At 40.5% G+C, this 144,179-nt stretch overlaps 1 protein-coding gene and 1 pseudogene across 1 annotated transcript; one reads left to right on the top strand and one right to left on the bottom strand.

The window, feature by feature from the left end:
* Positions 1–32,693: 32,693 nt before the first annotated feature.
* On the top strand, positions 32,694–102,988 carry LOC148015631 (brefeldin A-inhibited guanine nucleotide-exchange protein 2-like). Its single transcript, XM_087665379.1, has 11 exons — positions 32,694–34,090; positions 34,276–34,593; positions 34,679–35,027; positions 35,156–35,578; positions 35,702–35,994; positions 36,098–36,371; positions 77,803–78,311; positions 78,706–79,027; positions 85,460–85,799; positions 86,547–87,217; positions 101,863–102,988. The coding sequence occupies exons 1-11, from the start codon at positions 32,868–32,870 to the stop codon at positions 102,481–102,483; spliced, it is 5,343 nt and encodes a 1,780-aa protein (XP_087521505.1). The 5' UTR covers positions 32,694–32,867; the 3' UTR covers positions 102,484–102,988.
* On the bottom strand, positions 42,288–44,993 carry LOC148015632 (uncharacterized; annotated as a pseudogene).
* Positions 102,989–144,179: the final 41,191 nt, after the last annotated feature.

Below are 144,179 nucleotides of genomic sequence, written 5' to 3'. Positions count from 1 at the left end.
TCCTTCACGGGCTAGGGTCTCGAGCTCGACGTTGCCCGTTCGGCTGATCGCACGAACCCTGAAAGGTACAAGACCCCGAAACTTTATTTTTTGCTTATGCCCCTTGATTGTGTATAGAAGCACTAGGTCGCCTTGTTCGAAGTCGCATTGCTTGACATGCTTGTCAAACCAGTCCTTGCGTCGTGCCTTCTTGTATATGAGCACATGAGTGGCTAGAAGACGAGTCTCCAAGAGGTATTCGAGCTCTAATAGGTGTTGCATCCATGCTTCCTTTCCTTCCCATCGCTCCGGAAGCACAATTCATAGACTAGGCATGAAGAATTCTACGAGGAGAATTGCTTTGGTTCCGTAGGTCAGCCTAAAGGGGGTCTGTCGCCATTTTGTAAGCTGTGCGGTAAGCCCACAAGGCCGCCATCAGCTTGTTATCGTAGTCGCTGTGTGAGGCCGAGACTACCTTGGTTAGGACGTTGACAAGAATCTTATTTGTGGATTCTACCTGGCCGTTTGCTTGAGGGTAGTACGGAGAGGTTTTCCGATGGATAATTAGGAAGGTGGATAGGAGATGAGTTATCACTTCATTGATGAAGTGTATCCCCTCGTCACTGACTAGTTCGATGGGGCATCCGAATCGTGAGATCACTTGCTTCCACAAGAACTTGGTAGTCATTCGAGCATCGTTCTTTCGGGTTGCTCTCACCTCTACCCACTTCATTAGGTAGTCTATGGCCACAATGATGTATTTGGCCTGAGAGTGTTGTGCAGCGGGGCTGATGGATTCTATGAAGTCGATCCCCCATTTTCCAAAAGGTTGTCGTGCAATGATTGGGGTTAACTCCATCTGATCCTTGCGACTCGGAACCTTCATCCGCTAACATTCGTCACAATGCTTAACAAATCATGCGGCATCACGAAACAGCGTTGGCCACCATAGTTGAGACTGCAACACCTTGTGGGCCATTGTGTCTCTGCAAAAGTGTCCACCAGAAATCCCACTATGTGCCTTCGAGAGCACGTCGTGCATCTCATGTTCGCACATGCATCTACGCAGCAATCCATCCTGCCCTAAGTGATATAGCTGCCCTGCTATCAACTGGTAGGGTTGGATTTTGAGAATAAGTCGCCTCAGTCTTGCTTTCTCTATTGGCCGTTCAAGTAGTCCGTGCTCAAGCAATTGGACTATGTCATCTACCCAATATGGTGTTAGATCGGCCTTGAATAAATCCCTCCTGTTGGAGAGGCTAAAGAGGTGGGCATCTTGCAATTCATCAGTAATGCCTTCTCCAGCGATTTCCCATGTGGGGATGCGTGACATATGATCAACCATGTAGTGTTGTTTTCCCTTCCGTACAACCACGGAGAAGTCAAACTCCAAAAGCAGAAGGAGCCACCGAGCTATGCATCCTGTAGTGCAAGGTTTGTTCACTAGGTATAACAAGGCTTGATGGTCTACAAAGAAGGTAAAGGGCGTAGCCAATAGATAATGCCGGAACTTCTTCACAGCAAAGACCATGGCCAAGCCCTCCCTTTCCATCGTCGAGTAATTCATTTCCATCTCTGTGAGTTGTCTGCTAGCAAAGCTCACTGGATAATCTAGGTTGTGCTCGCCAGGTTGGCACAACACTGCCGCCAAATCAATTTTAGAAGCATCGATATGCACGTGGAAGGTTATGGTCCAATCCGGGGCTCGTAGAATTGGTGTTGTGGTTAGAGCCCTCTTCAACTCTTCATATGCGCGTTGGCATGCTTCAGTCCTCCATGACAATCAGCAACTTGTATAAAGATCTAGCTATCAATGAGTAATTCAACACAACCGTCGATAGTATCCCGTATGGCCTAAGAAGCATTGAACTCCCTTATAGTTGGTTGGGGGCGGAAGGTCGACAATATCCCTAACCTTTGAGAAGTTAGTGGCAATGCCATTCTCCGACACCACATGGCCGAGGATGCATCCATGCTTCACCCAAAACTGTCACTTCAAGGGGTTCAAGGAGAGACGATACAGGTGACATTGGTCAAAGACTGGTTGGAGCTTGTTCAAGTGTTCCATCTAGGTTGAGTGAACGCAAAGGTAGCGAAGGCATGACTATGTACGCAAAGACGGCCCACTCGGTAACGAAGGCAGTCTTCTGCCTATCGGTAGGATGCACTTACACCTAGTTGTATCTTGAGAAGCCGTCCAGAAAACTGTAGGCCTCCTTGCCTGCCACTCTTTCAAGCATGTGCTTAGTGTATGGCAATGGATAATTATCCCTTTTGGTAGCAGCGTTCACCTTTTTATAATTGATACACACTCTAATTTTTCCGTTTTTCTTCATCACAATGACTATGGGTGATACCCAGTCCATGTGCTCAATTTCATAAATGAATCCTGCTTTCATCAGCTTATCAATTTCTTCCTTGACAGCATGAGCATGCTTAGGATTCATTGGGTACGGTCGCTGCTTCACTGCGCTGCGTTTGGTATCATGGGTATGTTATGAGTCACTACACTTGGATCTACCCCTTTAAGCTCTTCCAAGGACCATGCGAACACGTCCACATACTCTCGCAAGAGAGCGACCAGACTCACTTCCTCTTTCTCACCCAAGTCATCGGCAACAAAGACTGGTCGGGATGTCTCCCCTTCCCAAGCTAAGTTCACCTCTTTAACCCTGGCTGGTCCCTCAATCGGTTCACTCATTTGCCCTTGCCATTTGGCACCCATCAAGATCACTACCCTATCTCCTTTCTTGAATTTCGTAAATCATTTTGGAAGGTCCCGTGGTTTTCGTTGCTCGTCTGTTCGAGTGTCCCTGGGTTGGTTCGCCCATTCTTGCTTCAATCGTCTGCGCCTCAGGTGGACAGGTAAGTCCCCGATTGTGCGTCGGGTCTTGGGTGGCCTAGGTATTTTTGGGTCGCTATCCGAGCTCACCACTGACTCAGAGCCGAACTCACCGTCTTCGCTAAAAGAGGGGGTCTTCCCAGGTGGTCGCAGTTCAGATGGTGATTCTGCTCTAAGCACTGGTGTCGCTCCTGGTTGAGCTAGGCTTACTTGCTCAAGGTCAATGGCTGCTACGTACCAAGCACGGTCACATTTTATGTGTATGAGTCCTCGCTCTGTCTTATAGGCACTTCTTTTTTGTGGCTTGGAATCCAGCCGTATTTGTCCTATTTCATGTCCCTTCGTGTCGTATTCTACCGAATTCACCTCTCCCTCACTTCCATTACTAAAGGGTTGGCAGTCTTTGTACTTGTCGTCAGAGTCCTCTACGCTAACCGATTCATCATCCCATAGGGCTTGGTACATCTCTTGTCGCCGATCCAGGACTAAGGCCCAGTTGTACATAAAGTTCAAGTCATGCACCCTGGTCCATTGCCACTTGGATTCGCCTAAGAGACCCTGGAGTGGTGTGAGGTTTGCTGCTGAGTTGTCAGCCAGCTTGTCTGTTAAGTATTCCAAGGCCTCCTAGAGTTCTCTCTTGTTGCCTGGCACTTGGAAGGTGACAGGCTTAGGTCTCCCAAGATGGGTTCAATCCATCATGTACACTGGTATAGAGGGCGTGCCATCGGTGGTGCCCATCATCTTGATGGCTTGCTCATGCGCCTCTTGGTCCGAGAATGACAGGTCGATTGTAGCCAGGACATGCATCCAATCCTGCTCATCTTCTAGACATGGGATATACTTGGTAAAGGGCCCATAAGACTTCTTGACCTGACTGTGACCCTTGAGCATCGAGGAGATGGCATCCAAGTTGACTGGTGAGGTTTTCCAAGTGTCCATCTCTACCCTCACAGCTTCCATCCTGTTGCCTAAGAATATCAAGCCGTTACCCCAATCTTCAATAACTCTGGCATTGCACATCCAAGGCCGGCCTAACAGGACATCGTAGTCCACCCCCTTCATGACTATAAAGTCGACAGAGAACTGGACACTTGTGATTTTCACTGGCCAGTTTTTAAGTACCCTGAATGGCCTCACCCTCATGCTGTTTACTAATGTGACATTAAACTGAGCGGTCTCAACTGGTGGGTTTCCCCAGGTCTGCAGTACTACATGGCTTAGCACACTAACCCGGGCTCCCGTGTCTACGATCCCCTTTCTTGTTGTGTCTCCTAAGGCTAGGATTGGTAACACCGCATGCATCTTGGTGCCTTCCCAGAAAGCATTAATGTGCAAGGATTTTGGCACAAAGTGTAGCGTTAGACTCGGTATTTGTGTTTCTGCGTCCTGATCTTGCAGATCCAATGCATGTTCTCGTGATTTCTCGACCCACTGCTTGAGGTTTTGCCATAGGGTGGGGTGCTGCCTAAGCAAGTCTCCTAGGCTTAACGTCACTAGGGTGGTCACTAGCGTGGTGAGGAGGCTGTCGACTGCTCATCCCTCTCCTACGCCGGATTGTCTTAGCCAATGGCCGTGACTAATTTTTGGACCCGCAACATCAAGGCTTGCCCTAAGGGGTATTGTCTGCGATGCAGTTGCCTTTCCTGACTTTGGTCGAGGGGGTGAGACTGCCATGCTCATACTGATGACATCCTTGCTCTCGTCCTCTAGGATGGGCTCAGCGTCTCTTAAGTGCTCTTGGGCCTCTTTTACCCAATCCTTCACTTTCTCTATGGCCTCGAGTTGGCGCTTCAGATGCGGGTACTCCCCTACCTTGGTACTTCCCTTTTCGGCCATCTTGGGGGCTGGAGTTTCCATCTCTGCATCCTTGACTTTCTTTCCAACAAGAAAAGTTGTAGCACTCTCAACTTTCAGTGCGATCTTAGCCTCCGACCTCCTCTTCCTTTGCCTGCAGCTCTTTTTTCCCCTCGAGGCTACATCGAGGTTACTGGGCCGTGGTAGTGATATGCCAGCCTGCTTTGTCTGGGCACGGGTCATGACCCGCAACGGTATGGGTGTGGCCTCCCCATCAAGGTTTTCGAAGCCAAACAGCCCCAATGGGACAGATGGTACTTCGGTTGAATTTGCAAAAGGTTTCCGCTTTGGGCAATCGACGAAGAGATGGGTGATTCCACACTCAACACACCTGAGGTCAGCTTTGTCTCTGTTCTGCTGCTCTCTCTCGAGGCAACGTGATGAGACATGGCCTAGGTGACCACATGTCCAACAGATGATTGGATCATGCATCTGCCCTACTAGGCCTCTACCTTGTCCTCTCCCTAACGCCATCACTGGTACTGGTCGATAGTCCATAAGTACAGCGTTGCCCTTTTCATCATGAGAGACATAAGGGTATAAGTAAGTCTCCTCCTCATTTGGCTCTTCCACATAGTGGATTGGAGTGTCGCTCGATGGATGGGTCACATAGGGACCGAGCGGCCTAGGTATACCTGTAGGGTTTATGTCCATCCTGGGGACATCCGGCTTAATGTCGTTAGGCGCAAGAAGGGCCAATGGGACTCCCCTTCCGAAAAGTGGCTGCGGTCTGTTTGCTAGGTAAGGCTGACCATATGGTTGGGAGTACGAAAGTCTCCTGGGCAATCTGTAGTGCATAATGTCATGACCAAACCTGCCGCAGTTACCGCAAGGTCTTGACCGAGGGTCTTGACACTCGGCTGGCAAATGATTTTCGCCATAGTACACACATTGGATGTGTGGTCGCGTTGGTTGTCTCCACAGGTCTTCCAGCTTGACTATCTCCATCTTGACATCAACCACGTCTTGGTGGCCTTCCCCTTATCTCGGGATGATGGGGCTGGTCGCTCACCAGAGGTTGGTGCTCTTTCCAAACCTCGCGAGATGGTTTCTTCTGAGTTGGAGCTCCTGGAGCTCCTCTCTTTCAGTTGATCATCAACGTTGATAGCTTCCTCAAAGACCCTAGCTAGCATGTCTCAATGCAAGCTCGAGTTGGCTGCCAAAGCCTTATACAGTTCCTCGTTTTGAATTCTGCTGATGTACACAGTTGAGACTACTCTTTCAGTCGATCGTTCACTTGTAGGGATTCTCTTGAAGAGGCTCCTTACGTGGGTTATGTAATCGCGAATGTCCTCCTTCTCTTTCTGCTTGACATTCATCAATCGTACTAGCAGATTGTTGGAGTATCCAGGCTCGGCAAATCTCTTAATGAAGAGATTTTTGAGGCTATTGAAGTTTGCCCGCTCTGCGGCATCTAAGCTTGTATACCAGGTCCTGCCCTTGTCACCTAAGCAGAGCCCGAACGCTTGAGAATGCTGAGTCAGGTCGCTGAGGCCGTTGGCTTTGTAGACCTGCTCGAACTACTCTACAAAGCTGTATGGGTCATCATGGGTTTGGTACTTGTCGAGCTGCTTTGCGACTATTGGGATTTTAGATTAGCTCTTAGAGCCTTGGGTTGCTCCTAATCCTGCCAGCAGTGAGGTCACCAATGCTGCAGCACTTTGCTCTGGTGCGGTGTTGTCTTAACAATCACTTCATAAGAAGTTTGCTCAGCATTAAGTCTCCTTCCAGGGCTCTCTCGTGATCCATTTGGTTTCTATCGGCTAAGTTCAGCACTCATTGTACCTTACACAACTCCGTGCTTTGCCTTTGACTCCTGGCCTACTGGTCTCTATTGTGTGTGGCTATGCCTTGCAATGCCTTATGGGCTAGCTTCCTCTCTTCTTCTAAGTCTGTGATAATAGCGTTTGTTGTCCGACCGCGGTGCTCATATCAGGTGTGCACATCGTAGCTACTGACCAGTTGCTGAATAGCCTCTAGGAAGACGCCCAAGTCGAGTTCCTCGTTAGACCTACGGTCCGAGCTTTCCTCCGCCATAGTTGAGTTCCCATGCTTTGCCAAGCTATCAATCAGATTGAGTGGGTTTGTCAAATCCCTTTCGTTTGTGCCGCTTGCTTGGTCCTACTTTGCGTGTTGATGGTTTGTCTCCGTCCGTGGGTTCTCTCCTATTCATGGATTCCTTGAGTGGCTTATCTAAGTGAGTTCCTTGACTTATTAAATACACTCCTCAAGTTACCTCCACTCCATGCATGTGTTCTTTTTGGTGCACTTGTGTTCAATCAAGCTTTCAGTTTTTCTTAAGTGCACTTCAAGTGTGAAAATTCAAGGTGAGTGCGGCAAAATAGCCTCTAAGCGTCTCATGCACCCTCGGGCCTAATAGGCTTTGTAGCTCAATTCTCTGGCCGTCTAGATGGGATTTAGGGCCTTTCGGTTACGTTGCCTTGCCGTTTTTTGGGCTCGATCCGGGTTTTATGGCCCGGCAGGTTACCTCTACGTCTCTGGGTTTCTAGGTATCGCAACAGTCCACTCAAACCATTAAGGGGATATGCCTTATGATTTTGTCTAGTCGGTGCGCCAAAATCAGGCTCTAAACGTCAGGAGGGCTTACGAGGTTGCGCTGCTGAGCTCTAGTTGGGTCAAGTCAAATCTCTGAAACTGAGTTAGACACACACTCAGCCCAACTGGTCCGAATTGCATGGGTCGAATGAGTGACTCGGACCGGGCCGAATCGCACTTGTCTGAGTGTAAAAAGTTTTTCGTACGCCGAGGTCCGAGTGGAGTAGCTCAGATGGGCCGAGCCAGAGGTTGGGCTGAGGGCCGAGTAGGGTCCTAGGCCGAGTGGACTTCGGGCCGAGTGGACTTCGAGCCGAGTGTCGGTTTGGTCAAAGGGCCCAGTGGCGTAACTCGGACGGGCCAAGTCGAGTGTAGAGCCGATGGCCAATTAGGGTTTTCGGGTCGAGGTCCGAATGGGCGGGTCCGAGGGCCAAGTCTGGGACTTAGCCTAACATGGGCCTTTCAGACGAGCCGAACACGACGTGACAAATGCTACGCAATGACGATTTCGATCAAATCTCCCTAGTTAGGCAATCATCCCAAGCACAAACTTCCAGATCGTGGCCAAGGCACCAAGGGAAGTGATTGGTATACCTGGGGTGAGTGGTAGGCTCTTCGATGATGCGATTAAATCGAATCTTTGCGGGGGCTCTCTCTCTCTCTCTCTCTTTCACTGCAACTGTTGCAAATGAGCTCTCGCTTGGCCTCCCGGCCCTTAAACCCTTTCCCGGGCAGGGCTTTGACACTCTCAATCACTCACTTGCCGATATTAAGCATCCCAAGCTAGCTTTTTGCCATTTTTGGCATGTTTTATGCCCTGTTCTGCCCTGTTTGCAACAATAAACCCTACCCTTTCCCGGTTCGATTTCCTAATCCTATCCTATACTAAATGCAACGAGAATCAAAAGCAACAAATTGAAATGATTTCTCCCTATTTTCCAGTCATCGAACAAACTAACTAACCCATATGGGGCGTGCAAGCGCTCAAGCTTGAATCCGTGGTCCCGGCAACGGAACCAAAATGTGAGAGCCTTCGCTCAACCGCCAAGACCCATGGACCACTTATTGTTTCAAGCGTTCCAAGAGAGCTCTAATGGCTACCTCTCACATAGCCGACGCGCCATCGATCCTACTAGTGTAGTGAGCTTACCTCGATGCCGATATGCGTTGCCTTCTCTCTCAGGCACCCCAATAGCTCCACGATCCTAGATGCTAGCTCAAGCATGCTCAAGCCTCCTCCATCTCCAAGCTCCAACCGCCATAGCCGCGCACGCAAGAGAAGGAAAGAGAAGAGGAGATGGTAAAGAGCTTCACCCCCTTGATCCCTCACTCCCACTCACTCACTCCCTCACACTCACAATCACTCCCTCTCTCAAGAGCACACACAAGCAAGGAGAGGAGAAGAAGAGAAGAGCTCTTATTGGGCACACACTTAAGAATGAGCTTCCATTCACTTTTTGAACTTTATATATGCAAACCCTAAAACCCCATGGACACCCATCCTTTTTTACATGACCGACCATTGTGGCAAGATCCCTTTTTCTAGTTCCCTCTTTTTGCTTCATACCCTAGGCCTATATTCTACTATTCTTTTACAAGTGGCACAAGAGGGAGCCTGGCACTCTTTTACAAGAGTTTTTGGATTTTTTGAAATGCCTTTTATTTAAAATTACGCTTTTGGCCCGGCTTAGCTTTGGAGACCGCCTGTGTGTCCTTGCTCATTTTCCATCTTCTTTTTGCTTTTTCATTCATCCTTCTGCCTTCTCGGCTTGGGATTAATAGTACTACTTCTTCTCAACTTGGACTTCTCAATAGTAGTACAAAAAGGAAAGCAACTTTATATTATCAATCATTTGTCTCGAATAATCCAATGGAGAGCTAGCAAAAAAGGGCATCACAGATGATCTTCATGATGCACATTAGTTCAAAATCTCTAAAGCAAATGATCTCTTTAAAGCTGACCTCACTCCCTATTGGTCTGATGACATGGTTGAGATCTTGAAAAATGAAATACCTAAACAACCCATAGAAAAGGCTCGAGTTTGTTGACTCATAATCAAAGTGTAACCCTATTAACTAATTGATAGATAATTGTATCGGTTAGGCCAAGATGGCCGATTGGCGATTACATCTATGAACATGAGATGCACGAAGTCTTGGCTAAAGCACTGGTATGAATTTTGGGGGGGCATTTTGATGGAGACTCCATGGCTCGAAATATATTTTTCTTAATGAGAAAGAGCTTCATGTTGCTAGTTGAGTGAGTAGATATGTCTCAAAAGATGTTCTGACCTATATAATGCATGTAGGTATCTGCCTACATGACATGGATTACTACACAACATTTGAGTATAATCCTCACTTTTATGACTAGTTTCTACAAACCTTGCCATGTGACACATCATCTTGTCCACAAATCAATGGGCAAGAATAAATTAATTACTCGTCGCAAGTTATTTTATTGTTTTAATAAAGCACACATTAAAAAATCTAGATAGCTTGCTTAGTAATCTTAGGAAGTATTGCATACCCTTAGGCAAGGGAGGAACTAAAGTCGTAACGCAACTAAAAAGCTGCAAAAATGGAACAATGCCTACAATGGTCGTATTAGAGAATAAAAGCATGATTTTGTGATTGAATGCATTCACTTAAAGTTTTATATATATATATATATATATATATATGTATGTATTTCAAAGATAAATATGATAACCTGTTAATAAGGAACTTACCTGATATTGTTTTTCTATGTCAAGTGATAAGATTACGTGAAGGAACCAGTGCCTAACGATTTAATTAAAGAAGCTGGTTATTACATGTCCAACTAATATGTTAGGTAATTAAATAACTAAAACAACCCGAGGAAAGTGCGGAGGATGGGCCATAGGTCCGTCCTAGGGATGGGTGGTCCTGGTTGGCCGAGAACTTTTCTCAAATTCACCATGGACAGCAAGAAGATCATCAAAGAACACGAACAACTAAAGCGTTGACCTAGAGTTAAGAGTGAACCTGATTTACGCTGTTTTAGGGGAACGGAATGGGACTATGCCTTATAGCAGAGAGGTTGAGCTTTGCATCCCTCTCGTTTCTCATTCTCCTTGAACCAAGTGCAACGTGAATCCGCTTCGGACCTGACGTTCCTGCATAAAGTAGTTCGCTTGGGTCCAACACTAGTTGCTGTTAGGAAATGACCAATAAGGAAAACCCTATATATATGTGTGTGTGTGTGTGTGTGTGTGTGTGTGTGGAGAGAGAGAGAGAAGCTAGTTAGTTTTGAAAGTGATAGAGTGAAGTCACTTTTCTATGATCGCTACATGGAAAGAAGCTAGTCTATTATTCTATTTATATATTTTTTTGAAAATAATAGAGTGAATTCACTTTTCTATGACTGCTAGTGGAATGAAACCACTAGTTTAATCATATGGAGTGCTATTCAACATGATTTAGGATGAAGACTTAAGATTCACAACCCCTGTATTTCCAAGGGGCTACATTGGACAAGAGATGGCAATGTAAGCTAGTAGTGCAAGCATAATGTGGCGATGGCCAATGGCATGTAAGTAGTGGATGATGGTGCACAATGATATGCAAATGTTAGTCATCACAGACAACAAGGCCAATTGTGTGATATACACACATATACATACATGAATATGTGTATCTATAGTACTAACTTATGGAAAAAAAGATTACTATATTTATTAATTAATATTAATATTTATGGATATTTTTAATAATATTTTAAGAATAAAATTTATTAATAATATTAATGTCTAATTATAGTAATGTTTACATAAATGTGTTTACTAAAGGTTACTCATATTTATGTCAAAAGATATAACATTAGTATATATGAATATATATATATATATATATATATATATATATATATATATATATATATATATATATATATATATATATATATATATGAGAGAGAGAGAGAGATACGAACATCTTTTGTGGCCAAAATTGACCTATGAGACAAAATCATGTAATGTTGATTGTCATTAGACATCAAAATGTGATGTGTTGAAAGATGGTCAGTGATATACTTTAAAACAAGCCCCGAGTGGTGTACATGACAAAATAGTATTTATATAGGGATACAATGGTATGATCAGATAGTGCATGTCTAGTTGTGTGGTTGAATGATACTTGTATATCTAGTGTTTTTAGGTGGCACCTACATGAGGGGATGAGCACCTTCAATGGTTTTTACCAGCCATGGTGTTTGTGGTGAAGAAGTTTCGTTGTTATTTACCTAACAATGCCTTTCACTATCTTCTTGGACCACCAAATTGTGTTGTGTTGTATCTTGTTAGTAAACCATGTGCTATTGGTTGCATAGGCAGATGATACTACTTCTTCTCAAGTTGGACTTCTTGATATTAGTACAAAAAGGAAAGCAACATTATATGATCGATCATTTGTCTCGAACAGGCGGACGGTACTACTTCTTCTCAAGTTGGACTTCTCGATAGTAGTACAAAAAGGAAAGCAACATTATATGATCAATAATTTGTCTCGAACAATCCAATGGAGAGCTAGCAAAAAAGGGCATCACAGATGATCTTCATGATGCACATTAGTTCAAAATCTCTAAAGCATATGATCTCTTTCAAGCTGACCTCACTCCCTATTGGCGTGATGACATGGTTGAGATCTTGAAAAATGAAATACCTAACCAACCCATAGAAAAGGCTCGAGATTGTTTACTCATAATCAATGCGCAACCCTATTGGCTAATTGATGGATAGTTGTATCGATTAGGCCAAGATGGCCTATTGGCGGTTACATCTATGAACATGAGATGCACGAAGTCTTGGCTCAAGCGCTCGCATGAATTTTAGGGGGGCATTTTGATGGAGACTCCATGGCTCGAAATATATTTTTCTTAATGAGAAAGAGCTTCATATTGCTAGTTGAGTGAGTAGAGATGTCTCAAAAGATATTCTGACCCATATAATGCATATAGGCATCTGCCTACATGACATGGATTACTACACAACATTTGAGTATAATCCTCACTTGCTAGTGAAATGAACACATTAGTTTAATAACATGGAGTGCTATTCAACAGGATTTAGGATAAAGACTTAAGATTCACAACCCATGTATTTCCATGGGGCTACATTGGACAAGAGCTGGCGATGTAGGCTAGTAGTGCAAGCGTAATTTGGCGATGCCAATGGCATGTAGGTAGTGAGCGATGGTGCACAATGATACACAAATGTTAGTCATCAGACAACATGGCCGATTGTGTGATATACACACATATACATACATGAATATGTGTATCTATAGTACTAACTTATGGAAAAAAATATTACTATCTTTATTAATTAAAGTTAATATTTTAATAATATTGTATGAATATTATTTTAACAATATGATATATTAATTATATTAATGTATAATGATAGTAATGTTTACATAAATGTGTTTACTAAAGGTTACTAATATTTATGTCAAAAGATATAACATTAGTATAGATGAATATATATTTATATATATATGAGAGAGAGAAAGAGAGAGAGAGAGAGAGAGAGAGAGAGAGAGAGAGAGAGAGAGAGAAACATCTTTTGTGGCCAAAATTGACCTATGTGTCAAAATCATGTAATGTTGATCATCATTAGACATCAAAATGTGATGTGTTGAAAGGTGGACAGTGATTTGGTGTAAAAGAAGCCCAAGTGGTGTACATGACAAAATAGTGATAATATAGGGATACAATGGTAGGATGAGATAGTACATGTCTAGTTGTGTGGTTGAATGATACTTGTATATCTAGTGTTTCTAGGTGGCACCTTCAGGGGATGAGCACCTTCAATGGTTTTCCTTTGTGTGCACATTGATGGGATGAGTGCCTTGAATGGTTCTCCATTTAGCACGGAGCACATTCCTAAAAGTGAATTATTTTTCATATTGGGCAGAAGGTTGATGGGGACACCTATCCTTTTCAGGCATGAGACTTGTAGGTGTGAATGCCGGTGAAGCCATATGTAGGTGATGCCACAATATTCATATCTTAAGTGCTAACATCTACATGATTTGATTATTTAATGGAATTTCAATGATTAGTTGATTTATTATGGCTAGATGCATTTATTCAGTTAATTATTTTTCTAACATGATTTTTTGAATTTTTAACAGGAGAGTTGATGTGTAGAGCAAGCTGAATTGGAAACACACAGCAAGTGCAATTTATTCCATAGACTTCTTAATTAAATTATGTAAAGAGATGTACCATTGTTTATTCTAAGGCGTGTGTACATCCTCTTTGTAAATATTTATTTTGATACTTGAAATTGTTAGAAGATATATTGAACATATTTTGGAAATATTTTATGGCTCTCAGCAGTTGCAAGTTATGTAAATGATTGGTAACCATCTATTTAGTTAACTCAAACTCTTTTGTGAAAAGAATGATTGTAAAGGGCCTACATTTGGGCAAAGCAAGATTCATTTTAATATTATAAATATGATATGGAGGAGATACCCACTCCATGTATGGGGGAAAATTGCACCCAATAGTGTGTCGCTCAATTTTGCTTTACTCTTCTTTAAGTCTATTTCAAGTTTATGAGCCATGCTTTCGATTTTATGAGAGAGAGAGAGAGAGAGAGAGAGAGAGAGAGAGAGAGAGAGAGAGAGAGAGAGAGAGAGAGAGAGAGAGAGAGAGAGCTTCTTTTATTCGTTGCATGCAAATCTCGCATCCAATTAGTGCAGTAGTGGATATCAGAGCTTAGCTTACATCTGGGGCTTCCAATTGCTTATCATCTTGTGCGAAGGCAAGTTCTCTAGAGCAATAGGGCTCTACAGTCCATCTCAGCTCAAATTGACTTCACGACTACGTTCCCAGGGCTTCAAAACCCCAAACCCCTCTATCTCTACTCAAAAATTTTGTTGTTCAACCCAACATTGAAAAATCCAACTTCACCAACCATCGCACCATCATTTTGTGAGTTACAAACCAAAAAGAATGTTTAGACAAGATTAATTAAGATTAATCATTAAGCTTTAAGAAGCTTAAAGCTTCTACTTGCAATTCATGAGGGAGGGGCCATTTTTTGGCCATCACCATCAGTTTGACGCCATCTTCTTGTCCTCAAAATCAAGTTTTTAAAAAGCCTTTAAGCCTTGATTAATCTTGGTTTACTTACTCAATTTCAACCTCTCTTACATTAAGTCGCCTGCTGCTGTTATCTTCTCGAATCAGCTCAAATCACTATCGACTTTTAGTTTTTAAGAGCAGATTCCTATACAATCACTTCGGGGCTGCAAAACTTTATCAAAATAGCATCAAAATGTTCGATCTTTCTTGCCTATTCCGTCTTACATACCAAAGTTTTATTACCACAGGTAAAGCGTCTCTTTAAGGCATCTTTATTATTTGGACATCTTCATCAAGCCATTCAAAATCATCATGTCTTGTGGAAGGACCATCCAACGTTGCAAATTTTAATCCGACATTGCCGCTTGTTAACCCCAATACGAAGAAAGCAAAATGAAATAAAAAAGATGCAGGGCAAAGGCGGAAAAAAGATAGCCCGATTGAAGAAAGAAGAGGAGAAAAGGCCAAAAGCGCAAGAACAACCTTAAAAAGTCCAAGGCAAATGCAAAAGGGGAAAGGTGCATTTTAAAATACAAAGGCGCACCCGAAAATCCTGTAAAAGAGTGCCAGACGGTGGAAAATCCGGAAAGCTAAAACAGAAGACAAAGACAAAGGCCAAGGCAAAGAGAAACGGAAGACAAAGGCGCACAAGGAAAAGTGCAAGTCAAAACTTTTGTAAAAGAGTGCAAGTGCATCATGGTTTAATTCAAGGAGCACCGAGCTCTCACCTGTGCAATTTGTAAATGTAGACGGGCGGTGGAAAGAAAGCTAGAAAGATAGAAGGACAATGGGAAAAAATGCCTAAGCTATGGCCGACCATGTAAAAAAGGGGAAGAGGGGATGACCGCCCAAAAGGAATTTAGGGTTTTGTATATAAAGTTGAAAAGTGAATGAGAAGCTCATTCTTGTGTGTGGCAAAAAGTGGCTCTCCTCTTCTTCTTCTTCTTCTTGTTCTTGCTTGCTTGAGCTTGTGCTTGAGAGAGGGAGTGTGAGAGTGTGAGGGAGTGAGTGTGTGAGGGTGAGGGACCGTGGGGTGGAGAAGCTCTCCATCTTCTCCTCTCTTCTTCTCTTCTCTTCTCTTCTCTTCTCTTGCTCATAGTGATGGAGCTTCGAGCGTGGAGCTTGAGGATGGAGCTTGCTTGAAGCTTGCACTTGGATCGTGGAGCTACCGGAGTGTGCGAGAGAGGAGGTAACTCGTAACGGCATGGAGGTAAGCTCACTACACCCATAGATATGGATGGCGCGTCGGCTATGTGAGAGGTAGCCATTAGTGCTCGGCTTGGAACGCTTGAAACAATAAGTGGTCTGTGGGTCTTGGTGGTTGAGTGAAAGCTCCCACATTTTGGTTCCATTGCTGAGACCTACGGATTCAAGCCTTGAGCGCTTGCGCACTTCGAATCGAGCATCGAAGTAAGGGCCTTCCCCGAACCGGTGCTTGAGATAAGTAGAAAGTGAGGGGTTGAAGATGGTATTTGATCTCCTTAGCAAGTAGGTTTTTTGCTTTTTTGAGATTTATGTTGTGAGATGTAGTGTAGGTATTTACTTTGTGAATTGGATGCATTAGAGTAGGAGAAAACAAAGAAAATAAGCATTAGGGTTTACTGTTGCAAAACAGGGTAAAAATTATGCAAAAATTTGTAAAAAGCTCGCTTGTGATGCCTAAGATCAGCAAATGAGTGATTGGGGGCATCAACACCATACCCAGGAAGGGGCATAAGAGCCAAGAGGCCAAGGGAGAGCTCATTTGTGACCATTTCAATGTGAGAGAGAGGGAGAGAGAGGGAGAGAGTCATCACATGATTCACTCCGATCTTGCCATCGACGAGCCTACTGCTCTACTCAGGTATATGAATCCCTTCCCCTATCCCCCTAGATAGGATCTAGAGGTTTATGCTTGCTACGATTGGGTAAATCGCACAAATCGAGCAAGATTGACATCTCGCTGTCGTCGTCACACCGTGTTCGGCCCGTTCGAGTGGCTCCTTCTAGGCTGAGTCCCAGAATCGGCCCTCGACCCTCTTCTGCTCGGCCCACTCAGCCCGAAACCCTAATCGGCCCTCGGCCCAAGTGCCTCGGCCCTTCCGAGTGACCCACTCAGACCTTGCAATTCAAACCAACTGGGCCGAGTGTAAATTGTTGTCAACTTCTCAGAAATTTGACCTAATCCGGCTGAGCTCAATAGCACAAACTGTCGAAAGTCCCTCTGACGCTCAGAACTTGATTCTGGCACATGGAATAGATGAAATCGTAAGGAGTAGCCGCTTAGCAGCTTGAAGTAGGCAGCAGCGAGACCCAGAGACCTAGATGCAAAACACTAAGCAGCTAAAATCTAATTGGTAAAAAACAAACGAGACAACATATTAGAAAAACCCTAAACCTCGAAATTGACCCCAAAGGCTACATAGAGCTAAAGGCACATCACAGACCCATCACCGGGCTGAAACTTAGAACATTAGTTCAAAATTTGGCTAAACAGTCCTCCAAATTGCGCATGGTGTTTACCATAACGACTCCCCCAAATTAGACCTTAGTGTAGTAATGGCTCTACACGAACGTGGATCCTCAGACGAAAGAGCAACCAAAAGCCCATACCCGAACTGAGAGAGACAAAGACCCTAGAGCCTCAATGGGCCAATCTAGCCAACAAGGGCAAGAAGGCCACACTGCAAAAACACATACGTGTTGCATTCGGACTACATCTAGTCAAAGCGGAAGGCAACAACCTCAGGCTACAATAGTGAGGATGACTAGATATGACAGTCCTGACAATAGATGCTCCTTGAATAGCCTGCACTGATGAGCCAAGACATCAGTGGAGAATCCACATCTGGTCGTGCAGTTGGGGACTCGAGGACATTTGCCAGAAGGCTTAAATTTACAAGCCAAGACCCGGAAGATGAAGACATAGTACCACCTGCTTATCTTAGGGTCAAACTCACTGCGAAAAGAGAGCATACGATCGATGCTCTGATTGATGAAGGAGCAGATTTTAATGTCTTGACCTATGAAGCATGGACCCTACTAGGCCAACCAGAGCTGACACTGACTAATGCAACTCTTAGCCCCTATGGGGGACCCCACCCTACTAGGCCAACCAGAGCTAACACTGACTAATGCAACTCTTAGCCCCTATGGGGGACCCCCACAAGTACTCATAGGAAAGTGCAATATCCTTGCAACAATTAAAATCGAAATCTTGCATATCCTATTTCATGTTCCTCCAAATAGTGCTAAATATGGTAAGGAAACCCTCCTGGGAAGACCCTTCAAAAGGGTGACCAAATGTGAGGCTGACTATGTAGCACAGAGGATACACTTGACACTACCGGGTGTGAGGATAGTCACAACCTTTAGCAAGGGTGACCTCATCGAACCTGGAGGGAAAGGCAAGGAAGGTACCGACGTAACAGTCAAGCCTACTAACGAGAGCAAGGACTTGTTGGAAGAGTTTATACAAGCACATGTCGAACAATGAGAACCAGTGAGTGAGGCCATGCTTGAAACAAGAAGGTCAAGGGACAATGCCAAGGATGGGCTTTGGACTTACAAATATCTTAGACGACCCCAAAAGAAGCCCAAGCCTTATAGACGAAGGCATTGATGGAAGGTCAGCACAACGCTGCGATGGATATCCAAAGCATTGTTACATGCTCAAGGGTATTACGCAAGTAACAGATGGATTTGGGTACCAAAATCCCCTGCTAAACCATCTCTATCAACTGAAGGCAAGATTGCATCAAAAGCAACGAAGGACAGGAGGAAATCTAAGAGAAACTCTAGGTCTCGAGGCGAGAGACCGGACACGAGTGTTTGAAGGAAAGAGCCTCAGCCTAGCATGCTTACTAAGCAGATGTCATATGTAGCCATTGAGCATGCACAAAAGCCATTAGTGCCCAAAGAGCCTTTGATTTTCCAAGAGGATAATAGGCATCATAGGCACAACATTGCTCATGGCAAGGCTAATCGCTCAACAAAGCAAATGGCACAATTGTCTAATAGCCTCGAGCAAATCATTCAGCCAATGCCAAGTCCACCTAAGAGTCCTAGATCTCCTACACCCTCTTTTTCCAAACGGACATAGGAAGCACAACAACAGTCGTCAATGGCGGCTGTTCACTCCCAATCTTTATCTCCATCAAAGCTTCCAGATGTCCAAGAGGCAAGACACAACACCACCCTTAGCTCTGAACCTAAGGATAGGCCTATGCAATCCACCGTGGCTAGCTCAACTGATACTCGATCTACGCAAGTGAATGCTCTAAGGGCAACAAAAGACACGACCACTCCCAATTGGCCTAAGGACTTGACACCGCAATCCACCAATAGTAGCAAGTCCACTGAACTAGCTGCTAGTACTTTAAATCTGGGATCACAGCAGTCACAGCTCTTGGCCGTGACAATGCCCCTTGCTGAACATGTCCTTAGTATTTTACCTGTGGAGAAGGTGTCGCAACCAACTTCATTAAGAACTCTAGCACTTCCAAAGCGTCTAAAGCCTAGGCTGGAGGAGTTAAACACATGGGAATTAGCTAAAGAGCTAGACTCTCCCACAAGGGAGACAGTTGTACCCTCACAACCTGGCGAGGCTAATCAGCAAGCCACGGCTATGTCCCATGAGGACACACTAGAGAAAGGAAATGCTAAGGCCCAACCAAGCACAACAACGGTTGACCTAGTCCAGGGTCCTGAGTCGTTGAGAGATCCACTTTCACTGACCAAGAAAAAGAGGAGAAAACAGTGAAAACAACAGTTGTAGGTGGTTGTGGACCCCAAGGACATTGAGACAAAGAGCACTAGAGAGCTGATGAATAAAGCGTCGAGTCCATCCACCAATGAACCCATTGATGCCTCTCCTAATAGCGGTGAAACCTTAGACACATCCGTGTGCTCTGAAAAATCAAAGCAGTCGTTACCATCAATGGCTGCTTGCAACGCTCAATCCACCGATAATAGAACTTGCATTACACAATCAAGGGTGGACATAACGCTGTCACAACAGGGTGACAAACCTATACCGGTCACATCCAAGGAGAACCATGATGCAATAACGAAGTCTTAAGAAAAACATGGAAACCCCAAGAGCATAAGAAATCCTAGCATTGGCTAAACTTGCGCATCTAGGCCTGAGCCCCCAGCTATGCTAAAGCCCAGGAAAACCCCTAGAACCTTGCAAGAGATAGCAAAACTGAGCAAGCCTTCGCTGAACATAGAAGTGTCACAGAGTGCTTGACTGAGTTGGATGCTAAGCTCAAAGTATTCGCACGTGTCTATGTCCTAGCGGACATGCGCACATTCCCCAAAGAGCAGCTCGAAGAATACTTGCCATTTCCCTTATCTTGGGAAGAGCAAGAATATCTTAACGAGCACTATGACAGGCTCCTGTATGAACGCATGTGACTCATCTCTGGCGAGGAAGCCGACGAACTGCGCTTAATGGTCACATTCAATGATGCGCTTTGCCAACCAAATCTCTTAGAGGGCAACTAAAGCGACTATCAGAGGGCCGAAGTCAATTTGAACAACGTTGGTGTGAAAACCGCGTTGCAATGGCCGAACTAGGAGCCCAAATCATGACAGTCTCAGAGGAGCGATTGGCCAAATGGCGGTCTCAAAGAGACCCAACCTATGTGGCACCAACTTCCCTTCGAGTGCTGACTGCCATTCGGGGTACGGACTGAACCTAGCCAAGAGAACCCTCTATGTGATAAGGTTCTCACTGAGGAGGAGTTACATGTTGCCAGTAGACTCGGACAAGGTTCCATGCTACTTAATGTTGCAAAATATCTATCGGTATTGAGTAAGTTGCCACAAGTACTGGATGCGTATGCCACGCTTCAATACAATCCGAAGTTCTATAATTGGTTTTTATCCTCATGAAGCGACATGGATTCATGGATATGTATATAAATAAACAATGACTTTTTGTGACCCTGAATAGACACTATCACCACACACAAGCAGTAATAGTCAAGCACAGGCAGAAGAGTTGGGATCAACAGGCTAAGCTCTTTGGGTCCTCCTCTCACCACATATTTAGAAGTTGCGTGACCATTTCCACCTCCAGGCGGAGGGCATGCACCCCTCATTGCCACCATGGGAAGCCCTGACCAACATCTCTGATAATGTAGGCAGGGTGCAGTCCCTTTCTATACACCTTTCCCTTTCCGGTCTATCCTTCCAAGGATGAGCCCTGCCCCAATCCACGACCACCAGTCCACGTAACTCAGCGTGAGCCAAGATCTGCTAATGGCTGGAGGTTAAATGAACATCATCACGGGAGCCATCCCTCTACAACAAGCACTGCACGTCTCACCCCTCCCCTTCTTGTCATATGCGCTTGATAACCCACACTATAATCCCTCCCATGCGAACGGTTTTATTCCGTATCAAGGCCTAACCCTTGGTTTGCATCTTGCAGGTCCCCCTATGAGAAAAACATGAAGAACCTAGGGTAGCTAGCTTGCAAAGATACCCTCCACGGATGACAGGAACATGCAGCACACGCCCCTCCACTGGTGCGCTACGTGCCCACCCTCAAAAGGTATGCAAAGAAACAAGGTCCCAAGCGACACCACCCCGAGCGAATGCCAAACAATTCTCGGACCAAGGGAGTCGAAGCTCAAAGAACCACGCAAGATGTGGCAACACCAGTTGCACAAACCCCCAACGGACGCTCGGGCACCAGGTGCCCAAAGGCAGAAAGGGCAGCTCGGGACAGGGAAGAATTCAATGAATTGTTCAAAGGCATTTTGGAAATGGTGGCGGCCAAAGATTACACCATTCATGTCACGGCCGACATGTTCCCTGCCCAACCTCATAGGAGCCCCGCACCAGCAGAGCCTCAGTTGCCTGACCACCCAGACTCACCCCGCCTTGTGCAAATCGAGTAACCCCTATGAAGTACAAGCAACTTGACAAGTCATCATGCCATAACTTTAGTCTTTTGATGATTTAAGGGGCAAGCTCCCCACTTGTACATACTTTCTTTACCTATCGTTAATGTATGCCACGTCTTTAACAAGCAATGGAGTAGGCATTGCAATTAGCATCATAGCATTTTGAAAAGTTATGTCTTAACATGATTGCATTTGTTCGTTGTACTTGACGCATGCCAGCATATACTCTCATGAAGTGACAAGTGGATGCAGGATGACACAGGTCTTCGTGCAAACATGTTCAACGCCCAGGTCACCGCAAGACCACCAACCGCACAAAGAACCGCAACAAAGCCACGCTACTGAACGTGAAAAATCACCCTTGCGAGTGCCACATCGCACGAACCCAAGTATAGTCATAAGCCAGACTCTCTTCTTGGGTCAAGCTCTACAGTGAGCTCACGACGGTTGTCACCTCAATCGTACCAACATCGCAACCACGGCTTCTCTAACAACGGGGCTAGGGCACAATCATCACTGTCATGTCCATTTCCTTAGCCCTCGAAGCTTGACATTTCCCATAGCCTCAACATATTGCAATCTTTGTACTCAGGCAAGTCAAGAAAAAAAAAGAGAAGAAGAAAAGAAAAGAAAAGAAAAGAAAAAAACGAAAAGATAAGAAGCACCCACAATCACAGCACCGCACCTAGGGGTCCTCAAATTAGGTACGTCCAGTGACCTTGGTCGGCTGGCTCCGTCCCTAGTCCCCTAGCCCCCTAGCATCCCCCACAATAATTCAGGGCACATCAGGGGCAGGACAGACCTAAGTGAGCTTGTCTCACCTATGGTTAGCCTTGTCACCCTAACCCATTCACACAATTCCCCCTTGCACTCTGCCTTAATACCATTGCAATCACTTGTGGTAAGCACTGCATGAATAGCCATGAACAGTACACTGTCCTCATCGCACAGGCCCAATGTATACCAGCTCTACCAATAGTGCATTATCCCTGCATCCTAGTCTATTACGTTGTGCAATCACAATGCACAGGATGTCTTAATACACCTTCACGTGTACTTCTTCCACCATGGATGACTTTGCTTTATCCGCACATCGTTATGAGAAACAAGCTCGCGGTCTTCTACCTACGTAATATCTAAGTATGCACGAGCACTCGCATAATATCTGCACCGAAGTATATACACAGTTTAGGTCCTCAAGTGCAGGACAATACTCTCAGCTTGCTTAGAGTTCGACCTGTCTCCCAAACTAATTGAACTATGTCTTGTGCACGATAAAGAAGACTAGCACTTCCCCTAGGGAGAAATCACCTATGAGAGGTTTTCAATTGCAGGTATAGAAGACTAAAACGAGGGTATCATTTGCTCTTCATCAACACAACTCCGAATTCCTATCTGTATCACCCTGTAAGCCTGCCATTGTACTCCATCAGTGCAACCCCCCTCAAAGCACAGCCCTACCACCAACTCCCATTGCCCTACCACCTACCACTTAACCCACCAACATGCCCCCAATGACCTTCCTCCCCACCACTACCAACACTCAGCCATGGCAACCACAGACGTCCTTACCACCCACGTCTTCAGTGCATGCTAAACGCCTGCTACCTACGACGGTGAGTGCCATAGGACTGGCACTCGTCTAGGCGGGGGGTAATATTAACCCCAACACGAAGAAAGCAAAATGAAATAAAAAAGACGCAGGGCAAAGGCGGAAAAAATGTAGCCCGACTGAAGAAAGAAGAGGAGAAAAGGTCAAAAGTGCAAGAGCAACCTTAAAAAGTCCAAGGCAAATGCAAAAGGGAAAATGTGCATTTTAAAATACAAAGGCGCACCTTGAAATCTTGTAAAAGAGTGCTAGGCGGTGGAAAATCTGGAAAGCTAAAACAGAAGACAAAGACAAAGGCCAAGGCAAAGAGAAACGGAAGACAAAGGTGCACAAGGAAAAGTGCAAGTCAAAACTTTTGTAAAAGAGCGCAAGCGCATCAGGGTTTAATTCAAGGAGCGTCGGGCTCTCACCCGTGCAATTTGTAAATGTAGACGGGCGGTGGAAAGGAAGCTAGGAAGATAGAAGGACAATGGGAAAAAGGGCCTAGGCTATGACCGGCCATGTAAAAAAGGAGAAGAGGAGATGACCGCCCAAAAGGGATTTAGGGTTTTGTATATAAAGTTGAAAAGTGAATGAGAAGCTCATTCTTGTGTGTGGCAAAAAGTGGCTCTCCTCTTCTTCTTCTTCTTCTTCTTCTTGCTTGCTTGAGCTTGTGCTTGAGAGAGGGAGTGTGAGAGTGTGAGGGAGTGAGTGTGTGAGGGTGAGGGACCATGGGGTGGAGAAGCTCTCCATCTTCTCCTATTTTCTTCTCTTCTCTTCTCTTGCTCGCGGTGATGGAGCTTGGAGTGTGGAGCTTGAGGATGGAGCTTGCACTTGGATCATGGAGCTACCGGAGTGTGCGGGAGAGGAGGTAACTCGTAACGGCATGGAAGTAAGCTCACTACACCTATAGATAAGGATGGCGCGTCGGCTATGTGAGAGGTAGCCATTAGTGCTCAACTTGGAACGCTTGAAACAATAAGCAGTTCGTGGGTCTTGGCGGTTGAGCGAAAGCTCCCACATTTTGGTTCCATTGCCAAGACCCATGGACCGCTTATTGTTTCAAGCGTTCCAAGCCAAGCACTAATGGCTACCTCTCACATAGCCGACGCGCCATCCATATCTATGGGTGTAGTGAGCTTACCTCCATGCTGTTACGAGTTACATCCTCTCCCGCACACTCCAGTAGCTCCACGATCCAAGTGCAAGCTTCAAGCAAGCTCCATCCTCAAGCTCCACGCTCCAAGCTCCATCACCGCGAGCAAGAGAAGAGAAGAGAAGAAGAGAGGAGAAGATGGAGAGCTTCTCCACCCCACGGTCCCTCACCCTCACACACTCACTCCCTCACACTCTCACACTCCCTCTCTCAAGCACAAGCTCAAGCAAGCAAGAAGAAGAAGAAGAAGAAGAAGAAGAGGAGGAGCCACTTTTTGCCACACACAAGAATGAGCTTCTCATTCACTTTTCAACTTTATATACAAAACCCTAAATCCATTTTGGGCGGTCATCCCCTCTTCCCCTTTGTTACATGGCCGGCCGTAGCCTAGGCCCTTTTTCCCATTGTCCTTCTATCTTCCTAGCTTCCTTTCCACCGCCCGTCTACATTTATAAATTGCACGGGTGAGAGCCCGGCGCTCCTTAAGTTAAACCCTGATGCGCTTGCGCTCTTTTACAAAAGTTTTGACTTGCACTTTTCCTTGTGCACCTTTGTCTTCTGTTTTTCTTTGCCTTGGCCTTTGTCTTTGTCTTCTGTTTTAGCTTTCCAGATTTTCCACCGCCTGGCACTCTTTTACAAGATTTCAAGGTGCGCCTTTGTATTTTAAAATGCACCTTTTCCCTTTTGCATTTGCCTTGGACTTTTTAAGGTTGCTCTTGCGCTTTTGGCCTTTTCTCCTCTTCTTTCTTCAGTCGGGCTACCTTTTTTCCGCCTTTGCCCTGCGTCTTTTCTATTTCATTTTGTTTTCTTCGTGTTGGGGTTAACACCGCTTCTAACTAACCATGGAGCAATGCATGGATTTATTGGCCATACAATTAGAAGAAGAGCACCAACATCGAGCCCAACTAGAGCAAGAGCTATGATCTATCAAGTGTCCTTCATTCCAAATTTATTATGTCGATGATGCTATGGTTCGTACTATCAATGTCACCCTTGAAGCACAATCCGACCGCAAAGAGGTGAAGATAAGCAAACGACCTTTAAATTTAATACTTACGATGTTAATAAAGATGATTGTAAGGTTCTCTCTTGGCTAAGTCAATTTGACTCATACTTTAATAATGAAAGTTAAGCTAAAAATGATAAAATCAAGTGTGCTTCACATTATTTTATCGGTAAGGCTTCTTTGTAGTGGGATGTCACACGAAAAAGCACTGATCGTCCTCTTATGTGGGAAGCTTTATGTTAGAAGGTTCTTACTAATTTTCTTCCTACCCACCAATACAAGATTCACGTGCAACAATAATGGGATGTCTTTATGCAACGAGCAAGATCAAACCATTCCTTAGTACACCAAAAGATTCTAGAATACTTTGCTATAACTTCAAATCATCGAGCCTATAGCCAAATCGACTTTTAAAAGGAAGTATATGTCCAGCCTTCTTTTGTTTTTCCAATATGAAGTCAACATGTTTAAACCCACACATTAGACGAGGCTATCTCTTTGGTGCACGATGCCGAAAAGAAAAAAAAACTAAAGATCTACGACAACTTCTAGCTTCCACGAAAAATAATATGGGTAACAACAATTCTCGTCTTAATTATTTTCATGCTTCCAACTTTCAATTTGGAAAGAATCGTCCTAATTACTAACCTTGGATGAGAACTTTTATAATAATATAAGCCAACCTACTTCAAATTCTAATCCCAAGACAAGAAGATTCTTATTGGCTTCACATGAATCAAGATGTTTCTGTATTTGTTTTTGAATGTCTTGTTTGCGAACGAGTTAAAATACATCATGGTGAGTAATATGGTTTGTTAATACCTTTACCTATTTCCAACTCACCTGGGAAACAAATCTAAATGGACCTTATTACTAGTTTGCCACTGACCTCTTCGCAAAATAATATGTTTTGGACTATTATCGATAGATTTAGTAAGCAAGCATATTTTATTTCATACAAGAAAACTCTAACTTCTTCACAACCTGTTAATCTTTATCTTAAGTATATATTTGTACATCATGGTTTGCCACACATTATTGTATCTGATTGAGATCTCCGTTTTTGCAATAATTTTTAGATAACTTTATTCTCTAATTTTGGTACTAAAATTGATTTTAGTTCAGCCTTTCATCTTGAAACTAATGGCAAAACAGAAGCTACTATTAGCACCATTCTTGATTTGATTCGTGCATATACTATCTCTTCACCTGGCACATGGGATCAATATTTGTATCTTTTACAATTTGTCTACAATAATACACCTTGCTCTGCCACCAACAAAGCATCTTTTGAAATTGTCTATGGTCGCAAAATGCCAACACCAACATTTCATTTAAGTCAGAAAGTCCCTCCTATGATGCTGATGGTTGGATTCATACTCGTTTCACTATTTTTGAACGAGTTAAACAATTGATTGCTAAGGCCTTGCAATCCTATGTTCAACAAGCTAATAAGAAATGCCAAGCTATGTGTTTTAAAGAAGGTGATTATGTCTGGTTGTGAATTGAGAAATATAGATTACATAGTGTTAAGAAGAATCCTAATGCTAAGTTTGCACCTCAATTTTATGGTCTCTTCAAAATTCTTCATTGTATCAATGCTAATGCTTTTAGATTAGAATTGCCTGTACATTGTAAAACTCATAATACATTTCATATTAGTCTTCTCTATCCATTAAAGGATCATTACCTACCCAACCCGTATTTGATTCTCCACCCTTGCTAGAAGATAATCATGAACTTTGAATTCCTGAATCAATTATTGATGCTGATTATATGACCACTCGCAACACTGGCAATACTTATCCTCGCTATCATATAAACTTTCAAAATTGTCCTATTGAGGAAGCTCAATGGATGACGGCACATGCTTTGCATGGTTTCCAACATTTATTAACTCCACATCCAGCTAATAGCATTTGAGGACAATTTCTATCCCACCCCGAGGTATGTTGCCAGGTGACACCTACACAAGGGGATGAGCACCTTCAATGGTTCTCCTTTGTGTGCACGTTGATGAGATGAGTGCCTTGAATGGTTCTCTGTTTAGCATGGGGCACATTCCTAGGAGGGAATTATTTTTTGTCTTGGACAGAAGGTTGATGGGGATGCATATCCTTTCTGGGCATGAGACTTGCAGGTGCGAACACGGGTGAAGCTGTACGTGGGTGATGCCACAATATATCATATCTCAAGTGCTAGCATCTACGTGATTTGATTATTTAATGGAATTCCATTATTATGGCTAGCTACATTTATTCATTTAATTATTTTTATAACATGATTTTCTAAAGTTTTGACAGCTAATGTGTAGAGCAATATGAATTGGATACATGCGACAAGTGCAATTTTTTCCATGGACTTCTTCATTAAATTTTTTAAAGAGACACGCCGCTACTTATTCTAAGGCATGCATACATCCTCTTTGTAAATATTTGTTGATACTTCAAATTTTTAGAAGATATATTGAAGATATTTTAGAAATATTTAATGGCTCTCAACAATTGGAAGTTGTGCAAATGATTGTAACAATCTATTTATTTAGTTAACTCAAACTCTTTTACAAAAAGAGTGATTGTAAAGGGCCTATCTTTGGGCAAAGCAAGATTCATTTTAATATTATAAATACGGCATGGAGGAGATGCCCACTCCATGTATGGGGAAAAATTACACCCAATACTGTGTCGCTCGATTTTACTTTACTCTTCTTTAAGTCTATTTCAAGTTTTATGAGTTGTACTTTCAATTTTATAGACACACACACAGAGAGAGAGAGAGAGAGAGAGAGAGAGAGAGAGAGAGAGAGAGAGAGAGAGAGAGAGAGAGAGAGAGAGAGAGAGAGAGAGAGAGAGAGAGCTTCTTCTACAGGCTACGCACAAGTCTCACATCTGATCTACACCACATCTAGTCCCACCTAAAAATCGGTGGGTAGATTATGTCATACCCAGTGCATTGACCATAGTAGGATTTCAAAGGGACTCGTGAAAGACATTGTTTAAGAGTATCATCAATCAAAATCTAAATCATTTTTGGATTGATGATGTTGTGGGATCACTGACAAGGACTAGGACGATGCTATAAAAGACCCAGGTACACTAACAAGTGTATAGACCAAGTTCTGCATGATAATCTACATGATTGCACTCATTTGGCTTGTATGCACTACCTTGGGAGTTCCTGTTGCAAGGATCTTCATAGCAGGCTTGGTAGTAACTGCAAAAAACAACCCCCTTGAAGGAAGTACAAGCATCATGACCGCAACAACCATTACCACACAAGATAGAGAACAAGGCATAACATGGGCAGACACGATAGAATGAGGAAAAAGGAGAATGGAAGGAGGAGATTGGTATGGCAATAGAAGACATGGTATAAGAGGTAAGAAGGGAGAAAATAACAAAAGCACGTTGGTCAAAGCAAGGAAAATCTTATCTCACTTCAACTATAACATAGGCTCTAAGAAATTTGTAACAAGAGCAAGTGGCACGCTTGAAAGAACATAAAGATTTTCTCATATATACAAATTTATCTTCTCAAGAAGATTTATGTAAGAGGGAATAAAAGCTACACAAAAAGGATGAAGATCTACACAAAAGGGAGGAGGATCTTGTAAGGAAGGCTAATGCATAGTTAGTAAAGGGAGGTCAAACTACTAGCAAGGGAAGGAGAAAGTTTGTGAAGGACAACTAGAGCTATAGCTAATGTTGACTACCCTTCAAATAATACAAACAAAATTGTTGGAACTAAAGAAAGGGCAATTTGTAGGGGAGGTGGCCTCTAAAAAGGATGGGTAGCAACCAAATGACTCTACAACTAGCTCTCACGAGCAAGGTGGTTAATTGGTATATGCAAGAGGGAATCGACCAATGCTAGAACAACTGTGCGACGAGCTACAGTGCCCTCTTATAAGAAAGTCAATACAAACAGCAAGTAGTTGTGCACAAGCATATCATCTTTGCCTAGTAAAGAATGTATCATAGGGTAATTTCTATTGTTGTAAAGTTCTAGATAGATCACGTTGAGGAGCTCAAGGCCTAGTTGTTGGGAGTGGCCACTACAACCTTGAAAAAGTTTAATTTTGGACCATAATTCAAATTGATGACCTATGAGCCTACAAAAGAGAGACTAGTGGCCCATCTTGGCCACATACGGTATGATGAGCATGAATTGAAGGACATGGTGTTTTGGGTACCTATCTCTTCATCATCAAGTGGACCCTACATATTGCTTGTACCTCACACGCATAACTAGTATAGTGAGAAAGAGCATGGCAGGTACAATTTTCCTAAGGTTCCTACTAACGTTTAGGCTAGTGAGTATGAGAATACATATTTTTTCTAGCCTGAATAGCACTATCCTCTTTCAGAAAATGAAAGGATTGCTTGTGATGCGTACATATATACATATGAAGCACAGTGAGCCGACCCTATGTATTGCCCATACCTCACACACATAAGTAGTATAGTGAGAAAGAGCATGGCAGGTACAATTTTCTTGAGGTTCCTACTAACGTTTAGGCTAGTGAGTATGAGAAGACGTATTTTTTCTAGCGAAGGGACATAATTCCCTTGTTATGTGAATTTACTAGGAGATTCAATAACTATCTACATGCATCATTCATTGCTATCTGTAATTAGCTTTGGCTATTGGTGACACGGTGTGTAGTAGCCACACACCCCCTATGAGGATGGATCCTACACCCTTGTGCATTGCTCTTGCCTTCTAATTGCATAATTATATTGGAAGATATGGTGGATAGTCAGTTTGCCAAATGCATTCATTCGTTCTATTTGGAGTCTCCACTCTACTTATGACTATCAGTTAAGACTTACTTGCTCGACAAGGGTTGCCTAATGAGAGCACTCCGACCACCTCTATCTCAAGGATGAAAGTTGATTGCACCTTCATCCAAAAAAAAAAACCCCATAAAAAGAGGGGAAAAAAAGGAAAAGTCCAATTTAGGTAGGCATATTGCACAATCATTGCACCGAGGGGTCCTTACACCGGATCACTTTGCAGTTTCAACCCCTTTGCCATGTCTCCATATCTCCATAGCACACACTCAGGCTCATCAAGGGTAGGGCATCTCGAGTCACTTGGAAAACTTGTCTCCTTGTGAGCATTGTAGTGCACTTTTCTTTGCATGAACTTGCTTCTCAAGTGATGAACAACATTTAGAGCTTAGTTGAAATTCAAACCAACTCCCAAATGCACCCCCGTGAGCACCAGACATAGCACTAGTAAGATAGACACACCCCTTAGAAGATGGAGCACTAGTACGTTGCAGATACCGTAAGAATCCATAAAGATCCCTTAACATTAGTGGCCATGCGACATCCACCATCCGTGATCCCACCCTAGGACCCTACTAGTCATCACCACAATGAGATCACTCTTGACTTCACTATGATCATCCAACACACAACCACAAATCCTCATCGACATCCATAATCTTGAACTTTGTCAATAAATGCACAACATTGATCATTAAAAGCCCCTCATGACAACCCACCCCAAGAAGTGCCCTAGGATTGGCACAAGTCTAGGAGGGGGGTAATGTTAAACCCATTAGAAACCTAAAGTAAATAGAGAAGCAAGGGAGTGCACAACAATGGGAATGATTAAAATTTTTATCCATATCAGCAAATGCATGTTGGATAATGTGATTAATAAAAGTCGAGAGTTGGGCTCAATCCCATGTATTTGCAATATTTTTGTGGAGTAGAGTCCCTGTAGCTCCTATACTATTGTATCGAAAGAAAATTCATCATGGAGCCATTCGAATGGGCTACACGCTGGAGGGACTGAAAAGGGTGGAAACCCTCAAAAGAATGTATAAAATAGAAAAAAGATATTGGAATAGGTCACTTGAGTGTGTGCAAACTTCTTGTGAGTTTTCCTTCTCAAAGTTTTTGCCTATTGCTTAGTGGGTCTCCGCTCTTTCCTTGTCTCTGCATTTTTCTCACGGCAACAACTCGAGGCTTATGGTAGCGCACTCATCTAGATTGAGAGCTTGCGAAACATGATGATTGCATAAGGATCGTGAGATACCCTTCGACTTGGAAGAGACTACAAAATGAGTGAGCTCAAGGTGTGTCTACTAAAATCTCAATACTATTCGTTGCTATTACTCTTTTTGAGGGTAGCCAGTGGCTATGAGAGAATTTGAACCATCTTGAAACAATAAAAGATCCACACTTGTCTCATTGTTGAGCATAGTCGTGACTCGACACTATGAAGCATCCAACAATAAATAATTTCTATTCATTAAAATGTGTTTCCTTCAAATATTTATTCTGTAAGGCCCAAGTAAGTCCGAGATCAATTTGACTAAATATAAAAGGAGAGTTGGCTCTTAATAGGAAAATATGCTCACTATTGGACTTGAATCGATAATTAACCAATAATCCTATGTTTAATAATTAGCTCATCATATCACAAAATGCACTAGTATCCTTTCATATATCTACTAGGCATAATGTTTTTAGTGTCACATGCAACATTGCGTAATGTCATGAATCATACAACAAATAGATAAAATCTACAAAAAACAAATAAAATAAAAGTCATCTTATTTTCATAGTAAATTCCATCAATTTGCATACTATAAATAGTGGTCACTTCCATTTGTTCAAGTCCAATGAAGGCATATATTTAAGGAGGTGTGTCTTCCAAGATTAGACAGCTAGATATCAAGCCATTGGAGGAATGATTGAAGGTACTAAATAACAGCTCCTCCAAGTAGTTGTAAGCATGTTAGTCCATAGGATCAATCTCAACACTTGAATTCACATGTGCTCATGATGACACAAGTGGAACACATTTGGGACAGAAACACAACTGTTGGATTAAGTGGCCATTTCTACATTGAACCAATGATCATGGTCTCGAATGCCTTTATGGTTGATTGAAAGTACCCAAAACATGTCACCATATCGTCTCTACACTGTGCTTGCTTAGATGTTTTTACTTTTTGGAGTTCTTTTTGTTGCATTGACCTATTCACTACTATTTGCCGCTAATGGTTGAGTACTCATATTGACGATTATTTGTAATAGGTGACGACCCCTACATGTGAACTACAACATCAATAGAGATATATCATATAGCCATCATTAAAAAAAAAGGAGTAAGAATAATGTTTTGATGCATAGTTCTCTCCTCTAGTTGAGCTACATGCATAATCTCAACTGATTGTATCCTTTCCTTTGATGGTTGCATACGTCAAGTCAACCAACTCATCTTTGGATGTATTTTCACATGCGCTTCCTAATGTTGGGTAGGCTAAGGCTGGTTACACACCAAATGATGCCCACTTTGTAAACTTTAACCAATCAAAACACTTATTATTTAAGGGTTGAGCATCTGCAATCCTTTACACACTAGAGAGGACATGACCTGTTGTTTACCTGCTAAATAGGCCCACTCTGTAAAGTGTTGGACAAAGGTGCACTTTTTACATTTGCAACCAATCAAAAAATTTATAAGTTTATTATTTATTATTTTTTTACAAATCGTGTTCATTAGGTGTATAAAGGTATGACACCTATATCCGCGCCCAGTTTCAAAGAGTGCATGCCCATACTCTGGGCGGCGGTTGTCCACTTGGTGTGTAACCATTTACACCAGCCTAAGTAGATTGGAGAAATACAAAACACGATCATGAAGCCGTGTCAACATGTTTCGTCGCAATAAGCTGTTGTTGCATAAGTTAGCGATTGAATAGGAAAATGTGACCAGTCACTTCCGGTGTCTCTTTCTTCTTTTTCCGATGGAGGCGTGTTTGAATGGGGGCATGCCTGCATCAACAAAAAAGAGTGCGATTAGAATCTGAGGGAGCTCTCCATCTGCTACTTCTCTGCGAGCTTCGTTGGCCATGGCAGCGGCTTCTCCTCTTGCTGCCGCTGCTCCATCATCGCCGACATCGAGCAGTCCCTCTCGCCTCGCTCGCGTCCTCAACCCTGCTCTCGAGAAGATCATCAAGAATGCCGCTTGGCGCAAGCACTCGAAGCTCGTCCAGTCATGCAAGGCCGTGATCGATAAGCTCCAAGCGCTAGCAGATGCCTCCTCTTCCCCTAATGCAGATGGCGCCGTGGATCAGAAGCCCGTCCCTAAGAACCTCGAGAGCCCGCTCTTTGACGGTTCCCGATGCTTCAGCGTGGAGGATGCCGTCTTCATCCTGCAGCCCTTGGTCATGGCATGCGAAACAGCATCTGTCAAGGTGGTCGAACACGCCCTGGATGCCATCCAAAAGTTGATCTCCCATGGCCATCTCCGGGGAGAGGTCGATTCTGCCAATGCTGTCGAAAATATGATCCTTGTGCAGCTTATGGAGGCCGTTTGCAAATGCCATGAGTTAGCAGACGATGCTATTGAGCTCCTTGTGCTGAAAACACTGCTTTCTGCTGTAACTTCCGTTCCGTTGAGAGTTCATGGGGACAGCCTCTTAAAAGCTGTTCGCACATGCTACGATATCTACCTTGGAAGCAAAGTTGTCGTTAATCAGACAACAGCCAAAGCATCTCTGATTCAAATGCTTGTTATTGTGTTCAGACGAATGGAAGCAGACTCTTCAACTGTGCCTGTTCAGCCAATTGTGGTAGCAGATCTAATGGAGCCTGCTGAGAGGTCGACTTCTGACTCCAACATAACACAATTCGTACAAAGCTTCATAACTAAGGTTGTACAGGATATTGAGGTAGTTTTGAATCCGTCACCTTCTATCAAATCAATTGGCCATGATGGAGCATTTGATACAGTGGCGGTAGAGGGTGCGGATCCAACAAATTATCTCGAATCTACAGACAAAGATATGCTTGATGCAAAATATTGGGAGATAAGCATGTACAAAAGTGCATTGGAAGAAAGAAAAGGGGAGCTTTCAGATGTTGACTTGGGGGATGGAGATCTAGAATTACAGATAACGAATAAGCTTTGCAGGGATGCATTTCTGGTCTTCAGAGCACTTTGCAAGCTTTCATGGAAGTCGTCACCTCAAGAAGGGGTCGATCCACTTTCCATGCGTGGGAAAATTATTGCTTTGGAACTTCTGAAGATTTTACTGGAAAATGCAGGAGAAATCTTCCGTAAAAGTGATAGGTGAACTACTAGCCTTCTTATTAGTGATGCACCATGCTCTTTATCATTCGTCCCAAACATGTGGTATTAGTCATACAGGAGTAAATACAGATAGTCTGGCTGTCATGCAAGAATGCTTTCTTCATGTTCTATTTATGCTTGCACGGTAAAGACATTTAGCTTTTGCAGTGCTACTTTCCATGCAGGTTTTTGGGAGCCATTAAGCAATACTTGTGCTTGTCGCTCATGAAGAATAGTGCTTCTGCAACAATGAATATATTTCAGTTGTCCTGCTCAATTTTCATGAGTCTGGTGTCCAGATTTCGGTCAGGGTTAAAAGCAGAAATCGGAGTGTTTTTTCCAATGATCGTTCTTCGAGTACTGGAAAATGTATCACAGCCAAATTTTCAGCAAAAAATGGTAGTGCTAAGGTTTCTGGAAAAGCTGTGCGTCGATTCGCAAATTCTTGTTGACATATTTGTGAATTATGACTGTGATGTTGACTCGTCCAACATTTTTGAGAGGTATGATTTGAACAGACTTGAGAAGTCATTTTGGTTTGATTGTGGCTGATGTGTGTCCTAACTGCTGCTGCCTTTTTATTAGCAGGATGGTCAATGGTCTTTTGAAAACTGCTCAGGGTGTTACCCCTGGTGCAGCCACAAGTTTGGCTCCATTGCAAGATGCAACCCTGAAACTTTCTGCAATGAAATGCCTTGTTGCCGTGTTAAGATCCATGGGAGACTGGATGAATAAGCAGCTACGCATTACTGATGCACATTACCATAAAACAACCGAGACAGAAGAAAGCAATGAAAATGGAAACACTGGTTTAAACACAATCCAGGATGGTACAGAAGAAACTGCTGAGGGAATAGAAGCTCGGGCAGAAGTGACAAATGAAACATCAGAAGCTGCAACTTTTGAGCTGCGTCGTGCCTATAAGTTGGAATTACAGGTAGATAAGTCCAAACTCTCATTGTTGTGTAACATGCCTGTTGCTACTAATTTAATTCTAGGCACCTGACCTTAGCAATGATGAGTGAGTTTGTCAGCTGCTGATACTTGTTTATGACCTGAGTGCAGGAAGGAATATCCCTTTTTAACAAGAAACCTCGAAAAGGAATTGATTTTCTTGTCAAAGCCAATAAAGTGAGAGAATCACCTGAAGAAATAGCTACATTTCTGAAAAGTGCTTCAGGCTTGGACAAAACAATGATTGGAGATTATCTTGGAGAAAATGAGGAGCTTTCTTTGAAAGTAATGCATTCCTATGTAGATTCTTTCAATTTTCAAGGGATGGAGTTTGATGATGCAATCAGGACTCTTCTATCGGGTTTCAGGTTACCCGGTGAGGCCCAAAAAATAGATCGCATCATGGAAAAGTTTGCAGAGAGGTATTGCAAATGCAACCCAAAGGCTTTTTCCAGTGCAGATACCGCTTATGTGCTTGCCTACTCTGTAATTTTGTTAAATACGGATGCTCACAACCCGACAGTGAAAAACAAGGTTGGTATGGTGCTTGATGTTTGTGAATATTTGTGAACTTTCAAGAGTTGGATGGTGGATGAGGTTTGCACTTATAGCTGATTTTATCTTTCCTCATCTTTTCCTTATTGGAGTCTTGTGCAGATGTCCAAGGCGGATTTTCTGCGGAATAACAGAGGGATTGATAATGAAAAGGATTTGCCTGAAGATTTTATGGGAGCGTTGTATGATCGCATTGTAAAGAATGAAATAAAGATGAAAGCAGACCCAATGATTCCTCAAAACAGGCAACCCACAAATGCAAATCGATATTTGGGTCTTGATGCAATCCTGAACATTGTTATTCGAAAACGAAGTGAGGATAAAGTGTTAGAAACAAGTGATGATGTCATTCGTCACATGCAAGAGCAATTCAAGGCAAAAGCCGGCAAATCAGAGTAAGCACTAATGGTTCTTGTTAGTGCAATGCATTTTCTAGAACTTCTGTTTAGGAGTACTTGTAATTGTCTTAATAGAAATTAAACTGTTGCACATTTGCAGGAGTATTTATTATGCTGCCTCAGATGTTGAGATTCTACGACCAATGGTAGAGGTCTCTTGGGCACCTATGCTTGCTGCGTTTAGTGTTCCCTTGGACCAGAGTGAAGATGAAGTTATTACCTTTCAATGCCTTGAAGGCTTTCGCCATGCTGTGCACATTACAGCTGTCATGTGCATGCAAACCCAGCGTGATGCATTCTTGACTTCTTTGGCCAAGTTTACATCCCTTCACTCTGCCGCTGATATAAAACAAAAGAACATTGATGCTATTAAGGTGTGTAGCTTTTAGCTGCTAATGCTTGCAGACGGTTTTTAGCTTCACAGTTTTATGTTGTATTTAAGTACACTAGTCCTTGGTTGTTTAGATCCTCATTCAGCAGGTTAATTGTCAGTGTCAATTTCAGCGTCTTTTTTGTATGTAAGTTACTTCCAATTATTTTGATTCTCATCAGAGTTTCTGGCACATTTTGAAGATTCACACTTGACTGGAAAACCATTATACGTATACAACTATCTTGTTTTGAGGCACTTTTCAGCAAATTGGTGGCTACTAGCTAGGCTCTTTGTAACCCACCTACCTATGTCAGGCTCAGCACAGGTTTGTGTGCCGATTTCATGGTTGACAGCTACATACAGAGACTTACAAAAGTGTGGGAGGAAGGTACAGTCCTGAAGGACACACCCTTCTAGAGGGACAATGGGCTCAGCACAGGTTTGCGTGCCAATTTCTAGGTTGACTGCCATATACAGAGACTTACAAAAGGTGGGAGGAAGGTGCAGTCCTGAAGGACACGCCCTTCTAGAGGGACAATGGGCATCCCAGATAGGCCGTCTGAATGGCAGGCATGGTTGACAGACCCATGGTGCAGACAGTGCCAATGCCACATGGCAGAAGTCAATGGCACAGTCTGTGGCTGCAAGCTGTAGTGTGCAAGCCGTAGTCACAATGATTAGGGTGGCTGGGATGGCAGTGATGATGATGTGGCATTGCTGCTGGTGGGTAGCTGGGTGGGCAGTCCAACTGCCATGTGGCAATAGTACAGCAGCCTTGTTATTGGGGCACATAGCTGGTGCTATTCTACCTCATCTTCTCCAGATTCTCATAGCAACTTGCAGCAGTGGCAGTTTGCCTACACTTGGTTGGAGGTTGGTTCTGAGAAGGAGCCAAGTTACCCACAAGCTACCGGACATCCTAGAGAATTGAGTAGGACAATGCCATAGGATCCAATTGCTTCCCCTCGCTGGGTGTTCAGTGCCTTAAAATGGGTGCGAGCACCAATAACACAGGCATTCCATACCATCAGGTCTTGTATTTCATGCTATGCTAGCCCATAGGATGTTTGTGAGCTCTTATGCTTGTGGGGTTGTCCCCCATGATTCATGAATGAGGCTTGGGTCTTCTTTTATAAGTGATTGGCCACACTAGCTGCCATATACAGTATGCCCCTGCCTGCACACTGAACTCCCAATCTGATAGGCTAGCTCTCCCCCATATGGTTATACAATCACTTCAGTGTGCCTCAAGGTAGGGTCTGCTATGATGTGGACATATTGTACTTACCCCCTTTAGCATCATTGATGCTCTCATAAGTGGAGTTGGAGACTGAGGTTTTAGATTTCTAATACTTTCCAAGTTGCGAACCTCTTTGTCCGTCTTTCCATTTGATCAAATACTCGGCATAAGCACAATGTCTACAATGAGGAGTCCATTCACAATCTTAGGTGTTTGTGGAAGAAAATATATACGGATACCATCCCAAATATTTTCCTCAAGAGGAATAACTTCATAGTTTGGCAATTGCCTATGAAAAACTTGATTTACAAAAAAAATCTGATGGAAGAGCTAGTTGGTATCAATAGATCCTATTTTCTTTGTGATTCTAAAAGTACCACAATACTTGGAAGATAATGTATAATGCTTATCAGTATGGATTGTTTGTGAATCTTTAGATAAACACATTGTCCAATGCTCAAACTTCTTTGAGATCCCTTTTGGTTCTCATAACTGATGGCTTGGCCATGAGCTATTCTCGCACTATCTTTTGCTAGTTCAAGTATCTCTTGCATGTCATGGAAGAAATCTCAAGCTTGGTGATTTTGAGACTTTTCCAAGGCCACAAAAATCTGAGAGTTGGGCTCAATTCCATACATTAACATGAGTGGAGCTAAATCTAGCGGCCAAATGCATATTACTACAATATACTATTATAAGCAAACTCTAATTGCTGAAGATACCTTTCCCAATTAGGCTACCTAAATGAGACATATGTCTTGAGGATATGCTCCAAAGTCAGATCAGTACTCTCAGTCTGTCTATTTGACTTGGGATGATTATGTGAGGACATGCTCAATCTTGTAAAAATGAGAAAAAGCATCTTGCTACAAGTGTAACAATATCTTCTGGTGATCCAGTCTGTAGAAATGTAACAAAGTCTATTGTTTACTTGCTTGGTTTAAAGTTTGCTAACCTAGTAAGCCTATTCACAGCTACTCATATGACATCATTAGCACCATTAGTATGTAATAGATTGGTTAAAGTTTATTGGGACATTTTGCAATTTGGCAATAGATATCCACTATGTTATCTGATCCATGACTACCTCTATGATATCATTTGTCTCATTAATGCATTGGCTAAATGTTCATTATCCTTGAAGAATCTTTTATCTCACAGCCATGTTTTTGAATGGATAGAAGCATGCAAGTTGGCATTTGAAGATGTTAAAATGGAATTATCCAAAGTGTCGGTTCTAAAAGCTCCAAAAAGGGGTGAGGTTTTCTATATATTCATGTTTGTGACAAGGTGTAGTATTAGTTGTTGGACGTTAAAATTTGAAGCTTTGCTTAGCATTTGATTAGCTTGTTAATCAAATGTGTAAACGTGAGACGCACATGTAATGTACAAGTTAGTTATTTCATAATGTTGGGCCAAGGACCTCGAGATATTAGTTGGTGTCAAAGGCAAAAGTTGTAATAAGTTGTACTTGACAGGTACTAGGTGATATTTGGTGATAGATTTGGCCTAGATTAGTTTATTAGCCATTAATGTGAGTGGTAGTGATATTAGAAACTAGGCATCAATCAATCAATCAATCAATCAATTAATGTCAATTCAAGGGCTAATAAATGCTCATAAATACTTGGTATGAAGAAATGCTCTAAACACAAAACACAAAACCAATCGTATGACAAAGCACAGACTGATAAACATAGAACACAGTTAAGGTTACGGTTAGGGTAACTTAGAGATAGTGAACACAATGAATAATGAAGTGAATTAGATATGGCTCTTGAAGCTTGCAAAAATGAGATTAAGGGAGAGTGGTGGCCTGCATGTCTATTTATAGAAATTATAATATTGAGAAATGCAAAATAACTTACAATCTTGGAAAATGGACACCATGTTGGCCCCAAAACTGGTGTTCCTTTCGGTATTTATTTAACTTAGTTGAAGAAGAAGTTGATGTACAATGGGATTCTCCCAATCGCTTTTGGTATTTCAACTCCCCTTGTTGTCCAAAATGACCAGCAAGTCTTTAATCTGAATTGCCGTGCTTTGATGGAGATGGAAAATACCCCAAATTCGTTGATTTACTGGTCCCTCCACTTGAATTTGACTAAAAATAGCCTTAGCCTTGTTGAATCCAAGTCTTGAAACTTCCAATTTCTAGCACGCTTCTCGAGGTTGCTGCCAAATCCTAATTTCTGCTGCTGCAGTTTAGGGCTTACAGGAGAGAAATCTAAAATTACTCAGTCTCTGGTAATCTCAATGCTGTAATCTTCAGAGCAAGGCTGTGGAAGGGTTGGGAGATGAGAAAGAATATTGAGGAGAGAGAAAATTCAGACTTTCTTCGCGAAGGAATTGAAAAAAGTCTGTCATTTACTGCTGCTGCCCTGTCTCAACAGCTTGTAGATGCAAAGAACCAAATAAAATCAGTCATTTACTGTTGTTGCCCTGTGTCAATAGTTTGTAGATGCTGTCACCTGCTGTTGATTGGTCCTCTCTTGCCCCTGGCTGCCTCAGAAGATCCTCCAATGGCTGCAAATCAGACCAACAGCATCTCCTCCATCTCTCTTGCAAGTTGAATACACTAAAATGCCTCTCCCCAGCATCTAAAGATGTTTTTCAGACTTGCATGGGCATTTTTGACAAGTGGCAGCCTTCTAAATGGTTTTTTCAGCATTATCCATAATTAAATATTAATTTTCAGTATTTAAATACTGAAAATTAATCTAATAATTATTTCAATGCATTGAAAAATAGTCTGACTTGCCAATAATTAAATTGGCGAGGCAACTTCCATCCCAAAGTGTCTTTGCGCCATCTTTGACCATAAGATTGGGGTTAGGTACCATTAAATGCCACTTCTCTAATGTCACCAACTGACACTTATGGCCAAATCAATGGCCTAGGCCAACAATTGGCACTAGATACCACCAAGTACCTGTGCGGCATAACTTATAGTAACTTTTGCCTTTGACATCCTATGATTTGCTCGCGTGATTTCCTTGGCTCCCGGGCTCATAAATTTACCCTAACCCTAGTTGCACCTCACATGTGCAACATTTACTTGACCATGTGATTAAAAATTAATCCACATGTTAAGTGAAGCTTCAAAAATACATGTCCACATGATAGCCCTTCCCCTTAAAATTCTTGCAATCGTCCTCGATTGTATTGCCAGATGCATCAAAAGCAAAATAGTGGATTGGAATTCTACCGGGTATCATAGTCAACACCATTGTGCACTGTCGCTCAACCATTTCATATGCCCAACATATGCTGAAAACTACCAGCCAATCATAATATAACATAAGACTCATAAAGAATCTTAAAAACGTTGTCAGATTATCATGTGACATGTCTATTTCTCATGAGCTCAACTTATCTGGCAAAACCAAATCATAGCATAGCATCAATGGCATCATAACATATGCTGTCATTCATGAAACCAGATGTAAACCATTGAAAACCGAGCATAATCTGATCATAAATTGATCACTTGCTAATTTGAGAATTGATCACAAACTGTTGCGAATGTGACCTCAAATTGATCACAAACTTGTTGCAAAAAGTCACCAGCAATCAATGCAAAAACTAATTCCAAAAGTGACTATAAATGATTCTCAAGCTGATTAGGAATTGAACTGAACCAATCATAATTTTTATCTCAAAATTGAGGCAAAATTCATGCCAAATTGATCATAAGCTGATACGAAAGTATAGTTCTAGTGCTTGGGTGAAACTCATACTCATTTATATACATCTCAGAGTGACTAGTACACTAAATAGTGACCTCATGGTAAACATACTGTCAGTGCAGTACCTTGGATGCATGTTGAATACATCCGAGATCCAGTACATATGAGAGCTATCCATAAGTGGTGGAGTGGAAGTGCTACCTCCCCCTTCAGCATTAGGCAATACTCCCAACCCTTGCTCTGTTGAACCTAATGGAGCTTGAACTAAAGAACTAAAGTCGGCTCTAATTAAAAGGCATCTTGGTAAAGTTACAACAACTCAACAACTGAGGATGATTTGCCAAGTTATCCTCTTCCATCCATTTGGCATCCATTGGTGAGTAATTCTGAAATTTCACCAAGTATCTCTTAGAAACTTTACCTTTGGCCTTTCTTTCCTTATGTGCCAAAATCTACTCAGGTACTAAAATCTCATCCAGCTTCTCAACCTCAAGCTAAATTTCAACAGACATATCCTGTGACACATCACCATGAAAACGTCTCAATAAACTGACATGAAAGGCATTGTGTATTAGCTAATGTGGAGGTAATTTCAGCCGATATGCCACATCGCCGATCTTCTCCAACACCTGGAAAGGCCAATAGCATAGTACGAGGGAGTTTTGGAAACGGGAAAAACCGGAGTTTCGGAGTTTCGACCAAATTTTGGAAAGGGGGAAACGACGTTTCGGATTGTTCACTAAAAAAAATATAGTAATATCGGTATGTAAATATATTAATGCCTACAATATGTATTCAAATTTCATACAAAAATTTGAGTCTTCATATCATATGAAGATGCATAATAAGTGGGATCAAGATACAACGATAGTAACTATGTCATGTGAATAATCTATTATTTGTCAAAACTCCAAAGTCCGATGAGGCTATAAGTATCTACTATCAACATCAATGAACAACCGACAACTCTAGTCTGGACTCTGTACTGCTAAACTGACTTCTGTATATTACGAGTCATCCGGACTTTGAGGATCTGTGCACCATCTTCTTGTCCGACTCCGAGGCTTGATTGAGAAGTTGATGAAGCAGTCTCAGCCTCATCCCTAGACTCAGACTCTAACTCTGCCTGTGATGCAAGACTACGTGTGGCCCTCACTCTAACCCTCCTCTGTGCACGAGTCTCATGTACCGGTGCGGATAGCTCCTCATAGAGCATGGAGTAGATCTCCCGCTCCTCCTATGGTATCTGCGGAATGTTACGCACCTTCTCTATATCAATCTTGTCAACATTCACCTGTAAAGGTAAACAAGACAAAGATATATCATATGAGAGGAGATTCAATATGTTCAATGTTCAAACTTTATACATATCACAATTTACAATCCAACTTCCAAGCATTAGCAATGCCAAGTGTCAAGGACTCAAGGTTGAAAAAGTTAATTATACATAGTACTAATCATTACCAATTTACATGTGAAGGCTCAGGGGACAGAGCGGTCCTCTCAAGAAGCTAGAGATTGCAATAGTAAAACACTGAACGCTCCAACTGGGCAGTTGTGAGCTTGTTTCTCTTTTTGGTATGGAAGAGGACCCATGTGCTCCAGTTTCTCTCAGCAGGCCTTGAACTACAATCTTGTGAGAGGACCCGAATGACAATGCGTTTCTATTCAAATTTAAGAGAGTGAGGTTAAGTAATTGGCAATTGCTAATATGCATGCCGCAAAATCAACATATGAGTGGGCAATAGATTACAGAATTTGTTATCTAGGTTGCATAATGCATTAGATAATCAAGATTCAAAAGATAAAAGTCACCAGTCATATATCAAAGTAGGAGCACAATTGCTGTATTTCTCCCACCAAGAGATAGGCTGAAGCTGTGTCTCTCGAAACCTAGCTGTGGGTCGGCAAAAATGAAGAGAATAATTGCGGAATGCCAACAAAACATTCTCTACTTTTCTCATCATATCTAAATCATCCCCTATGAGGCGCCTCATGTACTCCATGAAGCCCTCCTCTAACTCCTCGCTATGCCGAAGGGGATGCAAGATATGTGCGACAACGTGGATTGGTTTATGGAACCAATCCCATCGTGCATTCCACACTGCACGAATCTCATCAACCCTATAGATAAAATATGTTAAAAGCTTAGAAGTTAGAATAATAATCAATCATTAAGGAGTTGTTAATACCAAATAATTACATGTGTAAAAGTTAAACAAAAACTTACTTGTCTTGGGGCAAAAAGTTGTTGCGAAGCAAGGTCTCGCTAATTTTATCCATATACTCATATAGAAACCCCAAAGTACTCCCCTCCATATCAGTGATGCGCAATACAGTGTAAATAGGAGTGTGACTTTTCACCAATGCCTTTGCCTCAACCCACCAACTCTCATTTAAAATATTGCGCCTAAAAGCAAGAGCCTTTGTAGACTCTCTCTCACTCCATGTGAGCCATTCTTGGCATGCAATGGCATGCAATGGTCCGTATCAAATTTGGACGGATTCTTATTAACCTCTCCGATACAATAAACACATAAGCAAATCAAGTGGTGGAGGGCTTCAATAGCTCAAGTGTGCTATTGGCTCGAAACATGCTTGTGACGGATGGCCTCTTCTTCACAAATCTTACCATGCTTGTTGCCGTCTTGAAAATGTCATCCACCCAAGATATTTGCCCAACATCTTCAATAAGCAAGTCAGGGCAATGGGATGCACATGGAGTCCATACTATGCTAGGAAACTCCTCGAGTATACGTCCCATAGACACACAATTGCTTCCATTATTTGTCACCACTTGTACCACATTTTGGACTCCTATGTCCATGATGACGTGTCGCATGTGCTCCCAAATGAAAGCTCCTGTGATGGTAAGATCTGAGGTAGAGGCATCGATGGCCTTAATGAACATGGTGCCTTTACATGAAGACACCAAAACATTGTAAACATTCCTTTGGTGCATATCTGACCATCCATCGCATAATATTGTGCATCCATATTTTACCCATGTCTCCTTCAAGGGCTCCAATTAAGCCTCTATGAATGCTTTCTCCTTTCGAAGCTCTTGTGTGCGTAATGCATCTGCAGATGGACCTTCCCACTTACACCCTATGCGGCTTACTGCCCTGATTGTCTTCTTCCATTGATGTGTAGTGGCCACATTGAAAGGGATAGCACATCGAATAAATAAGCGTGTGAGTTCCCTAGTTGCCTCTACAATTGCCTACCTCTGAAGTCCTGCATGGACACTTGTACCATTCAAGGAGTCCTTTTGCCCACTACTACTAGAAGATGGCAATGGAGTCCTTTTTGCACTTGGACCTGATACATATACGAATGCACTTCTTTTTGATGGGCCATTGGCACCTCCAATTTGGCTAGCGCCACTAGGCCCACTAGGCTCTCTTTGCCCCACTTGTGCTTCATTAGCCCCATGTGGTGTTGACTCATTCTCTTCTAGCTCAATACCCATACGCTTTCGGCGCCAAAGATGGAGACTTATTGTTACTTTTGCCGGCACATTTGCGCAAGGCTTGATGTCTTTGTTGGGAACGCAAGCCAAATGGTCTTTCATGTGCGTTACACTCCCCGATTTCTCCAATACACAATAGTTGCACCGCCACTTCTTTGATCCGCCGGAGTCCTCATATCCCTTGATTGGAGTGACGTGCCTCCAATATGGGTCCGGTGCCATGATATGATTAGCCTTTAGGAGTCAAGACCTAGGTAATGGATTAAAGAAGGAGGAGGAGGAGGAGGAGGAGGAGGAGGAGGAGGAGGAGGAGGAGGAGGAGGAGGAGGAGGAGGAGGAGGAGGAGGAGGAGGAGGAGGAGGAGGAGGAGGAGGAAGGGGAAGAGGAAGAGGAAATAAAGGTGGGAGCTGGCTGTTGCAGGTCCGAGGAAGAGGAGGGCCGAGGCGAGACTCGAGAGCTGCGCGAGTGACATGAAGTGGGGAAGGAGAATCATGAATGAGTTTCGGTGTTGGATAGCCACGCGAAATGGGGCCGGGCTGCAGGATCCCGAAACGACGTGCTCCCGTTTCCGTGCCGGTCCGTTTCAGACCTGCCAAAACGCCGTTTCGGGGTACATAAGCCCATAGTATCTCATACTCAACTTCGGATATAATCTTTCTCTTTCTTTCATCTTTTTTTTCAGCCTTGCCTTTTCAAAACATAGCAATACATAATCACCCTCTGCAAACTACAAAGCATATTTGTGGCGATTAGCTGTCCTCTTTTGCTTTTCTTGCAATCTCTGAAATGCATATTTTATCTTTGCATAGGCTACATCCAAGTTTTCCACATGACGATCAGCCTCAAAGATCTTATCCTTAGTTTGTAGAATAGGTGGTACCTTCTTGCCACCCTCAACCACCTCAAATGGAGCCTTGCTCATAGAACAAAGTTGATCATAAATAGTAGCAAAGTCCGAATCAACAAGATAGTGCTCTTTCATGGCATCCAACTCAGTGTGATAAACCATGTTGACGGCTGAAATTTGTGGCTTATGTGACAGTGCATTAGCCACAACATTCATTTTACCATCAGAACCAATGCCAAACAGGTCATTTACATGACCAACATTCATACCTTAAGCCCAATAAGTATTCGGGGGTGCAGATGCAATACCAAACATACTACTTTGTGCCCCAGGCATCAAGCCAATGCTGCCATACATAGGGTTTTGCATATTTCCAGCTATACCCTAATACTTTGGGCCTTGCACACCATGTCAGATGGGAGAGGATCGAGGTGCAGCTGAAGTGCAGTAGACAGTGTGAGAGTGAAAGACAGAGTTGAGCACGACACCCAATGCAATAGTACTGAATAGAGAGTATGCTGAAAGTACAAATGATAACCCTTATACCTTAGAGTTATAAGGGGCTGTTCACACCCGAACACAGTAAGTGCCCGTAAGTGTGCACCACAAGCACATACAAAATAGTACACATAATCTGGGGAAAAAACCTCTCCTACCGAGAGTAAAAAGTGCCCCAGTGTCCTAGTGATCACCCGCACACTCCCATATGAGCGTAGGCGTAAGTAAGGCGTGTGAGATACCCAACAAACCCCCCTGGAGTGAAGAGTGATCAAGTGTACAAGGATCATCCGCCACCAAAGGGCGTCAAATTCAAAGCATCGCGAAATGCTTCAAATTTGTCTCGTGGAAGAGCTTTGGTGAAGATGTCTGCCACATTGCTGGTGGTAGGACAGTAGACAAGGCTGATATCACCTGCATGTAGCCTCTCTCTGACAAAATGGTAGTGAATCTCTATGTGTTTCGTGCGAGCATGAAACACAGGGTTCCGTGCCACTGCAATGGCACTCTGACTGTCAGTATATAAAGGAGTAGGCTCCGTAACAGATACATCCAAATCAGCAAGTAAGCGTCTAAGCCATACGCACTCAACTGCAGTAGTGAAGGCTGCCTTGTACTCAGCTTCACATGACGACGTGGCAACAGTGGATTGTTTCTTGCTAAGCCAAGAAATGCATGACGAGTCAAGAAAGAAACAATTGCCACTAGTGGAGTGACGAGTATCAAAATCACCAGCCCAATCAGAGTCACTGTAAGCATGTAACTGCAGTGGTCCCCCCTTGGCATAAAGCAATCCAAGAGCTCTAGTACCCTGCAAGTAACGAAACACACGCTTCACAGCTTGCCAATGCGACATACGAGGCTGATGCATGTACCTGCTCAAAACTGAAACGGCAAACTGTATGTCTGGCCGAGTGTGGCATAGATAGATGAGACATCCCACTGCTGGAGCATAAGTATGGATATCAAACAAATCACTGTCATCATGTAATGACAGTTTGAGCCCAGGTTCCATGGGTGTACAAACTGGCTTGCAATCCTGTAAGCCAAACTTCTCAAGAAGTTGCCCAATGTACCTTGACTGACATAATCCAATGCCTCTAGCATCATGTACAAACTGGATGCCCAAGTAATAGTGCAAAATACCCAAGTCAGACATGTCAAAAGTTTGCTGTAAATTATTTTTGAATGCTGAAATCTGATCAGCACGTGTTCCAGTGAGCAAAAGGTCGTCTACATATAGACACAAAATCAGCATGGATCCCCCCTCTTTATGTACATAAAGAGTAGACTCAGATGGGCTGTTTACAAACCCCTGACTAAGCAAGAAGGCATCTATCTTTGTGTACCAAGCTCGTGGAGCTTGTTTCAAATCATATAGAGCTTTTTTCAGCTTGCATACTAAATTTTCTGAGCCTTCAACTGCAAAACCAATGGGCTGCTGTACATACACTTCTTCCTGAAGTTCCCCATGTAAGAATGCAGTCTTTATATCCAGCTGATGCACTTTCCAACCAAAATGTGCAGCCAAGGCAATCATAGACCGAATGGTCGTCATACGGGAGGTAGGAGCAAAGGTCTCCTCATAGTCAATGCCCTTTTTCTGTGCGTAGCCTTTAGCTACCAGCCGTGCCTTGTACTTATCTATGGATCCATCTGCGTTCCTTTTCAATTTGTAGACCCATTTCGTACCAATGGCACGCTTGCCAACTGGCAAAGACACCAAATCCCAAGTATGATTCTTATGAATAGAATCCAATTCAGCTTGCATGGCTGCCATCCAATGCACACTCTGTCGTGCATCCTCAAAACATTCAGGCTCCTCATTATCATGAGTACATGCTGCCATAACAAACTCCATGGAATGTGCTGAATCATGCAGTCGAGTTTGCCTTCGAGTACGACCAGCCAAGGGTGTTTCCAAATGACTATCTCTCATAGTCTGCGTGTACCATCTAGGCACCTGTCTTGCTTCCTGACTGTGTACAAGTTCCTGCTGAATTTCAGTTTCAGCAATGTGCTGATTTACTGCATGTTCCATAGGAGCAGCTGGCTGAACATTAGGTTCATTTGCTGAAGTACCAGCTGAATCACCAAATGTGATGGGCAGCAGCCCTTCAAAGACATCACGGGCAGCCTGATATGTATCAAAACCAGCCAAGGATAATTCTGATTTTTCATCAAATACAACATCCCTGCTGACAAAAACCTTCTTGGTCACGGGATCATAGAGTCTGTAGCCTTTGCTTTCGCTGCTATATCCCATAAAGATGCATTTTACAGCCTTGTTGTCCAACTTCTTTCGAAGTACCTGTGGAATATGGGCATATGCAAGACACCCAAAAGTACGGAAGTGGCCAACAGAAGGTTTGCGGCTGTGCCAAGCCTCAAAAGGTGTGACGGTTTTCAAGGCCTTGGTAGGGCATCTGTTCAAAATGTGGCAAGCGCACATGACGGCTTCCACCCAAAAACTATGAGGCAAACTCTTTGCCTTCAGCATACATCTGGCCATCTCCATGAGTGACCGATTTTTCCTCTCTGCTACCCCATTCTGCTGTGGAGTATATGCAGTAGTGTACTGATGGATAATGCCCTTCTGCTGCAAATAAGAATTCAGCATAGAGGACATGTATTCCCCCCCTCGGTCCGAACGGATAGTCTTAATCTTGCAACCAGACTGAGTTTCCACAAGTGCACTGAAAGCCAAAAATGCATCATACACTTCTGACTTCTTTTTCAAGCAGTAGACTCAGCACAAACGTGTAAAGACATCAATAAATGTTACAAAATAGTAACAACCACCCAATGACTGTGTCTGCATGGGCCCACAAACATCCGAATGCACAAGCTGCAATCTGGCTGTTGCTCTAAAAGCAACATCACGGGGAAAAGAGAAACGATGCATTTTCCCCAAAATGCAACCCTCGCATAAATGCTCAGGAGGTCTCTCCAAGAGAGGTAATCCATCCAACATCTGAGTACGCTGTAATAGCATCAAGCTGCCATAGTTTACATGCCCCAAACGAGCATGCCATAACTCTGCCTCTAACATAGCAGGAGTAAGAGTGGATGTCAAATATGCAGACTGATCTACCGAAAGAGCATCCAACTCATATAACCCATGACACAAAGAACCTGTCAAGACCAATGTCATGTGTTCCTTGTCACGGACCATGCAACGGTCATCATCAAAAGTGACCTGCAAACCACAACGTGCCATAGAAGAAATGGAAAGCAGATTCTTCTTAATGCCAGGCACATACAAAGCATCCTGTAGGCGGAGAATAGAGCCATCAATGGCTGTAAGCTGAATCTCCCCAATACCACGAACAGGGTATGATGCATTATTAGCACACTGAACAGACTTCCCAACGGGAGGTGCACCAAGAGAAGCAAACAAATCTCTACGAGATGTGATATGCCGTGAAGCACCACTGTCAAAGAACCAAGTGTCAGCATCTTCTGTAGAGCTAAATGCTCTATCAGCCCAAGAGACATCATAACTGCAAGTGTAAAAACAATAGTCCCTGTCTGCAACAAAGGACGCGGACTCACTAGCAGTGGAAGGAGCTGCAGAAACAGACATTCCTGACTCCTTCTTCTTTTCTTTGGCGATGCGCTTCCTGCACTCAGTGATGTAGTGGCCAGGCTTCTTGCAGTAATGGCATTTTCCTTTCTTGGCTTGCGTGCCCCCCTGTTTCTGACTTGTCTGTGAAGTGTTACTACTACCAGAACTCTGCGAAGCATTTTTCCCTTGGCTGTTTTTACCCTTCTGCCTTGACATAAAAGCCTGCTCAGAGGCTATACCATCCACACCACTGTTCCGTCTAGTTTGTTCCTCCTCTAGAAGCAAACTGACAAGCTGAATGAAAGTGATGGGCTCTTTCGAAATCCTCATAGTGAGGTTCAAGGCAGTATGAAAAGCCAAGTAAGAGGGAGGCAGTGAATTCAATGTCGTAGAAATCAGCTGCGCATCTGAGTAGTACTCATCCACATTCATGAGTTGCTCCCGCAAGTCCTGAATTTTGTTGAGATGATCCTGCATAGAATCACCCTCATTCATCTTTAGAGTCTCTAGCTCTTTCTTCAAGAAAGAGATGCGAGTCTCATTCTTTCCTGCAAACATCTGCTCCAATGTCAACCAAGCTTCTTGTGAAGAAGCTGCTGAACGAATATGAGGAATGATAGAACGCTGAACTGCCAATGCAATCAGCGACATAGCCTGTGCATCCCGTGTATCCCAAGCTTTCTGAGCTGCAGTTCTTGGGGGAAGTGGCTGAGCGGGCTGAGGTGGAGGGGGCTGAGGTTGCCCTCTTGCACGTCCTCCTGGAGGAGGAGTAGCGGGAGCCACAACTCCCGGTCGTGCTTCCTCTCCACTGACATAATCCCACAAATTTTTGGCCACTAATACATTCTTCATCATGAAAGACCAAAGGGAATAATTGTTCCCATCCAATCGGTCTTCCTTGGACACATAGGTGAATACATCTCCTCCCTGATTTGCCATTATTTCCCAAAAGGCAATAGAGCAATGTCAATGCAGTACGGGCTGGAAATCTGCAAATTTCCAGAAATTGCAGCAAACACAAGTCTGCAATTAATGTGCAAAGGGTACTCTGTCACAAAAACTGTCACTGATGCACGCTTTCCAAGGTGCAATTAGTGCTCAGCAGCACTAAAACATCAAAAGCCCCAAAATTTTCTGCCCAAAATTTCTGTCACAAATGTCTGTTACAAAAGCCCCAAAATGTGCATTCAATGTGTCACAGACAGACACAGCACGTTTCCCAATGTGCAAACAGTGCAGTGCAACACTGTTATGAATAAATCCCCAAAATTTTGCCAAAATCTCTGTCAAAAACAGTCGGTCTGTGACTGTATCAGCAGTTTAAATGCATCTGTCCTCCAAATACACAAAAGCCCCAAAATTTCTGACCATTCAGTCAGAAATTTGCATGAAATTTACTTTTCCAGTAAATCTGTGCCAACCGCGTGTGAACCGCCGCTTCCAGAATTTTATTCTGGGCTGGAATGACAATAATTTTGAAAATTTTTACCTGGACGTGCAGCACGTCGCGAGCTGCTGACGTGACAAAGGCAGGCGGGCAGGCGGGAGCAGGTCGTCAGACGGGCTGACCAGTCACGATGGGCAGGCGGGCTGCACGTGGTCAAAAACGGCGGGCAGGACTGTCGAAGACTGCGTTGACGAACAGCGCGCGTGCTGACGTGACGTGTCGCTGGTCGCAAGTCCTCAGGCGGGCTGCGACTCTGACGGGGACTACCGTTGACGTGGACCTGGTGCTGCTCGCGAGCTGCTGACGGACAGGGTACTGGTGGAGGCTGACGACGAGTTGTACCGTGCTGAGGCAGCTCTGTGGAACAGCGCCTCACTGCTGACAGAACTGACGACAGGTTGTACCTGTGCTGAGGTGACGTCTGACGCTGGAGCAGGACTGGCGTGTTCTGCAGAAGCTGAGCTCAGAGCTGAGCTCTGATACCAAATGTCAGATGGGAGAGGATCGAGGTGCAGCTGAAGTGCAGTAGACAGTGTGAGAGTGAAAGACAGAGTTGAGCACGACACCCAATGCAATAGTACTGAATAGAGAGTATGCTGAAAGTACAAATGATAACCCTTATACCTTAGAGTTATAAGGGGCTGTTCACACCCGAACACAGTAAGTGCCCGTAAGTGTGCACCACAAGCACATACAAAATAGTACACATAATCTGGGGAAAAAACCTCTCCTACCGAGAGTAAAAAGTGCCCCAGTGTCCTAGTGATCACCCGCACACTCCCATATGAGCGTAGGCGTAAGTAAGGCGTGTGAGATACCCAACACACCATGCATTGGTTGCTGCATACCATAGGGATTTGTGCCATACATTCCCGTATGCGGTCCTTGTCCAACCATAGCATGAAAAATCGTGCTTCCACCAAAATATCCTGGCTGCCCCATCATAGCATGCATGCCTGGGCATCCAAAATCCATTGGATTGGCACTTCCATGATGGCCTTCCATTTGCATTCCTTGCCCCATAGATAGCAACTGTTTTATTTCATTAGCATCTTTGGAGCTTCAAATGAAGGGTTTGGCATTATCTTTGATGCATTTTGCTGTCCCGAAGGTGTAAAAGACATTTTCTTCCTCTTGCCTTTGCTGTCATTCTTTGGAGCATTCAAAAATCGGGCAAATTGAGGATCCTTTGCCAATTCAGCAAAGAGATTTGCTGCTGTCCTAATCCGATTCTTGAACAAGTCATCAAATTTCTCTTCACTTTGTTGGGGTCATCAGTCTCATTATGCCTTGAATTCTGTGCATCTTGCCCAACAACAATGTTTTCAGCTTGCTGTTTATGGTCTGAGCCTTGTCTAAGTTGGCATTGCATTTCCTTCATTCCCATGTGAATGTTCATACTAAGAGGCATCATCACTGCTTGAATCCATCTCACTGTATGAAGACATATTGTTGTAATTTCTGAGCTGAGAGTAAAAATCAGCACTAGCACAAAGCTTTGGCTTGTAATGAGGTGTCTGGGGCCCACTCAATCAAGGGATTCAGGGGTCTCCCGGCGATGGAACCATGAAACCAGCCCTCCTTCCGTGGGTGGGTGGTAATTCTCTAATTGCAACTTAGTTACAGTAGTAACATTTATTACAAAATTGAGAAATGCAAATTAACTTACAATCTTGGACAATGGATACCTCGTTGGCCCCAAAACTCGTGCCCCTTTCGGTATTCCAACTCCCCTTGTTGTCCAAAATGACCAGTAAGTCTTCAATCTGATTTGTCCCTTGATTCGGGCAGTCAGTTAGCCTTCACCCGCTTTGATGGAGATGGAAAATGCCCCAAATTCATTGATTTGCTAGTTCCTCCACTTGAATTTGACTAAAAACAACCTTAGCCTTGTTGAATCCAAGTCTTGGAGCTTCCAATTTTGGCATGCTTCTCGATGTTGTTGCCAAACCCTAATTTCTGTTGCTGCAGTTTAGGGCTTAGAGTAGAGAAATCTAAAATTACTTAGCCTCTGGTGATCTCAATGTTGTAATCTTTGGAGCAAGATTGTGGAAGGGTTGGGAGATGAGAGAGAATGTTGAGGAGAGAGAAATTCAGACTTTCTTCGCAAATAATTGAAGAAAGTTTGTCATTTACTTTTGCTGCCCTGTCTCAACAGCTTGTAGATGCAAAGAACTGAAGAAAATCAGTCATTTACTGCTGCTACCTTGTGTTAACAGCTTGTAGATGCTGTCACCTGCTGTAGCTTGCTGATTGGTCCTCTTTTGCCCCTGGCTGCCTTCAGAAGATTCTTCAATGGTTGCAAATCAGACCAGTAGCATCTCCTTTCTCTCTCTTATAGGCTGAATACACTAAAATGTCTCTCCCTAGTATTTAAAGACGGTTTTCAGATCTACATGATGAATTCAAGGCATGGAAAGACAAAAATGTGATGTATTAGCTATCTGCAATCATTGATAACACTATACTGGGACATATCAAGAATGTAAAAACTTCACATGAAGGTTAGATAATTTTTGAGAATATTCTTTTAATAAATACAAAGGCACAAAAGATTCAACTCAAGCAAGAGTTGAATCTCGGGTAAGTTACTCATGAATATATGTGTGCATTACGTGAGTTCAAAATAAGGTATTTTTAAAATGCCATTTTTATATATTCTTTACATATAAAAGGGTGTAATATAAAGGGATTATTTATAGATTTAATAAGGAAAAATTTAAAGATAAGGATATTTATAAATAGGCCTTGAACGCACGTGATGTACAGGATATACATATAGTAACTTTCCCGAGAGTTGAATACCTTGAAGAAAGGGAAAACGTATGTCAATGAGCATTTACTTAATCATGTGATTAAAAATTAGTCCACATGTTAAGTGAGGTTTCAAAAATACATGTCCTCATGAGAGAGACAATAACTCTTTAGGATTGTGTTTCTTTTTAAAATAAGAAGGTTTCTTCATTAATTAAGCATGTTTTGGGACTGTTTTGTCAGAAGTGGAGCAGCAATGGAAGTGTAAACATGTGTTGTAATAAACTGCTAAAACACAAGACAAAAGAGAAAGGAAAAGAAAGAACACTGAAGGACACAATACAGATGAGAACTTAGATGTATGCTTGGGCAATGGAGTCCATATATCCAACATGAGAGAGTCGCATATAACAGTGAGTCACTGGCTCTGTGGGCATCGGCATTGGCTTCTCTCTCCACGGAGTCTTCACACGTGTGATGGCAGATGAGTGACTGAGTGAGGAGGAGGAGCTTGAATATATAGGCTGAAAAAGGAGGAGCGTAAAATGCTAGTCGGCTTGTCATAGATGCTACAAATGACCATAAAATGACACAAATAAAAAATACCTAAATAATATCTTTGGCCTTGAACGGAATTTGTTGGAGTTGTCCATAAAGAGTAATTACCCTCATGGTGGTTGGCATGTACATCAGCGGCAACTTTGTCCATACTTCAGAAGATGTCCTGCAGGAGGTAAGCACCGGTAGGACTTCTTTAGAAATACACCAAAGCAAGGCCAAGTAAGCATGTGCATCGTCCGAATTGCATGTAAGCACCGCTTTCTCATGGTTTTCTTCATCAAAATTAGCTGGAATAGGAGAAGGCCGCTAAGGACGTCCAATAGCTCCACAAACCACATACCATAACCGCTTTTGTGTAAACCAAGCCTTTATCATAGTACTTCATGTAAGATTATCAGGTCCATGTAACTTATCACCAGTGGACGTGCATGGAGGAGTCATCTGTATAGAATTTAGAAGAGAACTAGAGAAAAAAAGGTATTTGAAGAGGGAACACAGCCAAACCACAAGCACGGATTGTAGAAAATGAGAGTTCACATGTAATATTCACCAAAATCTGACCAAAACAAGAAGAAATCTGATGCAAAAAGTCAAAAAATCAGCTAGAAACTTCTAGAAATGTCAAAAGCGGCTTGATAATGTAGTCGCTCAGCCAGAAGGAGATGTAGAGATACCAAAACGTAGGTTGGAACTGACACACAGGTTGGAACTGACACGTAGGTAGGAGAGGGGTTGACATAGGAAATACGGATGCTGAACCAACAGAAACGTAGGAAAAATAGGTTGCCTAGTTGGAGCAGCAGTCGCATGATCAGTATTGGTCAAAATAGTCCTGAAATCAGCAAAGAAAACACAATAGCAGGACATAACCTTAAATCTGATACCATGTCAGAAGTGGAGCAGCAATGAAAGCCAAAACATATGTTGTAATAAATTGTTGAAACACAAGACAAAAGAGAAAGGGAAAGAAAGAACACTGAAGAACACACCACAAATGAGAACTCAGATGTATGCTTGGGAAATGGAATCCATATATCCACCATGAGACAGTTGCATATAACAATGAGTCATTGGCTGTGAGGGCACTGGCGTTGGCTTCTCTCCATGGAGTCTGCACATGTGTGATGGTAGATGAGTGACTGAGTGAGGAGGAGGAGGAGCTTGAATATATAGGCTGAAAAAGGAGCATAAAATGTTGGTTGGCCAGTCATAAATGCTACAAATGACCATAAAATGGCACAAATAAAAAATGCCTAAACATCCTAAATAATGTGCCCAGCCTTTGTGTGCACATACTCACACATGAGATGACATATCTGCTAACATGTTTAAGTTAGGCTACTGCATTTTTAGCTCAACACCTGGGTGATAAATTGACTAACCAATTTAATTATCAATTGGTGAAATTATTTTTTTGAGCAAGAACTAATAATTAAATTACTTCTTGGAATTAATATTCTGAAAATTAATTTAATGTGGTTGAAAATTGTTAGAAAATGCAATTAGAAGGTTGCCAATTGGCAAAACTTGCCTATGTAAGTGAGAGGAGGCTTGGAGAGAGAGGAGAGTAATTTTGGGGTGAGGAAGCTAGAGGAGAGGCTGAATGAGTAGCTCACCAGGAGATTCAACTCATTGTGCAACCATTAGTAGTATCACCACAGGTAGTGGTGACAGCAACTCAAGGTGCCTGTCACGGGGATGTGAAATTTTGAGATGTTTTAATCTTGCTGATAACATTTGATTAAATTATTAAGCAAATGTGCAAGGTTGTTTAGGCTTTAGCACATATGATGCATATGGTGGTTATTCCATGGTAACAAACCAAGGACCTTGAGGACGCATGGGTACCAAAGGCAAAAGTTGTAATAAGTTATGTCTAACAGGTACTAGGTGGTACCCAGTGTCAGATTTGGGCCTAGACTAATTTATTGGCCACTAATGTCAGTGGTGTGACATTAGAGACTAGGTATAAATTAATTAATTAATGCCGGTCTAAGGGTTAATAACTGCTCAAGGATACTTGGAAGACAAATTGGCCTAGCCAATTTAATTATTGGCTAGTGAAATTAATTTTCTAAGCAATAGAATAATTATCAAATGAATTTTCAGAATTAATATTTTGAAAATTTTGAAAATTAATATTCTGAAAATTAATTTAATAAGCTGGATAATGTTGGAAAATGGGATTAGAAGGTTGCCACTTGGCAAAACTTTCCCATGCAAGTGGGAAAAATGTTTTTAGGGGTTGGTGGAAGTCTATTAGACGAAGGCTATTAAAGAGCAAGGAGATGTTGCTAATGTGATTTATAGCCACCATTGACTAGTCCTAATGCAAGTGACAACGATTTGGAGCCCTCTAGGAGTAGATGATAACAGCCCAAGGTTCTTTTGGTGCAGGTGACAACATATAGGAGGGGCCATCAGTCTTTCTGGTGGTCCTAAGTTGAAGATGACAGCTTCCATGGTAGTTTGAGCAAGGCAGCAGTAAGTTTTCAGTGTTTCTCGCGATGAAACTCTGAAATTTCTCTCTCTATAGCATTCTCTCTCATCCCGCAGCCATCTCTCAAGTTATCTCAGCATTTTCCAGCAGGTTAAGCCATTAGAGGAAGAGATTTCAATCAATCTCTGATGTAAACCCTAATTTACAGTAGAAATTAGGGTCTTGCTAGTCGCCTTGAGATGCGTACTCAAAATTGGAGGCCTAGGAATTGAAATTCAGCAGCTGAAATTGAGGAATTTTAGGGAGATTCAAAATGCCAGCCAGCCAACATCAGATTTGGGGTTGAATTTGTCTTTTAAAGAGCAGGGTGAAGGCCAATCCCGAAGCAAACCAAGGAGCAAATTGGTTTGGAGGCTTGCTGGTCAATTTTGATAGCAAGACATAGTTAGATTAGTGGAAGAGATCAAAGGATCTCAGTTGTACTCCTTCCACTTGCAATATAAGATAATGAAATACCGCAAGCTGTGCCAGTTTGGAGAGAGAAATAATGAAATTCAATCTTCATGATCAAGCCATCAATTGTAGAGCCACAATCGATGTCATGAAACAAAAAAATTGAGAAGTGAGCTGATGCCATCAGATTATGTGGTTGTTTGTTGCCTCCATACCCCCCCTTCTCATCAAATCGTCGTGCGCAGCAAGGCGGCGTCTTCTTTTTTTTCCACACAAAAAAAGCACCCCCTCCCATTCAAAAAATTTGGGGGGCCTTTGAGCCCCTAAAGGTCACAGCTCTTTAAGTGTGCATTTTCAACTTATGTGAAGTTAATGCTTGTTGTAATTAGTGCTTAATCAGGTTATTTATCACCCTATCCAAGAAGGAAGGTTGGTTTCAGTGCTAGGATAGTAGGTGACAACTGGGCTGTGGAGATTGTGGGTAGGCTATGGCCTCTTGGTTGTGGGCCACATCTCTAGGGACTGTTTGAGTAGGGCAGCAATAGAGATCAGTCTATTTCTCATGATTAAAACTCCGAATTCTCTCTCCTTAGCATTCTCTCTTATTCACTAGCCATCTCTCAAGGTATTTGAGCCAATCTCAGCCATTGGAGGTGAAGAATTCAGACTCACTGCTGTAAACCCTAATTTACGATAGAAATTAGGGTTTGACAACCACATCAAAAGCGTGCTTAGAATTCAAGGCCTAGTACTTGAAATTGAGCAGCTGAAATTGGGGAATTTCAATAGATTCTAAGAGGCCAGCTAGTAACGAAAAGTTTGAGGTAGAATTTGTCATCCAAGGATCGGATTGAAGGGCAATCGCTAAGAAAACAAGGGGCAAATTGGTTTGAAGGCTTGTTGGTTGCTATGGATAGCAAGATGTATTGGAGATCTAAGGAGATTAGATTGAATCTCTGTGTTCTTCAACCTTTAGCAATACAAGTTAAAGAAATACCGCAAGGGGTGCTAGTTTTGGAGCCAACAAGGTGTTCATTGTCCAAGCTTATGTGGTTACATTTGCATTTCAGCTTATTTGAATTTTATTGCTTGTTGTAATTAGTGAATAATCAGGTTATTATCACCCTTGCTAAGAAGGAAGGCTGGTTTCATCATACCAAGTTTAGTATCCAATTAAACCAAGTTAAAATCCATTGAGACGCTCTACCATTTAGCCCATGGTATCTCCAACCGATAAAGTAAATTGACTTTTTAAGACACACTGTCTTACTTACCTACTATTGGTGACACTTTTTATATAGTTCTCTATGTAGTTTTGCATATTTGGGATAGAGTATGCACTCTTCATTAACATGTTTAATTGTTGTCACATAGAATTTTGCTTTAAAGAGGGAGAGAGGGTGAGAGAGAGAGGGAGAGAGAGAGAGAGAGAGAGAGAAAGAGGTGACAAAGAGAGAGAGAGGGAAAGAGAGGGTGGGAGGGAGAGAGAAGGAATATTCCAAGGGGTCTTTTTACCTTCCCCTCCTTAGAGGGTGACCACACGCTTCTTCCTTTCCCCGCGAACTTAATTCTTTTTTCCACGAGGTTATCCGCAAGCTTGATTTCCTCCCCAAATTGGCCGAAGGTACACAAAGGGAAATGCAATGCCTAATCTTGGAATGGGCACTAAGCGTGGTGCTGATGACCAGCAAGGGGATGAGGAAGATAACGACCAATTTAAGGCTTGTTTGAGGACAACAACAAACATCTTTGCTCAGCTGTCCAAGGATCCTCAGTATGGGCAGCAAGGAGAAAATGTTGATTTGGGGCAAGAAGTGGGTTCCTCAAGGCCATATGATGACGTGTTTAAGGCTTGTTTGAGGACAACAACAAACATCTTTACTCAATTGGCCCAGGTGTAAAGAAATGCTCTACCAAAGCAAACAAAAAAACAATCATGCAACAAATGCAGAATTGATAAAGAACATAGTTAGGGTCAGGGCAACTCAAATGCATTCAGGATTGAACTCTTGAACCATTGAATTGAGACTCTTCTTGCACCTTCATAAGATTCTTAACCTCTTATGGGAGGTTAACAATAATGAGATCATGAGAGCAAGAGCCAATAGTAGCGATAACACAATCGCAAATCTAGATTGCCAAAGGGACCATCTCACTTCTCCTCCTTGCCTTGATCTACCTCATGAATCACAATGAGTAATGAAGAATGAATACTGAATAGAATACAATGCTCAATGTAGCAATCACACTATGCGGTGAAGAATACTGACCCCCGAACTCCCATGTCTCAAGGACTTGGGCAGGGAGTATGAGCTGGAGAGTGTGTTGTACTTTGAAGGATCCCGAAACACAGCAAGGCAGCCTTCGAAGGTGTCTGGCAGCAGCAAAATGCAGCAAGGAGAAGGTGGATCTGTGTTAGACGGGCAGGGAACTGTAGAAAGACAGCAAACCTAGATGGCTGCTGATGTGCTAGACAGTAGGCAGCAGCAGAATGATGAAAGTGCAGCATGTACGGAGGTTGCCAGCTGATAGCGAGAGCAACTATGTGGAAAACGCAAGCTGATCATGGAAGTATAACACCAAACACAGCCTTTTGGGTGTGGTAGACAATGGGTGACAGCTGGAATGGATGGCAGCAGCATTTGCTTGATATGTAGTTGTGAAATTGGGCAGAAATCAGTTGCCAACAGCAAGGAATTGCTGGACAGCATGTGCTAGTAGTTGGACAGCAATTTGGTGTCAAGAAAAGTGATGGGATGGTATGCACTCATACTGTATCAGAGAGACAACAAGGGTTGCGGGGAGAAACACAGAGTGTAAACTTTAGAAACTCAGAAGGAGAAGAGTAAAGAAGAAGACGAATGATGAATCACTGAATCATGCTGAATGAATCAGGCTAATACAATGGAGTAATATTTTGAGATGACTGCATTGTCCTGGCTGATTAGGCAGCTGTACTTGAATGGAATCTGCATAGTGAAGGGAGCAAAATGAAGTTCTTCAAGTAGTAGATTATCAAATTAGATGCCAAAAGATGAAGGACAACAATGTAGGGAGCGAAACATAGTCCTCAAGAGTGAAGAAAACACAAAAACGCAGGTATTTGATGTAGGGCTGATAAAAAGGGTGTAACCTGCCATAAACAACTTGAATTTGCTATAAATGAAGCCTTCATAAAGTGGCTGATGGCTGGGAATCATCTCTTGGGTGTTGGGGTGGCAACAAGAGCTGAAAACACACAATAATGATGAAGATAACCTGTTGGACCAGTCCAAGGAGGAGTGAAATGAGCAAATGCAGTAGTAGAGATGATGAAGAACAGGTTGCCAGGCTGAAAACACATCAATATGGAGTGTTTGAAGGTGATGTGAAAAAGACTTCTACAATGAAATCATTTGCTGGTATGGCGTTACGATTAGTTGACAACACGAACTGAGATATCCACCAAGATAGTGGTGTGGACAGTAGTGGTAGAGGGCCGAGGTTGAAGGTATGAAGAGGGAATGATGAAGAATGAATGAGAGAGTAAGTGCAGAGTAGAGTAAAGAATGGATGAATGTCCATACCCTATTTATAGGCACATGAGCCATTGAAATCTCTTGCTTGGTGTCTCAACTATCCTGGGTGGCGCCTATTGTAGTGTCTAATGTGGTGCCTTGGCTCTCTTGGGTGGCAACCAAATACTAATTAATGATACAAATAAAGCCTTTTTGGGGTTGTAAATGGAAACCAAAATAGGAATTAAAGTAATGAAATGAACTTAATGAATGGGTTTCTCAATATCCATGACAACTTCGACTGAGATATCCCTTACAAACAGGGTGTGAATAGTAAAGCTCTAGCACTTGCAGACTGTAAAAACGAGATAAAGTCTTGATGAAGGGCAACATGCCTATTTATAGAAAGTTTGGGTCCTCCCAATTAGAGTTTGTGCTTATGGGATACATATACTCTCTAGGGAACACGTTTCTTTTTGATAAAAGGCTTAATTAATTGAATTTAGGGGTTGTTTTAATAAAGATAATGCATTTTTAGCTTAGTATAAAGATACTTAGTTTATGAGATTCTTGAATGCTTCAACAAAGGACAACAAGGGCAAAAAGATGATGTCTTTTTCTAAAGCTTTTGGTCAGTGACGAACCTTTAATGAAGAGCCACTGCAGCCCTAAGATGTACCTAAAGTTGACGAGCAACACAAGCAACTAGTGCTAGTGGGGCAAAACATGAGAAGAGGTGTTATATTGTCGAATTGTCCCTTGTGATTATAATGAAGTGCCGTTTTGAGAGATATGGATCTTACAAGGAAAACCACCCTTGAAGAAATTTATTCAATAACAATAGAAGCTTCTAGTGCACAAGAACCTTCGAGCAACCCAACTTCAAACCCACCTAGATCCAATATCTATTGTGGTGAGTGACATGGTTATGGATATGTGGCTACTGAGTGTTTGACACCTTCAAGATTAGTGCCTGACCATCACACTATTCTGCACTTTTTGCCTTGAGATAGGGCATTTGGATGCAAACTATTGGCATACAATAGGCCAAGAGCAACAACAAGCTCATTCAATGAAAAAAAATTAATAATTATATGGGTTATAATAACACGACTTATGAGATGAGATTGCCCAATCATTCTTTTAAGCTGCACAACCCAAGGTAGACCTCTAGTAGTGTGGCATTTTCTTGCCTTGAGAGATTATTGTTGCTTGATGCCTCTAGAATGCTTTCTTGTTGGTATGCTCCATGCATTGGATGCAACTATTTTATGCACTCTAATGGAAGAGTAAGTAAGGGAAATGCCAACTTGTAAAAGTTTTTATACACCTTAATTGAAAGATTTGTCTTGTTTAATTTATCATATGACACAATCAATATTGTTTATACCTTTCTAGTGTCTGCTAGTCTTCTCTGTGTTGTTTTGCAAATCTTGTAGTTGTACTCACTTCGTATCTAAGTGGGAGGAGAGTACATTTTCTTTTTGACATTGTGAAGCAGTGCTCATGGTAGTAGTGTTCATGATGCTGGATGTTTGTGATGTTCATTGTAGCTATGCTTGTGAGGACACTTCGCAATTAAGTAGATGAGGAATGACAACACTTAGAAACATTAAAAAATTGCAGACTTAAAAAAAAAATGTATCTATGTGACATATTATTACCATATTTTTGAATTAATTTTATATAGGTGTGGTGGCAATCATTATCTTTGAAGGACAATCTTCCCAAAAAATAGTTGTTTAAAATGGAATCACACATTTGAAAAAACACTCATAGTTGGATGTGATATTGAGCCAAAATATTCATTACTTGTTGATTAGCCTCTTAAACAGCCCCAAAACACACTAAAAGTGCTCTTTTAGAGTAAACCTAAACCAGAGAGCGGTTCGAGAGAATTAAGTGGAAACCCTAAAACAAGGAGTGATTCGAGAGAGTTTAGTGGAAACCCTAATTTTTGGGGTGCCCTTCCACATCTATAAATAGACAGGCTGCCTCCATTCAGCAATCATCCTTGTTTGCAGGTTACACCAGCCTACACACTCTCTGCTGCTATTGGCGCCCAGTTTTCAGCCTACAGCTCGCCTTCATCTGTTGTCCAGCTATCATAGACTGCAGCCACATTATCTTCAGCCTGTCCATTGCTGTAGGCAACAGCTCTCAGCTGCTGGTGACTGCTCCAGATTGTTGTTTAGCCTGTTGTCCATCATTTCCAGGGTTAGCCAGCTTGCGTTTTCAGCATTGCAGGCCTTGACACTCTCAGACACTGTTTCAGCTTGCTATTTAAATATGGTTGCAAGAAGGTAATACGAGCTACGGGGGAAAGAAAAAGAAGAAGTGGAGAAGCATGATGTAACCAACCTTTTGTATATAAATTGCTACCAAGATATATTGGCCCAATGATTCAAATTAATTTGATGCTCATGTACTTTGAAAGGCGATTTGTATTATGTGAGTGTTTCAAAATACGATTAAATGTTTATCTTTCTATTTAAGGGTGGTCAATGGCTAGGATGCCTTATAAATACTTGGACGTCATTGATGAGATGCCCAAGAGAAATTAAAAGTTTCGTCGAACGATCAGATACACCAGAAAGCTCAGATGACTAAGACTTTACACTCAGATAGTCACATTGACTAAAAGCCCATAAAATGAGTGGTTTCAAAAAGTAAGACCAGATGCTCATGATCAAAGAAACAAACCATGAACCGATGAACCTATATAATGAAGCTCTCTAGAAGTTAAATTTGGCGACTTCTAAAATTTAAGAGGTTACTATTTTTGAAAGTTATTCAAATGGAAATTTTGTTCACATCAAATGCTTCGAAATTTCACAAGGAGTAATTTTGTCTTCAACAGCTATCTCAAATTCTTAACCTTTTACGAGATTTTTAGAGTAGAAGGGTTGGAAGCTCCTTTGTTTTGAAAAGTGAAATGTGGCATTTAGAATATAACATGCGTTATTTTGAAGAGACAAGTGTCTCTATATTTGTCATTTTCAGCAAACACTTGTCATTTGTAGCCTCTGCTTTCCACTTTTAAGCACCCAAGCTCCATACCTATATATTGGAGATCTCTCTTCTCATTTGCAATAAGTTCTCATGCTGAAATTTTTAGCTATATGTTGTGTATTCTTCTATTTCTCTCTCATCTAAGAAACACTTTCTACTTAGCTTGATCTAATCCAAGCATTAAATAAAAAATCAACTGCCTGTCCGGAGTTTGTAGAATTTAGGGTTTTAAAAATCCTAATTGTTAGAATTGTAGCAAATAAGCTCTTTTGTATACGGTTCAGACACTTAATGTCTGTGGTTTATTTTAATAAATTCCTATAAAGGAAAAGGGGCCGGTTCCCCTCTCAATGTGGTGTTCTCTCTCTCTTTCTTTCTCTCTCTTCTCTTTAATTTTCATGGTGAAAATTAATCGAGTTGGTTAGTTCAAAAAATTATCATTCTCACGTTTTTTGTGCGTTTAGATTGGTATTAGAGCAAGGAAGACTTCTTTGCAAAAACTTTTCTTGAGTGAAAAGAGATCTTTGGACCCAACTTTCTCACCATAAGTTGAATAAAAAAATGTATTTTTAGCAAAGGAAAATGATACTAAAAGAGACTTCAAACCAAGAGAGAAAAGTGTGAAGTTTGATGTTTTCTATAGTAAGAGAGATTCTTAGAAAGCTATGTCTTTTACTGGATAATTTGATGCTGCTTTCGGTGGTGAAGATTATACGGAAAAATCAAAGATTAGGGTGGTTAAAATGCATCTAAGGATGTTGCTTTGAATTGGTGGCTCAAAGTTGTTTAAGAGAGAAAGGAATCCAAGTCTCGGAAAGAGTTTAAGGAGATGTTTAACATGAAGTTTCCGCCTTCATCTTTTGAAGTTGATATGTCACAAGAATAGGATGAGCTGAAGCAAAGCCATGCAGACAATGTTGACCATATATCAACATGTTTGCAGTTGTTTCTCTTAAATTTACATCTTTTAATGAAGTTTCTTTCAATATGGAGATGAGGAAGTTTATCAATGGATTATATTCAACAGTATGGCGAGTTGTCAAGATGACAAAACTTGATACTTCGGAAGCACCCCAAGATGCAGCCCTAGAAGCTGAAGGACTGCATATTCCATGGATGCTTGGTAAAGCCTCAAAAGAAGAACCACAAAGGAAGAAGACCAAGATGTTTGACTAAAAGAAGTCAGATAAACAAGAACCAAAGCATAAGGATAGAGGTACATCACCTTTGCCATCCAAAAAGAAGCTAACATATCAGCAAATAGCAGAATATACAAAAGAAGGATGATGTTTCTCTTGTGGTGAAAAATGATACATGACTGTTTAATGTCTTAATAAGGTAAAGAAGGAAAATCAGCTCCAAAAGACACCTCAAGCAAATGCTGTACCTAAGGAATCCTTGCAATAGGATGAAACTTCATTGGAGAAAATGAAGTTTTTTATGGCTTGGGGTAAGATTGCTAATCAATCCGTTCTCATTCATTTTGATATTGGGGCTACATATCATTATATCCATCCTCAGATTGTTGAAGCTCTACATCTACCAAAGAAGAGGTTTAGAACACCAAAAATGTCAGGTGTTGCTTTTCAAGGAATGGAGTCTGCAGTCACTTGCATTTTTGGGAAACTAGAAATTGAGATAGGAGTTTATGTAGATCATTAGAGTTTTGTTATGGGAGATCTTGGTCATTGTGATGTTGTATCAGGAATACCTTGACATAGAAGAATAGATCCAGCTATTGATTGGAATCAAAATAAGTTTAGATTCCCTTTAAAGGGTAAAAATAATCTTTTGATGTGGGAGTGGAAGGAAACTCTACTTCCATCTTATCCCATGTACAGTTTTGTATAGTAATGAAAAAGTCTATTTTCTCATATTTGATTTTTGTCAAAGATTCTAACAAAGAGTCTAGAATTGAAGAGTCCATCTCAAATATGAACGAGGATTGAATGAGTTTCTTAAAGGAGTATGAAGATTGTTTTGTAGACACTTTACCTCACGAGTTACCACTAGAGAGCCCAGAAGATCATCACATTAATCTCATTTCTAGGAGCCATCCTATCGTGCGAGTCTAACACAACAAGAGGAGTTTATGAAGCAAGTGAATAAGCTCTTGGAGAAGGGTCTAGTAAGACCTAGTTCCTCACCTTTTTGTTGTCCAGTCCTCTTAGTACAAAAGAAAGATGGATCTTGGCGCATGTATGTGGACTACATGGCCCTCAATAAAATAACAATTCAAAATAGATTTCCCATTCCAAGAATTGATGATATCTTGGATAGATGAGATGGATCCAAAGTACTTAGTTGATTGACTTGAAGAGTGATTGTTTCTCAAGATATTCATAAAACAACATTCAAGAGAACTTTTGGTTTGTATGAGTTTCTTATGCTACCATTTGGTCTCACCAATACTCCTACGACCTTTAATAGAATGATGTAAAGAATCTTTAGAGCACTTCGAAAGTTTACACGTACTTTCTTTGATAATATTTTGATTCATTTAAAAGATGAAGAAGAGCATAAGCAACACTTGAAAAATTGTTTCAAGAACTCCGTAAACACAAACTTTATGTGAATGGCACAAATAGTAAATTTTTCGTAGAAGAGATTTACTACTTGGGCCAGATTGTATCGAAATATGGGATTTAGATGGATCCAAGAAAAGTCAAGGCTATTGTAGATTGACCAAGATTGACTAATGTTCATGAAGTTTGAAATTTCTTGGGATTATGCCCTTATTACAAGAGTTCGAAGTTTCTTGGGATTATGCTATTATTATAGGAGATTCATTAAATGGTTTACAATGGTTCCTGGTGAAATCAGCCTTTCTCCTTAGAAAGGGTGGTAAATAACCTAATGTAACACTAATTACAACAAGTATAAAATTCACATAAACTGAAAATGTAAATGTTACCACTTAATCTTGGACATCGGACAACCTATTGGTCCCAAATCTAGCACCCCTTGCAGTATTTCTTTAACTTTTATTGCAAATGGATGGAGTACAATTAAGATCCTCTAATCTCTTTCACTAATCCAAGTGCCACTTGCTATCAAAATTGACGAGCAAGCTTCCAAAACAATTTGTCCCTTGGTTTGCTCAGGGATCAGCCTTTACTCTACTCCTTGAAAGACAAATTCAGCCCCAAATTTGATATTGATTGGTTGGCCTCTTGAATCTCCTTGAAATCCCTCAATTTCAGTTGTTGGAATTCAATCCTAGGCCCTCGATTCTGAACATGCATCTCAAGGTGGTTGTCAAACTCTAATTTCTATTCTAAATTAGGATTTATAGAAGAGATTGGCTGAAATCTTTTCCTCTGAAGGCTCAAACTGCTAGAAAATACTGAGATAACTTCAGAGATGGCTAGGGGATAAGAGAGAATATTCTAGAGAGAAATTTCAAAAATTCATTGCGAGAAACGTTGAAAAGCTACTGCTATCCTGCTAAAACAGCCATGGAAGTTGTTAATTACAGCTTAGGACCACTAGAAAGATTGCTAGCTCCTCTTATATGTTGTCTTCTGTACTAGAAGGACCTTGGGCTGTTGTCATTTGCTCTTGGAAGGCTCCAAATTGTTGTCACATGTTGTAGAATTGATCCCTGGTAGCTGCAAATCACATCAGCAACCTCTTTTTCCTCTCTAATAGTCTCCTCCCTTACAATGGTTAGAATAGACTTTCACCAGCCCCTAAAAACGTTTTTTCCACTTATATGGGCAAGTTTTGCCAAGTGGGACCGTTCAAATCCTATTTTTCAGCATTATTTAGCTTATTAAATTAAAATTTAGAATACTAATTTTAAAAATCAATTTAATAATTATTCTAGTGTTCAAAAAATTAATTTTACCAACCAATAATTAAATTGGCTAGGCCAAATTTTCTTCCAAGAATCCATGAGCAGTTATTAGCCCTTAGATCGACATTGAGCAGTTATTAGGCCTTAGACCGACATTAATTAATTAATGCCTAGTCTCTAATGTCACCATCGATATTAGTGCCAATAAATTAGTCTAGCAAATATGACATTGGGTGCCATCTAGTATTTGTCTGGCATAACTTATTACAACTTTTGTGTTTGACATTAAGTGATATCTTGGGATCCTAAATCCCACACTGTGAAATAATTGGCTTGTACCTCACATGTGCAAGTCACATTAGCACATTTGATTAACTTTTAATTTAATGCTAAATAAAACAATAAAATTTCACATTGTCATGATAGACCATCCCCTTGAAATCTTTGCAATTGTCTTCGATTGCATTGCATTGTGCCAAGGGAAAAGCATATTGCACTAGAATTTCCATAAGGTATCACAACAACATTGGCCATTGTTGTCTAACCATCCCATATGCCCCAAACTTGCTGAAAATTTCTAGGCAGCATATTCTTAACATAAAACTGAAAATTAGTCCAGAACTTGTTAGAGATTCATTGGATGCGTCCATAACTCATGTTTCTCAACTGTTCTGACTATCTACCATTGAAAAACATTAATTCAACATGAACCATGCTTGAAATTATCAATGGCATTTATTGACATGCTGCTGTCCATGGAACTAGTTGTAGACCATTGAAAATTGATTTCCTAATTTGAGAAGTAATCACTAACTGTTGCAAATGTGATCCTAAACTGATCACAAACTGATTGCAAAAGCTGATCAGTAACTAATGTAAAAACTGATCCCAAAAGTGACCATAAAGGGTTCTCAAACTGATAAAAAATTGAGCTGAAACTGATCAGAATTTTTATCTCAAAGTTGAGGCAAAAATTCATGCCAAACTGATCATAAAGTGATGCAAAAGTATAGTTTTCGTGCCCGGGTCAAACTCATACTTATTTGCATACATCTCACAGTGACTAGTATACTAAGTAGTCACCTCATGGCACACATACTGTTAGCACAGTACCTTGGATGCATGCTGAATACATCCAAGATCCACCAATTTGCCCCTTTGTTTAATATGGGATTGGCCTTCACCTTGCTCCTTGAAAGAGAAATTCAACCCCAAATTTGATATTGGCTGGCTGACCTCTTGAATCCCCTTGAAATTCCTAGAATTGAGTTACTAGAATTCAAGCCCTAGGCCTGCAATTTTGAGCATGCATCCCAAGGCGGTTGTCAAATCCTATTCTTTTGTAAATTAGGGTTTACAACAGAGATTGACTAAAATCCCTTTATCTGAAGGCTCAAATTGCTGAAAAATACTAAGATATCTTGAGAGATGGCTAGGGAATGAGAGAGAATATTCTAGAGAAAGAAATTTCAGAGTCTCATTGCGAGAAACATTGAAAAGCTATTGCTACCGTGTTCAAACGGCCATGGAACTTGTCACCTCCAGGTTAGGATTACTAGAAAGATTGTTGCTCCCTCATGTATCTTGTCATCAGTACCAGGATCTTTGCTGCTGTCACCTGCTCTTGGAGGGTTATAAATTGTTGTCGTATACTGTAGGACTGATTCTTCGTGGTTGAAAATCACATTAACAACCTTTTTTTGCTCTCTAATAGTCTCATTCTCTCTCACAATGGCTAGAATAGACTTCCACCAACCCCTAAAAACGTTTTTCCTACTTGTATGAACAAGTTTTGCTAAGTGATAGGCTTCTAATCCCATTTTTCAGCATTATCCAGCTTATTAAATTAATTTTCAGAATAATAATTCTAAACATTAATTTAATAATTATTCTAGTACTTAAAAAAGTAATTTCACACGCCAACTATTAAATTGGCCAGGCCAATTTGTCTTACAAGTATCTCTAAGCAATAATTAGCCCTCAAATTGGCATTGATTAATTAATTAAATCCTAGTGTCGAATGTTCCATCGACATTAGTGTTCAATAAATTAATCTAGGCCATGAAGGATTGGACTCATATTTATGCTCACAGAGGAGTATTGGTGATCAAGAATAGGATATTGGGATACTTTTTAGTTTCCGTATGAGAGGTTTTTTCCCCCAATTATATTATTCTCTATTTTGTGTGTTTATATTATACGGTTCGGTCACTTAACGTACTTTAGACATTTTAAGAATGAATGCATCTTAAGGCACTTACTTAACTCTAAGGTCTAAGGGTGGTTCTTTGTACTTTCACTTACACTTGGGAATTGTATTGTGTGTCGTGCCTGTGTCTCCACTCTCACTTTCTCTATTGTCTACTATATGTTTCTAGTTGAGAGTTGCTATCTCCACCCTTATAAGCCAAAATTTGACATCGGGTACTATCTAATATCTGTCAGGTTTAACTTATTACAACTTTTGCTTTTGGCACCAACTAATATCTCGGAGTTCTACGTCCCACACTAAGAAATAATTAACTTACGCCTCACATGTGATTTGATGAACTTTTAATCAAATGCTAAGCAAAGCAATAAAATTTCATGACAACTAGACCATTGCATGATTTAGTCAAGAAAGCAGTGGCATTTCGGTGGAGTAAACTAGAGACGGAAGCTTTTGAGGCTCTAAGGTTCTATATCAAATACGTAAACTCTTATGTTATCAAAGATGGATTTATTTTGATGAAGAATAAGTTATGCATTACTCAAGATTTTAGGCCTAAAGTAATGAAAGAATGTTGGGCAGCTTCTTAGGTGGCTCATTGTGGAATTTTGGCTATAACCAGGGCACTCGAAATGTATTGCTTTCAGTCAAGACTTCGTCTTCGTTGAGACATTGAATAATTTATCAAAGAATGTCTTGTGTGCCAAAAAATTAAGTTTGATTGTCAAAAGCTCGTAGGGCTTTTGCAACCATTACCAATTCCGAGCTAACCTTGGAAAAGCAACCCGAGCTTTCTGCTCAATTTGATCGCGCGAGTAAACTTTTAATTTCTCTTAGGCATCTCATCAATGATAACCCAAGTATAATTATAGGGTGTTTTGGCCATTGACCATCCTTAAATAGAAAGATGAACATTTAATTATATTTTAAAATACCTAATTAATACAAATCGCCTTTTAAAGTACATGAGGATTAAATTAATTTGGAATCATTGAGCCAATATATATTCGTAACAATTGATATATAAAAGTTTTGTTACATTCCTCCCTCTTGAAATCTGTCTTATCCTCAAGATGTTGCTTGAAGTATTTCTAATCCTATAGCTTTTTCATAAGCTGCAAGTATTTTTGGATAGTTTTTAAAATACTCTTCTGGTGTGCATTTAGAATAAATGAGAGTATTTTTAAATTTTAGAAAAAAATTTCTAGAAATTTTTCTTCCTCTTTTCCTAATCATATGAAAGATTATTTGCTCTGGTTAAAGTATCTCCTCCTGTTCATCTACTTCAGCTAGATTCTCTATCACAAATTCCAATGGTAAATGCTCTTCATAAGGCTTTAAAAGATAGATATGAAAAGCATTGTGAATTCTGCAAAAAATCTTTATTAGATGTATATATGTCCCTCATGGTAGTGAAATCTATATGATGAATCATGGACACTGCATGAATCTGAGGTATTCTTAACAGGGCATCAGCTACCTTGTTTTGCTTCCTATAAATATGCAGTATTTAAAAGTTTAATTGTGCTAAATAATTGGTTGATTGAATATGGTTTTTAGAAATCTTTGGTTGGTTGAGAAAATGTCTCAAACTATCATGGTATGTCTTAATTAGAAATTCTCGACGTACAAGATAGCGTCTCCAATCTTTTAAAGCTTGAATGATGGCCATTAACTCCTTTTCATAGATAGTAGCATTCTTTTTTGGATTTTGCAACCTTTTACTTGCATAAGCAATTGCATGCCCTTCTTGGTTTAAGACTACACCAATGTAGTCTCTTAAAGCATCACATTCCACAAAGAAAGGTTTCGACAAATTTTAATCAAAATAATTTCTTTGTTGATATAAAAATTTAGAGCTTCTAAAGCTTCCTTTTCTAGTTTAGTCCATCGGAATGTCACTGCTTTTTAAGTTAAATCATGCAATGGTCTAGCAACCATTGCAAACCATTTAATGAATCGCTTGTAATAAGAGCATAATCTCAAGAAAGTTCGAGCTTCATGAATACTAGTCAATTCAGGCCATTCTACAATAGTCTGGACTTTTTTTAGATCCATCCGAATCCCATATTTGAATATAATATGGCCTAAGTAGTGAATCTCTTCTAGGAAAAATTCACTCTTTTTGCCATTTACAAACCAAAAGTTGATGAGACCTAATGTTAGCACAAGAAATTTATACGAACCAAAAGTTGTTTTAAATTTTGTTTTATGAATATTCTAAGGATTAATTCTTATTTGATGGTAGTTGCTCTTCAAGTTAATCCGACTGAATACTTTGGAACCATCTAATCTATCCAAGTTATTATTAATTCTTGAAATAGAAAACCCTTGAATTGTAATTTTATTGAGGGCCATGTGGTTTACACACATGTGTCAAGGTCCATCTTTCTTTTGCACTAAGAAGATTGGAGAGCAAAAAGGTGAGAAACTGAGTCTTATTAGACCGTTCTCTAAGAGCTCATTCACTTGCTTCATAATCTCCTCTTGTTGTGTTGGACTCACACAATAGGGTGGCCTATTTGGAGGTAAGCTTCTAGGATTGAGATCAATGTGATAATCTTCTGGCCTCTTTGGTGGTAACTCGTCAAGTAGAGTATCTGCAAAACAATCTTCATACACTTTTAAGAAACTCATTCGGTCTTGCTTTATATCTGAGATGGACTTTTCAATTCTAGAGTCTTTGTTAGAATCTTTGACAAAAATCAAATACGAGGAAATAAACTTTTTCATTGCTTTACAAATTTGTACATGAGATAAGATGGGAAGAGAGTTTCCTTTCACTCCCACATCAAAATATATAGTTTTATCCTTAAAAGAGAATCTAAACTTATTTGGATTCCAATCAATGGGTGGATCTATTGTTCTATGCCAAGGTATTCCTAATACAACATCACAATGAGCAAGATTTGTCATGACAAAACTTTCATAATCTACATAATCTCCTATCTCAATTCGTAGTCTTCCAAGAATGGAAGTAACTTCAGACTCCATTCCTTGAAAAGTAGCACGTGACATTGCGGGTGTTTCAAATCTCTTCTGTGGTAGATGTAAAGCTTCGGTAATCTGAGGATGGATATAATGATATGTAGCCCTTGTATCAAAATAAATGAGAACAGGCTGATTAGCAATATTATCCTAAGCCATAAAAAACTTCATTTTCTTTGATGGAGTTTCATCCTGTTGTAAGGATTCCTTAGGTACAATATTTGCTTGAGGTGTCTTTTGGATGTAATTTTCTTTCTTTGCCTTATTAGATGTTGATCAACCATGTGTCCTTTTTCACCACAAGAGAAACATCGTCTTTCTTTTGTATGTTCTACTATTTGTTAATATGTTAACTTCTTTTTGGATAGCAAAGGTGATGTACCTCCATCCTTATGCTTTGGTTCTTGTTTATTTGACTTCTTTTGGTCAAACATCTTGGTCTTTTTTCTTTGTGGTTCTTCTTTTGAGGCTTTATGAAGTATCCATGGCATATGCAGTCCTTTAGTTTCTAACACCGCATCTTGGGCTGCTTCCAAAGTATCAAGCTTTGTCATCTTGACTGCTCGTGTCATGAGGACATGCATTTTTGAAACCTCACTTAACATGTTGATTAATATTTAATCAAATGATTAAGTTAATGTTGCACATGTGAGGTGCAAGTGGGATTAAAGTAAATTTACGGGTTCGAGACTCGAAGAAATCATGGGATGTCAAAGGTAAAAGTTGCTATAAGTTATGCCGCACAGGTACTTGGTGGTATCTGGTGCCAGTAGTTGGCCTAGGTCATCCATTTGGCCATAAGTGTTAGTTGGTGACACTAGAGAAGTGGTGCTTAATGGTACCTAACACCAATCTGATGGTCAAAGATGGTGCAAAGACACTCGGGAATGGAAGTTGTCTAGCCAATTTAATTATTGGCTAGTCAGATTATTTTTCAGGGCATCGAAAAAATTATTAGATTAATTTTCAGTATTTAAAGGCTGAAAATTAATATTTAATTATGAAAATTTTTGGAAAAACCATTTGGGAAGGTTGCCACTTGTCAAAAATGCCCATGCAAGACTGAAAAACGTCTTTAGAGGTTGGAGAGAGGCATTTCTATACATTCAGCTTGTAAGAGAGAGTAAAGAGAGGTTGTTGGTCTAATTTGCAACCATTGGAGGACCTTCTAAGGCAACTAGGGGCCGAAGAAGACCAATTAACAGAAAGAGACAGCATCCACATGCTGTTGAGGCAGGGCAGCAGCAGTAAATGACTGATTTTCTTCAGTTCTTTGCATCTACATGCTATTGTGGCAGGGCAGCAACTGCACTTGACTGATTTTTAGTCGTTCTTCGCAACAAAACTCTGAATTTTCTCTCTCTATAGCTTTCCCACTCATCTCCCAACCATTTCACAGGCTTGCTTCGAAGATCTTAACATTTGGACCCTTGGAGGCTGAGAAATTGCAAATTTCTTTGATGTAAATCCTAATTTACAACATAAATTAGGGTTTAGCAGCAACCTCGGGAGGCGTGCCAGAAATTGGAAGCTCCAAGGCTTGAATTCAACGAGGCTGAAGTTGAATTTCAATTAAATTTAGGCGGAGGACTAGCCAGCCATTGAATTTGGGGCATTTTCATCGTCCACGAAGTGGGTGAAGGCTAATTAAGTGCCCAAATCAAGGGGCAAAATAGATTGAAGACTTGCTGGTCACTTTGGACAGCAAGGGGAGTTGAAATACCGAAAGGGATTGGGAGAATTCCATTGTAAATCAACTTCTTCTTCAATAAAACTAAAGAAATACTGAAAGGGGTACCAATTTTGGGGGCAATCGGGTATGCATTGTTCAAGATCAGTAGGTGAATTTGTATTTTCAGATTTGCATTTATTGTTTGCTTCTGTAATTAAGTTGTAATCAGGGATTTACCACCCTATCCGAGGAGGAAGGCTGGTTTCAGCCCACCCTATTGTTGGATGTAATCCATGGATAAACTTTCTTAACTCCATATTGGAAGGAACTTCATTAAGAGATGTAAATTTAAGAGAAACAATTGCAAACCTGTTGATATATGTTTCAACATTGTCTCCATGGCTTTGTTGTAGCTCATCCCATTCTTGTTGCACATTCGCTTCAAAGGATAAAGGTATAAACTTCTTGTTGAACATCTTCTTAAACTCTTTGCAAGACCTGGGTTCCATTTCCTCTTGAACAACTTTCAGTCATCAATTCAAAGTAGCGTTCTTCAGATGCATTTTAACTATTCTAATTTTTGATTTTTTGTATAATCTTCACCACCAAAAGTAGCATCAAACTGTCTAGTAAAAGACACAGCTTTTTGAGAATCTCTCTTACCATAGAAAATGTCAAACTTGACGCTTTTTTCTCGAGGCTTGAAGTCTCTTTTGGCATCGTTTTCCTTTGCTAAAAGCATCTTTGGAGATTTAGCTACCATGTAAATGGATGGCCGGTTCTTTGACTTTCTTCTCGTTGTTCTCCATGGAGGGATTCTTGGGACGAGGAAGCAACTTGTGTTTGGTGAGACTTTGAAGTCACCGCTTGGGTGGATCCTGGAATGATAGGTGATCTGTTACCTTTCATAGACTTAGTTGCATCGATAACATTGATACCTTTTATGCTAAGGTAGGCCTTCGCAACCATAATACCATCTGTCTCGAGTCTTCTAGGTAAGGAAATCTTCCAAGACCTTCGTTTTAGCCCGTGCTTTCTTCCTTCTCTCCATCAAAGCTTGAATTTTTGGATTGGCTTTTAGTTCATTGTATCTTTGTATCTTTTTATAATCAAAGAAACATATAGATATAGGGTGTTGGGAGCCTTTTGGTTGTTTACCAAAATTCTACTCTTCGCCTGTTGACATAGTGAGAAAGTTGGGCCCAAAGACCGTCACCCAGAAAAGTTCCCACAAAGAAGAAGTCCTTGCTCTGATACCAATGTAAGCATTGGGAAGAACATGAGAATGAGAATACTTTGAACTTAACCAACTTGATTACCAAAATTGTACTCTTTGCCTCTTGACATAGTGAGAAATTTCGGCCCAAAGATCGTCACCCAAAAAAGTTATTGGAAAGAAAAAGTTTTTGCTTTGATGCCAATGTAAGCGCTAGGAAGAATGTGAGAATGCCAATACTTTGAACTTAACCACTTGATCAATCATCACCATGAAAATGTGAGAGAGAGAGAGAGAGAGAGAGAGAGAGAGAGAGAGAGAGGAGTCGACACCACATTGAGAGGGGAACCGGCCCCTCCCCCTTTACAGGAATTGATTGAAACAAAACCATGGGCACCAAGTGCCCAAACCATATACAGAAAGGGCTAATTTGCTGCAATTCTTAAAATTAGGGTTTTGAAACCCTAATTTTTGCAAACTCCAAGCAGCAAGCTACTTTTCTTCTTTAGTACTTGGATTAGATCAAGCTAAGTAGACAGTGCTTTTTGGAACCAAGTCTCAAGATATGGATGACAAATGAGCTTATACCCACCCAACTTAAAAATAGGTCAGTTTGTGTCCTTCACTAGACTTTAATATAACCAGATCCTGGCAGAAAGTGGAATGTACAAACTTTGTGTCTAATCTTGTCCTTTAGGTCAGTTTTGGCCTCCACAGGACATTAATATAACTTTCTTGCTTCCTTAATTTTGCGCTCTCTCTCTCTCTCTCTCTCCCCCTCCCTCCCCCCCCCCCCCACCAAGTTTTTCAGATTGTGATGTGTAATAAAGTGGCCATGGCATCCTTTTCAAAAGTCTATCTGTTTAAAAAAAGCCTATAAAAGGGACCTTTGGAGTCATTTGCAAGAGAGGACGACTCATTGTTTGACTTTGGACCCGAGACAGCTTAGCATGCATACTGGTGGGCTGTGAGCTGGTGGTATTGGGATACTAGCTCTTAGGGCTTGGGCCAAGCTTAGGGGTGAGTTGAAGTGGCTGTATGTTTGGGAGATGCAGGAGATGACCTAATATTTCATAAAATTAATCAGCAGTGAAATCTGACTTTACACAAATTATCACAGGATGCCACCTTAGTTACATTATCTGTTTTTTCTCATAGACTTTTTCTTGTAGAGTGAGCCTGCATTATTCTCTATCTCATATTTTGCAGTCCACATGCTTAACATGAAGTGGAATCGCAATCACATGTTAAGTACACTTGCAGCAAGCAAACAAGGTCAATAGCCTTAATGTGAGCGTAAACAGTTGGTTCACAGGGAAAGACAACTGAATAAAGTGGAAGAGAGGCACAACTAAAGGAAATGAATTGGTGAGTGGAAGAGAACGGCAACTAAAGGAGATGAATTGCTGACAAAGAGAGTGTGTATAATGGTCTTGAACTTAAATATTGGTAAAGCAGTCAAACTTGGTCCCCAAAGATATATTTGATGAATTGCTGCCTTTTCTTGAGTCATCAACGCTGTTGAGCCATACAATCTCCTTGTCTATGAAGTCAGCAGCCTGTCTACGCAGATTTACAGCCTGATCTATGTATTGCAGATTTACAGCTCATTGTATCACCATTGATGAAACAGACAGATAGGATAAACTGGCCAAATAGAGGGCAGCTATATCATATATGACAAGGCTAAAGCAGTGGCTATGTGACCAATATGTCACAGATTCCAGCCTGAAAGGAAGCAGCAGCAGTGAGGGGACGGGATGGCACCATCAGAGTGGTGGCTAATGTGTATGAACATTGGTCCAATCAAATGATTTGTGTTATGTTGGGCTCTGAAGCAAGAATGTACCCTTCACATCATGATACAAACACCTGCTTTTTACCTGCTGTGTGATACTTCTTGCAATAAATGTTTGAACAGCCTCTGATATTAATCAATCACGAATTAATACAGACATTTATCATTGAGCATAAAGCTTGGAATGATCATAGAAATCTGGTATGTAGCTAGGTTTAAAATTAAACTACTAGATTGTTATTCCTGTACCTGACTTCTCATTTTATATGCAGGCAATAATTTCAATCGCAGATGAAGATGGGAATTACTTGCAGGAAGCATGGGAGCACATTTTGACTTGTGTATCACGTTTTGAACATCTTCATCTCTTGGGTGAGGGGGCCCCACCAGATGCGGCTTTCTTTGCAGCACCTCAAAGTGAGGCAGACAAATCTAGGCAAACATCAAAGACTCCGGTGCTTCCTGTCCTTAAGCGAAAAGGGCCTGGCCGTCTGCAGTATGCTGCTGCAGCTGCGCGGAGAGGCTCATACGATAGTGCTGGTGTTGGAGGCCATGCAGCAGGAGTTGTGACAACTGAACAAATGAACAATTTAGTCACCAACCTGAACATGTTGGAGCAGATTGGAAGTTTTGAAATGAATCGTATATTTACTCGCAGCCAAAGATTGAACAGTGAAGCAATTGTTGATTTTGTGAAAGCATTATGCAAGGTCTCCTTGGAGGAGTTGCGATCACCGACTGATCCACGTGTTTTCAGTATCTCAAAGATAGTGGAAATTGCGTATGTCAAATCTTTTTTCTTTTTTTGGGTGAAGAGTATGCATATTAATCACAAAAGAAGTACAAAAGTCAGGGCAGGGTCACTGAAGAGACTGCTGGATGCCAAGAAACTAAATCTCTGTCTGTCTGTCTGTCTGTCTCTCTCTCATGTGTGTGGTACATACATATATACATGTGTGTGTGTGTGTTGCTCAGCCTCTTTTATATTGATTGTTAATACATGTGTATATGTGTGTGTGTGTGAGAGAGAGAGAGAGAGAGAGAGAGAGAGAGAGAGAGAGAGAGATTTATGAGAGAGAGAGAGAGAGAGAGAGAGAGAGAGAGAGAGAGAGGATTTACGAAAAAAAAGAGAGAGAGAGAGGAGATTACATACTGTACTTGACATGTTTGTGCAGACATTACAACATGAACAGGATCAGATTGGTCTGGTCTCGTATTTGGAGTGTGCTCTCGGATTTCTTCATAAATGTTGGCTGTTCTGAGAATCTCTCCATTGCCATATTTGCTATGGATTCTTTACGACAGTTAGCCATGAAGTTTTTAGAACGTGAAGAACTTGCAAATTACAATTTTCAAAACGAATTCATGAAACCTTTTGTGATCGTCATGCGAAAAAGCCGTGCTGTGGAGATCAGAGAACTTATCATTCGTTGCGTTTCTCAGATGGTCTTAGCTAGAGTGAATAATGTGAAGTCAGGGTGGAAAATCATGTTCATGGTACACATTCCTCCATTCTGAAAGATTTGTCATCATTCTTTTCAGGGCTTATGGGAGTGATTCGATAAACGATGGAGTTGTCTTATAGGCTGCATCTTTTTTCAACATGCTGTTTCGAGTTATAGTCTTTCAACAAAGCACTGCATGGAAATAGGCATGGGAAAAGGGAGCTTTATCAACATCTTTAGGTTTGAGTGGGCTGATGGCCATACAGTCGTGTGTTTCATGGCTTTGGGGATGTGGTATTTGGTGAGGATGCTTAGGATTTTATTAACTATTTACCAGCACGCAAAATTTTGGCTGAAGTGTTTTTTTGTTACCTTTTGTGCTATCCTTTCCCATACTATTATATGGACTGGAATATATTTACTCGTTGTACCTACATCCTGTAGATGTTTGCAGCCAGGATCAGCTTGTTAGCATGTCAAGGGCTCTGTTTTCTCATGTTTGCTTAGCTTATAATATTTTTTAAAGCTCTAGTCTTGTGGGCATTTTATTGGTGGTTGTAGCAATTTGTATGGAGGAGCTCTGAAAATGGGCTTGGAACTGATGCCTTTCTTGTCAAGCCATTTCAAAAACTTCTGCTTAGGCAACTAGGCTTTGATGTTGAAATAAATATGTTTACACCTGAATATTGCAAAATAAGAGCTTGAGGTGGCCTGGGATATGCGTTTGGATAGGCCATTTTGTCTAAAGTAGGGTTTTTTGTTTCCCAAGAGTGTCTACAGTAGGTTCTTGAATCTGTAATGAAGAAGATGATCTTCTTGGCACAGATGATCATGGATTGCAGTCTGTTGTAGAGGCTATACATACTATGTTCCCACTTCATTCTCTCTAAGCAAAAAAAGACGGAAAGGAACTATCATGTCAAAGATGAATTAGACATGCAGGAAATTTCAAATGGAGTTGTCTCCTTTATGTTCCCCACATGGCATAGTGGATTGCTTTGCTAGTGACATTTCAGAAGAAACAGAGTCCATGTATTGGCTTGACCACTGCATTGTAGTTGGTTGATTTAGCTTTTAATCTTGGTGTAAAAATAAATCTGCAATTGTCTTCAAGACTAGGCCAATAAGTCTACCATCTGTGATACCATGTAAAGAAATGCTCAAGAACAGATAGAGAAACACGAAGTGTATGACAAACACAATGTGAAATGTAGAACTCAAGATGAAGAGAACTCAGAAAATGAATGAAGATTTAATGGTATATGCTGAATATGCTAGAAAAGGGCCTCAAATCTCCTTGTCTCAAGAACCAGGGATGAGGTGAGCTGAGAGTTGTGTTAGAGAAACCAATAAAAGCTTTGAATGAAGATTTAATGGTATATGCTGAATATGCTAGAAAAGGGCCTCAAATCTCCTTGTCTCAAGAACCAGGGATGAGGTGAGCTGAGAGTTGTGTTAGAGAAACCAATAAAAGCTTTGAGTGTGTCATATTCACAACGGATCTTGAAAACATAGCAATAGAAATTCAGAAGGCTCTGATGATGTCGGATGATAATGGCAGCAGTCTTGAGGATTCACTATATGTGAACCCTTAATATCATGTGCGTTCAAGGCCTATTTTAAGAACCCCTTATCTATAAATTTATCATGACTAGAACACACCCTTTTCTTATTCAATCTTTGCAAGAGTGGGCAATAAGCTGGGCGACAACAGGGCTGAGATGAATTTGTGGCTGCTTGGGAGACGTATTCAAGTGACTATCAAATGTTGTCTCCTCTAGCCTAGGTAGATTGCTGCTGCTGCATTTTGTAGTTTCAGCCTGCATTTTTGCATCTGCGTGGACAACTTGTTGTCATCATCATCTCGGACTACAATTCACTCCCCCCCACTACTGCCAACAATGTCATTAGCATCGGTGGATTGTTGCTGCTTTGTTTTTAGGATTGATCATGAGTGCCACACATCTTATAGTTGTTCTCGGCATCTTCAACTTCACACTTAGCTCACCTCATCTTGGTCCTTGAGACATGGAGGTTTGAGGTCCCATGTGTGTAGGTAATCAGCCTTGGTCTATGTTGTAGGCTTTTTTCTAGAAGACCATAGAATTGTGCACAGCAATACTTTAATTCATGGATCATGGTGGCACATACTCAATAATGACTCCTAGCTCTCAATCTCATCCTTAGTTCTTTTGACCCATTTGATATGGTCATGGAAGATAGTTCTTCATAATTGGCTTTCACTTGAGCATAGATCACACACTAATTTGTTTTAGTTGGAAGTATTGGTTGTATCTTGTTTAGTCTCATGGAAAGGCGAATAGGATATCGTTCCAAATTTAATTGAATGGTACGTCAAGGCCTGGTCTCTATTGTAGATACAACCCTATCAGCATGTAGGATGCTTGTCTTTCCACATGGCTAGAGAGGTTTTTTGGACCCTTGTGGATATTGTGATCTATGGGACATGATCTCCATGTATTTATAGGATCACTGTGTCTTCCCCACTTTTGATTTGGATCATCCTTGGCACGATTGGAGACTTGCGGATCGGTTGCACCTGGATTGTGCTTCCGTCAATTAGATCTATCATCTCTTGATCATAGATCTCTCTTGGTTGGTGGCCAGGGCCAATGATGTTTGGGGCTTACACAAAAGCAGAGCATGGTGGAAATCAACTATTTCTTTGTAGAGTGTTGATAGTTGGCTTGCCCTCACCTTTGCCCTCTCTAGGCGTCGTATTTCGAATGGTAAGTGCTTCTTTTGTACTGCGAGTGTGGAATCTTCGTGCCATAGATTTATGTCTTGTCCATTGGCTAAGAAGATTTGGTCCATGTTGTCTCACATTTGGAGGGTTGTGATGGGCCCTTCACTCTGTCCATTAGATTGGGTCTTTCTCAAGGCAAAATATCCTACTTTGGCACAACCATATATGAAAATTTTATTTCACTTTCTTAGATTTTGGGGCTGTTGGCACAATCGGGTCACTTGGAATGCTTTCATATTTCATTCTACCTTTGGGGTTCAAAGCCATCTTGCAAGGCTGAAAGATCTTCATTGGCAGCTAGATCTGGCTTAGCACATTGGTCTTCTCCCTAAGGAGGATGTAATGTAGTCCCTTGGCATATGGCAATCTCTTGCTGTGACTCTCGTACTTATGTGAGTAATACAATTGCCTTCGGGGTTTTGAGTTAGGTCACTTGGGTGAAGGGTCTTCTCCACTGGTAGTTGGATCTTGTTCAATATGCCGGCCTTCTCTCTCTTGAGGATTTAGTTTCTTGGTATATAACAATTTCCTCTTCTACTTTGCCATAATTCATGTACTCATGTGATTAATATGATTGTCCATTATGAAAAGAGAGAGAGAGAGAAGAACAAAGGTAAGGCCTTATATTATGCAGTATGGGGGCATTTTTCCATGGATGTTTTTGTCTCTTGGCATATGACAGTTTCTTTAGTTCCTCAATCGCCCGTTTAGTTTAATTGCGACTTGTGTATTCTCCTAGTAATTAATACAACTACCCTTTACAAAAAAAAGATACAAGTACAAAGGTAGGGCCTTATGTTATAGGCATAGGGATGACCCCAAACCTTGTCCCGAAACTTACATGCACTAAGTGGTATTTGCACCCTAACACACACTAATGTGCGTTCACACACGAATGTAGTGGATATAACTAACCAATCCCCCTTTAGGTCATGGGGGATTGAACCTATGACATGAAACACAGGGAATGAAAATATGGTAAGGTCTTACCTTGAAAGAGCCTAGAGTTAGTTTCTTGTCCTATACAATAGATACTGATAGGAGATTATAAAAAGTAGAGAGATACTTGTAATTGGAACATGATGTGGTCTACCGTCAAACTCAAGGACTCGTAGTGGAGCATGGTTCAAAGGTGCACGTGCATGGCTCTAAGGTTTATTAAAAGCTAGTATGGCTTAGAGGCATTGTGCATGTGATTGAGGGCATGATGCATAGGTGTATGTGCATAGCTCAAGGGCTGATCAAAGCCAACATAGCTTAGAGGCATAGTACATGTGACTAGGGGTTTGAAACTCAAGTTTGTCTCTTAGGCTTGATGCAAAGGCTATGGGAACTATTTATAAATCTCTCAACTCCTTTGAGAATCGAATAAAAAGAAGTACAACTCATTTTTGATTAAAATCTAGGCCTAGAATCTTAATCTCATTATTATTAAAATCTAGGCGTAGAATCCTATTATTATTTAAAGCTTATGTGACGGAAAGGTCTTTGCGCATGCATATGCATGGCAAATGTCTAATTCCAATCACAGTTTTTAAAAATTTTAATTTACTTTAAAAAACTTTTGTTGAATTTTTTAAATAATAATTCTAATTTTCAACAAGTCTATTGGGTTTAATATCCTCCCTCGATGGTCAATGTCGAGGACATTGTGATCAATGTTGATTGCGTGTGATAGTGTCACCGAGCATTGGACGCTTGGGTCATTTGGCACTTGATATTGAAGGTGAGTGCTCGAGCGGCCTTCAATGTGTTGTAAGAGGCCTCAATTTGATGAGATAGGCATTAGTGTGAACCCCAAACTGTAGTGATGAAAATTTGAGAAATTTGCTAGAAATTGAAAATCACCAAATAATGTGTGAACACCCCCTAAGCATTCATCAATGTCTTATTTTATAATGCTATCTTGATGGGGTGACTGATGGGCCACCGGTGGGTGATTTGGTGCAGGCTGGAGATGATCAATAGGGTAGGTCAACAAGCATCACGTGCAGAAAACAGGCGGCGTGTTAGTCAAAGACATGGTGGAGGTAGGACGAATGGCCTGTAGGTAGGACCTCCAAAGGGCAGCAGTGTAAGGCAGGGTGGCCAAGACCTAGTGGCAGAGGCACATGTAGGACCTCCAGGTGAGGTGGCAGGTGAAGCAGATTGGGTGTGGGTGGTAGCATGACAGCTCTAGAAGTGTTGTCGCTAAGCAAAAAAGGTGGGACAGGAAGGCATTGTGCAGGTTGTTGTTGTTGTTGTTGCTGCTGCTGCTGTGATGGTTCGGCCCTTGGATACCTGCGCAAGGCCCTCTCTTAGACTCCAGAGAAGCATTAGACCCACTCCCCAACATTGCCATCTCAACACCTCAACATGTCACGGGACACCCCAACACGATATGGAACGCGACACGGATGATAACATGCTCACCAGTTTGCGTAAGGGCCCATCTTGAGGGCAACAAGTCATATTCATAGCCAAAGAGTATGTACAAGATAGCCAGAGGCACAACAAGGGACTTTGTCATGGGTGGAGGGTGGAGCTATCAACACGCTACAACACGACGCCAACCACATGGGTGAGGGAGCTACAAGAGCAGCAGCAGCAGCAGCAGCAGAGCATCAACCACATGATTAGTGGCATTCTGATTATTCCTAGATTCGAGGAAAAGATTGACATGATTGCCATCACCCGCTCCAACCAACATTTATAAAAAGGCCACAAAACACTATAAGTTACTGAAATGACAGCCATCCATTCCTTGTATTTCGCCAAATCTTGCACTTAAAATTGGCCATAATTGACTATACGTGGTTGTCTGTGCCTCTAGAGGGGCACCCATGCAAGTAGGAACGTTGAGTCCAATGCAAATGGCTAAGATATCTTCCGCTCTACAAATTCATCAGATCTTTGGAAAATCTGGCTAAATCATTTTGAGAGATACAATGTACCTGTGGAGGTATGGCAGCGAATAGCATTCTGCCCACTGTGTCTGACTCCTCAGGTTGTCCCTTCATGAAGCTGTCTGCTCCTTGATTCGTTGCATCCTTTCCTCCTCGATTTAACAATAGGAAGATGTTGAAAACCATTTGTGGGGACTTTGATCACATCTGGAAAGAGCTGTCTGCTCCTTGATTTGTTGCATCCTTTCCTCGTTGATTTAACAATAGGAAGATGTTGAAAACCATTTGTGGGGACTTTGATGACATCTGGAAAGGGTTTATGGCATATGCTATGCTATGGTAACAAGAAAGAGGAAATCATGCAAAAGTCAAAGGAGTTTTTTCTTTAGACATGCTCTTTCTTTTGTCAAGATCGTCCAGAGGCATTTTGATGTGTGTCAAAATGACAGTCTAAAAGTGTAGTAATGCTTACTTGCAAATTACACTTGGGTGGTGGTTGGAAGCATGCTGATGAGTAAAATTGCTCTCTAGAAATAGGGCCACTCATTTCTGTACCCTATGGACAACCATAAGTCTGTTGTTTAGTTTGCTATGAGCGACTTTCTGTCAGCGCTTCACTAGGAGGTTGAGTAGATTAACATTCATTATTCTAACCTTTCTGAGTCTTCTGGAATCTGTGGAATATAAAAGAGGGCTCCTTATGATATTTAATAAATATAATGTGAAAGTTGTAGCTGTTGGAAAGAAAGAACTTAGAAGCTCAAAACATTTTCTTTTAATGGCTGTTAAGTTCCAACTAGCAACTTGTGATTGACTTGTTCTTTTAACACAGGTCTTCACCACAGCAGCGACAGATGACCACAAAAGCATAGTATTGTTGGCTTTTGAGACAATCGAGAAAATAGTCAGAGAGTATTTTCCATACATAACTGAAACAGAGACAACTACATTCACAGATTGTGTTAACTGTCTTATTGCATTCACAAACAGCAGATTTAATCAGGATGTCAGTTTGAATGCAATTGCATTTTTACGATTCTGTGCATTGAAATTAGCAGAGGGAGATCTTGGATCTGCTGCAAGGAGCAAGGACAAAGAGAAAGAAAAGTCTGAATCTCCTACTTTTACAGACAGAGATGACCATCTCTATTTTTGGTTTCCGCTTCTTGTTGGTAAGTTATTTGGGGGAAACCTTTTTTAGGGGTCGCATAATTGAATTTCACTTATCAGGTCTATCTTTTATGAAAAAAGAGCATAATTGGGAAAGCATACCTCGAGAGTTTTCAGCTTTTGTGTATGATGCATTGCTTGGCAAACAATGTTTGTTTAGTTTTGCACAGACGTAGGTTTAATCATGCCATAGGCCAAACCTTTATAATGTTTTGCTCTTTTGAATGATGTATTGAGTTGTTTGACAAAATGAGCATACAGGGATGTTGGCTGTGGTGAGAGTATGAATGCATGAAAGATAATTTGCCATCCTGGTGACCCTTGACATTATTTTGAACAAGGCATCCTGATTGGTTAAAATTGTAAACATTTACACCAGAAGCAAACGTCCATCGAAACAAGCATAAAAGTAGTGTAGGAAAAGTTTTGTAAAAGGAGCTGCGGCTTCTGGCATTGGCATATAATGATTGTTTAAAAAGGTACTTAAGTTTTGAACCTATATATCCAACTGCCCACGCCGGAAATTTGAAAAAGAAAAGGCGAGAAGAACATATGCACACCCATAAAGCCTTTTTCCATGTTGTTGCTTAGCTGCACACTATAAGGGGGGGATCTTTGCTGTTGAAGTCACCTTGGAGTTGTACTTGTGTTCTTTATAGTCCAATTTACATGTGTAAGGATCATTTGCAGTAGAGGGAGGGAGGGAGTGGTGGAGCAAGCTTGACTTGATATCTGTTGGTGGGATTCAGGATTGTCAGAACTAAGTTTTGATCCACGTCCTGACATACGCAAAAGTGCGCTGGATATATTGTTCGATACTTTGCGCTTCCATGGTCATTTATTTTCCCTTGGATTGTGGGAGCGCGTGTTTGAGTCTGTTTTGTTTCCTATATTTGACTCTGTCAGGAGAGCAACAGACCCTGCAGCTCCCAAACAATCAGATGAGGGACTTGATGGTGAACAAAATGACGTTGAAGTAGATGCATGGCTCTACGAGACTTGCACTCTAGCGTTGCAACTTGTGGTTGATCTCTTTGTGAAGTTCTATGGTGTTGTCAACCCTATTGCAGGGAAAATTTTGCATCTGTTGACAGGATTTATAAAACGGTCTCATCAGAGTTTGGCAGCAATAGGCATTGCTGCATTTGTACGTCTGATCAGCAATGCAGGGCACCTTTTCTCTGATGAGAAGTGGTCAGAGGTTTTGTCAGCTTTGAAAGAGGCTGCCATAGAAACCTTACCTGACTTGGTCAAGGTTGTCGAAACTGCAGAGTTTCAGGTAGCACAAACAATGCAGCAGCATGGATTCAAGACTGGCTATATTCAAAGGGGACAGATTCCTGGTAACCACAAGAACAGTTTGCAAATAGCTGTCTCTGATGTGAAATCTCGCATGTCAGTACAACTGCTAATTGTACAGGTCAGTATTTCTTGCATATCATGTTGCGTAGCATGTTGAACAATGTCTGATGATACTAGAAATTTTCTGTATACTGACTTGTTGTTTTATTCTAGGACAAGGACGAGAATGTGCTGAGACACACACACCCACACACATATGTATGTGCACCTGCACACATTTTTTTGAGGTTGATGGCTATCATCAATCTGATTTAAAGTGAGACTACCAATTGGAGATGCTTTGAGATGTCCTCCAAAGAAGAAGAGCTTGTGTTGAAATATGAAATTATACTCTCAACTTGCTAGATGCAAGCATTGTGATGGGCTTTCCAAATCTCAATGGGAGGCTTCCCAGAACTTAAAGTCATTTGCTTTTCACCTAGAATGCTCTACCTAAATTAGACCTCTCCAAAACTGGCTGTAAATATTTACATTAAACATGACTTCCCCTGAAAAACCAGGACCTGAAATTGTGGCCAATTTATTCGTGTGTTGTACAGCCCCAGAAAGAAAATCATAATTAAACTAAATTGAAACAAAACTTCATGGAAACAGCTGATCTGGCAGGCAACAGCACTCCCCGAGCAGGCCAGCAGCCTCCTCAAACAGGGTGGCAGCTGTAGACGCAGGCTACAGGCTTGATATGATGGGCACCAGCCTCTGGTTCATGCCAACAGTTTCTAGACTGGTCGTGGCAGCAAGGGTGAAGAAATTTGAGGGCTGATCCCAGAACATGTCCTTTATAGGAGGGTTATGGACCTTCGTCCTACTATAAAAAATTAAATGTCTTTTCATAAATAATGCTTTTTTGGGCTGTTTTGGTGGAGTTAAATTAGACTGAAATGCATGGAAACTTTGCAATAATTTAGGCCTTTAATTTTACTTGCTCAATGTTGGCTATCTCATGGGCTACCCACTGATGCCCTTTGTTCCTTGGTGTGGGCTTCCTGAACACACTGACTGTCACTTAGGACAGTTAAGAAAATCAGTACACTTAGCACAATTAGGTCTGGGGTTTCTTAGGAGACTTAATAAGATATTTAGTTAGTCTAGGGTTTTCTGTTGAAAGATATCATTCTTATTATTATGATCGTTATTGATTCTTAATTGAATACATTGATAAAGCTTCACCCTTGGCTGGTTACCATTCAAAGGAGATGATATTTTCAGCATGTGGAACCCTTGGCCATTGATTCCCCTCCACCACCTGCAGCCATTACTACGAGTTTTTCAATTGCTACCACCCCTAGCCTGTTGTGTGACATCAACTGAAACCAGCCTTTCTCCTTGGATAGGGTGGTAAATAACCTGATTAAGTACTAATTACACCAAGCATAAAATCCATGTGAACTAAAAGTGCACATTTTACCACTTTAATCTTGGACAATGGACAGCCTGTTGACCCCAAAACTAGCGTCTCTTGTGGTATTTCTTTATCTTATATTGCAAATGGAAGGGGTACAATTGAGATCCTTTGATCTCCTTTGCTAATCCAATTGCCTTTTGTTGTTAAAACTAATTAGCAATCCTCCAAATCAATTTGCCCCTCGGTTTGCTTGGGGATTGGCTTTCAGCCTGCTCCTTGAAAGACAAATTGAGTCCCAAATTTGATATTGCTTGGCTAGCCTCTTGAATCTCCTTGAAATTTCTCAATTTTAGTTGTTGGAATTCAAGTCCTAGGCCCTTAATTTTGAGTATGTATCACGAGGTGGCTGTCAAACCCTAATTTCTACTCTATAAATTAGGGCTTATAGTAGAGATTGATTAAAATCACTTCCTTTGATGGCTCAAAATACTGGAAAATGCTGAGATAGCTTAAGAGATAGCTGGGGATGAAGAATGCTATAGAGAGAGAAATTTGAGAGTTTCATTGCGGGAAAGATTGAAAAATTGTTGTTGCCTTGCTCAAATAGCGATGGAAGCAGTCATAGCTGAGAACCACTAGAAAGATTGTTATTTCCTCCTGTATGCTTTCATCAGCACTAAAAGGACCTTGGGCTGCTGTCACCTATTCCTTGAGGGCTCCAAACTGTTGTCACATGCTGTAGGATTTATCCCTGGTGGTAATAGCCTGTCCTTGCTCTCTAACAGCCTCTTGCGCTTTCACAATTGTTGGAATAGACTTCCACTAGCCTCTAACAACGTTTTTTCCACTTGCATTGGCAAGTTTTGCTATGTGGCAACCTTCTAATCCTATTTTCGAGCATTTTTTAGCTTATTAAATTAATTTTTAGAGTATTAGTTTTGAAAATTAATTTAATAATTATTCTAATACTCAAAAAATTAATTTCACTAGTTAATAATTAAATTGGCTAGGCCAAATTGTCTTCCAGGTATCCTTGAGCAGTTATTGACCCTTAGAATGACATTAATTAATTAATTAATTAATTAATTAATTCCTAGTCTGTAATGCCATCATTGACATTAGTGGCCAATAAATTGGTCTAGAGAATTTGACATTGGATACCACCTAGTACCTGTTAGACAACTTATTATAGCTTTGGCCTTTGGCACGAGTTGATATCTTAGGATCTTGGGTCCCAGACTGTAAAATAATTAACTTGTAGCTCATATGTGCAAGTTACATTAGCATATTTGATTAACTTTTAGTCAAATGCTAAGCAAAGCAATAAAATATCACGTCCTTGTGATAGACCCCCCCTTGAAATCTTTGCAATCATCCTTGATTGCATTACATTGTGCCAAAGGAAAAGCATACTGTATTTTCAAACGACATCACAATCACAACATTGACCATTGTTTTACAACCATGCCGTATGCCCCAAACTTGATAATAAATTTTCAGCTAGCATATACATAACATAAGACTAAAAATTAGTTCAAAACTGTTGCCAGAAACCCATTAGATGCATCCATAACTCGTATTCCATCAATCGTTCTGCCTATCAACCATAGAAGAGTTTTAATTCAGCATAAACCATGGTTGAAATTGTCAATGGCATTTACTAAGATATTGTTGCTCATGGAACCAATTGTAAACCATTGAAAAGTGAGCATAATCTGATGATAAGCTGACCACGTGCTGATCTGAGAATTGATCACAAACTGCTACAAATGTGGCCCGCAAAGTAATCACAAACTGATTGCAAAATCTGATCAGAAACTTATGCAAAAACTGATGCAGAGCTGATCTCAAAGTGACCATAAACGGTTCTCAAATTGATAAAAAATTGAGCTGAAACTAATCAGAAATTTTTCACAAACTGAGGCAATTACTCATGCCAAGCTGATCCTAAACTGATGCTAAAGTAAAGTCTTGGAGCCACGGTAACAACCATGCTCATTTGTATACATCTCATAGTGACGAGTACACTTAGTAGTGACCCCATGGTAGACATACTGTCAGCACAGTACCTTGGATGCATGCTGAATACATTCAAGATCCACTATATATAAGAGTTGTCCACAACTCGCGGAGTGGAAGTGCTACTCTCTCCTTGAGCATCAGGCAATGCTCCGAATCCTTGCTTTATTGAACCTATTTGAGCATGTTGAACCAAAGTCAGCGGTTCTATCTAAAAGGCATCTAGGTAAAGTTGCAATAATTGAGGATGGCCTACCAAGTCATCCTGTTCCATCCACTTTGCATCGATTGGTGAAACAATACTAAAGCTTCACCAAGAAGTATATGGAAACTTTATCTCTATTTTTACTTGCCTTGAAACCTCCATTAGGTTGCAGGCCTTTCTTTTCCTTAAGCGTTGCGATGCTTTTTGCTTTCACATTGCTACAATTTCAACTTAATTTGTAACCAGCCTTTCTTCTCGGATAGGGTGGTAAATAACTTGATTAAGCATTGTGAAGAAAACTGCTAGGGTTTGCACTAAGGATACACAGAGTGTACGACCACGCAGAAACACAAAGAGACAGACACAGACACAGACATAGAGGGAAAAACTCAAACCCTAAATGCAAAACTCAAAACTCAAACCGTAAACACAAAACTCAAAAACTCAAACCCTAAACGCAAAACTCAAAACTGAAACACAGAAACTCGAACACAAACAAAAGAAGGGAGAGAGAGAACACAACTCTGAAGTGAATGTATGCTGTAAATGAATGTAAGAGTATACAATGTGCTCAAGGACAGAACAATGTCGGAGTGTGACGTCCACTGGAGACGGATTCCAAGTCTGTGACCACCAGTCGGAGTGTAGGAGTGCTGAATAGTGAATGGCAGCAAGCTGGTCACCAAAACGCAGCAGTTTGGAGGCTGGAAAATGGTAAATGCAGCAATGTACTGCCGATGGGAGATTGAAAACTGTGCACAGTCTGTTGTAAACAGTAGGTTGAAACAGTGTTTGATGTGGCTGGCGATGATTGGATGATTAGATGGCAGCAGATGATGATGTTACCAGTAGTTGATGTCAGCTTGGATAAAGGCGCCAGCAACAAGAGCAAACATGGATGGAGTGGCAGCAGTCTCGAGGGTTGGATAGCCACGTGGGAGGAGACTGATGGCTGAAATCTGCACTGGAGAGTGTGAAATCTGCACAGACCGAATCAAGCTGAATGGGGGCAGCATGTCTATTTATAGATATGGAAGGGCGCCCCAAAAATTAGGGTTTCCATTGAACTCTCTCGAACCGCTTCCTGCTTTAGGGTTTCCACCAAACTCTCTTGAACTGCTCTCGATTTTAGGGTTTTTACTTCAAAAGAGCATTTTTTAGTGTGTTTTGGGGCTGTTTAATAGGCTAATCAGCAAGGAATGCATATTTTAGCTCAACACCCTCTCTCAAGCCCAAAACTGAGCTAAAAGGTTAAGCCAACCATTATGATGTTTATTTACCCTAAGGCGTCCCACCCCAAAGTAGCTAGGGCATTGGACAAAGGGTGCACGTCGGTTGCCCAGTGGCCTACTAAGACTATAGAGGCAATGATTATCTTACCAAGGGAATCCAAGTAGGCAGAATAGAGAGGACAGGGCATTGGACAAAGGGTTCACGTCGGCTGCCCAGTGGCCTACCAAGCTCTACAAAGGCAGATGGAACTACATGGAACTTTTTTTTTTTGGAATAAGTGAGGTAAATTTTATGAAATGTGGCCGATTGAGTAATAGTGACCCAGAAGACGGGAGTAGAGAGGGTATACCCAACACATCACAAAACAAAACAAGCTAACCCATCCACTCAGGGTGTTGTTGGCTAGGAAAAATAGGTGATGAGGTATCCATGTGATGGAGGATAGTGGTGTGGTAACAACAGCCACCGATGGAAATAGTTTAGGATCCGCTCAAGTGGTGCTCTGCACAATGAGATGCAAAGTATGCTACACGTTGAAGAATGCTCATGTAGTAGGTGCACTTGGACAGTGTCCCTCATGGGAAAATTGTTCACTTGCCTAAGCGCCGAAGTACAAAGATAATGAAATCATGCAATGCAAAGGGTAAGATACAACAGGGGGGAAAAGCCGATGTTGAAGACAAAGTGTTGAAGCCTATAGAATACCAAGAAGGGTAGAAATCTCCTCTCAACCTGGATGTAGATGTCGAAGAAGGAAGAGGAGCTTGACGTTGGTCTTCACGTGGTGCCGAGAACCATAAGAAATGAAAGAAGATGAAGTGGATGAAGCACCCTGCTAGAAGAGCAAGGTAGAAGTTATTGCCATGGTAGCATTGAGAGAGATGCTATACGATCCGCCTCTCGGGAAGGTAGAAGTTACTGCCATGGTAGCATTGAGAGAGATGCTATACGATCCGCCTCTCGGGAGGGAAAACCGCCATGCTGGAAGAAGAGCAAGTACTCCTAGGATGATGAAACCATGAAAGGAACGGTGCGCATCCCCATGTCTCTATCCCAGATAGGACCAAAGCAATCTGCAAGTTAACCCTACACTGAAAGACAAAACCTTGCAAAAGAGATGAGAATTTGCAAGCATAGAGGTTAGTAGGGAGATGCTTCAAAGCAAAACAGAATAGAAAGAAAATCTAACTCAAAATAAATGCAATGAATGTGTATGTGTGAGTAAATGCAGTGAAAGATAAAAGAAGAGAAAAGCTAAGGACAATGAATCCTATGGACCTAAATCTAAGAGTGTGAAAAATGAATGCTATATTGACCTAGGGTATGCGAAAGCGCCTAGAGACATGCTAGTTTAAGAAGGTGGCCACTATCGCGTACATCCAGTAGCAAGGCTCTGCCAAGGGAACGCCTGACGAGGTGGGGAGGAAGGTGAGGTAGATGCATGAAGTGCAACGGGATCGGAACCTGCAGACCAATCAGCCAGTCTCTCAGGGGTAGTGAAAGAGATGGGCTACTGAGACTGTACTTGAGACACATGTCCAACAGTAACGGCGGATGCTGAAGGAGCAGATGAAGTAGGAGGGAAAGGTGTAGCCCCAATGGACTGTGTAGTCACAACAGTCTACAGAGGCTTTTTAGGTGGAAGACCTTGGGCCTTGAAGTGACACTCCTCGTCCACATGACCTATTCTCTGGCAGTGTGTGCAAAACCGGTTTTTCTTAAGGAGTTGCTGCCAGATAGGTCTAGATTCTTTGGTTCCATCTGAGGAAGAGGAGTCACCCTTTGATTGGCTTGCTTTCGCATCTTGCAAGTTCTTGCCACTAGTGGTTTTTTCTCCCTAAGAAGAGGCAACCAGCCCCCTCTACTCTGAATAAGACTTTGATGAGGATTGTGGACTTGATCATGCAGCCTCGCGTAACGCAAGAACTGGCACTTAAACTTGTAGAAGGTTGGCAATTGAGGTTGGAAGATGATGTGTTGCATGAAATTAAAGTATTTTTCGGGCAACTTATTCAAGAAGAATATAATCCGATCGTCATCTGACTTTGGAGAGCTAGTAGTGGCTAACTCGGCAAGGAACTGGCTATATTCAGTCAGCTTGACTTTCAGATCATCCTCTTCCTTAATAGAGAACTCTTGAAGCTCAAGGTTGAGATTGATGCACCGAGTACGATCATGAGCCGCATAGCGGTCGAGAAGGTGACTCTAACGCTCTGATGCGAGCGGGAAGCGCTGCGTCTGAGAGTGAAACTCAGGAAGCAATCCCTGTATCAGCTCAACATTGGCTGTAGCATTGCGGGTTTTCCATTGATGGATGTAATCAGGGTGAGCTAGTCGAGGGTCTGGCATAGGCTCTAGACCAACGGCGAGGTCCCAAAGACCCTGAGACTTAAGCACTTGTTGCATGAAATTAGACCAAGTGGTGAAATTTGACTTGTTAAAACGTGTCTTATCCGTGAAGGCATTCTTGTCCGTTGTAATAGGAGTGGTAGTGCTCGGAGATGGATAGTGTAAAAAAGTGTATTGGGGGTAGGATGGGGGAGTGGAGTACACTTGGGAATGGGCCCCAAAGTGCTCTCTAGACATGCGTATAATGTGGAAGGTGGATCCATAGGTAGGGATGGGCTGACTAGGCATGGGCATGGTAGCCACATGAGGAACAATGGGCATGGTAGCCACATGAGGAACCCAAGGAGGTGGGATGGGGACACGGGAAGCAGAAGAGGGGAATCCATGCGTAGGTGTAATCCAAGGAGAGTGTGAAGATGCACCATAAGCTGAGGATGGAAACCCCTGCGTATGAGTGGTCATGTGAGATGTGAAGCTGGAGATAGTAAGGGGGATGCCCATCACAGTCGACCCAGGAGTTATGGGTGTGCTCCTTTGCTGAAAGGTGAGAGGCACTGTGCTAAAGGGTAGCATTTCCCCTAACGAAGTACCATGGTGCAAAGAGGTAGAGAATGGGGTGGAGAAGGAAAAGGTGCTAGGAGCGGAGATGGAAGATCCAACCCCTAGGGTGTGATACAGATGTGGATTGTAATCCAAGGTTTTGGAAAGATGATGAGAGGTGTGATATAGAAGAGGGTGGGATGGGAGGGAAGTGAGAAGTATGCGTGATTTACGAAAAAAAAAGTATGCGTGATATGCTCAAATGAAACAAAAGCTGTAGATGTACTTGAATTCCGTCTGCTTCGTGAGCCCTCTCTATTGAAGTTCACATATGCAAAGCCATCCGGATCCTGTACCTCAAAAGAAGAAACAAGCGAGGGTTTTGATTCATGCAACTCAAAGGAATTGTACAAACCTGACATTGGACCTGGCTGAGATGATGAAGATGGATCGCCAGACGTTCCGAATGCCGTATGTCCTCCATGATCGGAGAGGTGGCCAGCCTCACCAACTGGTCCAAAAGTGATAGCAAAACTGGTAGGAGGGGTGTAAAAGAGTGTACAGTGTGTCCAAGGGCAGAACAATGTTGGAGTGTGACGCCTAGCGGAGACCGATCCCAAGTTTGTGACCACTAGTCGAAGTGTAGGATTGCTGAATAGTGAATGGCAGCAGAGTGGTCACCAAAACGCAGGAGTCGAGAGGCTGGAAACTGGTAAATGCAGCAGTGCACCGCCAATTGGAGGCTGGAAATTGCGCAGAATCTGCTGTAAACAACAGGTTGAAACAGTGTTTGATGTGGCTGGCGATGACTGGATGATCAGATCGCAGTAGATGATGATGTCACCAGCAGCTGATGTCAGCATGGATGAAGGCGTGAGTAGCAGGAGCAAACATAGATGGAGTGGCAGCAGTCTTGAGGGCCGAATAACCACGTGGGAGGAGGCTGATGGCTGAAATCTGCATTGGAGATTGTGAAATCTGCACAGACAGAATCAAGTTGAATGTGGGCAGCCTGTCTATTTATAGATGTGGAAGGTGCCCCAAAAATTAGGGTTTCCACTGAACTCTCTCAAACTGCTTCCCGTTTTAGGGTTTTTACTTTAAAAGAGCATTTTTAAGTGTGTTTTGGGGCTGTTTTAGCGGCTAATCAGCAAGTAATGCATATTTTAGCTCAACAAGCACTATTTATAGCAATTAACAAATTCACAAAACTGAAAAGTACACTTTTTCATATAATCTTAGACATTGGACACCTTGTTTGCCCCAAAACTGGCTCTCCTTTTCTGTATTTATTTAACTTAATTGAAGAAGAAGTTGATGTACAATGGGATTCTCCCAATTCCTTTTGATATTCCAACTCCCCTTGCTGTTCAAACTAACTAGCAAGTCTTTAATCTGATTTGCCCCTTGATTCGGGCAATCAATTGGCCTTCACCTTCTTTGATGGAGATGGAAAATGCCCCAAATTCGCCCTCCACTTGAATAGGCTAAAAACAGTTTCAGCCCTATTGAATCCATGTCTTGGAGCTTCCTATTTTTGGTACACTTCTCAATGCTACAATCATTGGAGCAAGGTTGTAGAAAGCTTGGGAGATGAGAGGGAATACTGAGGAGAGAAAATTCAGACTTTCTTCGTGAAGAATTGATGAAAATGTGTCATTTACTGCTGCTGCCCTGTCTCAACAGCTTGTAGATGCAAAGAACTGAAGAAAATTAGTCATTTACTGCTGCGATGCTATCACCTGCTGTTGTTTGGTCTTCTCCTGCCCTTGGCTGGTAGCATCTCCTCCCTCTCTCTTGCAGCTTGAATACACTTAAAATGCCTCTCTCCAGTCTCTAAAGACGTTTTTCAATCTTGCATGGGTATTTTTGATAAGTGGCAGCCTTTCCAAATGGTTTTTCCAGCATTATCTATAATTAAATATTAGAAGATTTCAATCTTTAAATACTGAAAATTAATGTGGATTGGTTTATGTAACCAATCTCATCTCTCATTCCATACATGGGTGAGATCACAAACTCTATAAGTTATATGAAAACTCTCATTAGTAGCTTTCATTAGCAATTTTACAAAATGAATGTATAAATTAATGTTTAGTATTTATCTCTCTGTAGATAAAGTATGACAAGATGATATGGCTTTATAAAGCTCATGCATATAAGGATAAATTTAGCTCATGATACATCCCTTATGATCAAAGAGCCACAAGATAAAATAGAGGGGTGCAGTGGTGGCTTCTTTGATAGCCTCTGTCTCATCCCAAAACCCATTACTCAATATGTAAGTTATTATTTTTCGTGCTTTGACTGTTCGACTCTCACTCCATACATTTGACTCCTCATTACATACAAGTCGACAAAGAGAATCTTTTATTTGCACCATCCTAAACACATAAGTCAAAAAATAAGACTCAAAACATTTGAAAAGTTGAAACATTTGTTTTATGCCCAATTTCAATGTGCATATTGATGGTGACAGATGTATCGTACAATATAATTATAATTTATAATAACAATCATAAATGATTGCTTACCAATGAAGCACAAGAAATAAGTAGACGAAACATGTCTTTGTCGGCTTCACAAGGTCATAATGGCAAACACTTCTGAATAGAGCCAAAGCCAAGGACTTGCAAGTGATGAAATTAATCATGTGCAAGGCTTTCTCAAAGGTTGGCTCTACCCAAGGAAGTGCTATCATATCCTTCATCATGAAATCGAGTGAGTGTGAGACGCATAGAGTCTACACACAATAGTGGAATAGTGTCAATGAGCATACTCACCCATCTTGGCACAACTTAAGTCAATATCTGTTATGGCTTGGACCACATGTTGGGCCCCAATCTCATCTATGGCCTTGTTGATATGGGAGTAAATCCACTTTCCAGTAATGCTTAAGCTAGGGGCTGAACCATCCACCACATGCAACAATGTAGTACTGGAACAACATGAAACCAAGATATTAATTATGTGTCCGCGTCTTTGCAAGTGGTAAGAGACAATAATTGTCATTAGTAACTACTAACTGCTAGTTATCAAGTTCATGTATTTAAAAATTAAGAATAGAAAAAGTAGTATGTATGATGTATTATGTAAATTATTAGAAAAAAACATTAAGTAAAATTTCCAACTTACTCTTATCACTCCATCCATCAGATACAATGCTGGAGCCATATCAATGCCAATATGACTTTAATCCAGTCAGTTTGTTTTGAATATAAGTCATTTGAGCTTTTAAGTAAATTGTCCTTAGAGGCTCTAAGCTAATCATATGTAAGCCGGTAGCTCCTGTTGCACTCCGAGCGGCAACCAATGCATTGTAGAACTTGATATAAGCTGATACTCAAGCAATGTCGAATGCAAGGTTGCATCAATAGAAGAATCTATGCTTCATGACTTGAGCTTGTTGTTGCTTGAGTCTTGAAGCAAACAATGCTTGCAATGTGCTTGGTTGGCTTCTCTACCTCTCTTTCTTGATTTGCTTGCTAAGCCTTGTGAGGGTGTAGTGAGTAGAGATGTGTCCTCACCAACCAGAGAAGTGCCCTCACCAACAAAAGAAGAACTAGTACCATGTGTACATGTTCCCTCATAATCTATCATGGTGGAATCTGTTGGCAAAGGCATACCAACCACTCTATGTGATGCTCGTGATGCTTGGGTACTTGTTGGCACATTGGAAGCACATGGTCCGTCCTCCTCATCATTCCGCCTTGCTTGACTTGAGTTTCCACCTCCACTTGTGTGATTTCTCTTTGCTTGTTTCCATTCTTCTTCAATTTGTTGTGAGGTTAGTGGCCTTCTTAGGAGTAATCGCACCTTGGCCAATTTTTCTTTTGTACCACCATGTGGCAAGAAAATACCTTCGGGTACTCTCCTACAGCCATGTCCACCCTTGCTTACAGTTCATGTGAAATGTGCTCTTGTTTGGGTGGAACTCCCTCGCAATGTCTCTCCACAAAACTTGCAAACTACAATTTTGGTTCCAAATGTTCCATAGCAATGGACAAACAAGGCATCTTCCCCAACATCTCGAAAATACTCTTTGTGAGGAGCCATGGAAATCCAAGTTTAAGGTTCAAGCCTTAAAAGTGGATGGAAGAGGAGAGAGAGATGGAGGAGAAAGAGAAGAAAAAGGAGTAGAGCAGATAAACACGGGGAAAGAGAAGAAGGAAGAGTAGATAGAGGAGTAAGAAGAGATGGAAGAGTAGAAAATGATGGAGGAAGAGAAGGGGGAAGGTGATGGAGAAGGAGGCGGTTGCACTTCAAATGGGTTGGCAACCTTCCGTGAGATGAAATGAAGCAGAGAGACTTGCAAATTTGGAGGATAAAACAGAGAAAAACCAATGTTTCAACATCCTGTATAACCCAGGATGTTTCATTACTGCAGGATAGCCTTTTTTTCAACTAAAAAATTAAAGCTTAAAACTTTCGTTTCGCGACCCCGTTTCGTGAAATGAAACGAAATGTTTCGGGGTTTCAAGGGTTTCGCATTTCATCCCTATAAAATGTGTTTTTTGGTGACTAAAAGCCAGAATGGGTAGATTGTATGAATGCTGATATCACTGTGGTGTAAGTGGAGGTCTTGTCCCATCTTCCATGTAGAAAGCCTTGAATGGGATGGCTTGCCAAACGAACCATTCTCAGTTGATATTGATAAGCTTAAGGATCCACTCGCTTGACTTTGTCAACAAGTTTGGGGTAACGTGGACCGTGGAGAGGAGGTCTTACTCCATCTTCCATTTAGAAAAGTGTCCCATCGTCCATTTAGAAAAGCATGACATGGGATGGCTTGTCAAAAGAACTATTCTTAGCTTATACTAATAAGCTTAAGGACCTGCTCTCTTAACTTTGACAACAATTTTGGAAAACAAGCTAGATGCCATCCGATTAGAAGATTGTTGGAATGGGCAGATTTTATGAATGTTGTTGCCACTGAGGTGAGGTGAAGGAGGTTTTATCCCATCTTTCATGGAGGAATAACTCTGGATGGGATGGCCTACCAGGTAAGCTTATGTTGATAAGCTTAAGGACCCACTGCTTGACTTCGATTGCTACAATAGGCATTACTCTCACTTAGTCCCTTCATCAAAGATGCCCCCTTGGTCCTTTACTGCTTGTGTTGGTGACTCATTTGATACTTTTCCCTCAGGTGATTGATGGTGAAATTGTTGGTCTCTGGTTTGGGGCCTCCACACCAATGCACACAAGTCCAGTCTCATCTATTGTACCAGAGAGAGACATGCATGCTTTGGGTTGGTAGGGTGGGATTGTTTCCCGAGGAGAGATCACCAAACTTGCACGAACGGTGACAATAAGTATGACCTCCTATTTCTTGCTTTTGCTTCCTTGTAGATAGAATTCAGTGCAGAAATGGTGCAGCCCATCCATTTTATGCTATGGAAAAAGTAGAATTTTTTTTTGCATTAGGCATGTCTCTTAGCAACATGTTACCATGCCAAATCTTTTGGGCATTGCTGCCCGTATGTGAGCAGCATCATCTTTAGGTAGACATTGCTATGGCTTCATTTAGGAAATTGGCATCTCACCTGGTCACACTAGAACCCATGCTTCATGATGACACGTCCTAAATTTGACTCAAGTAGTCAAACTGCTAGAATATTTTCTTCTTTCACATCGATTGCTTCCTGGCAGGAGGTCCCTCACTTCACTACTTGGCATCCTGTGACTCTAGAAAAGACAATAACTCATTTGAAATTGAGGTTTTGGTCACATCTAGGTTGCTCGATTAGCCTAATAAGCACATGGAACGTGGTAAGTTCAATAGGATGGCATGAGTGGGTTTGAGGACTATACAAGATTTTGTCATTTTTGGTCAGCCTTGGGTTTATTCTTTTCGCCATATCTGTAAATACTTACGAGTTGTCGAGAGACCAAGGTATCAGCTGATTTGGACCAGCTTGGAGAAATGGCTTCGGCAGCATTTTCCTTTGTCTACATTTCCACCTTTATCCCCATGGTTGGACTGGGCTTTTGTGCACTTAGGATTTTTTGAAATGATCAACCAATTAGGTTTGCCATTAGATGGTTGAGGACGAGATGGGTGAGTGCGAAAACAAATAAAATTTGATCTTCTCAGGATGGTAAAGCTAAGTGGTACGATCTATTGCTTCAAATGTAGAGGCCTAAGCTTACCTACCAAGGGAAGGTTTTTATATGGAGGTTTCTTTTCATGGGTCTCCCCACAAGGGATGTGTTGGTTGTTGTGTGGGGGTGCATGATGATGCTTTTCTTGTGTGGGAAGAGGATAGCTTGCGATCTGACTAAAAGTAGAGTGATTGATCTCACAAGGATCTTCCTGCTGCTTGACTCTACCAAGGATAATCAAAAGTGTTTGAGTGGGCAAGAGCCCGGACTTACTTGGACACACCATGTGAACCTACTTTGTCCAACCAGGTAATGTTCTGGGGTGAGTTTGAAACAAAAGTAAAGATTCATTAGCTTGCATTAGAGCTTGGTTAGACCTTAAGCTAGTTAAACTGATTTTAGGGCATAGCACATTTAATGTTTGTAATGTCCCATCTGTAACCATTAATGAAGCCTGTTCATTAATGTCCCATCTGTAATGTCCCATCTGTAACCATTAATGAAGCCTGTTCATATATCAGTGAAAGTTCAGCAGCTTGGAGCATCATCTCTATTGTCAACTATGCTTGGAGCATCATCTCTATTGTCAACTATGCTTCTGTTCTTGATATTTTTCATTTGATCAAACTTGGTGTTTAGGCTTTGTCAGACTTGTTGTGCAATACATAGGAGAGTGCATATAGTATGGTGTGTCCCTCTGAGCATTATGAGGCCTGTTCATACTTTAGTAAAAGTTTAGTAACTACCAGCATCATCTTTATTATGAACAATGCTTCTGTTCTTCATGGTTCTCCTTTTGTCAAACTTGGTGTTTCTGATTTTGTCAGAACTTAATGTTTCTTCATTTTGTTGGACTTGCTAATCCTTTCAGAGAGATGTGCTTTACTTCTGACATGTGTATTTACAGGCTGTGAGTGAGATTTATAATCTCCATGGTGGAAGGTTGGCAGCTGGGCACACCATGCTTCTCTTGGACATACTGCATGAAATTGCAGTGCATTCACATAAGGTCAATGGGGACTTTCAACTACGTTCAAGATTACAGAGGTTGCAGATGGTTACTCAAATGCCTGATCCTCCACTACTCAGATTAGAGAGCGAGTCTTACCAAGCTTACTTGGCATTGCTACAGCATTTACCTTTGGATAAACCAATTTTAGCCAAGGAGGTAGATGTGGAGAGTAGATTGGTAGAACTATGTGAAGAGGTACTGTTGGTGTATTTAAATACTGCTACAGCTCCTGTGATTACAAAAAACCAGGTGGAAAAGCCTAGCCCGGCTCTTTGGGCAATTCCTCTCGGTTCTTCTAGGAGAAGAGAATTGGTTTCTCGAGCTCCCCTGGTTGTTGCCACATTGCGAGCAATCAGTGGGTTGAAAGCTGCATCTTTTGAGAAAAATTTAAGACAATTCTTCCCACTTCTTGCGAGCTTAATCAGTTGTGAACATGGTTCTGGGGAGGTGCAGGTTGCTCTGAGCGAGATGTTTAGCTCTTGGATTGGCCCCATCATCCTTCAAGCTACTTCATAGGCTTCTGCAAGTCAATTCTTCCAATAAATTTTGGTAATATGCATCATATGGGAGAGGAGTGTCACTTTGGGTGGTGCAGGAAGGTACGAGCATCCTCACTCACAACTGAAAGCATAGGCTAGTCATGTTTGTTAGTGAACACCATTTTTCTTGTATTCTTATGTCAACACCAGCAATGTGCTTAAGTTAGATACATGCACATTGTTCGTGTAATTCAATGTTATGTATCATACAAGTTTGCTGGTCACAGAAGTTATCTCATGCAGCTCAGTCACAAGCAAGATGTCTAGGCCACTGCTAATGGGCAATGTAAAGAATGAATAATGTGTTCTCCAACTAAATATATGCTGGATGCTTTTTTTAACAGCTGAGCTCCCTTCCAGATTTGTACCACATTACTGATTCAGATCAGTAGAGGTCATATTTGGATCCTATCACATTTTTGTGAATTTTCTATTATGAATTATTATAAAAGTTCCAAGGTTATTCAAAGGCAAGGCTATAAATAGCTCTTCCTCTGCCATAACAAACTTTGTGCTGCTTGAATAAACATTGGGATGTCTTGATTGTAGCTAGGGCGTGCAATAGTGTTGGCGTGGATTTGCAATATCTGGAAGTTGGGAAGAGTTGATGAAACTAGATGCAATATATCAAAGCCATGGTTATTCAAGTGCACAATTTTGACTAGGATTGTTACATGAGATGGGGGGGCATGCGCATGTGTGTGGCCGCACATGCACACACTTTTTGTGTGGACAGAAGTTTGACTAGGATTGCTACATGGATTAGCATTACTTCATTCAGTAGGTGTCAATACTTGTGATTATTTTGATCTTTGATAGGAGCCTTCGTCATGATGATCAGGTTAAGCCCTTTATCTATAGAGGAGTCCATAGAAGCTTAGTTTGTTGGCCTTCTAATAGCCAACTCAAGCTTGTGTTTAGATGAGATTTCCCTGTCCTTGGACAGTGATGACTTAAGAAGGGATGTGATCACTGGTAACATGCTAGTCCATGGTCTGCATGGTGAAGTTGATGATTCCAGCGCCCTTTTGATATGGACATTGGGTTAACCTTATGATTCCACGCCCTTGGTGTGGATGCTAATTAGGAATTAACATCCTGTGTATTACATTTATCAAGATTAATTGTAATAATGAATTAACATCATTTGCATTATATGTTTTGTGATTAATTGCTGATTATCATGTATGTATTCACTATTGTTTCATACATATACATAGATATATATGTAAGTACGCACATACACATGCATGCATGGGTGCGTATTAATGAACATACACGTATGCATACGTGCATAAATATGCCGATAAACGGGCATATGTATGTATATGTGTCTATATCTTCCTACTTACATTGTGTATGCCAACCATCATATTCATAAATACTTATGTGCATACATGAAAGAAGAAAATAGAAAGGAAAGGTGAAGGCCAAAGATGCACATCAAGATTGCCAACTTGAAAGACATTTAGTGTTTTGTGTCGGTGGGTATGATCCTTTGATTTGTGGCTATAAGGCAATATAATAGACACAACTTATAGTATCTAAATGTTCAACAATTGTCTTTATTTTAGTCTCATACTCTTGAATGTTATTTGTGATTTCTCTTCAAATGATTAAAATTTTGTTTTGACAAAATTTCTAGGCATTGATAGTGATTCCATACAATTGTATATGAACGTCCCATGCATCCTTTGGTGACATAACCCATGGTATCATCACCATAACCTTTCAAATAAGTAGAAAACAAATGCAACACTTTGTGTGCCCTTTCAATCCAAGTAGAATGACTTCCTAACATCTTAGGTGTATCATCTCTCAAGTAGCTTGGGCTTGCACATGTCAACATCTAGTGTTGACATGTGCACTCTAGTGTTTCGATATTGTAGGCATTGAAGATGTCTTTAAGTTTGTTAGGGGATTGAAAAGATTTCATGCATTCAAAGTTTATGGGATCTATAATAAATAGTGGATAAGATCGTATATGCAATTAAGAATGTTCCTATGGGCATGCCTAGAATTTATTTTCTTGCCAAAGATTTGTGAGTTCATCCATTTGATAAATCCCATTTGCATTCTCACCAAATGCTACAATTTTTAAAAAGTATGGACCTCAATTGACCATGACAAGTTGAACTCCATGAATATTTGTTATAGAGCCATCATTTCTTATTTCTTATATTTAGACAAACATATAATTCACAATTTTGTTCATGTGATTCTCTAAAGATTTTTAAAAATGCGGGATCATCCCAAACTAGAAAGCCTTTAACAAAGCATAAAGGTGTATGCCTTTGTAAATAATTATGACAAAGTGAGGCATATCCTTGTATCGTCCTTGATTTTAGCATTATATATTTTCCAACTTTGGACTCATCAATGGGGTTGTAGCTTGGTTGGTTTGAGTGCAAATGTCTAGTAGGTGTCTCTAACAGATGGCATGAAGAACCCCAACAACTAGATGATCAAGGCTACCATGGTTGTTTTTATTCACATATACTAGAGTTTGAAATAAGATGATTATTAAGAAAGCAAGAGTTTAGTTGGGTGACGATGTGCAGCACCAAGCAAGGGATTAGTCGAGAACTTTGGAGTTTCGAGACGTACGAGAGAGATACAAGATAAAGCACTAAAGTAGTCAAAATGTTCCAAGGGAACAAAAGTGTGGATCATAGATGAACTCACACTAGCATAAGTCAAAGCTCAATGAGCAAGATTGACAACATAAAGACAATTGGGAAAGAGGACAAATGGGAAATTTAATGAGGTGAAAAATCCATTGAAGAATATTTCCAAAAGCCTAAGCATTAGGATGCTTTAGTGTCATGATGTATGTTTGTGTTTATTTTTTCCAATGGCTCCCTAAAGTGGATTGTAACTAAAATCTTAAGGTATACCATTTTTTCCTTGTAGATGGCTTGGTCATCAGCTAAGTATTCCTAATGATGGCTTGGTCATCAGCTAAGTATTCCTAATGATGGCTTGGTCTATAGCTTCCTACTTGTGCTTCTCATTGGCATGCACAACTTATTTACATAGTGAGGTTTAGACATTGTGGTCTGGCTTAGATGGACCAAGGGACTTCCAAATTCAAGTGGCAACAAAAAGAAGAGAGTGGCTTGGGGATTGTGGACCCAGGGACTTGCAAACTCAAGTGGAAACACAAAGAAGATAATGGCTTGGAGATTGTAGACCCAAAATGTCACGTCAAATGCTTTCGTGTGAGTTTGGAGTTATAAGAATGTTGACCACATACTATTGGAGGGCTCAGGGGACCCAATGCCGTTGTGGAGATAGCCCTTTACCACATCACCAATCACTATTTATCACTCTTTCTTCCACAACTTATTGTGTGTGGTAGCATCTCCATAAGGATTTGGAGCAAAGAAACATGTGAGTTGTTAGGATGCAAGGTAGAGGAAAATGAGCTCTACCTTTCCTTGACCTCCCATGTAGGAGGATCCATGTCATTGGGTTGTAGGGGAAGTCATAGAAGCTATCCTTGCATGTTGCTTGAATGGAAACTCGTGAGGGGTCGGCTCTTATTGCAGGAGGGTTGAGCCTTTGATAACCTAGATTGGGACCCAAAAGGTTGGAGCTACCCATTCCCTTTAGTTTCACAGGTTTCCATGAATTTATTTTCACACATTGTGCAGATTGGTAGACATATTCTTATGGATGGTGGGAATTAGCTTGGGACTTTTGGAAGGGAGAAGGATTTTATTTTTTTACATAAGTAGGCTAACATACATCATGATGCATGACAATATAGATTGGTTTGCGACCCATACTCATCATTAAGCAAAGTAGAGCATAAAAAAACCTTTTGAATGTGCTTTCTACAAGTGCATTTGAGACAATTAGGGTGATTTGGGAGGTGCACTTTCTCTTAATGGTTGGTGGCCCATGAAGGTCTCCCTAGTATAGTCTGTTGACACATGTAAAAAACTAGGGTCTATTAGCACTCCTTGTGGTAGTGGATGGAGACTCATAATTATTTATAGTTGTGTGAGGTAGCCTAGTTGTGTGGATAGGGACTTGGAAGATTTTGTGTATTACATAAACTAGCTAGTAGTAGTGATTTTGTCTATGTGGCTAAGATTCAAGACGTGCTCTTCATCCTACAAGTTGGTTCATCTGCAATAATAGGATTGAAGGTTTAGAGGGTTCAATGTTGAAATTAAATGGGAGCTTATTGAAAACTCATTCAAAGAGCCCTCAATGTTGAGATCAAAGGTGAGGGAGCTTATTGGGAACCTCATAGGGTAACATACTTAAAATGCTTCTTGCCAACTAGTCTTTAGCATGGAGAATCTTTTGGCATAGGCCATGTTGGTGGAGCTTTGAAGTTCCATTATTCACTCCCTTTGAGGGCACCAAGAAAAGCTTTAAGGAGACTCTTGGCATTGACAAGAGATCTAGTAATTGTTGCTTCACAAATGGGTCTGCTATATCTATTTTTTACAACATAGGATAGTGAACCTCAATGGTGCTATACACCATTACCTTGTCTCCTTTTTCCCCATTTCCCACACCACCACCTTGAGAGGCCATATGATTTAGACTTTGAATTCTAGGTATATGTTGTTGATCCCTTATACTCCTTTGATAAGAGAATAGTGTATGTCAAAGAGCATTATCATGCATATCTATTCAAGGTGAAGTAAGGCTATTTTGTAAATCTATTCAATAATGATCATAAAATAAAGTTTAGTCCTTCCCACTTTAGCCGTATCCAAATGTCAGAGCATTAGCATGCATATCTATTCAAGGTGAAGTAAGGCTATTTTGTAAATCTTGATGACGGGCATTGTGTGAAGAGGAAAAGTATCACATTCTAGAGTGCTAACTAGAGTTTGAATGTGTTTGTTCCATTTATGAGGGATGGGGTGGAAATTCCAAACAGAGGTCCAAAGTACCTTTCTCCAAATGGATTTCTAAAGCATGAATCTACATGTTAGACATTCATCTAGATAGGAGAGGACTTGCCAATTACATCCTCAATGTATTTGTAGTTCAAATTGAAAGTTTGTAAGCCTTTACATGCTCTTGATCTGCTAAGGGTTCTACAAAAAAATCACTCTAATGAATCCTTTTACATCCTCAATGTATTTGTAGTTCAAATTGAAAGTTTCTAAGCCTTTACATGCTCTTGAACTGCTAAGGGTTCTACAAAAAAATCACTCTAATGAATCCTTTGCTTTCCTTCGAAAAGGGGCCCAAATGTAGTTCCCAACGATCTATAATAGATCTAACATGACTTTGTTTCATGATAGGCATACTAGTTGACACGATTTTGAAGGGATGATTTAGATGAGAATAAATATACCTATCAGTGTTTCCCTTCTTGCTAACTCATTATTAGTGAACATACAAGGCATTAAGATCCCCATATATCTTTGGAGTGTGTAACACTAAAGTTTTATGTGCAGGACATGAATGCGTTTTAAAACTAATATTAGATGAGGCAAGTGAAGGTGCATATCATAAACATTTCACGTGTGGAGGCATGATAGTCTTCTTTTCTCCCATTCTAAATGAATCAAGTGAAATTGTTGTTATGATTGGTTACACTACTTAGAGTTTGACATGAATGAGTTGACAAATTCATGTGTTTTAATTTCTGCCTTAACTTATATTAACACCAATTCATGTGTTGCTTGAGAGCAACTTTCCAATCCCATAAGATATTCGAAGCGTTTGACAATTTTATGAAGTTTCAAAATCTAGCTCAATCAAAGTGCTGAGCCCATTAGAGCATTTCAAAGGCATTACCTTAATGCAAATAATTACTAGATCATGTATGCAAGTTTATGGCCAAAGCCTAGCTTCAACAAGGTCTAAGACCACCGTGTTGCATCAAATACAATTGCCATATCTACTTTCATTTTCAAAAAAACTTGATGGACATATTTTTCATATTGAATAGCAATGTGTGTTTGCTGTGTCATCACTCATTTTTCATTCGCAAACCCATAATGCTTTGGATAGAACCTTCTACCCATGAAACTTTTGAAGACATCGTCCAAGATTTCAATGATGAGCTTGTATATGTTAGCCATAAGTGTACTTTTCCAAACAACCCAAAGTTTTCACATAATTGACTCTTTAGGGTCATTTAGACTAGGCTATATGTCCCTTGTTTTGGCAACTACGCATGTTGCCATGTATAATTTATGCTAGCAAGAAAATCTCTTTGATAACCACAGTAGGCTTGATTGAACCTCACATTGAGATCATTCTAACCAATGGATTTACATTTTCCCAATTCTCTAAAGCATAGTTAATTTAATCTTTATGAGAAGTTTTTTAACTTGGCAAGTATTGTATAGGAGATAGTCATGGAAATAATAATGTTCGTCAAGAATATCAAATGTGGAGCACAAAAGACATTTGCAAGTTGTTGATTACATTCGTATGTCAACTTGCAGGTTGGATTGTGTCCAACAATAGATTGCCTTTGTGAATAGACATGCATGGTTTTTAAAAACCCTTTTGAAGAGTAACCCTTATCTGGAAATCCCCTTAGGGATAGTTATGTAGTATATTGTATGAGATTCATTTCTCATCATTTAAGCTTCAATATGTAAACCTTACCTTTGGCCTTCCTATAAATTGGTCAATAAGTTAAATATTCATATCGTCACCCTACTAATGATTACGAGGTCAATTAAGGATGCCAAGAGTCAAGACCAAGGTAGTTGACCTTACTATTAGAAGGACGATTGCCTATGAATGCTATAGAGGCCAACCTTCAACCAAGTTCCATTAGTTAAGCTTATTATGCTCATCCATGGATGCCAAGCATTTTAGTCAAGCTACATTTCATAATGTCTATTGGAGACTCATCATCTTAGCATCAACGATTAATTGGTTAGGCATATCACCTATTCTTGAGCATATACTTTATGATATGTGAGATACACATAGATGCTTTCTAACCCTTCTGTTTGACTAACTTGTCTTGTTTAGATGCTCACTAATAATTCATGCAAGATTGTAGATGAGATTATATTTTTTGCATGGAATTAGTGGGGATATCATGGGCTATTTGAGCTCTCTTTCACATAACGATCCATAAATGCCTTGTAATCTATATAAATGAAAATGTTAGATGTAGTCTTGCTCTCCAAGGGTATGTTTCAAATTACATTGTCGGGAATGGTATAAAAAGACAAAGATTTACAACATGATACCTACCTTTATATGAGACTTGCATAGGTATGTTTCGAAATGCTTTGTTGGCATGGCCTAGAAAAAATAGACATTTACCTGCATAATACCTCTATCACGAGAGTCGATCGTTAATTTTTGTAGATTAGTTGTATGTATGGTGTATACCTTAAGAACGATAGCTAATTTTTAATTTTCTCCACATGATAGAATGTGCTTTAGCTATTGGTGCAATGGCATCAAGCAAAGTAATAAATATAAGCAAGAATAAATGAACAAGATGAAATTCACAATTCGTACTATCAAAAACTATGATATAAATATGAAGCCTAGAATTAACAAGAGTAAGATGTCTACAAACCCAAGGGAAATACCCCCTTAAGGAAGGAATAAAAGGGGTGTTCCTAAATGTGTATACACATTATGACCATAGTACATGTTCCAAATCCCTACCTAGGAATGGTGATTTTAACAAAAACATGTTTCGACAATAGACCATGTTTAGAATGCACTAAAACCATCAATTCTAACTTTTATCATGTCGATTCATTTTGCACGCAATTCTCTTGCTTTTTTCTCTATAACCCCAAAACACTCCATATGGAGAATAATTATGAAGCTTTCTATATACTAACAATCAAAAGCTTATCTTAGCTAATAACTAGTATCCTCTACATTGATGAGCTTGGTCAAATAGATTGAATTTTGATGAAAATAAAAGCACGCTACCAAAGCTTAGTTGATGCCTTGCATAAATAATCTCCATAAGTGTTGCATCTAAATGTATAAATGTATAATATGTAAATTCATTGTACTCAAATACTATGATCGAGAATGTACATATTCTTATAACATATACTATATTTACATACTACAAATGTAAATAGTAGCGAATGCATGTTCCTACATGCATATGTGAAATCTCAAGGTCTTGAAAGAAATACACATACAAGAACAACAAAGTACCACTCTTGTAGCTCATATTGGACTAACAAAGCATGTTTTGCGAGGCTATTATTAGTGGTGCCCATGAACATTGCTCCGAGATTGCACTAGCCTTAGAGTCTGCATCGCTAGGCTTGGGACTACTAACATATTCTCAAGCATGGCTTAGAGACTCAACAACAAGGATCAATAGCTTTTATGGGCATCAAGCTTAGAGGTTTACCATAACATCACAATATGACTTAGAAGTTTCTTCAACATATAGCATAGAAATATTATACATAAGTTTCATGTCTTATTCAACACAAATGTAGAGAAGTTTAGAAAGAAGTAGTTCACATGGGAAACGAAAAAATGAATTCTAACTTTTGCTATGCCTAATCTCAAATGAGGATTCCATTCAATGCAAATTGTTTGCAATAGACAACTAGAATGTTATACCATTTTGATGATAAACCATATCAAATCGTAAAATACTATGGCCAATGTTATGAAGGCAAACACCAAGAGCTTGAAATTGTACTTATATGGAATAAAAAGAGTGGAATGCTAATCAAATCCTAATTTAATTGCATATATAGTTAAAATTCATCTGATGGAAGTTTAGTTCTTTTGTCATGCAAACTTGTCTTGTTCATATGGAATGGATCAAAAGACCGTGGAAGAGTGGAAATCTTAATCAAACCCTAATTCGCTTGTATATGTTTTGAAAACTCATCTAAGGAAAGTATTAAACAAATAGGTATGGCTCTCCTTCTCTCTTCTCCAACTTGAGCTTAAGGGTGAGGTAATGTTCTGGAAAGAGAGCTTCCTTGAGCTTGAGGGTGTAAGAGTTAAAAGCTTCTTCCCTCTTGCTCACTTGACTGCTCTCTTCTTACTCTTCTATCTTGCTTGCTTGTGTTTTCATGGATAGAAACAAAATAGAATTTTGATTGAAAAGAAAAAAGAACCACGAAGAGCAAAGAAAGTGAACGTTGATTGAAAGGAGCTCCAAAGCTTACACAGTACAGTAAGAGACCATGACAACTTATTTTGCTACTATATTTGGATGATGATTGCAAAGGTCGAGGCATTGGTGATCACTTATTGAGATTTAGAGATTTCTTATTGCTTGCATTCTTGGAATAGGAGTTGAATAGGGGAAGGGGGAGTGAGGAGCTTTGCTCTTGACCAACCTAGGTGAGGCATAAGTGAGCTGTCAAGTGTATGGAACTAATTGAAAGGATAGATAGTCCAATCAGATCCCCAACATTGAGCTGTAGGCCATAACATTTTGATTCAGTTGTCAGAGATTGCTTGCAAGATTAATCGAATCAGATGTCTCTATTTTAGATTTCATGATCCCTTTTTGTCATTTTATAATATTTTTGGGTCAATGTTGGAATCTATTGTCCTAAGTACATGATCTTATCTTGGTCATGGAGCCAAGCTTGTGCGTTCAAGTGTGAATATTTGATAACTTTAGGATCATTCATTGACTTTACTAGACTTTAGTGATTCCATTCTCCCAAACCTTGCCAAGTTGAAGGATTGAGATTTTCATGGTTACATAGTGAGATTAATGTGACATAAAATTGAAATTTTAAGAAACTTGAGATCAATATCAAGTCTTGTATAGCTTAATCATCTTTCCTCAATAATAATATAGGATGCATCAATGTTACCGCCGCTCAATGCTATAGGATGCATTTAGGATCATGAAACTATTCAGCACTTCCACATCTCAAAATAGATACTAAGTTGCAATTTAGGCTCATGATACTATTGAGCACGTTAGGATCATTATCAATTAACCATTTTGACATAATAATTCAATTTAAGCCAAATACCCTTACTAGAGTACAATATTCTCTGACTGCAACTATCAAGACATCACGACTCAATTCAAATCAATCCATTTACAATTATTAGGGTGAACTTGATATCATTTTGATATTATTTTCTACTTTGACATTTAGACAAACATTTTGACGCCATGACTAGACTTGTGTCGTCTAGTTCTAAACTTAGTGTAGGTTTTTCTTTGACCTAATTCATGTCAATCTCCCATAGAATAGCACTTTGAAATCAAAATAGAGTACGAACAAGTCATGGACTTGAAAAATATTCCAATGGAAATTTGTCAATCCCCTTAAAGTAGGGTACATTTTGACATCTCTAGTCAAATTTAAGGTGGAATATGAACAAGTAATGAATTTTGAGAATGCTTACAATTGAAAATTATTTATTAAATCTTATGAATAGTATATCTAGATTTAAAATTTATACAATACTCTTTCAACTCGCTACATTTATTAATCATGGAAGATCTATAAAAAGCCTAATGTTAGACCATAGTTGTTTATAATGTATAATTGTAGACATTTTTGTGGCATTAGCGAGTATTTGAGGATTGAAGACTTGTTTCCTCATAGCCTTCTTGTTGAGTGTTTTCATGATTGAAGACTCTTTTATAAATATTGCACAAGCTAATAGTTTTTCAATCAAACTCTTCTTATAGTATCTTAAGAATCCATCTATATATGTTACCTAACTGCCATAACACTACATAAAGCATTAGATTATTGGTGGGGAAGATTCAATGTAGCATATTTGCTTGTAACAATATGGCTGTGCTTACCATAGGATTCACATGGCATTGCACAACTCTTCCAAGGATGAAACTATATGGCTTTGCTTACCATAGGATTCACATGACATTGCACAACTCTTCCAAGGATGAAAAGAAGTGACTTCTTAGCCACACATTACATAACATTGTCCAACCACATGAGTAGCAATTTTCCTTTTGAGAAACTTGCAATATGTCAAGTGGTAGTTTAGAGTTTCAACGCCAAACTTTGTTAAATTTTAATGTGGATGTATATGAAGGTATAATTACTTTCTTTCTATTGAATACATGTACACCAGTTTAGGACATCCGTTCTTTACTACCAAGGCATTCAACATCCTCCTTACATAAGTACATTGTGAAATGATATGCTAGTAATGTGTTTTGTTTTTGTAGGCCTCTTATGTGAAACATTACTAGCCCAATCTACATCTGTGGAACCATGCAAGTCCAATGATAAATCTACAGCATAGAACAAGACAAGTGTAGACCTAGCACAATGCAGTGTGCACCACACTACATCCCAATGTGGCTTTCATGGAAGTTGCATAAATTGACTCGCAAAACCAACTATGCAGTTTAGGTCAGGCCTAGTGAATTCAAACTTCGAGTCTTTAGAATACAAAGCTACCAAATTTAACATTGCACTAATGTGCATCGAAATTGTTGAAGTGGAAGAAAAAGGCATAGACAAGTATAGACCTAACATAGTACAACATGTGCACTACAATGCATCCCAATGTGGCTTCCATGGAAGTTGCATAAATTGACTCTCAAAGCCAACTATGTAGTTTAGGTCTAGCCTAGTCAATTCAAACTTCGGGTCTCTAGAATACAAAGCTACCACCACACTACATCCCAATGTGGCTTTCATGGAAGTTGCATAAATTGACTCTCAAATCCAACTATGTAGTTTAGGTCAGGCCTAGTGAATTCAAACTTTGAGTCTCTAGAATACAAGGCTACCGAATTTAACATTGCACTAATGTGCATCGAAATTGTTGAAGTGGAAGAAAAAGGCATAGACAAGTATAGACCTAACATAGTACAACATGTGCACTGCACTGCATCCCGATGTGGCTTCCATGGAAGTTGCATAAATTGACTCTCAAAGCCAACTATGTAGTTTAGGTCTAGCCTAGTCAATTCAAACTTCGGGTCTTTAGAATACAAAGCTACCAAATTTAGCATTGCACTAATGTGCATCAAAATCATTGATGTGGAAGAAAAATGAGTACTTAACTTTTAATGCGATTAAACATAAATGTACATGGTTTGATTGACCATATGGCCCAAGTAGTGCTCTTTGAGAGCTCAATGACATCAAGCATTTGCTCTCTAGGATATCAAGCTCACCACATTGCCAAGTAGGTGCCTTGTAGCATTGAACTTGGCCATAGGGTGCAACCATGTACTCGTGTGCTGTATGGAGTTGGTTTTCACCACCACAACACCTAGCATATGCTTTCTATCATTGGGCTTGGCCATAGGACCTGGCATCATGAGCTTAGCAATAATGTCTTGAACTTTGCTTCAACACCCGACTTTCCCAATCCACACATTGTCATATTTTCAAATTTATAGCAATGCTCCTTACGAGAGATGACAAAAAATCCTAAATTAATATGCCCTAATTTAACCATAGGTATGACGTTATGGTCTTGTGTAGTCCCCTAGATACCAAGATTATAGCTTTCTAACAAAATGACAAAGAATTCCATATAGCCAAAGGAGTATTAGATACTTGTTGTGGCCATATATTTTCGATTCATGAAGTGGTGATGGTTAGATACAACACTTGAATAATAACATGTTCAAATCAAATCATATCGTTGGCATTGATTTATCAAGTGTGCTTTGTGTTGTAGGAACATTAAGGTTGCTAGGAAATTATTCCTCCATCATTTCATCTTGCATTTGCCTCTCAATAATGGGGAGTTTTGGTGGAGCTATCATATATCTTGCTCAGGTGAAAGATCAACAAATATCAAAATGTATTGGATGAAGAGATGAGCTTGAGACATGCCAAGTCATTTCATCACTTATATTATTCATAGTATTAGACTTCAGTATCTAAAAACTAATTTGAGCTCTCCCAATAATGGAGAATTGCCAAGTCTCTTTATGTTTAAGCCTAACCAACTCTCCAAAATTGAGCATAGCTAACCCTAGGTCCAAGCTCATTTAAATTGTCCATATAGTTGAGCTTGTGACCAAGCTCCTTTTTTAACTCTACTTAACATTTAAACTCACTCTAGGATTGAACTTGGCCAACTCTATTTAGGATTAATGGGCCAAGCTCATTTTAACTCTCTTTATAGAAGCTTACATAATAGGAAAAAAGAAACCACTTTTGTTAGTCTACATATGCATCCTCACATAATGACAAAAGAATCTATTTACTCAATTAGTTTATCTATGAGATAACCTTTACTTATTTGCTTTAAGATCAAGCTTGGCCATGTGGCCAAGCTCATTCAAACTCTCTTTGATGTTGATCTTTGCCTACTCTCTATGAGATTAAACTTGGCATTGTGGCCAAGCTCAATCAAAATCTCTTTGAGATGAGATTTTTCTACTCTATGTGAGATTGAGCCTAACTCAATCAAACTCTGCTTGAGGTTCAACTTTGCCTACTCATTGTGAGATTTCAACTCTCGTTCAGGTTGAGCTTGGACATATCACCAAGTTCAATGAATGTTTCCTATAATTGATCCTAGCCTTGTGGCCAAGCTTCAAACTACCTTTTAGATTGAGCTTAAACCTTGGGTCAAGCATAATCAAACTCTCTTTGAGATTGAGCTTGGCTCAATCAAAATATACTTGACACCAATGTCGATTAAACTCTCTTTCAATTTGACCTTGTCAATGTGGCCAAGCTCAATCAAACTCTCTTTTAGGTTGAGCTTGGCCCTATGGTGAAGCTCAATGAAACTCTCTTTAAGATTGAGCTTGGCCTTGAAAGACTAAGCCCAATCGAAATTTCTTTCAAGCTCAATCAAATTCTCTTCAAGTTGAGCTTTGTCATGTGGCCAAGCTCAATCAACATCTTTTTCAAGTTGAACTTGGGCATGTGGCCAAGCTCAATCAAACTTTCTTTGTATAAATATATTTAGGATTGAACTTGGCCATAGGGGCAAGGTCATTCAAATTGTCTAGTAGCATTGAGCTTAAACATAGTATTTGTGGTCAAACATTGTAAGAAAGTAATGAGATAAGAGTGTACAATGGAATGATACACTTAAGTGTATTACATAGAAGGGATACACATATATAAACAACTAGCATTGAATATGTGCATATGGATGGTTGTGGTCCTAATGGATGCTCTTATCATTATTTTATTTAATATCTGCTTTTAAGCATGGCTTCAATACTACTCTTAACTTTATCTACATACTCTATGTGTTTTATTAAATGAGACACTATAAAGTTTTTTTTACTATGCTAAGTAAAGAATCTTGAAATATGGGATTCATAATCGAATTGAACGGTATCCCAGATGCCATAAAATTGTGTGACCCATACCCTCTCATCTCTTCTTTCTTTGAATGGAGTCTATCTTGTGCTAAGTGCCAACAACCATGTATAAAATAGAATGTTTACTATCTTTAAGATATCTTGATTTCTTCTTAATATTGATCTCATTTGTCTTAAGTTTTGTGGTGCATTTATTAAAGTGAACATGTATGTCAACTAGTGCAGATCTATATCCATTCATATTATTAGTAATCCTGAAAATTTGCTCTTGAATTCATGTAGCATGAAGTTGTAAATATGTGATCATGACTCTTGCATCGTAATCATGAACAAATTTTTTTAGCCACAAAAACTCTTCCACATCCACTTTAGTCCACAAACCATCAAACAAAATGAACTCCTAAGTTCTAACTATCACAATTACTCCAAAGTATGTGAAATTTTCCAATAAAATAAAGAAACTTCTAGCTATCACAATTATTCCAAAGTGTAAGAAATTCTCTAACACAATAGAATAATCAAAATTTATTGATGCATTTATACAAATAAAGTTGTTCATTTTATTTGTATGAGATTATCTCAAAGTGTGAGTAAGTCTCCAACACAATGAACTAAACTCCTAACTATCACATTTATTCTAAAGTGGGACAATTTCTCCAACACAAAAGAATAATCAAATTTTATTTATCAATTCATGTAAATAAGAATATTCACTTTACTTTTATGAGCTTAGCTTAGCTTTATTGATATTTAGAATGTTCACTTTACTTCTATGAGCTTAGCTTAGACTATGAGAATGTCTCCCATACAATAAAATAAACTGCTAACTATCACAATTATTCTAAAGTTTGAGATATTCTCCAACACAATAGTATAATCAAAATCTTCCAACTATAATCTATCATAATTATTATAAAGTGTGGGAAATTCTTTAACATAATAGAATAATCCAACTCTCCTAGGTGAAGTGTTAAATTAAGAGTAATTATTATTAAATTAATTTTATATTAAAAATTCCATAAGCTTCTAGCACAATGACAACGTCATTAATGGAAACCATTGTGATATTTTAGTTTTCTTTAAAGATTTTAGAACACTTTTAATCATGTTGATGTTCACCACATGTAACATCATACATGTAGTTCTAAATTGATTTATAAAACTAAAACAACCACATTCACATGCATTCGAAATTTCCTTGAACACTTTTCTAGTAGACCATATAGCCATGAAGGCTTACCGAGTTTCATTTGTATCAATGCATTTTGTACCTCCTCTTTAATGCAAGGGCATTCAAGCATTATTTTGGCTTTAGGTGGAACAAGAACCAAAACTTTCAAAGAAAAGATTAGCATACTCCCCATAATATGGGGGCTTGACAAAATCAAACGAGCTCTTCCTACCTAATGCAAGAGAAAGAGTGAGAGGACAAAGGAAATATGAGAGAGAGAGAGAGAGAGAGAGAGAGAGAGAGAGAGAGAGAGAGAGAGAGAGAGAGAGAGGAGCTTGACGAAAGGGATTGAATTTAAGACCTAAATGTGTGGGATTTCCGGGGAAGTTCAAAATTATGTTTGATAACCATGGCTAAGGCTCCGAATCATTTTGGTGGTTTGAAAAACACCTAAAACACATGCAGAATAATATAATAGTATAGATTGGATAGCCAATATAATAGTATAGATTGGTTTGAAAATACTTTAATTATGCAATAGCCAATAGTTCCACTTCACATGGCACTACAAACATGTTGGCGGTTCAAGGATAGTTGCAAGATTGGATAGTGTATATGTGAATAATGGAGGGTGGTGGTTATTCTCACATCGTCGTAAATGGAAAATTAAAGTGCTTTTATAGCTGATATTTTGATGTTGGATCATTATTCCCTTTTTTCTAATTTCCAATATATGAGATCTTTTGAAGGACACTCACACAACAACCAATCCCTTCCCCCCGCCGCCCCAAAGATTCAATATGCTCTTCTTGTTAGATGACTCCTTTCTGAGAAAGATTAATGACGTATAAACAAGAATGAGTGGGATTACTATAGACCCCTCCAAAAAGTGGTTGAAATGCATTTATACAATCATACTCTAGGAAGCATGGCCAATCTAGAGCTTCTATTGGGAAAAAGGATATGGATATCCCAATTTCCTATTCATTTTCCTCTTGTTGTTCTTCTTATGAAGAGATTTTGTGTAGACTCATAATTGAGGACTATCTTAAATATTATAAGCACATAGAATGTACATTCCTAACATTCAAGGAACAATGCATTGGCATATATAAGGTGATGCACATATCCTCTTTTACCTTAATGCCCTCAAGTTGAAGCAAAGAGGGGATATTGCTGGTAGTGCAAAAATATGATGATGGTCTTTTGATTGGGGATAATGAGGATGTTTTGGAACTCTCAAAGGATTTTTCTTTTATTCTCTCTCTCTCTCTCTCTCTCTCTATATATATATATATATATATATATATATATATGGTAGCACATAGCCAACAGAAACGCCCCAATAGCACACATAGTAAGAGAGTCACATTGCCACAACAATGGCAGCATAAGAAGCGGCCACACCATTAGGACATGAGCAGCAACAAAGGAAGTGATAATAGGCATGTCAATCAGGACAACATTAGTAGCAATACTGGCAACAATAGCAACTAGCAATAGTGATAATGCTAGCAATGGTGCACTAGCAGTAGTGGTTGGCTAGGCTGTTGCAATATATATATTATACACACACACACACACACACACACACAAAGAAAAAACACACATATACACAAATGATTTACATAGAGGGGTGTGTGTGTGTGTGTAGCAAAAAAATTGGGCAAAAAGAGAGAGAGAGAGAGAGAGAGAGAGAGAGAGAGAGAGAGGGAAGGAAAAAATCTAGAGAGATTAGAAAAAAGAGAAGAAAAAAATTAGAGACAAAAACTTAAAGATAGGAAAAGTTTAGAGAGAGAAAGAATGCAAAGAGAGAGAGAGGGGGGAGAGAGAGAGAGAGAGAGAGAGAGAGAGAGAGAGAGAGAGAGAGAGAGAATATTATTCTTTGGAAAAACATATCAAAGCATATCAACAAAAACCAAAATCTTTTAGGCCTTCAAAAACCAACAAAGTGAGAATTTCAAATGAGGAGGAGGTGACTGTAGTAAATGAATCCAAGTAGCAAGGCGGGTTTTTTTACTTTGGAAATGTTAAGTAATACTTTATTTATGGTTATATTTAATTTGTGATATTGATATTTTTTAGGTTTCTTCTTCAGTCAAATATAGGTGAGAGAGATGCTTCAAGGGTATCTAAATTTTGTTATCATCTTTTACCTTCCACAATCCCAGAGGATATTCTTAAGAGGAAGAAATTTTAAATAGCAAAGAGACAATACATGGAGTCCTTCATTAAATATCATTCTTTGGATATTAAACTAGTATAGAAGACTCTAGATTGTATCACTATTAATCAAGATTCATACTCTCAAATTTTTTGGCTAATGAAATCAAATATGAAACAAGGTCAAGTATGCAATTGTTTACTTCCAATGCCATCTCTAGTGAAGACTATCACACAAAAAGTTAATGGTAAAGTAATGGAAGTTTTGGGTGAGCCTTTCCATATCAAGGCTAGCTTCAAGGACCAAAAAAATATATATCTATTCAATGAATTTAAAAATATTTTTATTGACATGCCTACCTTGCAATGTTAAATTATCAAATTATGTGATGACTTTAGAAGAGGATTAAGGAGTGGCCATGTTTGTGATTAAACTTGATAAAAGTGAGATCTTAAAGTATACAAAATTAGAGAACATCTCTATTACCTTTATGCATAGAGCACTTTCATCAAAAGTCAGTCCGATGATTCAATGTCCTTTAATGTTCAATCTAAACACAATATCTAGTGACTAGGAGCTTTTAAAGTAGATACAAAGGATCAGTACATACTATATTGGGTTTTTCATTAGACTTCAATACTTGATGTTATTAAGAGTCAATAAGTAGGAGAATAGCTATTTATTAAGGGATTTAGGAACCACAAGGTTGAATCGCACATAGGTGGTGACTTGAAGACGCTCAAATGCATGTACAATGTGCTAAAGGGAGGCAACTCTAGATATCCATGCTTATAATACATGTCTTCAACTCTACAAATTTGAGAACTCAAGCAATTGGAATAGAGCTCCCTCTAGGCACATTAAAGACCCATACTTCAAGCCAATTTTAGATATTTCTTTGGCCAATGCTCACATTTGTACACTTCATGCACTTTGTAGAATAATTAAAAAGCTTGTTTATCTTTATATAGGCCTTGCTTGAAAGCTAAAGCCCTTATCAATGATAGAGAGGATACTATAATAAAAATCGAGCAAGTTCTATATACTATTGGTTTACATGGAGGTAATGTTATCATTGAACCAGATCTTGAGAAGTCTAAGAATGGAAATTGTGTCCCCGAAAAGCCATCTATTGGTAGAGTGAAGGCTAGAAGTTATTGGGATTTCATGGAAAACTTGGCAAGATAAACACTAGAAATTGTGGATCAACCACCATTAAATACAAGCAATCAAAATCCTTGGATAATTCAATTAAGAATCATGATGATAATGGAAAGGCTCAAAATAGAAAAGCCAAAGTTTGGAAAACACTAGATAACATATGTTTTTATTGCGATTAAATTGAATAGAAAGATTGTGATCTCAAGGACTTCAAGGATCAATTGGATATTTTCAAAAAGTTAATGACATAAGCTTGGGATAATCAACACTTCACTCACTATACAATAAGAAGTTTGCATTGTTATATATCTACATTATGAAACTTATGTAATATTTTTTATTAAACTTTTTGTATTTGTTATTCGTGTAGCATATTTTGTACAAGCATGCCCCATATTTCATTAGACAATTTGGAAGTCTATCAATCCAATTAACCCAAGACACGGAAAAATCACATTATCAAGGAAGGACAAAATACTTTAGACACACAAGACATGGAGGTAAAAGAATAAAAGTAAATAGTTGTATAGAGGTGTTTCAATTTTCTATAAATGAATTTGGTACAAATGTTGGGGGCAAAGGTGCCTCCGCCTAGCCTCCCATGTATTACTACACTGACAGTACCCGCCACTGCACACTGCAGGTGGCGAGCGCCCGTCACAATCACTTATTCTTTATTCTTTTAGTGACAGTTTGAATAAAGGAAGGCTCGGCCACACATTGTGGTTGTTGGAGTTCCCACTTTTGAGTCTCTCTCTCTCTTGGCTCTTGCTCTCCATCTGCCATAGCTCTCACCGCCAAGCTTCGTCCTCCTGGGTTCCACTTCCCTTTCAACAACTGGTATCAGAGCAAAGGCATTGGAGCTTGCCCCACATTCTCTTCAACCCGGATTTGAAGAGCTTCAACCCGAGCTTCAATGGCAGCCATGGCACCTTCATTTGCATGTACGTTTTGATCTCCTGCCTCCTCCCCGAGCTTTCGGACCTTCATCGGCTTCTTCCCGGGCTGCATTGGAGCCCCCTTGACCTTGCCAAGTGCCCCTGAGGGCTATTGTAGATCCCCCAATCCCCAAGAATAGCCAGCGCAATTTTCAGTGCATTTTTAGGGGACTGGGCTGATCTGCTCCCCAGCATTTCCCTGCTCCTCCTCAGCTTCCCGGCACTCTTAGCAACCTTCTCGAGCATTGCTTAACTCCCCGACATTGGTGCTTGACTCTCAGTGATTGATTCGAGTGCTTTCCCCTTCAGCCCTTTGCTGTATACATAGTCCCAAGACAAAACATAGCAGCACTTGACATTTATCACTTAATGCTTCTTGGCATTGCCCGTTTGATACCTATTAATGCTCGATGATGCATGGATGTTATGGGATGCTATGTCTATGCTTTGGGACTGATTTGGAGCATATTTGAGCACCGGTTGAGCTTGATATAACAATAAATTGCTTGCTATAATACAATGGGCTGAAGCTCATTTACTTGGTGTATGCATTGGTTTATGGATATGGGGTGCTTCCTGGAGATTTGAATGATCATACCGATGTATCTGGAGGTTGTCAAATGCTACTTCTTGGTTTCAGAATGATTTTGAGCTTGTATTAAGCTCCGACTTGGTTGTTCTTCACTGGCATTTTGCTTCAGTTGGCATGCTTTGGATCGGTCTATGCCTATTGTCACTGCTTGACATTTAGGCTTCTTGCATTTATGCCTTGGTCAAATATGGATGCCACTTGGTTTGCCCATGCTTGACAATTACTTGGAGCTTTATCTTCAAATGTATTTGAGCATTTTGGATCTACTGGGCATTACATTTGGTTGTCAGTTACATGCTCTTTGTATGCTTTCAGGCTTATGCTTTATGGGTCTAACATAGCTTGGGATTTATGCTCCGGATGTACCTACTGGGATTTGGCATGTTTGATGCTCTGTATTCGATGTATTAGAGCGTTGCTTGCTTTCTTTGCATCTGACTTCACTTCCAGTGGGAGCCTCTTGGTATATTCGAATGTACACAGAGTCTTATTTACAGATGAGCTTGAGCTTGTAGGACAATTACATGCATTTGCTCTCCTGAGAGCTTTATGTCTGCAATTTGTCTGTAGTGGGCTGATTTGATACGCCTATTGTGGTAGGCACCTATCTCTGTCACACAGGTTTGTCAATTTTGTATGCATCTTAGATGGTTATGTATTGAGCTACTTGCTCTATCAGTTATGCTTGTGCTTGGTCTCTTCTCTTACCCCGAGACCCATTACATACATGACTTCTGGACCTATGAGATGTCTCTTGCCTAACAGGTTATTGGTTTGACAGTTCTTGGTACCTTCTTACCCCTGGAAACTCACTATTGGATGTATCTTGTTACCTGGCAATTGCAATGACATATGTATTAGTGATTGCTTCATTTTGGGACAGTTTTACATACTACTGTCATTTATTACAGCAAGCTAAAATTTGTTGATTTTGAGCACTTCTATGAGGGTAATGCTTACTATTTGATGTTATCTTGGTCATATTTGGTGGAAGGTACTTCTCTTGGTGAAATTCACCCTTTCAGCCAGTTTTAGCAGTGGGTTTAGTGCATTTTTTATCAATTACAGCAACCTGCAATTTTGCTGTTTTGCTTTGATTTGGGTCATCTGAAAGTTACAGCTCTCTTTAACATTGCTAAGTTGGATGGTACCAAGTATGGGGATTGGAAGTCCCAAATATGGCAGGTTTTGGTGTAGAAGTTGTAGATTAAACCCTTGTGTTTCAAGGGTGTTAAACCTGAGGATATGGATGATGATGTTTGGATGGAAGTTGATGAGCTATGCAAGTCTACCATTATTTTGTCACTCTCAGAAGAAGTCTATCATAATGTTGTTGAAGATGAAAATCAAAGTGCATGGGATTTATGGGAGAAGATTCAAGAGCTCTATGCACAGCAGAGTCCCGCATCACAGATGTATCTAAAGTAGTTAATGGACCTTCGCATGAAGGCGGGGACCTCCCTTTCATCTCATTTCAGTCAGTTTCATACTATCATGAAGAGCCTATTGTCACAGGGTATTGAGTTCAGAGGCAACTTGCACCCGTTGTTTCTGCTTGGCACCTTGCCTGAATCATGGGATGTATTCCGTACTACCATATGTACGAATAAGCTTGATGGGCTGAAAATCAAAGATGTTGAGAGTACTTTATTGAATGAGGAAATCAACAGGAGAAACAATGATGCTTCTCGCTCTTCACATGCATTGACCGTTAGAGGTGGTAGACATGGTAGGCATGATAATGATCATAAGGGCAAGGACTCTCAGAAGTCTAGGTCCAAATCACGTGGCTGCAGTAAATCCCATGAACGGAAGTCTGATCTTACCTGTCATTATTGTGGGAAAGTAGGACATATTAGGCCACAATGCCATAAAATGCACGATGATAAGCACAAGGAAAAGGGAAAAGAAAAAGTACATGAAAAGTCTTCTGAGTGCAATATTGTACCTGCAAAGTCTAGTGTGAAGATAGAAGAGGTCAATGTCATGCAGGCCACTGATTCAGATGATGATTACATACTTGCAGCTTCTTCATGCGATGCCTTACAGACTTCTGAGATACATTCTATATATGCGCAGTACTGGCTCTTAGATTCGGGTGCATCCTTTCATGTGATACCTTGTCGAGATTGGTTTCATACCTATCGTACCATGTGTGGTTCTGTTCGCCTTGGTGATGATAAGTCTCCTGACATAGTGGGCATTGGAGATGTTAGGCTGCAGTTTCCTTCTAGCAGTTCTTTTGTTTTACATGATGTACGCCATGTACCTGCATTGACTTACAGCCTTATGTCAGTTGGACAGCTTGATGATGCAGGGTATTTTGTGTCTTTTTTGGAGACTCTGCATGGAAGATTAATCGTGATAGGCTTGTACTTGCAAGAGGTGCCAAGTCTGGCAGCCTCTATCCCTTACTTGTATCTAGAGCTACATTGGATCATGTTTTATCTGTGGGTTCTATTCCCCATGTATCCCTTTGCCATGCTCGTTTGGGGCATATGCCTCTTAAAGGAATGAAAATGCTCCGTGCTTTGTAGTATCTTCCGCCTTTTGACTCTTCGCATTTTGATTCTTGTGATTATTGTTTGTATGGCAGGCAGACTAGAAATACGCATAAAAAGTCTGGTAAGAAACGCATGGGTGAGCCCTTGGCTCTTGTACACTCAGATGTATGTGGGCCCATGCCTTGTCAATCACTTGGTGGGGCAAAGTACTTTGTTACTTTCATAGATGATTACTCACGTAAGGTTTGGGCTTATCCCATAAAGAGAAAATCCAATGTCTTAGACACATTTCAGCATTGGCTTGCATTGGCAGAGAACCAGTCTTGAAAAAGGCTCAAATGCCTAAGGTCAGATAATGGGGGTGAGTATGTATTACGTGCTTTTGAGCAGTTTTGTGATGAGCAGGGTATTAAGCATCAGTTGACTGCCCCTTACACCCCACCCTAGAATGGTATGGCTAAATGCATGAATAGGACCATTCAGGAGAGGGTCCGTAGCATGCTTAGCCAGGCTGGCTTACCGCAGCACTTTTGGGCTGAGGCAGTTACTAATATAGTGCATCTCATTAACAGGTCACCTAGCATTGGCATTGACTTTCATGTTGCAGAGGAGGTACGGGCAGGCAAAACCCCCTCTTATGTGAAAGGGAGCGACGGATCGAAGGTTGGACTTGAGAGCTATGGTGGGAGAGCAAGAGCAAGAAAGGGAGAGACTAGAAATGGGAACTCCAACAGTCACAATGTGTGACGGGGCCTTCCTTTATTCAAACTGTCACTAAAAGAATAAAGAATAAAGTGATGGTGATGGGCGCCCGCCACCTGCAATGTGCAGTGGCAGTGACTGTCAGTGTAGTAATACACGGGCGACTAGGCAGAGGCGCCTTTACCCCCAACAACCTCCCACTTAAAGGTGAATCTGCCCTTGTGAGGAGTGAAAAGAAAAAGAAAAAATACATTACAACATGTACACATGTACAACAGGATGAGAAAAGACGTCATCTCATCCCACGCCCATCAACCTCTTGAGGAAGGCAAAGTGCTCTGTAGAGAGGCTTTTCGTGAGCATATCTGTAGGATTCTGGTTAGTCAAGATCTTGACAAGATCAATAGACTTGTCCTCAACGACCCCACGTATGAAGTGATACTTGACCTCAATGTGTTTCGTCTTCGCATGGAAGATCGGATTCTTGGCTAACTGAATAGCACTCGTAGAATTCGAATGCAGTGTAGGGATAGCATCAATACCAAGGTCAGCAACCAAATGACCCAATCAAATGGCCTCCTTGCAAGCCTCAGTGGCTGCAACATACTCGGCCTCTATAGTAGAAAGGGCCGTGCATTTCTGCACCCTGGACATCCAAGAAACAGCACCTCCAGCATATGTGAATACATAGCCAGAAGTGGACTTTCTACTATCTGCATGTCCTACATAATCAGAGTCAATGTACCCCACGACTCCTATATTCTTGCTGCCATAGCATATGCACATATCTGCAATGCCCTTCAGGTACCTCATGATACCCTTCACGGCATCCCAATGCTTCTTGCAAGGTGTAGCCATATAGCATGCCACAACACCAACTGCAAAGGCAATATTTGGATGAGTGGTTATCATGGCATACATAAGACTGCCCACACTGCAGATGCATAGGGAATCTTGGCCATCTCGGCCCTCTGCTCATCTGTCTGCGGACAATCAGCCTGTGATACCTTCACTTAAGAAGGCAATGGTGAGCCAATAGGCTTTACGTCCTGCATGCGGAAGTGCTCAAGGACTTTCTGAATGTACTCCCTCTGTGACAAGTAGAGGAGTCCTTGATGCCTATCGCGTCTAATGCACATACCAAGTATGTGAGCAGCCTATCCCAGATCTTTCATCTCAAAGCTCTTCTTGAGCTGAGCCTTAAGAGCATCTAGCTCATCATGAGCTTTCCCTACTATCAGCATATCATCCACATAGAGGACCAAAATCAATAAAGAACCATCACGTGTAAAGACACGGATCCATAGTACTCCGGCTATAGCCCTGTGACTGCATAAAGGCATCAAACTTATTATACCACTCCCTAGGTATGTTTCAAGCCATAAAGACTTTTCTTCAATTTGCACACTAGGTACTCCCTACCAGGTTCTGCAAAGCCCTTAGGCTGCTCTATATAAATCTCATCATGCAAGTCCTCATGTAAGAAAGCCGTCTTGACATCCATCTGGTATAAATCCAAGTCAAGCTGAGCAACCAAAGCCAGGACTAAGCGCAGGGTGGTCATCTTAACCACAGGAGAAAAGATCTCATCAAAGTCCACACGATGCTCCTGCTTAAAACCCTTTGCTACCAATCTAGCCTTGTATGCCAGCTTGGGGTGTCCAGGGATACTTTTTAGCTTATACACCCACTTGCATGGCAAATCCTTCTTGCCCGTAGGCAAGGAAACCAAATCCCAAGTGTCATTCTTATGCATGGAGTCTATCTCAGACTGCATAGCCCTCTCCTAGGAGTGACTGTCACCCCTGCGCATAGCCTTATCATAAGTGAAAGGCTCTCCTACATACGTAACCAAGGCATAATGCATCGAGGGCTGAAATCGATCTGGTGGACATTTGTCTCTAGTAGATTATCTCACGGCAGGCTCTGCTGCCTACCCAGCTGCCTGTCCAACGCCCTGACCATGAGAATCTACTGCAGCTATAGGTTGTCCAACTGGCTGTGTGGAAGCTCTCGGCTCCTCCTGAATATGACCCTGCGGATCTCAACAACTCTCTCAGGCTGCTTATGCATCTTGTCTTCATGAAGACTACATCATGACTGCGGATGACTTTCCACGCCTGCGGGTCCTAGAGATGGTAACCCATCTCGCCTGCATCCCCATAACCAAGGAAAATGCATTTGACACTCTTGGGATCCATCTTACTTCTCTTGTCCCTGGGCACATGGAAAAATGCCTCACATCCAAAGACACGGAGATACGCATAAGAGGGGGGTTTTTCAGTCCATACCTCCTCTGCAACCTAGAAATCCAAACCACTAGAAGGTGATCTGTTTATGACAAGCACAGCTGTACTAACTGCCTCAGCCCAAAAGCTCTGTGGTAGGCCTGCATGACTAAGCATACTGCGTACACACTCCTAGATGGTTCTATTCATCCGCTCAGCCAAACCATTCTGGGGGGGGTGCTATAGGGGGCAGTCAATTGATGCTTAATACCCCTCTCATCACATAACTGCTCAAAAGCACGTGAGACATGCTGACCCCCATTATCTGTCCTTAGGCATTTTAGCCTATACCCAGACTGGTTCTCAACCAATGCAAGCCATCTCTGAAACATAGCCAAGACATCGGATTTCAGCTTAATGGGATAAGCCAAAACTCTCCGTGAAAAATTATCTATGAACGTAATAAAATACTTTGCACCACCCATAGACTGACAAGGCATGGGCCCACAGACATCCGAATGTACCAATGCCAAGGGCTCACTCATGCGTGGCCTACCAGACTTCTTATGCGTAGACCTAGTCTGGCTGCCATAAAGACAATGCTCACATGAATCAAAACATGCATAATCAAGGAGCGGTAAGTACTATAAACCAGAAAGCATTTTCATTCCCTTCAAAGACATATGGCCCAAACGAGCATGCCAAAGAGATACATGTGGGATAGAACCCACAGACAAAACATGATCAAGGGAAAAAGCTGAAACAATCAAGGGATAGAGATTGCCAGCCTTGGCACCTCTCGCAATCACAAGTCTGCCACGAGTGATCTTCCATGCAGAGTCTCCAAAAGATACATGATAACCTGCGTCATCAAGCTGTCCAGCTGACATGAGACTGCGTGTCAAAGCAGGTACATGACATACATCTTCTATAACAAAATTGCTGCCAAAAGGAAACTGCATCCTAACATCACCAATGCCCACAATATCAAGAGAGCTGTCATCACCCAAGTCACAGTACCAGAAACAGTACGGTATGAATGAAACCACTCTTGGCAAGGTGTCACATGATAGGATGCACCTGAGTCCAAGAGCCAAGATTGTGCATACATAGAGTATATCTCTGTCATCTGCGAAGCACTAGAAGAAGCTGCAAGGATATAATCATCATCATCAATATCCTCACATTGCATAGCATTGATCTCTTCAATTTTAACACTGGACTTTGCAAGCACTATGTTGCGATCAGGAGACTTATCCTGCACTTTGTCTTTCCCCTTATCTTTGCGCCTTTCATTGCGCAATTCATGGCATTGTGGCCTAATATGGCCCTTTTTCCCACAATGGTGACAAGTAACATCTGCATTCCTGCCACAAGATTTACTACAGTCCCAAAACAGTGTTAAATTAGTCCAAATGCTATGCCAACACATCAATCATCAAAACCAAGCATCAAAGCATGTTCATATGCCCGAAATGGAGCCTTTCCAAGTGCCAATGGAGGGGGAGAGGTGTTATTGTGACTGTCAATTCTGAAGACACATATGGAGGGCTGCGTGATTCTGCAAACTATAAATGCTGGTCCTGGGGCTGCAAAAAATGGTGGCCAAGCTTCGGAGGGGTCGGGTTAAAGCCAAGGAAGGCCTCAAACAAGCTCTAGCAAGTCTTGTTCAAAGGCAAGTGAGATATGAAGCAAGGGAGCTTCAATGCTGGCTGCCCCAATCTTGTTTATAGCCTGTGAGACATGAGAACTGAAGTAAACCCTGAAGAAAATGATCAAATACCTCTAATGTAACGCCCTGAAGTGCCCAACAATGCCGGGAAGGTGCTTTGGAAGCCAGGGAGTGACGGGAACTCGAAGGAGTCAGATATGGCTGCCGAGAAGGAGTCCCAATGCAAGTAGGGAGTCGATGGGATGCTGAGAATGCCACAAACTAAGCTCAAGAGTCGGAAAGAAAAGCTCTGATACCAGTTGAAAGGAAGCGATGGATCGAAGGTTGGACTCGAGAGCTTGGCAGGAGAGCAAGAGCAAGAAAGGGAGAGACTAGAAATGGAAACTCCAACAGTCACAATGTGTGACCGGGCCTTCCTTTATTCAAACTATCACTAAAAGAATAAAGAATAAAGTGACGATGACGGGCGCCCGCCACCTGCAGTGGACAGTGGCGATGACTGTTAGTGTAGTAATACATGGGCGGCTAGGCAGAGGTGCCTTTACCCCCAACATCATGACCATTTGCGTGTATTTGGATGTGAAGCATTTTGCCATGTGCCCAAGGAAACGCAATAAATTGGATCCTGAAAGTGTTAAATGCATTTTTATTGGCTATGAAAATGCAAGAGAGATGGGTTACCGTCTATGGGATCTGCAGGCGCGAAAAGTGATCCGCAGCCATGATGTCATCTTTCATGAGGACAAAATGCATATGCAGCCTAAGAAAGTGGTTGAGGTACGCACAGTTATCTAAAAAGAGCAAAAATCACACAAGAGAATACTCGAGAACACGCAGTAATTAATAAAGGACAAACCGTGCATTGAAATAACAAGCAATAAAAAGAAAAAATGTCAAGGGAATGGGATATATCGATGCTATCACATCAAATCATTGTTCCAAAGAAAAAAATGTATATTCTCATGGAAAATGTCTAATTGGCAAAAAATGCTTCAAAAAATTAATAGCTCATGAACCATGGCTCGAAACTGAGGGCTGCAAAAGGGAAAAGTAACTAGTTCAAAGGGACAAATAGGGTTGTAAAGTGAGATATAGATTCCAGTGAATATACTTTACGTTCACATTGGAAAAGGGGCCAGAAAAAAGGATAAAGAAAAACAGACAAGGAATGACTACGGGGACGGGATGAAAAGAGGACAGTTGGGTGGAGGCATGGTGAGCTTGAGAATGTGATATATGCAAAATAGGTCCATATATGGAATCCAACAAATCCTAACACACTTGCGAGCATGGGGTCACATTGGCTCCACCTTTGAGACTTTGCACGAGGGAATCTTTGGCTCAATCTCGCTATGAATGGTGTGAATCCATTTAGACTCTGTTTGACTTCTTACAGTGTGTGGCTAGTAGTCCTTGTAAACTACAGTATCCTACGATGGCTTTCTACAAAGAAAAAACACGTGATTCTTAACTTGCTCATTTTTAGATATTATGAAGTTAAGAATATGGATGTTTATCTCCATCCATTAGTTGATAAGCTCAAAATTTTGTGTGAGAAGGGGATTATTGTAGAAGACATGAGCAAGCATATTAGGAGGTAGTCTATTAATATATGAGCCATTCTTATATGGACTATCTATGAGTTACCAAAATTTAGGGAGTGCTTAGGTAAATGAAATTTTGTTCTCACATTCAGCCTGCTCCATAGCCAGCTAGACAGCATGCGGCATCACCTAATGCTCATGGCCCAAATGCCAGACATGCTAATGTTAGACAGGATTTCGACCAGGCAGCAAAGCCTAGGTTGAGGCGTTCTACTAGAGATAGACGACCTCCTGAACGCTTTGCGCCCTCTATGCATTATGTACTGGGGTTACAGATGCAGGAGAGCCTCTCACTTATGATGAGGCTATGCACAGGGGTGATTGTCACTCTTGGGAGAGGGCTATGCAGTCTGAGCTTGACTCATTGCATAAGAATCAGAATTGGAATTTGGTTTCCTTGCCTCAGGGTAAGAAGGCTTTGCCATGCAAATGGGTGTACAAGCTGAAAAGTACCGCTGGACACCCCAAGCTGGCATACAAGGCTCGATTGGTTGCTAAGGGTTTTAAGCAAGAGCATGGTGTTGACTTTGATGAAGTCTTTTCTCCTGTGGTCAAGATGACCACCCTATGCTTAGTCTTGGCCTTGATTGCACACCTTGACCTGGACTTGTACCAGATGGATATCAAGACGGCTTTTCTACATGGGGACTTGCATGATGAGATTTACATGGAGCAGCCTAAGGGCTTTGCAGACACTGGCAGGGAACACCTTGTGTGCAAGCTAAAGAAGAGTATATATGGCTTGAAGCAGGCACCTAGGGAATGATACCATAAGTTTGATGCATTCATGCAGTCACAGGGCTACAGCTGCAGTGCTATGGATCCGTGCTTATACACGAAGAAAGCCCGTGACAGTTCTTTACTGATTTTGGTACTCTATGTGGATGACATGCTTTTAGCAGGAACAGCTCATGAGAAGCTAGATGCTCTTAAGGCTCAGCTCAAAAAGAGCCTTGAGATGAAAGATCTGGGACATGCCTCTCATATACTTGGTATGTGCATTACGTGCGATAGATCTCAAGGACTCCTCTATCTGTCATAGAGGGAGTACATTCATAAAGTCCTTGAGTGCTTCCACATGCAGGATGTTAAGCCTATTGGTTGTCCATTACCTTCTCATGTGAAGGTTTCACAGGCCGATTATCCGCAGACAGATGAGCAGAGGGCCAAGATGGCTAAAATTCCCTATGCATCCGCCATGGGTAGTCTTATGTATGCCATGATAGCCACACGTCCAAATATAGCTTTTGCAGTTGGGGTTGTGGCATGTTATATGGCTACACCTTACAAGAAACATTGAGATGCTGTCAAGGGTATCATGAGGTACCTGAAGGGCACAGCAAATATGTGACTTTGCTATGGTAGCCAGGATACAGGAGTCGTGGGGTACACTGACTCTGATTATGCAAGACATGCAGATAGTAGAAAGTCCACTTCTGGCTATGTGTTCACTTATGCTAGAGGGGCTATCTCTTGGATGTCCAGGGTGCAGAAGTGTACAGCTCTTTCTACTACAGAGGCCAAGTATATTGCAGCCATAGAGGATTGCAAGGAGGCTATCTGGTTAGGCCGTATGATTGCAGACCTTGGTATGACAAATGCTATGCCTACACTATGTTTGGATTCTACGAGTGCTATTCAGTTGGCCAAGAATCCGGTCTTCCATGCGAAGACAAAACATATTGAGGTAAGGTATCACTTCATTCCCGAGGTCATTGAGGATAGGTCTATTGACCTTGTCAAGATTCTGACTGAGCAGAATCTTGCAAACTTGCTCACGAAAAGCCTCACTACCGAGCGCTTTGCCTTCCTCAGGAGATTGATATGCATTGGATGAGACGATGTCTTTTTCCTCATCATGTTGTGCATGTGTACATGTTGTACTGTCTTTTCTTTTTTCTCTCTCACTAGGGCAGATTCTCCTTTAAGTGGGAGGTTGTTGGGGGTAAAGGCACCTCCGCCTAGCCGCCCGTGTATTACTACACTAACAGTACCTGCCACTACACACTGCAAGTGGCGGGCGGCCGTGTCACAGTCACTTATTTTCTATTTTCTTTTAGTGACAGTTTGAATAAAGGAAGGCCCGACCACACATTGTGGTTGTTGGAGTTTCCACTTTTAAGTCTCTCTCTCTTGTCTCTTGCTCTCCATCCACCATAGCTCTCACCGCCAAGCTTCCTCCTCCTGGGTTCCACTTCCCTTTCAACAAACTCAAGGTTAAGGATAAAATCACATCATATAATGCATCATCTTTGGTAAAAACTATACAAATAGTTACTCAAAATAGGAAAGAGGGATATCTGAACTCTTGTATAGAGCAAAGATTTTTAGAATGGCTATAAACTTAACAAAGAGAAGGCAAAATATGGTTTTATGAAACCGTTGACTCTTTGATATCTTTTAGTATGATTCTATTGTAGAGGAATCCTTGGTTTCATCCCATTCAATAAGGCTTGTGCATTTCAAAAACTCGTGTTTTCTATAGCCTTGGAGGAGCTTTAATTTTTTTACATCTTCCACATAGGAGAGTAAATAGGAGTTAAGAACTCTGAAGTATATTATATCTAGACATGTAGCCAAATACTCTTATAGCTTCTTCCTTGTCTAGCAAATTTATCTTCTCTGCTTCTCTATTGAAAACCTAATGATAAATTATAATAGTTTGATCATTCAAGCTTCCAATATAGTGTCCAAGTCCATGCTAAGCTTCAATGGCACCTAGAGCTGTTCCCTCTTCCAAGAAAGTTGGTAGGGTCTTCAATTTCAATCTCCATAATAACCCAAAAAAAAAGTCTAGGCTATCAATACATGAAAATCTTATATCATTTATCCATAAAGTATAATAGAACTCTTGCATTAAGTCTAATGAAATCCTTAAAATGTCTTCTAGGATCCATATCTTAGGGTTTTCATCTTCTTTGAGAAGGCTCTTGTTGTAAAGATTTATTGAGTTTTTTGGCTCTTGTTGTATTTACAATCTGATGAATACATGAATGTTAGGAAATTGAGCTATCTTTTAAAAAAATTCTCCTCGACATCAAGAGCTGCTAGAGATGCCTGGTTTATAGCTTATGAAATCTTTGTCATGTTGGCTTCACCTTGCAAAGTAATAATATTCTCTAATATCAAAAAGTGTTGAATATCATTGAGTAATACATATCTTTTTTTTTTAACAAGATAGCTAGAAAATATAGGGACACAATCAAGAGGGTCTTCTTTGGTCTCTGAACTCAATTATATCTCCTTTTCTTCTACATTTGTGATATTTTCACTCTTAAAAGTAGCATGATTAGAACCCTGTACCAACTAATTCTCAACATCCTCTTGAAAAATCTCTTCATTTTCTTTAACCTCTTCATTTGGGCATGCAACATCTTCTCCCTTCTTCCGCTCTACCTTATCTGAAGGAAAATCTTTCAGATAATGAAGATACACAATAAAGCCTATTTCCTTGTGAGTAAAGACATTGTTATTGATTCATGTGATAAGGGCAATTTACTTCATATTTTCTAAACTCTTCACCTCAATAAGGTTCCACCTAATGAGCACAATTGTTCTTGGAGCATTAGTTGCCTGAATAACATCACTATAATGCACATGACTATCAAGTGCAAGACCCTCTACCTACGTAGCATAATGCTCCCTATGTGTCTCAAGTTTATCATTGAGATCTTCCAAAAGCTCTTGCAAATTGAAAGGCACATTAAGTATATCCCTGATATAGTTAAACTAAAAAAGGTTTTCTATCCTATGGAGAAAATCAAAGAGCTTGTCATCATTTGTATCCTCCAAAGCTTCCTTTTCCATTATCTCTTAAGATAGTTTTCTCTTACTCATCACAAGCACACCACTATGTATATATATCCTCTATATAACGTGCGTTCATGGCTTATTTATAAATATCCTAATCTGTGAATTTTTTTTGAATAAAACACAACCCTTTTCTATTCAATCTTTAAGTAACCCCTTTATATGACACCCTTCTGTATGTAAAAATTGTATAAAAATGGTGTTTTAAAAACCCCTTATTTTGAACTCACGTTATATATACATATATTTATGAGTGACCCCCCCCCCCCCCCCCCCGTGAACAAAAACAACCAAAATAAAATTTTCAAAGATGAATGTTGATATGCTTGGTTTTCGTGTTTCACAAGAAAATATCATTGTTCTATAATAAAAAAGCCAAGATTATTTTACTATCTAAAAAGATAATAATGTTGTAATAGGAGAATATGTAAAGCTCTCTTACCTCACAAATATAAATCCAAAGATGATTGATTTGGATTGCAATGGTTTGTCTGTTTTCTTCAAACTCAAGGAGAAGGCAAGAGAGGAAATGATGATGGAGGTGTGAAAAAAGGGTTTTATAAGATCTAACCATTAATCTCAAAACATTTGCTCTTTGTTTATTAAAAATATATCTTTTTTGGATACTAAAAATGCATATCTTTTTTATATTAAAGCAACCATGAGACTTCCACACTGCACATGTGACATTAGTCAAGGCAAAGTGAAAGTAAAGTTAAGGCAATACACACGTCACATTAGCATTATAAATCATCATTCTCTTTTTCAAAAAAATCTTTACTAGTAGTAGCTCTTTGACAATCTCCAATGGGTGGCTCGATTACCCATGGCTGGAATATTGCAATAGTAGCTTTCTCTCATTCTCTCCCAACCTCCACAGTCTTGGAATGAGGCTCCATTGACTTGTAATAGCCTTTTCCTCACCTTACATGGGCAAGTTTTGCTAAGTGGTAGGCTTTTAAATACATTTTTAATCCATTTATTTAATTTTTTAGAATTAATAGTTCTAAAAATTAAGTTACCTCTTTGTCCCTACCCAAAAAACTAGTTCCATCCACAATGAAATTGGCTAGGCCATTTTGACACCCAAGTGGTCCAATGTATGAATTGACCCTTGAGTTAGCATTAATGTAATTAATAAATGCCTAGTTCGTGGTGTCATCATTAACAGCTATTAGTGAAATAAATGCCCTAGGCCAAACTTAACACCTATAACAAGCTAAAAAGCTTCTTTTTTGGGGGGGGCTTAATAGCATTTCATCACCAAAGCAATTGCAATCTCTCTCATCCTTCTTATTCCAAAATAATAGTAGCAATTTTTTCAATTGTAATCTCGGCCATACAAAGGTAACTATTATTTATAGTTTTTGTAGGTTAAGCTTGGTGTATTGTCAAATTTTTCTATTATAGGTCAAAATGCTAAAATTTTGCACATCCTTTGAACTTATGCAAATGATTTAATTCACTTTGTATTGTGAAATGTGAGATTGTATTTTTTTAGAGATAGAGAACTAGGCCACTTGCATTTCATGAGTTGTGGTTGCCAAGGCTTTGCATTTTGTCAAATGAAACATTATTACGGTCATTAGGGGGAATATGGACTCAAAAAGAGCCTCATAAGAAATTGATTAGAAATCCTTAATCTTGAATTGCTTTCTCTTCAATGGTCATCATTGCATGTCTTTTTATCCCCTGGCCCCTTACATTCCTAGGCTGCTCTAACCACTTTTTGTGGTGGACTCTACCTAACAAGGAGAGGGGTGTGACTTTTTTTTTCACCTTGGTAACTAGCATTTTTCATTCTCCAAGATAGGACCATCACTCTTCCAAAAATGCTACATTAGCAACTTTGATTATTTTTGCCCGAAAAATGACTTTTATGACAAATTTACAAAAAATTGGTTTATTTTTCTCAAAAGGTATCCAATCATATTGCAAGTTAAAAAACTCATTTTCTATATATTTTTTATATTAAATGCCCTTCAAATCAATTATTGCTCTAAGATGGGACCACCGCTCTTCCAAAAGTGCCACATCAGCAACTTGGATTTTTTAAATCCCAAAAAAATGACTTTTTAACTTTTTTAAAAATATATATATATTTCTTTTTCTCAAAGGATACCAAATCATATTGTAAGTTAAAATACTCATTTTCTATACTTTTTTTTACATTAAGGGCTCTCCAAATCAACATACATTTTTAAATACCCACACATGTAGTACCTGGGACCCTGCAAAAATAGTTATATACCCACTTTGTACTCCACTATTCTTCCTAAGTCCCACATTAGAAGGGCAAATGAATTATGATCCCAAAAAGTGATTGTTTCTTTCCTTTCTCAAAACATGCTCTTTTCCATCTCTAGTAGTACTTAGCCGTATTATATATGCATCTAATCATTTTTCATGTTCTCTTTTTCCCTCTAACCCTTTTAAATCAATATTATACTGAAAACTTAGTCTACTCCATCTTCTCTCTTACCTTGCTTTTCCTAATGGGACCACTTAAGGAGATAAGCAATCACAAGAGGAAGATAGATTTGCATGTTTATGTAGATGAAAGTTATGCTATTGCAAAGTCCCCTTATAGTAAGCATGGCCTAAATACAACAACTGCTTCCCAATATTATTTAAAGAAAAAGAAAATGTTTGCTTTTTAGGTAGATGGTTCCTTGTATCCTAATGATCTTAGCACTAGGCTAAATCCACCTTTCAATTCCACTTCTTCATTTCTCACTTGTGTCGTGGATGGTGAAAATGGTCTACCAACTTATTGCAAACACTTAGATGAAAATATTCATATGCATCAATATTATCAATCAATGTTATATAGCACTCATAAATCTTTGTTAATGGAAATATTCATATGCATCAATATTATCAATCAATGTTATATAGCACTCATCAATCTTTGTTATAATCCCAAAGGTACTTTAAATGTGTTACAAAAACCATGCAAGATTAAGAAATCAAAGTGCAAAAGCTTGAAGAAGAATTGAAGCAATGCAAAGACAAGGGACACGAGATAGCAAAGGACATGCAAAGAAGTTCAACCCTGGAGGAGGAGAATGCTTCATTAAAATTGCTTTTGGAGCAAATGAAGAAGGATAAAAACATTATAGAAGTGAAGTTGCAAATGTACAAGCAAACTCCCATAGGTTATACTAATAATGCTATCATTATCCTTGAATGATGGAGTGCAGAAAAGATGCATGCATTAAGGTTTGTCAATTTCTATTGAAAGACAATCTAAATCTACTATATTCCTTGAAAATGACTCTTTTTTAAAATGAACTATTTTGATGATGTTGGAAGCCAAGATGAGGGTCAACACATGGAGCTTCTAAGGGCATTCTTAAAACACATGCATTTTGTTGAAATTTTGAGAGACCCTCAACATCGAGCCCTCCACCTTTCTACTTTAAATGATGTTTGTATGGATGTTCTTATTAGTTTATTCATGGAAGAAGAAGTTCAAATAGCACATGATACAATCGGGGCTAATCGACAAGGCTATGAAGGCATATACAATATGTAGCAAATGCATTGGCTCATAGCAAAATAAAACACACAATTTTTTCTTGTCCATTTTAACTTAGAGCTGTAAGAGGGGCACAAAATATATTTTTTATTATTGATTCAATATGAGAATATTTTTTATCACTAACAAAATGGAAGTGGATGGAACTGAAGCTGGAAAGATCTCTTATGACTATGATAACTTTAACAATATTTTTGTTTATTTGGTTAAGTGACAATGTGAATGGCTTATTTCTATAAGGTGCAATGCTTGGAAGGTATTGGCTTGGCCTAATATAATATTATGTACTTAATATAGTACACATGTTTCTACTAAGTTCGTGCCAACTATAATTACCAGTTTTTTTTCAACCTTGGAGTTTATTATCAAGCTTGAAAAATGCAAAAATCGTGAAGGGATGCAAGTTGGAGAGGATGCATCTTACATTGATGAATTATACCATGGCATATGCAAAATATAGCATGCTTGCTCGACCATTTAATGTGTAGTCAAAAAAGAAAATTTGGTGGCTAGTAGTACTTCAAATGCCCAAGGAGACCCATAATGTTCTCTCTTGGATCTTCCAATGCACTCCATGTTTGGATATAATTTCCAAGCAAACAAGGGGCAATAAGCTCTATGTGGAAGGAATCGAAGAATTCAACATTAATTGGCAATTAAGTATATGTTCAATTGTGACACTAAGGTATTAGTATCATTGCCTTGTCCATTTTGCATGAAAACAAGAAATTCTTCTAAGGCTATGGATAATGTTGCATGGAAGGAAGGAGTGTCAAAAGTGGATGCAGTAATGGAAGCAAACAAATACTAAAATAAACTACTGAATACAAGGTAGAAGAGAAAAATATAGAAGAACATTGCAAAGAAGAGAACTTAGAAGAATGCTTGAGAAATGGAATCCATATACCAAACATGAGAATGTCATGTGCCTTAGTGAGTCACTGGCTATTTAGGCAATGGATGTGGCTCCCTCTCTCCAACACAACATATAGGTGATGAATGAATGGCTAAGGAGGGAGCCCTTGAATGTAAAGGCCAAAATAGTGCCATAAATGGTAGTAGGTTGGCCAGCATTTTATGCTAGTCGACCCGTTTAAAATGCCCAAATAATCATCATAATGGCCATAATAAAATACCTAAATATCCTAGTAGGCATGATCCAAACTCACACATGAGCTAACTAGATTACTAACACCCTCTCTAGATCATGGGTGATTTGATAAAATAGAATAATAATGACTTATCATAGTCCATACAAGAAAAACCACTAGAATAGGACTATGGATACCCAAAGGGTGATCAAGCCACCACTAAGGTGCCTCAAAGAGGACTTGATGTCAATGTTGATCATACCAAAACCTAAAAAATAGAGAAGAATTATAATAGATTTCTATGTCTATCAACAATGTCGCATAGTAGCATACAAGACCATCCTGTCAAAAATGCCTTTGAACACATATGTCCATGGATTCCCCACCTTTGGCAAGAATACCAAAGTTTCCCCTCATGTGAGCTCAAATGAGGAGCCAATCCCACTCTATTAAGTAGCAGTTCATCATGAACTTGTATATAAATCTTAGCTCCATGATTTGAACATGCCAAACTTTACCCTATGTGTCAGGGACATCCCTCTCTAAAACCTATGTATCTATATACCTATATAGAGGAGGCTCACTGGCCCCACCTCACCACCCTCTCACACACTCTCTCTAGCAAGAGAGAGTCATGACAAATGGCTGCATCACCAATACTAAAAAGTAGAAGAAGGAGGAGGGACTACCAACCCCTTCCCTCAATCTAAATAAGATGATCATGTTCGCACCTTGACCTTGGCCTTGGCTAAAGGATTTGAGTCAAAGTTTAAGAAAGAGGATGACTTAGCAGAGGAGTCTGATTCATGCTTCTTCTTCGTCTCCTTCTTCTTCCTTTACGCTACTGATTGTTTACAATTCTTGTGCAAATGTCCCTTCTTACCACAATGATAACACTAGTCTTCAACTTTTTCTTGGTGTCACCCCTCTCTAAACCTATAAATCCTCACCTAATCCACTAGACTGAGATGGAATCTTCCCTTGTAATTGCAAAGATATCTCATGCTCAAGCAACATCAAGGATATCTACAGAATGGGTTTCAATGGCATCTAAGCCCGCAAAGCATTGGCCACTCCATCAAATGTCGAAGGGAGCTTGTAGAGCATAGTCCCCACAAGATGAGCCTCTGAAAGGGTGAACTACATGTGTCGAAGCTGGTTATATACTTATGTGACATGAAGTAAGAAAGACTATTCAGTATCCTTTGGCTCAAACTTCATTTGTTGGATTTGTCTATAAAGGGTAATGTCACACATAGGTGAAAGAGCCCCGAACAACATCTAAAGCTTCGCTCAAATTGCTTAAGAAGCCTAGCGAGAGGTGACTATCGGAAGGCCTTATTTCGAGATGCAGCAAAAAAGAGCTAAATATGCATGGATATCATCAATATCCCATGTGACCACAACTTCTTCACAATTGTCCTTGTCAAAATCAACTGGAAGAAGACTAGGATACTCAAGATGCTCACAAGCTCCAAACACAACATACCATAACCACTTCTACACAAACCATGCCTTCATAATCGCACTCCATGTTAGATAATTAGGGCCATGTAATTTGTCATTAGTGGAACAACAAAAAGAAGCCATCTCACGAGGATAGGGAGAGAAAATAAAGGAATGAAGAGAAGGGAAGAGAGAGAGAGAGAGTACATCCAAACCAATAGCATGAACTGCACTAAATAGAGTTCACATGCAATGTACATAAGTGGGTCACAAAAATGTTTGCAAAAATAGAGAAAAGAGATAGATTAAAACCAAGAGAGACTGTTAAAACCTAAAAATCATTGTTGCCTAGCTTGCAAAGGCATTAAACATAGTACATGCAACAACTATGTAGCAAAATGCAAACTGATCAGTAATAAAATAATGTAAAAATTGAAAGTAGCCTACTAGACCAAAAATGCAGCCTATAGAAGGCTGGAAACAGGGCGATGAATAGTAAGCAATTGTCATCATGCCATAGATAGTGGGTAACAGTCAAGAAAAGTCAATAATAAGTAGGAGCATACATATAATTAGCAAAAAATAGTAGTAGAAGCATAGATTCTAAAATATGATACCATATCAGAAGTGCATGCTGCAATGGAAGCATAAACAGATGCTAAAATAAACTATTGAACACAAGCATAGAAGAGAAAAACACAGAAGAATATTGCAATAAGAGAACTCAAAAGAATGCTCAAGAAATGGAATCCATATACCAAACACGAGAATGTCACATACAACAATGAGTCGCTGCTTGTGTAGGCAATGGTGGTGACTCCCTCTTTCCAACAAAACCTATAAGTGATGAATGAATGGCTAAGGAGGGGGGCCCTAAGGCCAAAATAGTGCCACAAACGATAGCAAGTTGGCCAGTATAAAATGCCCAAATAATCATCATAATGGCCACAATAAAATGCCTAAATACCATAGTAATGCTAGGCATGACCCCCTTGACTTACACATGATTTGACTATACCCTAGTAATGTTAGGCATGACCCAGACTCACACATGAGCTAACTAGATTGCTAACAATGAGCGTTAGCTTGCAATAGCAAGGTGCTAATAAATAGGTCACGTCTTGATGACTAGAATTGAAAAGCCATATTTCCAATCAACATTGAGAATGTCCATTTTTACTCTTTGCATTGCCTTATGTGCATATTTGACAAGCACTTGAAGTGCACAACCATGTACAAAGCTCTCCATGTCCAAGAAGTCTCAATCACTAACTTGGATGAGGAAGAGGAAATGATTATACCACCAACATATCTGCATCTTAAGCTAACCACCTCAAAAGAGACCCTTGGCAATGCTCTCATTAACAAAGGAGCAGACTCTAACATCTTGCCTTATGGATTTTGGTAGTAAATTAGACAACGCTCATTGATACCACTCGATGAAAAACTAAACCACTATGGAGGTTCATTGTACTTAGTCTTAGTCGGATGCAAGTTAATGATAATCATCAAAATTGAAAGCATTCCAATTCTCTTTTTTTTTTTGTCCAAGAAAATATGGGATAAGAAACCTTACCAGGATGTCCAAAGTTCAAAACACAATGTCAAACGGATTTTGTGTAGGAGTGGATCCACCTAAATCTTCTAGAGTTTGAATTATCTCCTCCTTTAGCAAGGGAGACTTGGTTGATATGCTATTTTATCCTATCAAACCAAGCCAACCAATTATGCCTATAAAATGAATGGAAGGTCTATTGAAGAAAATGTATTGGGCATAAGATAAATAGCTCCTGCTAATTAGTAGTACAAAAACTATACAACCTTGTGGTGGAAACCACACAAATTATTCCCAAAAACTCACAATAAGCCATGGAACAACCACCAATATATCGGATATAATTCCCACATCAATTCCACTTGGGTACCCAAGATGTTGCTACAAGTGCAAGGCTACTACAAACATAATCACTTCATCTAGATCCCCAAATGAGTGCCTCATGCTAACCAATATTGGCCAACAAAACCTCATCGTGCATAGCCAAAATGCAAACAAACAGTCCATAAGCCTAGAATCCATCACACCATGACTATACCTAAATGAAATATCTAGGTATACAAACCCAAGGCTTCTCATATTATACCTACAACTTCACCCCCCACACTAGAAAAGATGGTGCTCAAAACATAATCTGTGAGACAGCAACCATCTTCAAATCCCATCCATGAGGATGCAAAGGCCACAATCAAGACGACCACTCAACCCAACACTAAGACCAAGGTCTAGTCAATGACCTTTGTGTGGTACCCTTGACAAGTGTCACAAGGCCACTTCCACTCCCGAATCAATTTATCAAATGGCAACAAACTTTACAAGTAAAATTAATCTCCCAATAGCCGATTCTTTTACTAAAATTGACAATACATTTAAAGCACTCACTTGGACACATGAAATGATTGATCTAGGAATCACCAACAAGCGAATGTTAGACCTAATCTCATGTTGGAAAACTACTTGGGAAGAGAGTGAGCACATCTTTTGTAAGAGTGAGGCAATTCATAGAACTATTCTTATGATACTTCCAAAAGACAAGTGCTAAAACCATGTGTCTCATTGGGCTAAAGTTGCAAAGGCAAATAGACCTACCAAAGTGACCAATATCTAACAAAAATATGAATCATAGAATTCATTCCTTAGGTTTGGTAAAATCATTGCCTCAATATTGCCATTAAGGGCAGTCACTTAATGGCCAATGCAAAACAATGACGATTGGTAAAATCCATGCAACATGACCTCATGCATTGCAATGAAACTTCACTTTATGCCATACTCATCATTCGAG

Source organism: Lygodium microphyllum, chromosome 24 (genome assembly GCF_053477565.2).
Source record: "Lygodium microphyllum isolate KBCC chromosome 24, Lygodium_microphyllum_v1.1.10, whole genome shotgun sequence".
Classification (NCBI taxonomy): Eukaryota; Viridiplantae; Streptophyta; class Polypodiopsida; order Schizaeales; family Lygodiaceae; genus Lygodium; species Lygodium microphyllum.
This window is presented reverse-complemented; position numbering and strand designations above follow the sequence as displayed.

What these genes read in the sequence shown, in the direction of transcription:
- LOC148015631 (XM_087665379.1), top strand. Translation starts at nt 32,868, where the DNA reads ATGGCAGCGGCTTCTCCTCTTGCTGCCGCTGCTCCATCATCGCCGACA. An exon ending in TCGTCCAACATTTTTGAGAG is followed by an intron (nt 34,594 to 34,678) that starts GTATGATTTGAA and finishes TTTTATTAGCAG; the next exon opens with GATGGTCAATGGTCTTTTGA. An exon ending in TCAAAGATAGTGGAAATTGC is followed by an intron (nt 78,312 to 78,705) that starts GTATGTCAAATC and finishes ATGTTTGTGCAG; the next exon opens with ACATTACAACATGAACAGGA.